The following is a 144,179-nucleotide window of genomic DNA, read 5'->3' as shown; positions in this document are numbered from 1 at the left end:
ATCATAGGATAAGTATCGCTCCGCCCAGTTAGAATGATTCCTTCATGTTACCCATTACAGGTTATTTTATGGATCCACTCATTCCATGTTCATGTCTCAAGCCCCGGTACAGTATGAGATGGCTTAGCTGATATAGCAAAGATCAGACGCCACTTGCTCACGTGGTGGTTACATTTCAGTTCTACTAAGGCTCTCCCACAGATATACATACTTAAAATATTTTACTCAGTTTACAACTTGATCATGGAGATCCTTATCATGCCAAGTTTCAATTACAGTTACAGCTTTACAATATTCAATTACAGTTTACAGCTTACAGTTACAACTTTAGTTTACAGTTATAGTTTCAATTTCAGATTACTTTATGAATCCATGTTATTGATTTGTGCTGCCCATTCCCCAAGCACCCCACTTACAATTCTTTCTTTCAGTTGCTTTACATACGAGTACAATTCTAATGTTCTTACGTCCCTTTTTCCCGGGGCCTGCATTTCACGATGCTGGTGCTGATTTTTAGGATGACAAATTTGCTCATTAGGACTCAACCATATTATCTAGTTGGTGAGCCCCACTTACTTCAGGGTATTAAAATTTATTTTTCAGTAGTCAGGTTATGTCAGACAGTTAGGTATGCTGGGGGCCTTGTTCCAGCAATAGCTTAGTATTTTCAGATTCATGTCAGAGGCTTCATTGACTAGTCAGTATGTCATATTCAGTATTGAGTTATGTTTAGCCTTGTAGGCAACCCAACTATGTTTTACACTATTTTCCACACTTATGTTCTAAGGAATATTTTCAGTATTATCATAACGTCACATATTTTATTCAGACTATACATGTTTTAACTTATATTCCCCGTCACTACATGGTAGATTCAGCAAGCTATGTTGTTCGCTCGGTCATATGCAGTCAGGCACCGAGTGTTGTGTTACATCTAGGCTCAGGTTCGGGGCATGACAATTTCTCCCCAGAACAACCTAAACTAGACCATTACGAGAAAATCGAAAGGGTTTGGAGAGCAGAACAGCAAAAGGGCAAAGAGAGGATAAAACAGGCAGTGCGAGATATGGTCGCACAAATTGCGCAAGATGTACGAACCAACCAAAAGGCCACCTGTCTGAGGCATGATGATCTCTGCATGCATCAAGATTTGGATTTGCCCAAGAATTTCAAGATTACAAAGTTCGATATGTTCAATGGCTCAGGAAATCTTAAGGCTCATCTACGAGCTTACTGCGACCAATTGGTATGAGTAAAAAGACACCAAGCCTTAATCATGAGGGTGTTTAGCTGAATCCTAACCGGGGAAATCTTCAGAATGGTTCACCACACAAGACATCCTCCAATGGATGATATCGGAAGATATTGCAGATTCATTCATGGAAAGATCCTCATTCAATGTTGAAATGGTGCCAGACCGATACTACCTGGAAAAGGTCAAGCAAAAGTCCACTGAAAACTACAACGACTTAGCAACTAGATGGAGGGCCAAAGCAACCTGAGTGCAACCGCCCATGAGCGATGAGGAGTTAGTCTCTATCTTTATTCAATTGTAAGAACCTGATACTATGAAAGAATGCTCTCCATGGCTGGAATACCATCCTCCGACGGGAGAGGCTATAGAGAATGGCCTCAAATCAAGACGGTTTGCCAATTTGGCCGCATTACAAAGTTCGAGCAAGTTCAACCATCACAATTCTATGGGATCCGCTAGAAAGTAAAAGGAGAACGTGCCTAACATTTCATACACCCCTAGTCCCACAGTCATAAGACGAGAGGAATCGCATTCTCTTCTATAAATGTACCAATCACCACCCCCCGAAAATTACATACCTGCTCCATATAGTCAAACCCCCTACTTTATATGCCCAACCAAATTACCAAGCTCCTTCCTCACAAGTCTTCTAGACTCCCCAAGCATCCTCCCCAACTTTCCAAACTCCACTGCTAAACTTCTGAACCCCAAAACCAAATTCCCAAACCCTACAACAACACGTCCAAACCCCACAACCAAATTATCCAACTCCATAATCGAGTTACCAATCACCCACATCTACCTATAAAAACCCATAACGAAACAATCAAGCACCAGTACCAAGTAATCAAAACCATCCACCACCCCCACATATAACCTACCATGTCCTAACTTCGAGAGAAAGCCCGCTCGAACATTCACTCCATTAGTTGAAATAGGAACTGGACTATTCGAAAGACTGACTACAGCTGGTATGGTTCAACGTGTCACACCAAAACCTACATACCTAGGGAATCTATTCTACCGAACTGATTAGAGTTGCACATTCCATTCTTGAGAAGCAAGACATAGCACAGAGAACTGCATTAACCTCAAGCATAAGATCCAGGATCTGATTGATAAAAATGAGATCACATTTCAAACGTGGCGCCTAATGTAAACAACAACCCGCTTTGCAACCACAAAAGTATTACCATTCATATGATCGAGAGAGAAGAAGACTAGACCTTATGCAAGCCTTTGACTTGAGTGGCTCCCAGGATTATTGCGTAAATTGTGGCCACATAACTATCTAGGAACATCCTCAATTTAACGTTCTGATCCCAGCACCAATCGTAGCTCAAGTGTCTAAAGACGTCACTCTAGCCCCAAGGAAAGAATTTTTCATTGAATCTGCCATCGCCCATGGTATGACCCATTTGGGGAGATGTTATGCCCCCGATGAGTTAACCTAAAGAGCCCCGAGAAGGGAAGGAAATCAAAAGAGGCCAATCCTGGAAGGTAAGGTCAAAGAGTTTTGAAAATGGATACAATCAAAGGAATATTCCATCTTCGGGTATTTGAAGAAAATGTCAGTCCAAATCTCTGTGTTGGCACTGTTGTTTAGTTTCCCGCAAACCGATAAATACTAATAAAAGTGTTGGATGAATCACACGTCCCGGTAGGTACAGGCAGTGAGAATCCAGCTACCATAGTAGTACATGTCATAGGATATCACCAAATTTACTTTTGCCAAGAAGAGTTACTAAGGGAGGGAGTGATGCATAACAAAGCGCTCCATATAATGGTAAAATGCATAGACAAGTTTGTAGCTCGTGTGTTAGTTGATAATGGGTCAGTACTCAACATCTATCCAGATTCCACTCTTGCCTAACTAGGCTACGACATGGGAAAAATATGCCAAAGCTGCACGAATTTGAGAGCTTTTGATGGGGTCTAACGAGATACTGTTGGAGAAGTCGATATGTACATCTAGATAGTGCCCACCCGAGTTCATCACCGAGTTCTAAGTCAAGGAAATAACCACCAGCTATAACCTGCTGCTGGGCATAATATGGATCCATATGGCTAGAGTAGTGCCATAATCTCTTTACCAATGACTAAAGTTCGAGTAGGAAGATCATGAGGTTGTAATCCACTGGGAGGGTAACCTTCATAGTTACCCCGATAACTCTATCCTAGTAATTGAGAGAACTCCTAAAGGTACAGCCTTCCATGTGGTGGATTTAGTGGGAGCCACTTATAAGGAAACCACTCTTCAAACCCCAATGCCAGATATGTATAAGATGATTGCTAACTATATTTCACAACAGGTTCAAGCTGGGACGAGGTCTGGGAAAGAATTTGCATGGCATAATAGAGCCAATCCCGACCCCTCAGAATAATATTTGTTTTGGTTTAGGACTTATCCCAAGTGAAGAAGAAGCTTCTGAGTCCGGCTATAGAAGAATACCCCTCTGAGTCAGCACAAAACAATTCTGAGTTTGTACCAGTCATTTCAAGTCAGTATGCCATTACTCGATGAAGAAGGTCTGGTAGAAAAGATGGGAATGTTGTTTTGAGATGAAGGATGCATCGTGGTTTCAGAGGAGTGCACTGAGGTACCATGCATGAACTCTTTATTATTAGACATCGTTTTGCCTTTGTTTTTTGATAATAATTAAAATAAGCTCGTCAATGTCATGACATGCCATGAATCGAATGAACCTAGTGACACGAACGAAAAGGGATACGAGTAGTACGATAAGGAAACTATGTCACCTGAACATCTCATCGAAGAAGTGGAACAACTTGAAAGTGAGCATAAGTCAAACCTGGATGAGACTGAGGTGGTTAATCTGGGATATGACGAATCGATCCAGGAAACAAGGATAAGTGTGAATTTGATGGCCCTAAAAAAGAAAAGTTGATGGATCTATTAAGGGAACATGTGGATGTCTTCACCTGGTTCTACGCTGACATGTTTGGTTTAAGCATAAAAAATATAGCCCACATACTACTAATGAACCCAGGATTCACTCAAGTGAAATAGAAAACCAGGCAGTTTAAGCCGGATTTGAGCATTAGAATCAAGGATGAGGTCGAGAAGCAAATCAAATCTAAGGTGGTCGAAGGGACCAAATATCTTTTGCTAGCCCATGCCCATAGGGAAGTTGGCAGTATTTTGAGTGAGTTCAACCCATATATGTGGTTCAGAAAGTCGTAAAGGGTCAAGCATTAGCAAATCACATACCAGAAAACCCGATCAATGAGGAATATGAGACCCTCAAAACTTATTTCCCGACGAAGACGTGTTAGTAGTGGATGAAGACCTAGCCGAGCCATACCAGGATGGAGATTTTTCTTTGATGGCATAGTAACTTATAAAGGTTCTATGATTGATAGGGTATTGGTATTAGAATCCAGACAGCACTATCTGATGGCCGTAGAACTCAAGTTTCGATGTACCAATAACATGGCGGAATATAAGGCTTGCATCCTACGCCTCTGAATGGCTCTCGACATGAACATATAAGATTTGTTGGTGACAAGATATTTAGACTTGCTAATTCATCAGGTACAAGGAGAATAGGCCATAAAGAACGCAAAAATCTTGTTGTATGTGAACCTCACACAAAGGTTACGCAAAAGGTTCAAAAAGATTGAGTTCAACCAAATGTCGAGAGCACAAAATGAGTTCACTAATGCTCTCCCCACCATAGCATCCATGAAATAACATTCAGAACGGAGCCACATAGATCCACTAAAAATAAGTTTGAAAGAAGAGCATGCCTACTATTCTCATGTGGAAGCAGAACCGGATGGCAAGACATGGTACGCCGACATAAACCTGTATTTAGAGAAGGGAGAATACCCTGATTATAGAGAAAATAATCTGCAGGATGGCAAATGGTTTCTTTTTAAGTAAAGAGGTTCTCTATAGAAGGACACCCGACCTCAGACAGTTAAAGTGCATGGATGCAATTGAGGCCATAAAACTGCTCAAAGAAGTACACACCGGAACATGTGGACCACACATGAATAATTTAATTTTGGCAAAGAAGATCCTGCGAGCAGACTACTTCTAGATGGCAATGGAAACAAACTATAGCAGATTCGTGCAGAGATGCCACCAATGCTAGATCAATAGACATCGATTCATTTTGGTCACCATACATTACTCACCAAGTGAGTGGAAGCCATATCACACAAGTCGTTGACAAAAAAGGTGGTAGCTGACACTGTACGGAACAATATCATATGCCGATTCAATGTACCAGAGTCCATGGTAACAGAAAATGAGATTAATCTAAACAGACACACGATGAAGGAGATCTGTGAGCAATTTAAGATCAGTTACCAGAACTCCCCCACCTACCGGCCTCAAAATGGAGCCGTTGAAGCATGCACCAAAAACATCAAAAAGATATTGAGAAAAATGACGGATAGTTACCAATGTTGTCATGAAAAGTTTTCATATGCTTTACTAGGATATTGAAAACGATCTGAACTAAAATAGGAGCAACACCATACTCATTGGTCTATGGCAACGAAGCTGTAATACCAGCCAAAATGGAGATGCCCTCGCTTAGAATCATCCAAGAAGCATAGTTAGATGATGCATAATGGGTTTGAAACAGGTATGAGCAATTGGTACTAATTTATGAGAAAAAAATGGTTGTCTTATACCATGGCCAATTGTATCAACAAAGGATGGGCTGTGCATTTGACAAGAAGAGTTAGACACGACTTTTCGTGTAATGACCATTTTGGTCATTATAGCGTTCTTGACCCTTTTACCCCTGTTTACCTTTCCCCGAGCCTTATGAGTACGATTTGGAACCATGGGGATGGGTGGTACGGTTCCCGAGATGATCGGTGAGGTTTGTGATAACTTGTGCGAATTAGAACTTTAAAGTGAAAAACGTTTGACCAATAGTTGACTTTTGGGTAAACAAACCTTTTTCGGGAATCTGTCGATTCGGAAAGGTTCGGATGTTAATTGTTACTTGGTAGGATGTTCGGTTTAGTTCCCAAGGCACTTAGGAGCGTTTTGGGTTATTGGTAGGAATGATGGCCTTTAGTCATTGGGTGTTGATCGGGTCAAAGAGAACTCCGTGGGGAATTTCGAGACCACGAGTGGGTCCATATCATGTTTTTATGTGTGAATACATATTTGGTTTGTATCTGTGAGGTCTCAGGTGAGTGTCGAATTCGGGGTTAAACTTGCAAAAAACTAGAATTTTTCTCGTGTCTGGTGTCAGCTGTAGCAGTACCAGACCCGCCATGGCGTGGTCTTGGCCCGCTATAGCGGGTAATTGATATTTAGTTGGGGTTCTAAAGTCGATGGTAAGCCACTGTAGCGGATTCGTGACTGCTGCAGCGGTATTACGAGATTCCATAATCATTAAAGGTTAGGATAAAACCCTTAAATCCCAATCATTGCATTCATCACTTTCGAAGCATATTTCAGGCAAATTGAGGAGCTCTTGGCTGATTCTTCATTGTGGTAAGTTTCCTAACCTAGTATTCATTGATTTAGTCTTCCTAAGCTCTAACTCATGCCAGAAATCCATTAGAATTAAAAAATAAAAATGGGTTTTGATGATAATTTCTTGAAATGAGTTCTAATCTTTCTAAATGGAAATTAGTAGTGGATTTTACTAATCTATTCATAGAAGTTCTGTTACACCTCACACTTTCATAGCATGAGCACGCCACATATTTCACCGTATTAATGGAGTATCGGAGACGTCATGTGAAGCTTTGAAAGGTACAACCCATAGGAAGTATGTAACAATGAAGTAAAGGATGAATTACGATCTCGTGAGTCGTAACCGGGAAGGGAAACCTTGGAACCAAAGGACATGACAATTATCAAGTATGATTAATCATAAATATCATGTATGGAGAGTTTCGGAAGATTCTCGGACCAAGCAAATCGAAGAAAATAATTTGTCAAAAATTTAAAAAAGTTGGCAGAATTTTGGATAGAAATTTTGGGTCAAATTTAGAGGGGTATATTTCCTAGTATATAAGGAGTTTTGAAGTGAAACTAAAGCCTAAATTGAAGTTCAGGAAGTCTATTTTCCAACGCAACAAACCGTTTGTTAAAATGACATCAGAGTAGGGAGCTATGGGTATTTCAAGATGAGCCTCCAAGCTGCCAAATGGCTCCTTGCGGGCCCCACTTGGAAAGTCGGTGGAACCAACTCTCAATGGGTATAAATACCCTATTATTTCACTTTTTTCATCATTTTACATTTCTTGGGAGTTCTAAACACATCCATATGTTTCTCTTAAGCACTTATAACCCCTTAAATCAAAAATTCAACAAGATTACACCAAACTAGTTCATGAAAAGTGATTGTTCTTGTTTCTACTTGATGTTGTGGTGAGTTTGGTCTTGAAGAAAGTTGTTGTGGATAAATTTCTTGAAGTATAAGGTATGTTCTTCATCCAATCTCTTATGTTGAGTTGATTTGAAGGTTTAGCAAGTCTTAAAAGTGAAAATAGTTATGGAGGAAAGGTCATAAAGTGTTGTGTTGTAGTTATTGAGTTTATGGACTATTTTGAGCATGTTGTGGCTGTGTTTTTGGGCTGATTTCCATGTATATGGATGGTATCTAATGTTGTTGGTGTGTTAATGAGATTATGCTCCTTGATTGGGAAGAAATGAAGTGTATATTGGTATTCTATGTTGACAAACATCGCGTGGGATGTTTTATGAAATATTTTGGTATGGATTATCATGTTGTTGGCGTTAGTGTTGTTGTTGTTGTGTGGTTGTTGGTATTGTGATTTTGGGCTAGGGATATAAACAGGGGAGATGCTGCCCGAATTTTAGTATATTCTAAACGAGTTTAATTTGAAGACTTAAGATAGGCTTATGACGATAAGTACGTCTCCTGCAATATGAGGAGTTATGGAATGTATAACCTGTGTAAATTCAAGTTCAGCGAGTCTGCTTTCCAATGCAACTGACAGATCGCAATTCGGAGAAGTACAGGGTAAAGTACGCCCCGTAAATTTTGGACGTACTTTACCCGAATTTTCTAGAAATTTGGAAATTTTGACCTTCCAAGTACGAGCTAGAAGTATTGGATGTACAGTGAAGTACAGCCCGTACATTTTGGCCATACTTTAAGGTCAGTGGAAAATTTCTCTGGCCTATAAATAGGTTTTCCCATGACTTGGACCTCATTTATTGACCAAAATAGGTCCCTACTGACCTTCTAAGCAGTCTCAAACATCCATAAACATCGTAAATCATTTCAAGAGAGGATAAAGCCATAAAAGCCTCAATTAGTTCATAGAAAGTGGTTGTTCTTGCTTCTACTTGGATTTGTAGTGAATTTGATCTTGAGGAAAGTTGTGTGTGGCTAAAATTCTGCAAGTATAAGGTATGTTTTTCACTCTAATACTTATATTGAGTTGATTTGGAGGTTAGTAAGTCATAAATCTGAAGAGAATCATGGTACAAAGGTCATAATGTATTGTGTTGTAGTTTTTGGTTGTGGATGGTATTTGGAATTAAATTTTGGGACTGATTTGAGTCTAATTTGAATATAATCTCTTGGCTATGGTATTATTGATGTTGTTATTGTTTTTTTGGAGTTATTTTGGAGTTGGAAGGAAGTAGATGATGTAGGGGAAATGCTGCCCAAATTTCGTTAGCCATTTAGTAGTCTAGTTTGACCTTCTAAGCATTTCAACGATTTAACCTTAGTATGAATCATCTTGAATGTAGATTTGCTAGCTCGAGAGGATAGACGTTGAGTGGTTAAATAGAAGACGAGATGTTAAGGTTGTTCCCTTTCTTTCTTATGGCATGATCATATGGATACGAACACATACAAATGTCCTTCATAATGATTCCATTCCTAGAAATATTGGAAGCGTATGCTGTTGATTTCCTTATGATATACACACACACACACACACACACACACACACACACACACATATATATATATATATATATATATATATATATATATATATATATATATATATATATATATATGTATATGTAGCTATTTTCTCACACTGAGCCGCGCTATGGTCAGTCAGGTACGACACCTATTATGCACACCACTGCAGTTGGGTAGGGATAACACTGAGCCTATATGGCCAGATACGGTTTTATATGTATATGTATGAAATTGATTTTTTTTTAAAAGGTAACCATGCATGACATCAGCCTTAAGAGGCATTCAGAGGCATGGTTCTTTTTTGTATAGATGGGTGCGGTGTCCTGTCCCGTCCTTATTATGTTATGCACTCCAGTAGAGGCTCATAGACAGTTATGCAGAGTTAGATATTCTATGACCTTCTCGGTCCTTATTTTGGTGTATCATTATATTTTGATAGCTTGGTTGGCTTGTATAATTGGGTTCAGCCTGATGACATATGTATATTATCTTTTGGGCTTGTGTCCTAAATAGCTTATGGTATCTATGAATTAGCATTATTTCCCACTCAGGTATGGATATGAGATGTATGTATGTTTTTGTGGTGCTTGGGTGGTTAGCTCCGGGTGCCCGTCATGGCCCTCCGATTGGGTCGTGACAACAGTAGTATCAGAGCAGTTCGTCCTAGGGTTGTCTACGAGCCGTGTTCAGTAAAGTCTTGTTTATGGGTGTGTAGCATACAACACTTATAAACAGGAGGCTGCAGGGCACTTAGAATGGTTACCCTTCTTTGTATTCTAGATCGTGCTATAGAGCTGAGTCATAGGGTGTAAAATCTTCAACCCTAACCTCTGTTGTTTTATAGTTTGACGATGACTTCTTTAGAAAGAACTACAGGCAATTCGAGGATTGCAATGATGACAGGGGGAGGATTAAGTTACTCTTTGGAGGAGGACCCAAGTCAGGATGTTTCCTCCATTGAGACAGACCCATATGAGATCATGTCTTCTATGGAAACAGACCCCTCGAAGATTCAGGATGAATCAACGCTATAGGTATCATCGACTTTGATAAGGGTAAAGGAGCAAGAAAAATCTTCGATGTTACCAGTTTCACCTTTGGCCATTGCTGGCCAAGGAAGGGAAACGCCAATGCTGGGAGTTGATCCCCAAGCTTCGTATTATGGTAGACCAGAGGAGAGTGCAAGGCCTTTCGAGGAACCGGGGAGTTTGTAGCTTGGGGAACCTATTAACCTAGACTTGATGGCATTTTCAGAGCAAGGTTCAAATGAAGGTGGTGGCCAGACCAGACAAGTTACTATAGTTGGTACATTTGTGGAAGTTTAGGGTGGCGGTGAGCAACCGGTGGAGGGACAGTAGGAAGAAGAATTTTCGCAGCCCATGTTAAAGCGATACGTGCCAGATCAGTGTTCTAGAGTAGGGCCACGGAGAGGCTCACATCCATCGGAGTTTCAAGACCAAAGCAACTAATGATGGAAGGTATATTCGTTGCTTTGACAAAGTGTTAAACTTAAAAATGTTTTATGTTATGCTAAAACGGTAAGTTATAAATCCCCAACGATTACATTAAGGAAAGGGAAAGGGGAAAGAGGAATCTAGAGTGGAATCTGCGGTCAGACAATGTGTTAAAATGGTGAATATGTTGATCGAGTGGTGCAAAAAAAAATATATGTTGTGGTAATAAGGAAAAAATATGATTAATCAGGAAGGGCATGCGTGGGGAACATAGTTCGATGAAGAGACTATATCTACCAAATTATGAATGATGGGTATTAAGAGGAATTAGTAAGGAATAAATAAATGGTAAGTAAGAGGAAATAGTACAGTATAAAGGGATGAGTGGTAGTGCCAAGTATAATTGTATTGATATTTACACATCCTTGGGGACGGTATTGATATATCACATGCAATTTCGATAAGATAACTTCTGAAATACTACTGATAAGACCTAAAAAAAGGATAAGTTCTAGGGGATTTTCAGTTGGGCAATAGCAAACGACTGTGGTTATACTGTGAGTGGTTAATAACCTTAGAAGTGTTTTATTAATGAGACATTAATATGATTAGATAGGAGTTGTAACTTCCCCTCGAGATAAGATGTGGAAGGAAACGTATGTGTTTAAATATGACCCCTGAGTTTAAATATGCCAACGATTTACGAGCAGAAAGAGATAAAGCAGGAATTACGAAAACGGAAAAGAGTATCAGTTATAAGAACGATGATGCTTAATGTCTAAAGGGGATAGGATACGGAATCCAAGATTTGCTAAGGATAGTTACTGTTTTGAATGTTAAAAAGGGGTATGATTGGTTAGAAGAGGTAAAAGAATAATGTATGTTACTCAATGAGCTACATATTGACGAGGGCCTTCTTATCGTATAGAGTGTATTGGAAAGATGTTATACAAAGGTGCGAGTATAGAGATATATGAAACATGAGTTGTTTTGAAGGAATGTATAAGACAAAGGTAGGACCAAGGTACGGAAAATTTTCCTCCAGAAGTTTTATCACACGGGATTATTGAGTTAGTAATATAAGTCTAAATAGCTAATGATAGAAGTGAGTGATGTTTTGAAAGAATTAATTGTATGATGGGAAATGAATGAATTTGAAGTCGCAAGTTGATACAAAATACGCGCTTTATTGATGAGACGAACTTGTAGTCTAAAAGAGACCTACCTAAAGAACGGGCGCATATGTAACGGAGAAAAGGAGGAATATTAAGAATCAGGGCATATTTTTGAGAAAAAGTTTGTGCTAGATACCATCATAGTGATAAAATGGGAGAGCGAGTAATAGGAGAAAGATCGTTTCTGGAAAAACGATAAGGAAAATTATGAAGATCTCTTCGATGAAAGATTAGACTTATCCAGATCCAATACGTCTATAAAATATGTGACTCCATTCAGACGACGAACATTTACGGCTAAGACTAGTCGCTAAAATTATTGGGAGTACGTACCTGCAGGAAAAAGGAGAGTTAAATGGGATATCAAATAAAGAGTAGTGGGTTAACACCTTAAGGGGGAAGATGAGATGACAAGTATTGGATCAGAAGTAGGCCTTGTTAGAAGATGGAAAGATAATAGCAAAGGGATATTACGCTAGCGGGCCGATAAAATGTAAGGACGATTTGATGATAAATATAACCAGTTAGTCATATGCATGACTAAATAAAGATTGGGATATAGCACTTCAAGGAAGGAATTACTCAAAATTTTAAGATAAAAGTGTAAGAGGAAGTTCAGAAATGAAGAAACAGAGAAGGATTGAGTGTGATGGTACTCGAAGTAAATAATTGGCTAAGATAAAAGTTAAGTAAAATAGCCACCACGAGCTAATCGCGTGGATACGAAGTTCCAGCATCGCATACTGGTTGGGAAAGCATTGTACAGGGAAAGCCTTAAAGGCAAAAGCATTCGAGTCGGAATTTAGTAACGTCTTTGTTGAAGGGACGATGCGGAGTTAACGAAGGCTGAAATGAGAATGAACTAGTTGAAGGAATGAGAGTAGGTGATGGTAACAGCCTACGATGAAAAAGAATAAGTGTGTATGATTATATGGGAGCAAAAGTTTAGAAATTATATGAGAATTCCAGGCATAGAATATTCAGGAAGTAAGAGAATTAAACTCTAGTTGTAAGTAAATGGAATGAGATGGACCTAAATGAGGAACTAGAGGCTAGTGGCGGTAGTGATAAGGATAATGAGGAGTAAGTTCATGTAAGATAGCTTCATGGCATTAAGATGAATAGGACAGCTCTATCACCGAAATAGATACGTTTATTCTGGAGGGTAGTAGACAGGCATAGAATTATGTATCGCAGAGATGATATAAGTATATGAGAAGCTTGCCAAGATCACTATAGAGCTTCAACTAGCGAAGTGTAGCTTAGCCGAGGATAGAATTAGCAAAATATGGTATATATCGGGGAACCTGAGTAAAAACATAGTATCTTAGATATAATATATCTCTTAAACCAAAGGTCGAAAGAGGATCCGGGAAGGAGTATCTCAGCAAGTTGGATTCCTAATATATCAAAACTGACTTTATGATAAACATAGCAATGGTAGATGGTCTATTCAGAGGCAACAAATATGTATCATGACTTTGGTGGATCGATAAAAAGAAAATATTACAGAGTTCGTGGTTCGTTAATAAATAAACAGAAGCCTGAAAGACTGAGGTAACAAATGGATATGTCGTTGAGAAATGAAGGAATGATCAGTATGGATTTTATAATTGTAAGCAATCATGTAAGCTATATATGGAATTATCTGATTAAGATACCTAGATCTCTACTAGCGCCTGAGGATCAGTACATTCAGATTCAGGTAGAGCACTCTTTTCAGATGTCTCAGGATATTTAATAAGAACATGTATGCCAGACCTTTAATAAAGTTGAGATGACCAGCTAGTGTGGCTTGAATTCGCATATCCACATGGCCCGTATGAAGCTCTATAAGAATGGAAGAGTATTAGATTGTTTGAAATTTGGAATCTCATCCTGAAGAGATTTATGAGAGGTAATAAGGAGGATAAGTTTACTCTTGGATACCTTAGACTTCATAGGATGATAGCCGAAGGGCCTACGAGATTTATCCTCAGAATTGTATTTTATATATCAAGTCTTTTACAAATCTATGCTCCCTAAGTTTATTAAGAAATCCCCCACAGTCGTACCAGTTGGTGCTATTGGATTATAGAACAATTATCATATGAGAAAACTTCTACTACCCTATTAGATGGCCAAAGTTATAGGGTCGTGGGTTGAGAACCAGAGATGTAGCCTCGGTAATAGTATTAAAAAAGAATGTGAAGGTAGAAGAGAAGACTTGAGAAGTTAAGAAAGATATGAGATCCAGATATTCGCATTTTTTTCCATTACCAAAGGAGCTCCAAACTAAGACATTGTAACCTTTAGGTATGTACATGTTGTTAGTTATTGTCATTGTTCGTGTTGGGCCGTTGTTGTTACTGATTGTTGTAGCCTTACGTGGCATTGTGCTATTGGTTTGCTGCGTGACAGGTTGGTAGTATTATAGTTACATAGGAAGCTCTGTCAAAATTTTAATAAGATCTCTGAGAGTTTAACATTCGAGGACGAATGATCCTATGGGGGGAAGGATGTTACACCTCAAAAATATTCGCGTCATTTGCGTCATAAGTAAAATAACAAAAGCTCGGAGAGGTCATGAAACCCTTATAAGGTTAAGGAATACTTTTAACAAGTGTTAAGTAAGTGTCTGAAGGTTCTGGGATCAAGCGAATTGAAGAAATTAAGTTTGTCAAAACTTCGGGAAAACTTGGCAAAATTTTTGACAGAAAGTTTTGGTCCAACTTGAGAGAGGTATATCTCCTAGAATATGAGGATTTATGGAATGCATCACCTACGTAAATTCAAGTTCAGCAAATTTTCTTTCCAATGCAACTGATAGATCGCATGTCTAAGAAGTACGGGATAAAGTACGTCCCGTACATTTTGGACATGCATTGAAGTACAACCCGTACACCGTACTTTAAGGTCGGTGGAAAAAATTTCAGGCCTATAAATAGATTTTCCCACGACTTGGGCCTTATTTATTCACCAAAATAGATCCCTAGTGTCCCTCTATGCTCTCTCAAACATCCATAAACATCCCAAATCATTTCAAGACAGGATCAAGCCATAAAACCCTCAATTAGTTCATAGAAAGTGGTTGTTCTTGCTTCTACTTGGAGTTGTGGTGAATTTGATCTTGAGAAAAGTTTGGCGTGGCTAAAGTTCTTCGAGTATAAGGTATGCTTTTCACTCTATTACTTGTATTGAGTTGATTTGGAGGTTAGTAAGTCATAAAGGTGAAGAGAATCATAGTATAAAGGTCATAAAGTATTGTGTTGTAGTTGTTGGCTATGGATGGGATTTGGAAGTAAATTTTTGGACTGATTTGAGTCTAATTTGAATAAAATCTATTGGCTATGGTATTGTTATTGTTGTTTGGGAGTTGTTTTGGAGTTTCGAGGAAGTAGATGATATAGGGGAAATGCTGCCCAAATTTCGTTAGCCATTTAGTAGTCTAGTTTGACCTTCTAAGCATTTCAAAGACTTAACCTTAGTATGAATCATCTTGAATGTAGATTTGCAAGCTCGGGAGAATAGACGTTGAGTAGTTAAATAGATGACGAGTTATGTTAACGCTGTCCCCTTTCTTTCTCAGGGCATGATCATATTGATACGAACATATACAAATGTCCTTCATAATGACTCTATTCCTAGAAATATTGGAAGCTTATGTTCTTGATCTTCTTATGATGTTATTTATCTTTTCTCATGGTTATAGATCTTTTCTGATGATTATTGATCTTATTTATTGTTGTTGATCTCATCTTGTGGTTGTTGTTCCTTCAAGGAGAGATACGTTCATGATGATAGTTCCATAATGGTAATCAGAGATTTACCGACATTACATCACTCCGATATAGTCATGACATTTCTTTGATCTCTCATGTATGATTTATATATATATATATGTAGCTATTTTCTCACACCGAGCCGCGCTATAGTCGGTCGTGTACGACACCTATTGTGCACACCACTGCGGTTGGGTACGGATCACATCGAGACTATATGGTCAGATACGGTACTATGTATATGTTTGTAAAGGTTTTTTTTTTAAAATTCAAGCATGCATGACATCCGCCTTAACAGCAATTCAGAGGTATAGGTTGATCTTTCTTATCTTACGTTATCTTCATATTCTCATTATGGTGTTAGTCATGCCTTACATGCTCAATACATTATTCGTACTGACGTTCTTTTGTTTGTAGACGTTGCGTTCATGCCTGCAACTACACAAGAAGACGGTTCAAGCCCTTAGGCTAACTTCTCGGCGGTTGTACTGGAGCATTCCATTTATTCCGGAGTTGCAGTCCAGTTGGTATGGTTCTTTTGTGTAGAAATGGGTATGGCAGGGTCCTGTCCCGTCCTTATTATGTTATGCACTCCAGTATAGGATCTTAGACAGATATACACAGTTAGATGTTCTATGACCTTCTTGGTCCTTATTTTGTTGTATCTTTATATTTTGATAGCCTTGTCAGCTTGTATACTTGGTTTCAGCCTGATGACGTATGTATATTATCTTTTCGGCTTATGTCCCATACAACTTATGGTATCTATGAATTAGATTTATGGCCCACTCAGGTATGGATATGAGATGTATGTATGTTTTTGTGGTGTAAATAATAGGAAGAACATACCTTATTTTAGAGGAACTTCACCTTCCTCGACTCCTTTCAAGAACAAATTCATCACAACTTTGAAGAGAAGAAAGAACCATCACATTTCATGGATTAGCTTTGGGGTTTTTATGTTGATCTTTTCTCTTGATGATATGGAAAGGTTTAGAACATTGGGGAACCTTCAATAACTCTCAAGAACCTTCTTTTAATGTAGGAAAATGAGTATGGAAAGTTAATGTGAAGAATGGGGTCCTTTGGGGTTTAAAAAGGTGTCCCATTTGCCCTACCGCTCCGTGTTGCGGTGAGTATGCCGCTCAGCATACTAATTATGCGGTCGAATACTCCCTCCAAAACATGGGGGTGGTGTTGGGCAGAAATATCATCCAAAATGGGGAGTTGGAGGCCAATATGCTGCCCAGCATATTGAGTATGCTGCCGCATATTGCTCCTTTTTCCCCGGTTTCACAAAAATGCATTCTTTTCGATTCGTTTGACCTCCAATCCTTATGGAAACTTTTTGGCACTTGTGTAAAACTTCATTAACCATATAAGGGGCCCTATAGCTCCCCCTCAAGGCATTACTAAATAATGTATAACTCAAATGATACGAAATCTTCTCAAAACATGACTCAAATTCTAATTCCTTGGACGAACTTACTTCCACCAATTCATATGACTCCAAAACCTTAAGGTTCGCACTTAAAGTTACCAAATACCCTCCTTAACCTTATAAGGACCTCATATCCATTTTAGGTTTGCCTTAGTATACTCATAATGCGAACGACACGAAATTTCCAAGATGTAACAATAATTGTTTCTTACTTGTCATCCGCGACTCGACGCGATACCACACATTTGTTTTTTTTTTCTGTGACTGCGGAGATACACAGTAACCACAACCGGCAACCTCCTCTTTCTCGAAGCCACCATTGTAATTTATTCTGTACGTAAATCTAAGTTGACTGGTTATATCAATTGTCAAGACGTGTTTTTCCTTTTTCTTTTCGGTTTTGGCTTTTATATATTAGGAAATAAATTCCAGTTTTTCCTTATTAGGTTTTACCAAATACTTATGAACATATTTTTTTTAATTATGAATGAATCATAATATTTCTAGAGATCAATTCCTGGTTCAATTAGGTATAGCAAAGAAAAATATTACACGAAGAAAAGAATTTTATGGAAGTGGAATTCTTCCCCTAATACTCCCTCCAGATCAAAAAGAGTGTCCACTTACCCCCAGTTTGGATGGTTGTTTCCGTGGTTCATTATTGTATTGTTTCTGTGAAACCATGTTTGTTTCCATAGTTTTTAAAATTATATTGTAAGGTGTTGTAATCCTGTTGCAATCCCATGATTGTATAATCATGAAAAAACTCAATTTTTGTAACTACGGATTTGGTGATTTTTGCATAGTTACATATTTCATTTCCCCATTATAACCTCACCCCATCCACCCTCCTTCATCACACCCAAGCCCAGCCCACCCCCACTCCTTCTCCACCCTACCACCTGCCCCCACCAAAAAAAAAAAATAACCTTATTTTTTCAGATTTTCCCCTATTAAGTGTTTTATGATCAAATTTCAATAACTATTTAATTAGGGGCAGTTTAGTCCAATTATCTATTTTTTTGTAGGAGTTAGTATTTTCTTAAGGGGTGTGCAAATGGCTAAGTGGACACTGATGTTAGGTGTATTTATATACTTTTCCGCTATCTTTTACCCATATTTATACCTTGTTGTAGAGCTAAATGCACTAAACACACCTAACATCAATTGACTATTTGATGTGGGACTAATTTGTGCTTTATTGTGGAATCTAGGTACTTTACGATGAAAATACTACGTTGAAGAGAAGAAGCTGAAAATTTGGGTGAGTGTAAAACGGACAGAAGGCCTCGCTGAACTAAGGCTATACCGAGGTACCATCTCGCTTTACACCTCGCTGGCTAAGAGGGAAAAGTTCACCAAAAACGACTAAGTACAAAATGAACCCTTGCCCTTACTGAGCGAAGGCCAGAGCAAGGTCTTTCCTCGCTCAAGAGCTCAGCGAGCTAAGCAGACCTAGTGGAAGAAGTTTCTCAGTCTTTTACCCGTTTTGGATGGGCTTTAGAGGATTATTTCCCGACATTATAAAAAGTCCTTTTTCACAATTTTTACAAAACTTTTGACCTAGAGAGCTAGGAGCCCCTGTCGAGATCGGAGATTATTGGGTTTACCTTTTCTTTTCCTTACTACTAGTTTTAATTTTCTTTAGATGATTTATTATTCTTCTTTCATGTCGATGTGGAGCTAAACTTCTCGTTGAGGGTTGTGGTGTAACCATGAATATGACGTTTGACAAGTATTTTTATCTTAGTAGTTTTATCATATACAATTGTTTCTTTACTTCTATTCTTAATTGCTTGATTGCCTGCGCAACAATTGAGTTCTATTTACTATTTAATACACGTGCTTAGGAAAAGACGTTATTAGATTAGAGAAGAAGTAAGGAGAATGTGATCTAACTATCCCTACAGTTGGACTAGGATTTGAGGCTAGGATAGGAATATACTTAGTCGTCGCATTCAATTATATTTCGTGAGACGAATTACATTTTTAATAGGTCAATTCCATAGGAATATAAGCGGAGAACTATTTTGAACCGGCGAGTAATAGTTCGGGAGAATACTATGAGATTAATAATCCGGTTAATTAGCAATCGTGAATAAAATTGCTAGGGTGAGATACTTGAATGACTCAATATGATTGGTGAACCAACTGCAACCCTGGAACATTCATCTAATTGATAATATAAAAACACGCTCTTTCCTGGTTGAAGTTCATTATTTATTTTCTTTTATTTTTAGTTAGTTTATAATTGCAACCTACTCATTTCATCTCCTGTATAGATAGTTCGGGTCATTTAACTTAGTTGACGTTTAATCATAAGTCCCTGTGGGTTCGACATCTGATTTCTAAAATCATTATATTACTTGTACGACCACGTATATTTACGTGTGAGTTTGGGAGCAACAGACACTCTTTTTGATCCGGAGGGAGCTAGTAGATTGCCTCTTGATGGGAAATCCCTAAAGCCTGTATTTGGCTATGAGGGGTCGTTTGATAAGGGAGATAGGATGGATGTGATTATTAGTCCCATGTTTGGTTGGTGGGATAACTTCTTTAGTATCCACCCAATCTCATCTATCTACCTATATATATTTATAATAGAAAGCTAGGCAATAGAAAAATGGTATGGCATATATCTTTGGCCAAGGATCCTATTGATCTTTTTTCTCCTTTTTTTGCAACTTTTTAAAATTTTTCTTGATTAGTTTATTTTAAAAACTCGTACAAGAAGGTTGCAACAATTGGATAAAAAAAGAAGTTAAACGTCAGTAATTAGTAATAGAAATAATGGTGCAATTAAATTAATTAAGAGGTGTGGAGGTGGAATTAACGGTCGCAATTATAATATTGAAGAGGTGTGTGGCAATAAAAGTTATAAGGGTATTAAAGAGTTAATATAATAGATGAGAATTGCAAAATTCAACTGGATGACCACAAATTTTTATTAACACAATTGTTGAGGTCTGTTGAGTTATTAGCAAATCTCTCTCTTTATTTTTTTTTCTTTTACTTTAGCGGTAGATCTTATTTTTTTTTAGATTAAATAATATAACTATGATATATATTCATATTGCTTCGAACAGTCATATGATTTGTAGATGATTCTTTTGCGTACCCATAGAGTATTAAATTTAACTATGCAAGATTTTGTGGCATGCGATACAACAATCCTTCTGCTATTGGTTCAAAGAAATTTTTTCCTTGATGTTCAAAATATTCAGGCGGTCGTGAATGGATAATTAAACTGCACGTGTGCACCTTATACTTGACCTGCCATAATTCAGAAGTTATGATATTTTATCGTAGATTTTTATTCTTCTGAAAGCTTTTTTGTTTTCAATACTTCTGGTATTCCTTTTTTTTTTCTTTTCTTTTTTGTGTCAAACGTTCTGTATATCTATGCAAGAAATAGAAAATAAACTATATTATTAAGGGCTACAGTAAATTTTCCTCCTTCTTCGTTTATGTTGACAAGTTTTGTTTCATTGCTATCTTAAATTTTTAGGGTAGTGTACAACATGCATCTTACCTGGCATTTAAAACTTCATGCCGAGAATTTTTTTCTTTTGAAATTCCTGATCAGACTAATCTTAATATTATATCATTTCCATGGAGTTGGTGGTCGATCCCGGGAACGTTTTTCATGGCAAAAAAGTGTGGGGTACATAGCACTTCTCTATCATTGTGATGATTCTAGGCTTCACAAAAAACTATTGTCTTCTTTTCTTAAGTTCTTTTTTTTCATTTTGAGTGTGTAATTGCTTAACCTGTTTTTCACTTTCTAAAATTATCTAAATTTATGTTGTTTGTGAAAGCATTTGGAATTTTAAAGAATTTTTTAATGTTTTTTTAAAGTTTGTAAGACAATGTTAGATGTTGGCTAATTTTAGTTGCAAAAAAACTTGTTTAGTCGATTTTTAAAAGTAATCAACGATCATATGAAAGCATTTAGATTTTTTAAATAATTTTGTAATGCTTTTTTAAAAAAAAATTGGGCCATGTTAGATGTTGGCCGGCTTATTTTGATAATTAGGGCTAACCCGGGCATTGCCCGGGCCCAACATGAACAAAGTTATATTGTTTTATCTGCCTTTTAATGGAGATTTTTTTTTCTTTAATTGTCTATTACAAAGTAATATCACATGAAACTTCTTTCCTAATTAATATTAGTTTCACGAGGCCCGTGCTAAGCCCAGGCCCAACTCCAGATATAAAAAGTAATATTTTAATTAAAGAAATATAATTTATGTTGGTATTAATTAAACTTCAAATAAGTATGTTTTCAATATATAAAAGCAAAACTTTCTTTCACTCCTTTAATATCTTAATTTTTATTTTGATGAAATTATTTACTTCAAATTAAATGTGGAGCCATAATTTGAAATATATGAATTTCGAATCCTAATTTTTTATGTTATTTAGTTCTAAATTTATAATTTGTACATATATAATGAACTTTTAAGATAAATACAGAATTTGGACCAAAGTGCTACCGAATCTGATCAAATCGGTAGCTGACACTCTAATTCCGCCCTACTTCAAACTCATTTTGTGTTTAAAAGATTAATTTTAGTTACCAAACAAGAAATTTTAAAGATAACTCAATCTTAACTGATAATATTGTCTTTATTTTAACTTTATATGCCATCATTTAATAATTTTTAAAACTATCTGAAAATCATTTTTGTACTACTCTTGGTAAACAAATATGAGCTCATTAAAGTATAAATATAAAGTAAAAGAATTTTCAAAAATTCTCAAATTTCATAATTCAAATATAAAGTAAAAGAAATGCTTGCATGTAAAAATCTATTATAAGCAACAAATGAAAACTAAGAAACAAAGAGCAACAAGAAGCAAGAATAACTAGCGAAGAAATAACTATTTTTTAGGTTAATAGACAAGATCAATAGAAGAAAGCAACAGGGAAAATAAAGTGCAGCGGATGGGGTTGTTCCTCCCTTAATCAGGGGTCTCAGGTTCAAGCCTGGGTATGAAAAAAATCCTCGGTAGGGAGCGCTTCCCCCGATTGGGCCCTATGCGACACGAATTTGAATTAAGCGAGCTCCAATGCGGGTACCGGATACCGGATAGAAAACAGGTAAATAAGACAGAATGTTCGATAGCTTTTAAAAAGTAGACCATAAGAACAAAAAATAAATTTGACTTTAAAAAATAAGATTAGGACCTAGAAGTAATTAATTGAAAAGTTTGACAATTTTTGGAAAAGTTTTGTGAGGACTACAAAAGCCCTTTTGTTGTCTCTTATATATAGTAGTAGCTAGTGAATTTGTCCGCGCTTCTCACGGTTATAAATTAACTTGTAAATTTTATCAAACAATTTTTGTAAAATGTCGAGTGTTAAAATTATTCTAAAGACTCTTTAAGTGTTCAATTTTAATATATCAAATTTCGAGTTTTAATTCAGCTTATTATTAGTACTTAATTTTTATGTGTTTTGTAAATGTGTTTTGTAATTTTGAACAATCTAAAAGTCTTCGGTCTTTTGAAGATGTTTTCTGCATCATGAAACTACTCTCTTTACTTTTTATTTTAAAAAGTTCAAATTTATGTGCATGTGTGCGCGCGTGTATGTATGCTCATGGGACAACTCCAACCAGGGTTATTCGAGGTATTCCATCTATTGCACACAATTTATTCGATGGTCCATCTTTTGATTTAGGCATTACTCAACAACAAGATGTAATTGCAGGATCTTCTGCAAAAATTGTTGCCAAGAGGTGTACTAAGAATCGGCATGACCCAGCAATTATGCGAATAATGGAGCAAACTGAAGTTTCAAAATCTACCAAAAGAAAAGATGTTGTAAGAGATATAAAAAGTTCTAACGTTGTCGTACGAAGTATAGAAAAGAGGAGAAAAGCAAGTGACGTTGCTTCGGGGAGCAAGGGAAAAATGTTGTTGAAGAACAGCCTTTGGTAGAAGTGGAGGAGGTTGAAGCAATGGAGGAGGAGGTAGTGTATTTGAGTTTTTCATCATAAATACTCTGTATTTGTGTATTTATACAGATTTAAGAACTTTTTATATACATTGTATGAATTATGCTTGATATGACTGTATTTTTTGTCTTGTATATTTCAGAGTTTACACAATGCATGAGTGACCCTTCTAACTAACCTTCGATAATTTTGATACAATGTGTATATTCTAGTGTTGTGGTTGTATTCTACTGTATTTTATTTCTTTTTTTAATACAATGGTGGACGCATGAATGCTGCTTTTGTGATTCAGGAGAAAAAGCAATATGTCCCCCAGCAACTTGGTTCCGCAACAGATGTTGGTGTTGATGGAGATGACATGATTTTTCGTGGTGCTTTGACACAAGAGCCGTATGTTAGAACGAGTGTCCCTCAGCAACCTGAACGTGTGGGCAAGAACTTGGCTCTTTCATAGGAGTCGATGTTGTCGGAAAAGGTGTGAATGTTTTTGGTGCTTTGGCCCAAAAGGGATTCTAGTAGTAGAATTGTCGTTGAGGTACCTTAGGACTGTGACGATGTTGGTTCAATAATTATGGGATTTGTTTGTACTTTAGTTGCACCCCCTACTGTTTTGCTAACACCTCCTGCTGTCAAACCTATAGAAGATGAGCAATCTGTAAGTGCAGCTCACTTGCTCTAGTCCTTGTTTCTGGTATTTTTTATTATCCTGTTACGTTGATGATGTGGTTAATTTTGTAAGATTAAATTGAGATAGGTGTTGCATTTACTTCGTGATTGAGGCATGTTTTGCCCACTAACGCAACAACTGATAGTATACCTGCAGTATATGTAAGTTAAATGTTGTCTGAAGTTTTGCCCTTATGCCATTAGTTGCATGCTATAGTTTGGAAGATTTTTTTTCTTTCGTTTCTGTTTCTAGTATTCTCTTCATATGTGTTTTGTAGTTTGAGAAATATTTGATTTTCCTTTTCTTATCTTTTTGTGGTTGTTTCTTTTCCCAAATTTTATATTTTATATGGATGAAGAGCCAAGTACTGGTCTTCACATCTCTTCATTGAAAGCAAGAAAGTCTACTGAAGAAAAAAAAAAAAAAAAAAAAAAGGCTAACGAACCATCATTTAGTTTGAAAGTCCCTCCTCGTGGATATGAATGTTGCATAGGTTCGTCGTCATAACAGATTCTTTTAATCCTAAATTGATTGTTAATACCTAGATGCGCCGGAGACACGTTCAAACATGAAAGTTAAAGCTTCAGTAGGCAGGCTTAGCATGATTTCAAATAAAATACACAAAGTTCCTTTCTGGGTAATATGGAATGAAAGGAATCACAGATGCTTTGATGGAGTCTCAACTCCTTATTTACTCTCTTAAGGCTAAAATGTCTAGCTAGTTTGTTCAGTTGGAATTTTCTCACACCCATTAATAGTATTGACATGTTTTTAGACTTTGTAAACTCCCTAGTGTTAGCTTAGACTCCATGTAGTGGTGCTACAAAAGTATTTTTGCCTTTCTAGTACTGCAGCAAACAGTCTACTTCTTTTGTAATTTGGCATCTTCCTGATGCCCCTGCAATATAATCTTTTACTTTATCAAAAAAATAACACAAAGTTCCTTATCAAATGAACAATATTCATTAATGTAACAATTGGGCCTAAAACATGATCCTAGGTGGTTAAACGTTTTGAACACACTTCACAGAGGACTTAACAAGACAGCACCAGGTTTTAAAGCTCAAGAAGCAAGTCAAGGCATCATTTCTAGGCAAGACTCATGCAATCAAGGTATATTATCCTCAAGATTATATAACATAGTGGCCTAAAACAGAGTTTTCTATCGGGGTTCATCGTCAATCAACTATAAAAGGGCATGTAACAGACTTCATAATATAGGATTTGATTCCAAAAGTCACAAGAATTCTTATTCTGGTACTAATTGGAATTCAGATGTGCAGCCAAAGTTACATGGTATCAAGTTCGAACTACACAGAAGCGGGAGTTTCATCAACATATTGCTCATTGGAGATAAAAGGAAGAGGAGACTGACCTGTATGCGCTTCCCACATTCGAACAACACAAGAAAAATAAAGAAAAAATAAATTCAAACATTGAAAAAGCAAAGGGGATATGGGACTGACCTGGTCGCTTCCAAAGCAGAATACTAAAGGCATTCAAACAGCAAATTTAAAACACAGAAAGAATATTCGACTTACTCCATCTATGTACATAAGGGAATAGCACGCGAGACTTTAGTATCTCACCTGTTATGTGAAGCGTGTATTTAGTAAGAAGACTAGAAAACCAAGTCACGAACAAGATAATGAGCTACAGACAGTAGTGTTCAGGCCAAGTGTCATTCCCAATGAGACGCCAACATTTCCCAAAATTCTTGATATTTTCAGATTTCCAAAGAGCTTCAGAGAACCAAGTTTCTGCGATGGTGTCTAGCAGGCAGCCGAGAAGCGAAAGAAAAAGTGTCGGGAATACGGACAGAATAAAGAGACTAATAACCTTTGAGAAAAGCTGGTAAGAGTTAGTCGCGCGTGTAATGCGCAAAGAACTAGACGTGTGAAGCGAGAACACAGTATTTACAGCTTGAAATTGGGCAAATATTTCGTTTGGATTTCAAAGGAAAAATCAATGGATGCAAATCTATTTCCGAAAATCAATGTCTTACCTCAGCATAATGTTGAAAGGCACCTTGACAAACGACTGTTGTAAAGGCACTCTTACCTAAGCATATGTGAAAGGGATAGAGCTAATGGTTTTTTAACGTTCATTTAGCAACTTACCATGTCTCCATAATTTAAAAAGAAAGCATTGTGCATGTCAGATCCAATAGACATAATGGATCATTTGTTGTACATAATATTCACAATGAGATTAAAGAAATCAATGAGATTAAAAGGGTCTGAACTTGAAAATAAGTTGGTGCAGCATTTTTTAATCAAATGGTCAAGCAAAGTTGTGAGATTAAACCCTGAAGACCTTAAGGCAATCTTTCTAATGCAAACAGCCAACATGAGATTCTTCATAGTCTATATTACTAAACTAAACTACACCATAAGCATTGACAAAATACAATATTAGAACAAGAATGTCCGAGTCTAGGAGAGTTAAAGGTACGACCTGTAAATAATGGAAACATTCCCGCAAATTTGAGGTTGGGAAATTGGCCAAGACAGAGAAAGAGACGTTCAAAAACCAAAATTGGCAGACGAAAAGTCAACAAATACATGGAAAGTGGGAAAATTACTCTTTTTGTAATATAAACATTAAATGTCAGTCTATATCAAAAATGAAATTTCTGCCGCTTTATTTGAGGAGTAACATATTATATAGACTTATAAATACATTTATTTGTGGAGGTCCATTTATTACTCTCAGGGGTCGTTTGGTAGGAGGATAAGTCATCTCATATAAGATGAAATTGGGTGGGATACAATGAGATAACTTATTCCACCTTTAATTCTATACTAGTATTGTACTTGTGTGATACGCGGCTGATAGTAAGAATGATAATAATTGCAACTTGTAATATGACTTATTTGAACACATTAAATATATGTGTTTTGACAAAATTTCAATTGTTATCTTGTTTCACAATATAGTGTATCCAATAACAAATATCAATTAAACTAAAGAAATGAATTAAACAGTTGTTGAGTAACTTTTCCGTTATTTATTACCTTATCCAATATTTGTATTATGATATTATATGATTTTTTATTAGTGTGTCACTTGGTTTAATATCCTTGTCCACTATTTACCTTTTAATATATATATATATATATATCTTTTATTTTTTCACTACTCTATTGTTCACAATTCTTGAATTCTCCATATTTATCAATATTATTTTTGCACATTATTTATTTACTCTATTTTATTTTTAAATTAATTCAAATGGTAAATATCCTTACAGTATCAATTCTCCTCTCTGTACATTTTCTCCTACGTGATAATTTAATTATTTTTTTTATTTAATATTTCACCTATAATTAAAATAATGTCATAGTTTATTCGAATATGCAATTTGAAGTAGTCTAGAAAATAAACAGATAAGTCCTTTGGTTATTTTACTCCTGAAGCAAAAACGTTTCTGTATTTAAAAGAAGTTATTCTATTGATTGGAAATTTTTGATTGTTTAAACTTACCATTGACCAATAGTATTTAAAATATTTTATTTCATCATTCTAAACTAATTCAAAATATATAATCTCACATTATCTCTGTTCTACCAAGACTTCAATAATCTGGTCTTACTAAAATGCTTTTTAACTTTATTCAAATACTAGGAAATTTGTCTGCGCTTTGCGCGGTTATAAAAAAAAAAAAATTAAAAATTAATATTTGCCATAAATTAAGTATGCTATTACATGAAATTATGAAGAACATTTTTTTTTTTTGACATAAATAGCTCATGCAGCAAATTTGCCAAACTATCTATAACAAACTTTTTAAGATTCATGTTTCATCCCTTATATGACTCACAAGATACGGTACATCTTGTATAAAGATCATTAATTATATCTAATTATCACAAAATTGAAAAGTTCATTCAAGAATACTAATAAAAAGAATAGCAAAATGCAATTTTCATAATTATCTAACATTGTATATGGTAAAAACCGGTGTAAAATGTTGCGTCCCTCCGACGAGAGGGCGGAGTAAAATAGGAACGTCGACTTCAAAATGTGGCATTGGTTTGAGTTCGGTGATTCGGACGAAACGAAGTCCAAGGGGTCGTTAATCCGGAGAGGTACAAGTTAGCACCAACGCGAGAAATCTGTTACATATTAGATTTCTCGCCGCCCAGTATGCTGGCCGTTATGCAGCCAATTGTTAAGGCGTCGTTAATTGTGTAATTAGTATCAAATTATCAGACTTTAAGGGGGATTATGACTCTAGCTCTTGTACTATAAAAGGAGGTAAACCCTCTCATTAGAAGGCATCTGATTCCAATCTCATACACTTATTCTGTAAAATTTCATAAAGTTCAAAGTTCTTTAAGTGATTTGGCTCGGCATTCAGCTTTCACGCTCTACACCAAACCAGTTTTTAGTGACAAGAAATAAATGATTCAGGTTGTTTCTATCTTTGTTCGTTACATTCAATTGATTGTTATTTCATATTTCATTACATTAACGACTGATTAAACCACGTATCCTTTAAACTACGTACAAATTCAATTGTTACCTTTTTAAGGGTAAACAGTTTGGCGCCCACCGTGGGGCTAAGGATAAGAGTGGTGATTTGTTTACAATCCTACTTTCACTTGTTCTCTTGAAGTTTGTGATTTCAAGTTAACTTCGAGATGTCAAACAGCAGCCAAGCCACCACGACGAGAACAACAACAACGGGGTACCAGGCAACAATTTACCCCATGTTAATCCAAATGGCGTTCCCCTCATCGTTCCAAATGTTGTCAATTCAAATGACGTTGTCGGCCTGAAAGTTGGCAGCAGTCAGCCTGGTGATCCGTTCAACAGCAATAACCCCATGATTTCACCTTGGGCATCTATACGAAAGACATCGGATGATGCGGGAGAAGAAATTAACTTACGCTTAATATTTAATATGTTGTAGGAATAATAGGCGGCTATAGCTCAACTTTAAAAGAAGAACAACGGTGTGAGTGTGGCGGAACCGAACCAAATCGTTGAACCGATCCGTAGGGAAGATCGAGTCACTGATAATAGCAATAGATCGGTATCCAATGGGTCATCTGAGGTCCTGAAAATGCTCGAAATATTGACCAAATGGATCGATACTAATGAGAAAAGGTGGAAACTTATAATTCTCGAGTGGACCAGATCCCTGGGGCTCCTCCAATCTTAAAAGGGCTGGATTCCAAACGGTACATTCAGAGGCCTTTCCCTTCGAGCGTGGCCCCGAAGTTGATCCCGAAGAGGTTTAAGATGCCAGATATTCCTAAGTACGACTGAACGATGGATCCATAGAAACACGTGACTTCCTATACTTGTGCCATAAAAGGAAATGATCTCGAAGAGGATCAAATTGAGTAGGTGCAGCTAAAGAAGTTCAATGAGACATTGTCCAAGGGGACAATGACATGGTATTCTACGCTTCCTGAACATTCGGTTAACTCAATTCTTGCAGATACTTTTGTGAAGGCTCATGCGGGAGCTCGGAAAATCCAAGAAAGGAAGGCTGATATATTCAGAATCGCCCAAAAGGACAACGAGTTACTCCAAGAGTTCGTATCAAGATTCCAGAAGGAACGGATGCTTTTGCCCCCGGTTTCGGATGAATGGCAGCCTAAGATTTCACCAAGGGGCTTAACCATCGGAGTTCCGCCGCCTCATTCAAACTGAAGGAGAACTTGTTAAAGTATGAGGTAGTAACATAGACCGATGTCCACAATAGGTATGAGTCTAAAATTCGAGTGGAGGATGATCAACTTGAACTTCCACCAAGTTCGGTAAATCGAAGCAAAAATGCAGATAGAACAAAAAGGAATGGTCGAAACAGAGTCAAAGTCATCGAAGGATAGGTACCAGCCATACGGTAAATTAAAAAGGTCCAACTTTAGGATGGATAGGGGAAGAAGCAGTCGCAATCATCACTTGGTCAGGAATGATAGGCGAATGATCATAGTTCGAGTTACCCAAGTGTGCAATTTAGGAATGAAACCGGTGGGTCGTCTGACAGAGATGAGAGCCTGAAGTTGTCCGAGTACAGTTTCAATGTCGATGCTGCAGGTCTCATTTCAGCTATTTGCCATATTAAGGATACGAGGTAACCGAGGCCTCTGCGATTATCATGGTACTCATGGTCATAGAACTGTGGATTGTCGACAACTTAGGGATGAAGTAGCCCCACTATTGAAAAACGGGTACTTGCGTGAATTTTTAAGTGAATGGGCAGAAAGAAATTACAAAAACAGGGAAGCAAATAAGCAAGTTGAACCAGTGGAGTCTCAACACGTGATCTATATGATTATCAGTGGGGCAGAAATTCCCCGGGGTCCAATGATGAAGAGGACAAAGGTCTCGACCACTCGGGAAAAAAGAACAAGGAATTATGTGCCGGAGGGATCCATTTCCTTCAATGACGAAGACGCGGAGGGCAGCATTCAACTCCACAATAAGGCTTTGGTAATTTCTGTCCTCATTAATAAATCTCAAGTTAAGCGTATTTTGATTAATCCAGGTAGTTCAGCCAATATTATCCTTTGGAAAGTGGTAGAGCAGTTGGGACTGTTGGACCAAATTGTGCCGGTAGCTCGGGTCCTCTATGAATCAATATGGCGTGTGAAAATACGAAGGGGGGAATTGCTTTGCCGGTAAATACCGCTGGGACTATTCAGCAAACAAAGTTTTACATCATTGAAGGTGAGATCAGATACAATGCATTGTTTGGCAGACCATGGGTGCACAACATGAGGGCAGCACCCTCGATGTTGCACCAAATGTTGAAATTTCCAACCCCAGAGGGTGTAAAAAAGGTTCATGGGGAACATCCAGCGACAAGGGAGATGTTTGCAGTTGAAGAAGCAGCTCCAGTACCGAAGGCACTAGTATTAAAGGCCGTAGAGAAGTCAGTAAAAGGCAAAGATGTTAAATAGCAATCACAGGACTAGGGCCCGGTCATCCCGAAGAAAGAGGAAGAAAAGATAAACTTTGAAGAAGAATATTTCTGTGTTCCTAGGTCGTTCGTGCTGCCGGATGATTCAGACGCAACCAAATCAACTGTGGAAGAATTAGAACAAATTATTTTGTTCGTGCATATGCTGGATACAAAGGTATACCTGGGCACGTGGTTAACCTTGGAGCTCAGGCGTAAGTTACTTGAATTTCTTCAAGCTAGCACCGATTATTTTACATGGTCCCATTTAGACATGACATGTATACCACCGGAGGTGACGGCTCACAAGCAAAGTCTAGATCAAAATTGCCCCCGGTGAAGAAAAAGAGGAGACCAATGGCCGAAGTTAAGCATAAGTTTTTCAAAGAGGAGGTAACAAAACTTTTAAAAATAGGTTCCATTCGGGATGTCAAATACCCAGACAGGTTAGCTAACATAGTAGTTGTGCTTAAGAAAGGCAATAAATTCATAATGTGCGTAGGTTATAAGGATTTAATAAAGCATGCCCGAAGGATTCGTTTCCTTCGCCCCACATTGATCGAATGATTGACACGACGGCAGGGCATGAAATGCTAAGTTTTCTTGACGCCTACTCCGGGTACAACCAGATTCGGATGGATTCGGAGGACCAATAGAAAACTTCTTTTATAACTAGATATGGAACATATTGCTATAATGTAATGCCATGCGGACTAAAAAATGCTAGAGCAACTTATCAACGCCTAGTTAACCGGATTTTCGAAGAACAAATAGGGAAAACAATGGAAGTTTATATTGATGATATGCTAGTTAAGTCCCTGGAAACATAGGACCATCTAAAGAATTTGCAGGAAACCTTCGACATACTTCGCAAATACAACATGAAGTTGAATCCGAAAAAGTGTGCCTTCGGAGTAGGCTCAGACAAGTTCTTGGGTTTCATGGTGTCAAATCGAGGAATAGAGATCAACCCGGACAAAATAAGGCCATCGAAGTCATCGAAGTGGTCGATAGTGTGAAAGCGGTGCAAAGGTTAACCAGGAGGATTGCAGCTTTGAGCATATTTATTTTTCGATCTTCGATAAAAGTCATCAGTTCTTTTCACTGTTGAAAGAGAAAAATGACTTTGTGTGGACAGCGGAGTGTCAAAAAGCTTTGAAAGAGTTCAAAAAATACCTGTCGAGCCCACCTTTGTTGTATACAGCGAAGGCGGACGAACAGTTATTTCTGTACCTGGCAGTATCTGAGGTTGCGGTAAGTGGCGTTTTGATTCGAGAAGAAGAAGGTACGCAATTCTCAATTTATTACGTAAGCAGAATTTTAGAGGGTGCAGAAACGTGATATCCTCATTTGGAAAAATTGGCTCTAGCTTTGTTAACTGCATTTAGAAAGTAGAAACCTTATTTCTAATGTCATCCTATATGTGTAGTAACCACATATCCGTTACAAAAATGTCATGTATAAATCAGAATTATCTAGTAGGTTAGAAAAATGGGAAGTAAAAATTAGTGGTTATGACATTGATTATAAACCCAGAACGGCTATAAAGTCTCAAATTTTAGCAGACTTTGTAGCAGACTTTACACCTCCAATGGTTCCCGAGGTCGAAAAAGAACTTTTGTTAGTCTTGGAAAAACCTTCGGGGGTTTGTACCTTGCACACGGATGGAGCATCAAACGTGAAAGGGTCCGGACTGGGAATCATACTTAAGGCTCTCGCAGACGATATTATTCGGCAACCAATAAGGACTTTAAAATTGACTAACAACGAAGCCGAGTATGAGACTATGATTACAGGTTTAGAGCTGGCCAGAAGTTTGGGAGCTGAAGTCATCAAAGCAAAATGTGACTCACTTCTAGTCATAAACCAAGCTAATAAGGTTTTCGAAGTAAAAGATTAAAGGATGCAGAGGCACTTGGAAAACATCCAAGTGATTTTACATCGATTCAAGGAATGGACCATGCAGCATGTACCGAGGGAACAGAATAATGAGGCAGATGCGTTAGCCAATTTGGGTTCGTCAGTAAGAGAGGAAGAATTTAACTCTGGTACAGTCGTTCAACTGATGAACTCTGCGGTAGTAAATGGCCATGTCGAGGTAAACACAACAAGTTTGACTTAGGACTGGCGAAACAAGTATATAGACTATCTTCAAGATGGGAAAGTTGTCAACGGACCCTAAGGAGTCTAGAGCTCTTCGGACTAAAGTGGCGAGATTTTTCTTGATCGATGTCCAATTATATCGTTGATCTTTCTACGACCCTTTGGCTAGATGTTTGGGGCCTGGAGAAACAGATTATGTGATACGTGCAGTCCACAGGGGGACTTATGGCAATCATTCGGGAGCAGAGTCATTGGTCTGGAAGTTGATTAGGGCCAGTTATTACTGGAACCAGATAGAAAAAGATACAAAGAATTTCGTCCGGAAGTGCGACGAGTGTCAAAGGCATGCACCGATGATATGCCAACCGGGGGAATTAATGCATCCGTTCCTCTCTCCATGGCCATTCATGAAATGGGGAATGGATATAGTCGGACCATTGCCTTGGGCTCCTGGTAAGGTATAGTTCATTTTATTTATGACTGACTAGTTTTCTAAATGGGTTGGAGCGCACGCCTTTGAGAAAGTCAGAGAAAAAGAGGTCATTGGCTTCATTTGGGATCACATCATCTGTCGGTTCGGTATTATCACCGAGATAACGTGCGATAATGGCCGACAGTTCATTGGCAATAAGGTTAATAATTTCCTCGAAGGCTTGAAAATTATGAAGATTTTGTCGACTCCGTACCACCCAAGTTCGAATGGGTAAGCAGAGTCAACAACTAAGACCATTATTCAAAATCTAAGGAAGCGGTTGAAAGAATCAAAATGCAAGTGGAAGAAAGTTTTTTCGGAAGTGCTTTGGGCGTATAGAGCGACTTCAAAGTCAAGTACTAGTGAAACATCGTTTTCTCTAGTTTATGTTGCAGAGGCCTTAATTCCTGTGGAAGTCTGGGAGCCGAGCTTGAGATTCTAGTACGCAACGGACGAGTTGAATGATGAGGCCATGGCTGTAAAGCTTGATTTAACAGACGAACTTCACGAGATTGCGTTGGTCCTTTTAGTGGCCCATAAGCAACGAGTGAGAAGATATTACAATCGAAGAACGAATCTTCGACACTTCTAAGTTAGGGACTTAATTCTACGAAAAGTTACCCTCACACCAAAAATCCCAACGATGGGAAGTTGGGTCCGAATTCGGAAGGACCGGACAGAGTAACTGGGCTAACTGGTAAAGGCTCATATCAACTGGAATCTGAAGATGCCCAACAGTTGCAAAATAATTGGAACGTGGCACACTTAAAAAGCTATTATTGCTAAGGTATGGATCACTAACCCTTTGTGAATTTTTTTAAGTTGCTTTAGTCAGTTGACATTGGCAAGTACAGACCAGAACAAAATTCAAGATGTTATAATTAGGTCCGAAAACACGTGTTGCACTCTTTTTCCCTTAGCTCGGTTTTGTCTCGAAGTGGGTTTTCCGGCAAGGTTTTTAATGAGGCAACAATGTACAATGTGTTACTTTCATATTAAAGACCAGCTGAGCGCTGGGGACTAGGGACTACCCAGAACTGACTTTTATTGTGTCTGACTTCTCATGCTTCGAACACAAACACTAGGGGACTGCCATACCCTCGACAAGTTCGAGGTAGCTCAATGAAGCCACATACTTTTTGCACTTTCTGCACTAGGATCTATTGTAAGGGCCAAACAATCGAATGAGTCATGCCCGGCTAGTTTATTTGCTATGGCAAAGGCAGCAAAAATCAAAGGAGTCTTGCCTCAGTTGTTTGTACGAGACAAATGTTTGAAATGAGATGAATACTTCGGTTAAAATTCGTGTCAATTATACTATTGCATGAATATTTACTTAACATTCCTAAGTAATTAATCTTTGAAGGTGACGGGCTACCCTCGACTAGGGACTATTGTCACAAAATAGATGGAACAAACGAAGGCATTAAAGTCATAGTGAACTGAGCCTAATTTTTAAAGACTTTAAATAGTCTAAAAAGGTTAGAAGTAATTAAAATTTCAACCCATATGCCCGAAGTGATTAGCAGACGTCCGAATTCACGAGTATAAAAGTAAGGCCCTTATATATTTCTTCAAAAGAAAATCACCAACAAAAAAAGGCACAGTATAAAGCGAACCTAAAACTTTCAAGTTCTTATAGTTAAGTTGGTTCGAAATTTCGTTAAGGCGGAAATTGTTTTAAAGATTTACTCAAGTTCGAGCCTAGTTCGTATCCGGACACGGTAACATTATTAATGTTATCCGATTCAAAAGTCATTCATTTAACTTAAATATTATTTGGTTAAGTAATGAAAGCAGAAAAATGCTCGAAAAACAAACACCGACGGAATAAAGTTGAACCGAAGCTTCCATTTCATATAAACAAAGGCCGGAAGTTAACCATGAAAAACTTACAAATAAGTCAAAAGAAAAGAAAATACAAAGGCTTTCTAAAAGCCTATCTAATCCTCTGAAGAGGAATCAAAGCCAGAGCCTTCGGGATCATCCTCCGAGCAATCTCTGAGGAATGCTTTATGTGCTTTATCCTCGATTACCCTCGCTTGCTAGATCTTGGCAACAATATCCTCAATGCCACCTTGAGCTTCTTCCAATATAAGCCTCCAAGAATTCCATCTCATGTGCTCGACCTTTAGCACAGACCGAGCCTTGGCCGCATCAACGTCAGCACAGGCCTGGTCCCATTCAGTCAAAGCTTGCTGCAGTTGGGCCGTCAATTCGACATTTCTTTGACTCAGGGTGTCGAGGGCATGGGCAGAAGTTTTAAACTCACCCCTGAGCTCTTCGTTGGCTTTGGCCTGGTTTTCTGCCTTTTCTTGGGCCACCCTTAAAATCTCATTCTCGGAGGCCCTCTTAGCTTCAATCCTGGTAAACCTGTACCCGATATTGATAGCCTCAGCCTTGAGGGAGTCTATTTCTTACCTCAGTTGGGCAATGGTTGCCTCTTGCTCATTGAACTTCTTGGCAGAGGCGGAGGCATCCTGGATGAACTTGCTAATGTCTGCCTCAAGGACCTCATTTTTCTCAGTCATATGCTCGAGGTCATTTTTGACTCGGAGGGTTTCTTTTTTAACCTCATCAAGCTCTGCTCTAAGGACCGAAGGATAACCAATTTGCTGCAGCTGATCTTTTTTTTACTGCAGGAGAAGTTTGAACTTCTCAGTTTCTTGGCCTTGGGGATCCAATTGGCCCTACAGATCGTCCATCTCCAGCATAACACAAACGAAACCTCCATTCTTAAGTACGATAGACTGCAAAGAGAAAATAAAGTTAGAAATTAGCAAACCGTGAAAATTACTCGAAACAAATAAAACTTTTGAAAGAATGGAATATTTACCCAGTTGGCAACGTGCATGATCTCATTGAGGAGACATTGCTAGGAGACTCACCCCATCTTTTCCCTATCAGATTCCGACACGAGGGGTCGAAGAAAGCTGGCTACCCCAATAGGCAGGGACAAGAAACTTGTATCCTCGGGGATGGTGATAGTGGCTGACCTCGTCCTATTCAGATCGACGCTCGGAGCCAGGAAGGTTCCCACAAGCTTAGATAGCGAACTAGATTTGGATTCCTTGGGGGGCCTCCTTACCAATTGTGGAATAGCAAGGTGGACAAACCCAAAGGCACGCGCCATCACAAAGGATGTAGTAACAACCCCTTCATCGGGAAACATATTATCGAAGTCTTCTTCCTGAAGATATGGGTAGGAGGTGAAGATGGAGTTGACACGGTTTGCTTGGCCCTCTTGGCCACAGGCTCCCCTTCCAAAGACATGCCATTCTCAACGATGACAATATCCGTTTCAGGTATAATGACCTTTAACAGAGCAGGGTGTTGGAGAGGTTCGACGATGGGGTCCGGAAGAATTTTAGCCGTGTCATCAACAATGGGTCTGGTCAAACCAGCCATGACATTCTCCTCCGAAACATCAATCGGAGCGGGATCTGCCTCGGCGATAGTGATAAGTTGGTATTTTATCAACTTATTTCTTCTTTAATCTTAGGTTGTTGCTATGTTTTGATTGAGAAAATAGTGAATTTAATGTTGTTTACTTCCATTTTATAGGTTTATATGGTTGAGAAGAGTGTCGGAAGAAACCAAGTGAAAATAAAGTCAAAAAAAGGCCAAACTAGACAGTTTTGCAAAAAACTGTCCAGTGCAAAAACGGGACAGTTTTGCAAATTTAAAAACTTGGGGCTTATTTGTTATTTTTGGACTTGAAAAAAGTTGGGAACTACAAAAGCAAGACTTGGGGCAAACATTTATCATCTTTGGCCATTTTGACACAAGTTTGGGAGCTAGGGTTTTACACCACACTTTGAAGTTGAAGATTTGATTGAGCACTTTCTTGAACCTTTACTTTATTTCTTTAATTTCTTGTTTTGTAATGAATATCTAAGTGTGTAGTATTTATTTTATTCACTTTAATCTTGTTTATGGAAATATTCTATGATTAAAGTGTTGGATGAAACTCTTGTTTTGCTTATGTATTGAATGGTTTTTATTGCTAATGAAGTGGGTTAATATTGTTTGAATTAATCTTGTTCTTTAATGTTTCTTAAGGGATTAGCTAACCCTAAGATCCGCCCATTTACTTCAATTTGAGCTCGAGAGAGGAAGATTGAGGTTGGGAAAGATTAATTAACAAGAATTTGGGTCATTAAATGTCACGCCCCAAAACCCACCCTAGACGTGACCGGCATCCGACGTCATGAACAACATCGGAAGAACCTTATAAATCAATAACGTCAAACCCTTTTTCGATAATCTTTCATTTATTTTAATTAAACAAGTGATAAACAACTAAATAAAATCTAAGATCACAATTATGAAACAAAATCAGCGGAAGTCAAATCAAATACTTAGTTAATAAACGTGGCGCAAATGCCCCAACGAGTCATACGAGGCTCCAACACACTACCCACAATCTGACAACTATCTAGGGAGCTTCGAAGATAATGAGTAATGTCTAAATCATTGGGACGCAGCCCGAAACTAAAATACGAAAAGTAAAGATATCATGGTGCCCCACGAATAATCATGTTGGCTCACTGAATAGTCTCGAAAGCACCAAATTCTCTTAAGTCGTAGGAGTATCACGAACCTACTCCTCCATGATACCTAACATACCATCAAAAACAACAATGGTATGCCTGAGTACTGGGTACTCAGTGAGTGTCTAAGGGGCAATAGTTAACAAAAACAAGATATAATGAATAAAATCAATAAAATGATATCAATGAAAATAACAGTTCAAACCCAGGAATAAAGTGAGTCTGCAACATTAAAGAGTCATCAAAGAATCCAACAATGACAGACACATTAAGTTAACTCCTTACCATTTACCAGGCCAAGTATTTCACTGACGAATTCACTATCACCACAAGCCGCTCACAGGCATCAAGATACGAAACAATCCACTCACAGGCTAATCCAAGTATAAAACAAGCCACTCACAGGCAGATCAATCAATCGATACTCCGGGTTAGGAAACCACGAAGGATAATCGTCCTCTGGACTAGCACAACAATAGATACTCCGGGCTAGGAAGCAACGGAAGCTAATCGTCCTCTGGACTAGCATAGTCATATATACTCCATGTTAGGAAGATACAGAGGCTAATCGTCCTCTGGACTAGCATAGCAATAGATACTCCGGGCTAGGAAGCAACGGAGGTCAATCGTCCTCTGGACTGACACAGCAATACTCGTATCGATACATTAGGATCCATAACGGCTAATCATCCTCTGGACTAGCACAACTTGCCCATACAGGCCCAAACACAAACAACATACAAATCATGGTATATTACCGAATCATCAATCATGAATTAGAGCTGAATCTCACTTCTCAAGTCATCATCTCAAAATAGAGGCATTTCAAGTTATAACCGATTTAGAATCTTATTCAAATCTCTTTTTCAATTTTCAAGTTCAAGAAATCCATTCAACAGTAAAACAAGTTTAAGGTCCAACCTTTAGAAAAATGAGTTCAATCATCCAATAATGGGAAAAACGAGTTTCACAAAGTAGTATAGTTCGTATAAGGTTCGATGCGGGCTTGACCTTACACACGCATGACCTTGTCTAAAAGCAATCATCTTTAATTCCAAAAGAGCTTCCACCAAACAAGAGTTATAATCATGTTCATATTCCAAAGGATCAAGTCACAAACAATAATCCACACGTTTCAAGCAATATAACATACTTCAAAGCAGGATTTTGAAAAGTAAACATACTTCAAGAAAGATTTTTGGAAATCTAGACATACTTGAAAAGACGATTTTTGAAATATAGACATACCTCAAATTCCGCTCAAATGCACTTCCCAAGATACAATAATCACACCACAATGGTTTTAGATGTGAAAGATTAGAGCTTTAATCTAATTCTACTCATATACCCCTTTATAGAAAAACTAGGGTTTTCATGTCTAGAACGTGTTCTTGAACAGTTCATGAATCATTCATGGATTCTAATCCATAGAAAAACCTACATTAGTCTAAACCCTTTCAATAACATCATAAAAATCAAGGATCATACCTTTTTGAAGGAATCTCAAAGTCTCCAAAGTTCCTTTCTTCTTCTTTCTTTAGCTTTCAAGAATCTAGGGTTTGAGAAGATGAACTAGTGTTTAAGAGTAGTGAATTGACATTAGACTGATGTAGCAATGATAGGAATTGATCAAGAACTTACCTTATATTTTTTTGGGGAAGCCTTAGGGTTATTTCTTCTCAAAAAGTCGGACAAAGATGAAGTAGAATGAAGGTTTAAGAAAATTTCACGTTCTGGGGGTTTTTATAGTCGAGTAAGGCGCGTGACACATCCCGTGAATCACACATTTGACCCATGAAATGCAGCCCTATCGCATGACGGGACAGAGGGGTATGATTTTTGGTGTTCATCCTGAGATTCGCAGGATTGAACCGCAGGATGATCCTGCGAAATGCAGGTTAGTAAAACAGCCATAACCTTTTACTCACAAGTCTGTTTAAGCTCCAATTTATATCTTTGGATAGGTATTTCAAATATATACAATTTCTATTAGAAGACGGTTTCCCAAATTCTCAACGGAGTTTCACAAAATTGGCCTACAAGACAGGTCAACAAAACTTAGGCGATTTTAAGAACTCTTACCAACTTAACTACTTGGTCTTGATCTTAAATCAATTATTTCCACCCAAACTCATATTTATAGGACTTCATATGCATAAAATGTCACATTACTTCTTGTTTAATACATTCACACCTAACTCGGATTTACAGAGTGTTACATTAAATCCCATCTAATAACTTGAGCTAGAGATAGAAAAGTTACTTGAGATTATATTGATTGTGCCTAAAATCACACTCTAAGGCTTGAGAAAGATTAGAGTGAAATTCATTGATTTGGTCGAGAGACTTTTGATGAGATTTTAGAGATCATTATCTAATTAGCATAAACTCACTCTTAATTATTAAATTGTGAAATACTTTGGATCGTTACTTGAGCGTAATTTCCTTTGTATCCATACTTGTGGCCATTGATCATTTTACTTGCTTTCTAGGTTAGTTTTGTCTTTGTTAGATTTTAAATCAAAAATCCAAATATTGAAAAAGTGTTTGGCTTAGTTTAGTTGGTGATAATTCCTTACTTGTTTAAATCGCCTTTATATTATTTCCTGTGGATTCGACCCCGACTCATAGTTGGATAAATTATATTGCGACGACCGTGTACACTTTCTCTTTGAGGAGTGGATTTGGATGTTATCAGATAGCTGTAGTGGCGGCACCGGTGCTAACTTTCACTATTAGAATATCATCATCCGGGAAGTCTCTTAAACCCCAAATCCGTGAAGGGCCGCCAGCAACCTTGGAACCTTCCTTTCTTTTTTGACCCACCGAAGGTGACTTCGGGGGCCTAGAGGATTTGGCATTCTTTCTCTTCTTTGCCTCAGCAACGAGCCACGCTGAGTTCGATGGATCAAACATCGAACTTGGTGCGGGAAAGGCATTTGTTGGTTTGGGCCTTAGGATTAACGAGCCTTTTGGCAGGCTTGAGAAAGATAACGTCGAAGTTAGGGAAAGGGATGAGCGAAGGAAAAAACACGAAGCAAAACAGGAAAAAGATCTACTTACCATGATTCTTTGCTATCCACTTCTCGTCGGACAGCTCTTTCCATATGTGTAGTTGGTGCGGGTACTGGCATATAATTCCCTCTACCTAATCGAGGAAGTTTTATATTTCATTCGGGATCCATGCAATGGCTGAAGTATAAGAGAGTTAGATGCGTAATTAAAAGCATCTGGAGAAAATAAAAGTTCTACGATGCTTACGTTTCATGTCCACCGCTCAGGGAATGGCATGGATCCCGTTGGGATTATCTCCGCAATTTTAAGACTGATGAAACGTTCCACCCAACCTCGGTCTCTGATCTTATCAACACTAGAAAGGATAGGGTGTTTCCCTCGCTTCAAGAGCTTTACAACCCCTCCGTGGAAGTTTAGCAGACTGTATAGCTGGATCAAATGGTGTAAAGTAAAGTACGCATTGACATTGTTCGCCAAAAGGTTGAGACAAGTTACAGTCCGCCAGACGGACAGACCAATTTGTGCGAGGCATAAGTTGTACGCTCTGCACATGTCGAGGATGACTTGATCGATCGAGGGGTCAAGTTAGAAGGTGAAGGGATAGGTGTATACGTTTGAGTAACTGTCCCTGAAGGTGGTAATGTCGTCATCCGGACCCGGAACAATGATCTCGGAAAGTTGGGTTGTCTAACCACAATCAGTTCAGACTCATGGGATGTCTGTTTCCTTTATCGAAGAAGGATAGTGTCTGACATCATAGCCTCTGTCGGACTTTCTCGAAGCTGTTTTGACAGTGAATTCGGTGTCGAAGTGATAGTGCGAGGGCAGAATATCTTGAGCCCGAGGTTCGGAGGGATCGACCTGAGCGCTAAACTTGGGGTTAGCAACTACGTTAATCGCCGCAGGTGGAAAAGCAGCCAGTGAAGCGCTTCTAGAAGAAGATCTGGAGTTCGTTGCCATTTTTTATGAAACTTTGGTGATCTGGATGAAGATCGATCTGAAGCTTTGAAGGTTGACAGATGAAGATTTGAAGATCGATATGAAGCTTTGAAGGTTGGCAGATGAAGATTTGAAGATTGATATGAAGTTTTGAAGGTTGACGGATGAAGATTTGAAGAAAAGTAAGAACAAGGTTAAAGATTCAAAAGAAGTTCGAGGAGTGATTAATCGAATGGTAAAAGGTGAAAAGGGAAAGAATCACACTTTTATAGAGGGAGAGTAATAATGGCGAAACGTTCCAATTCGAGAACCAAAGGGATGGACCAATTAGGTAGATACACGTGTCCGAAGTCAGAAAGACGTTATGTGAGGGGGCGTCTGATCTCCCGCCTATTTTCGAAAAGAAACTTACAAGAGAAGATATCGAGGTTATCATTCCACTTCCCATCACTCTGATAGACTCTGATCCGGAAAGTGTGGGGACTATCTGTATACAGTAAAAACCGGTGTAAAATATTGCGGCCCTCTGACGAGAGGTCGGAGTAAAATAGGAACGTTGGCTTCAAGATGTGGCATTGGTTTGAAGGCCGAGGAGTCGTTAATCCGAAGAGACGCCAGTTAGCACCAACGCGAGAAATTTGTTACAGATCAAATTTCTCGCCGACCATTACGCCGGCCGTTAATTGTGTAATTGGTATCAAATTATCAGATTTTAAGGGGGATTAGGACTCTTTAACTCTTGTACTATAAAAGGAGGTAAACCCACTCATTATGTTATATCCCGTATTTTTGAACCTCGGAGCATCTGCTGGGGTGGGGCCCACATACCGAGATTTTTTTTGGAACATCTGAAAAGTCATATGAATCACATATGTAAAGTTAAACACAACTCATGAAGTACCTTTGGACCAAATCAAAGTGGAAACCCTCCAAACGAATATTTTTAAGAAAACGTTTTCGGGTGACCTGCCTTTGGGGGGCAAAACCTGTATTGTAAGTTTAGAATTTCGAAAATACCTTCAAATAGAAGTTGTAGATAATTGAATTAGCTTTCCATCCATAGGTCGTGGGTTCCCAGGTGACGTCGGTACAAGGAGCTATGAACGTTTTAAGGTCGAAAGGTCAGTGGGCTAGGCCCAACTCGGGACCAACCGAGTTGGCCCAAAAAAAATGAAAACAAATTCAGGCCCAAGTGAGGAGCCATTCGGCCATGGTCCATAAAAAGGATCCAAGCCCATGGAATTAAGTCATGTGGTCAATGAATAAAAGACCACTTAATCATCCAAATTCCATAGAACTTTCAAGAGAAAGAATAGGAGGAAAAACAAGAACAAAAAGAGGGCATTTCGGGTTTGGCCATAGAAAAATCACCCCTCAATTGCAGTTTTTCGACGAAACGGGAAGTGAGTTTGGAAAGGCTTAAGGAGCGCGAAAGGTATGTAAAGCAACCCCAATTCTTCCCTTGGCATGCCCCTAGTGTGTTAGGGTCGCATCCGGGCCTCGAAGGACCTCTTGGCCCTCGGAATCCGCAAGACAAAATTTCAGTTTTTCCTTCAGTAGAATTGAACCATTTTGATACGCTTTTTCTGAAATTATGCAATTTTGCTCTAAATTATTCAGAAAGTCATAGAATGTTTGTATAACCTTTTTAGGTGATACTATATGCTTAGAGGGCACAATTTGAGTCCGCCGCCTTGTTTGTCCCAAGGCGGGCCCGCTATTTACGGTTTTGCCCCTAATGTGTTAAAGCTTCCTTTTAAGCGATTTTTGAAAGAAATGTTTTAATTACCCTACTAATCGCTTAACGAATATTATTTTAAATATTCTGTTAAATATTATAAATTATTTTGACACTCGGAATGACTTCGGGAAAGTTATACTTCTGTAATTTATTATGATATCCGAAATACATTTATTATGATTCCGTCCGACCCCATTGGATTTGTTTGTCTTTGATACGCTTCATCGAGTCTTTGAAAACATTTATTATATTTTTAAATTGCATTAGTCTCTCACTACTCCATTCGTGGATGTCCCAATGTTTCCCACACTGAGCCCGGGCCAGGATATGTTGTCAAGCGTAATTCTCTGCATTGTTCGCCGCGTCCCGATGTGAGGGGGCAGGTATACGCGTACATGGGTCTGTGGAGTATGATGTGCCATGTCCGCCTATTCTGATCTGATCTGTATGGCCATTTTGATATGACATTATATGATACGGGGACACGCCCCTTTTTCTGATTCCTCTGTATAGTGGCACCAGCGTCGGGAGGGTGGCCACATTCTGTCTGCCGAGTCCCGTGTCAGGGACCGGATATGATATGATATGATATGACATATGTTTCTGTACGCATTCTGTCTGTTTTGGAAATATGCATTTGACACTCTGGATTCTGTACACATTTTCTGTAACCATTATGATTTGACTTCTGTGATTCCGCTTTACATATTCAGTACATATTTCGTACTGACCCCCTTTCTTCGGGGGCTGCGTTTTCATGCCGCGCAGGTACTGACGACAGGTTCGCTGATCCACACGTGTAGGATCCTATTTCTGCTATTTGGGGCGCTCTCTTCTACAGAGCCCATCTTTTGGTACAGTCTGTCACTGCTATCTGGATATGTACTTTGTTCAGGGTATGACGGGGCCCTGTCCCGTCTTATGATTATGATATGTTCTGTAGAGGTCTGTGGATACATCTGTGTGGGTTCTGTACATATGTTTGGGATATTCTGTTCTGTGATGGCCTTATCGGCCTATGTGTGCCAAGTCTGCTTTTCTGCTAAATTCTGTAGCGACCACTAATATTATTATTATATTATTATTATTCTGTTAATATGCTAATTTGGGGTATCGGGTACGTATAGGTGCCCAGCTCGGGCACTGGTCGCGGCCCACGGGGTTGGGTCGTGCAAAAGTGGTATCAGAGCGGTTCGTCCTCGGAATGTCCACAGACCGTGTCTAGTAGAGTCTTGTTTATCGGTGTGTTGTGCACCACACCTATAAACAGGAGGCTACAGGGCATTTAGGATACTACCCTTCTTTCTGTCTTAGATCGTGCGATAGAGCTGTGTTATCAGGATGACCCCTTCCTAACGAGTGGCTATATTTGCAGATATGCCTCCAAAAAAGGCGACAGCGGCCCAAAAGGCCAAGTCAGTTGCCGTAGGAGAGACTAGCCGGGTCCAGAGGACTACCAGGGCCCAGGTATATATTGCTCCGGAGACTTTGCCCCAGACAGAGGGTTCTTCTACACCGCCACTCGTGGAGGAGATTGGGGCAGCCGTAGCTGCAGATCGGGGGACGGCTCCACTGCCAGCTCCCGCAGTTCCAGTACCTGAGCCTCCAGCTCCACGGCCAGGCACTGAGGATCAGTCTATGAGGGAGGCAGTCCAGCTGCTGACTAGACTTGTGGCAGGGCAGGTTCAGGGGCATGGACTGGGAGGTGACCGGGCAGTCAGGCGTGATAGTTCGAGAGCCCGTGAGTTTTTGACTTGTAACCCTCCAGAGTTCTTCGGGACAAAGCCCGAGGAGGATCCTGAGGAGTTTATTAGGAAGATGCGACGCACTCTAGATTTGATTAATGCTTCCGAGACAGAGTCAGTCGCGTTAGCTTCGTACCGGTTATATGATGTGGCGGCAAACTGGTACGAGTCATGGGGGCTATCCAGGGGGGACGGCGCTCCTCCAGCAGTTTGGGGCGATTTTTCTCAGGCATTTCTTGGACACTTTCTGCCCCCAGAGTTGCGACGAGCCAGATCTGATAGATTCTTATTATTGAGGCAGAAGGGCCGCAGTATTCGGGACTATAGTTTGGAGTTTGATTCCTTGGCCCGATATGCACCTACTGTGGTGGCTACTATGGCGGACCGGATGCATAGATATATTATGGGGCTGGATCGGTATTTTGTTGATAGCTGCTTAGTATTGGCTGCTCAGCCCGGTATGGACATTGCCCGTATCCAGGCCCATGCCCAGGGCATGGAGGATCGGGGCAGAGGAGGACACCAGCCTGACAGGGGCCAGGATCGGAGACAGCCCAGAGGGCCAGGTCATCTGGAGACTTTCGGGGCAGACAGCCCCAACAGCCGCAGCAGCCTAGCAGATTTTCATCTCAGCCGGCGCAGAGCGCGCCTCCCCAGCCTGCAGGTCGCAGATTCGATAGCCTAGGGTATTCAGGAGCAGGCCAGAGCTCCAGGGCTTCAGGTTCGCGGACAGATAGGGGTTCTGGTCAGATGAGGCCACCCAGGGTTCAGTGTTCTTTTTGCGGCAGATACCATACGGGAGAGTGCTACAGAGCCACCGGTGCATGCTTTTCTTGTGGCCGTCAGGGCCATTCTGTGAGAGATTGCCCGTATAAGGGTAGTTCGGGTGGTGCAGCGCAGCCTACCGGATCAGCCGCTGGGTCTTCATCTTCGTCAGTGGCTATGCGCCCTACGGGGCAGGGTATTTCGGCACCAGCGGGTCGCGGCAGAGGCCGTGGTGGAGCTTCTGGTATTAGCGGTCCTTCGAACCGTATTTATGCTTTGGCCAGCCGCCAGGATCAGGAGGCATCTCCTAATGTCGTTACAGGTACTTTATTGGTCTTCTCTCGGTCTGTGTATGCATTAATTGATCCAGGTTCAACTTTATCATATATTTACCTCTTGTTGCCAGTAAAATTGGTATTATGTCTGAACCTATAGAGCTATTTGAGGTAGCCACACCGATAGGGGACTTTATTGTAGCGAAACAGGTTTATAAAGACTGTTCTGTGATTGTATGTGGCCGTGATACTAAGGCAGATCTGGTAGAGTTAGATATGACTGAATTTGATGTTATTATGGGTATGGACTGGCTAGCTTCCTGTTATGCTAATGTTGACTGCCAGAATAAGGTGGTTCGCTTCCAGTTTCCCGGGGAGCCAGTTTTAGATTGGGCTGGAAATACAGCATCGCCGAAAGGTAAGTTTATTTCATACCTTAAGGCAAAGAAAATGATTAGAAAGGGTTATATCTATCATCTGGTACGGGTGCAAGACTTGGACGCAGAGACGCCGACACTTCAGTCAGTCCCCGTGGTTAATGAGTTTCCAGATGTTTTCCCCGACGAGCTTCCAGGTCTTCCTCCAGAGCGGGAGATAGATTTCTCTATTGATTTACTCCCAGACACTCAGCCTATCTCTATTCCTCCGTATAAAATGGCGCCTGCTGAATTAAAGGAGTTGAAGGAGCAGCTGAAAGATTTGTTGGATAAGGGCTTCAGCAGACCCAGTACTTCGCCTTGGGGAGCCCCGGTATTATTTGTGCGTAAGAAGGACGGGTCGCTGCGTATGTGTATTGATTATCGACAGCTGAATAAGGTAACTATAAAGAATAAATACCCCCTCCCCAGGATTGATGATTTGTTTGATCAGCTGCAGGGCGCTAAGTGTTTTTCGAAGATAGATCTTCGATCCGGTTACCACCAGGTGCGAGTACGAGAGGCCGATATCCCTAAGACAGCTTTCCGGACCCGATATGGGCATTACGAGTTCAGGGTTATGTCTTTTGGGCTTACTAATGCCCCCGCAGTATTCATGGATTTGATGAACCGGGTATTCAGGCAATTCTTGGATATGTTTGTAATTGTATTCATTGATGATATCCTGGTTTATTCCCGGTCTGAGGCGGAGCACGCAGATCATCTGATATCGGTATTAGGGGTACTCCGGCATCAGAAATTATATGCGAAATTTTCTAAGTGTGAATTATGGCTGTCTTCAGTGGCTTTCTTGGGGCATGTTATTGCAGCTGATGGTGTCCGGGTGGACACACAGAAGATTGAGGCCGTGAAGAATTGGCCCAGACCTACGACGCCCACAGAGGTACGCAGTTTCCTGGGGTTAGCAGGCTATTACAGGAGATTTGTGGAGAAGTTTGCTTCGATTTCAGCGCCTTTGACAAGGCTGACTCAGAAGGGAGCTAAGTTCCTGTGGTCTGACGCTTGTGAACGGAGCTTCCAGTTGCTAAAGGAGAAGCTGACTACAGCCCCAGTTCTGACTCTTCCAGAGGGACCGGACGGGTATGTTATTTATTGTGACGCTTCTGGCATGGGGTTGGGCTGTGTATTGATGCAGCATGGCAGAGTTATAGCGTATGCTTCCCGGCAGCTCAAGCAGCATGAGAAGAATTATCCTACCCACGATCTGGAGCTCGCAGCGGTAATTCATGCTCTGAAGATATGGAGACACTATTTATATGGCGTTCATGTGGATATCTATACTGATCATAAGAGTCTCCAGTATATTTTCAGGCAGAGAGAGCTTAATTTGCGACAGCGGAGGTGGCTGGAGCTTCTGAAAGATTATGACGTGGATATTCTGTATCATCCGGGTAAGGCTAATGTTGTTGCCGATGCGCTCAGTCGGAAGTCTATGGGCAGTTTGGCCGATTTACAGCCATACAGGAGAGAGATAGCCCGTGATATTCAGCAGTTGGCTAGTCTCGGGGTTCGTCTGGCCGATTCTGGAGATACACGGATTTCTGTTCGAGGGGTTTCTGAGTCATCCCTCAGGGACGATATTAAGCGGCATCAATACGAAGATCCTGTCTTAGCTCAGTACAGGGACACAGCCTATGATAAGGAGAGGACTCCGTTCGAGTTTTCACCGGACGGTACTTTGTTATACAGAGGCAGGTTGTGTGTACCTGATATTGCAGGCCTTCGGCAGCAGGTTATGAGCGAGGCACAATATGCTCGCTATTCGGTCCATCCTGGGTCTACGAAGATGTACCATGATCTCCGATGCTTATACTGGTGGGACGGCATAAAGCGGGATATTGCAGAGTTCGTCGCCCAGTGCCCTAATTGTCAGTAGGTCAAGATTGAGCATCAGAAGCCGGGTGGACTGTTGCAGGAGATGGAAATCCCGACTTGGAAGTGGGAGGTTATTAATATGGACTTCATTACAGGTTTGCCTCGCACTCCACGGAAGTATGATTCCATCTGGGTCGTTGTTGATAGGCTGACGAAATCAGCCCATTTTCTTCCCGTCAGGACTACTTATTCCGCCGAGGATTATGCCAGGCTCTATATTAGAGAGATTGTGAAGCTTCACGGAGTTCCTATATCTATTATTTCTGACAGAGGCGCCCAGTTTACGGCGCGTTTCTGGAGGTCGTTTCAGGAGGGTCTAGGGACTCAGGTGAGTCTGAGCACGGCCTTTCATCCTCAGAGCGACGGACAGGCCGAGCGCACTATACAGACACTGGGGGATATGTTGCGGGCCTGCGTTATTGATTTCAGAGGCAGCTGGGATGATCACTTGCCATTGATTGAGTTTGCATATAATAACAGTTACCATTCCAGCATCCAGATGGCTCCGTACGAGGCTCTATATGGCAGGAAATGCAGATCGCCGATTGGCTGGTTTGATATTGGCGAGTCAGAGTTGATTGGCCCAGATATGGTCCAGCAGGCCGTGGACAAGGTAAAACTTATTCGGGAGCGACTGTTGGCAGCCCAGAGTCGACAGAAGTCATACGCGGATAAACGGCGTCGACCGTTGGAGTTTCAGGTAGGCGATTGGGTATTCCTGAAGGTATCGCCTATGAAAGGCGTGATGCGGTTCGGCAGAAAGGGTAAGCTCAGTCCGCGTTATATTGGGCCTTATCAGATTGTTCGAAAAACTGGAAATGTCGCCTATGAGCTAGATTTTCCATCTGATTTGGAAGCGGTACATCCGGTATTTCATGTCTCTATGCTTCGTAAATGCGTCGGTGAACCTTCTAGAATATTTCCTGCTGATGATATTCAGGTGACGGAGCAACTATCGTACGAGGAGCAGCCCGTATCTATTTTGGATCGTCAGGTAAGGAGGCTTCAGAATAAAGATGTAGCCTCTGTTAAGGTACTGTGGCGGAACGATAATAGGGAGGAAATGACATGGGAGGCCGAAGAGGAAATGAAGAAGAAATATCCTCATTTGTTCTCTATACCCACAGGTAACCTTAAATCCCTGCTTTAATTTATTCCAATATCAATCGTGTGTCATATGTGATGTCTGTAAACATGAACTCCCCCAAAGTATTTTCAAACCCTATGAGATTAATTTAACATTCGAGGACGAATGTTCTAAAGGGGGGGAGGATGTTATATCCCGTATTTTTTAACCTCGGAGCATCTGCTGGGGTGGGGCCCACATACCGAGATTTTTTTTGGAACATCTGAAAAGTCATATGAATCACATATGTAAAGTTAAACACAACTCATGAAGTACCTTTGGACCAAATCAAAGTGGAAACCCTCCAAACGAATATTTTTAAGAAAACGTTTTCGGGTGACCTGCCTTTGGGGGGCAAAACCTGTATTGTAAGTTTGGAATTTCGAAAATACCTTCAAATAGAAGTTGTAGATAATTGAATTAGCTTTCCATCCATAGGTCGTGGGTTCCCAGGTGACGTCGGTACAAGGAGATATGAACGTTTTAAGGTCGAAAGGTCAGTGGGCTAGGCCCAACTCGGGACCAACCGAGTTGGCCCAAAAAAAATGAAAAAAAATTCAGGCCCAAGTGAGGAGCCATTCGGCCATGGTCTATAAAAAGGATCCAAGCCCATGGAATTAAGTCATGTGGTCAATGAATAAAAGACCACTTAATCATCCAAATTCCATAGAACTTTCAAGAGAAAGAATAGGAGGAAAAACAAGAGAAAAACAAGAACAAAAAGAGGGCATTTCGGGTTTGGCCATAGAAAAATCACCCCTCAAAATCTTGCCTCTAAAATTATTTTCTTGTTGAATTCCTACTAAATTAAGTGTCCTCTACAACTTGGTGTAATTGTTTTGGAAGAAGGAGCACTTATTTCTTCAAGTTGACAACTTGTTCAAGTGAAGAAGTTTGTAGAAAAAGGTAAGAATCAATTCCTTTTTCTTATGTTATGAAGGTTTGTTTATGTTGTGGTATGTGGAAATGAGTAGAAATTATGGAAATAAGAAAGTTTGCAAAGTGGGTATGTATATATATATGTAGCCATGGGTGTATATATGTTGTATACATATATGAGTTGAATTTTATGTTGCATTCTAGTTGTGGTTATGATGGAAATTATATTGGGAATGAAAGTTGAATGAATTTTGGTTGAAGTTGGAATGTAGATGATTATGTCACTTTAGAATAATTTTGTGATATTATGGAAATGAAGTTGTTAAGATGTGAATTATGATTATTGTTGATGAATTTGGAAGTTGGAAACTTGTTATGAAGTTGTATGCCAAAGATTTGATGTTTTGCATAAGTTATGATTTTGGCGGAAGATTGTATATCATGTATATCGAGTGTATATCTTAAGGAAAACGATATGAAATGTTTCTAGAACTATATGGTGATGATCATGATGGTTGTTGAATATGAAATTATTGATCTTAGTTGAAAGTTGGGTTGAATTGAAGATTATGTCAACTTGTGAGAAAAATGACTAGTTGAAGGATATTTGTGTTTTTAATGTTCATTGTTGATATTGTTGTTGTCGTTTGGGTTGTTGTTGATGATTTATAGCTGAGTTGAATTCTCGGGGTGTCATATGTATAGGGGAAGTGCTGCCGAAATTTCGGTAGCCAAATATGCTTAAAGTTGAAATAATGGCATTAATAATTCACAATTGGTAAACTTGACCAATTGCAGTTTTTCGACGAAACGGGAAGTGAGTTTGGAAAGGCTTAAGGAGCGCGAAAGGTATGTAAAGCAACCCCAATTCTTCCCTTGGCATGCCCCTAGTGTGTTAGGGTCGGATCCGGGCCTCGAAGGACCTCTTGGCCCTCGGAATCCGCAAGACAAAATTTCAGTTTTTCCTTCAGTAGAATTGAACCATTTTGATACGCTTTTTCTGAAATTATGCAATTTTGCTCTAAATTATTCAGAAAGTCATAGAATGTTTGTATAACCTTTTTAGGTGATACTATATGCTTAGAGGGCACAATTTGAGCCCGCCGCCTTGTTTGTCCCAAGGCGGGCCCGCTATTTGCGGTTTTACCCCTAATGTGTTAAAGCTTCCTTTTTAAGCGATTTTTGAAAGAAATGTTTTAATTACCCTACTAATCGCTTAACGAATATTATTTTAAATATTCTGTTAAATATTATAAATTATTTTGACACTCGGATTGACTTCGGGAAAGTTATACTTCTGTAATTTATTATGATATCCGAAATACATTTATTATGATTCCGTCCGACCCCATTGGATTTGTTTGTCTTTGATACGCTTCATCGAGTCTTTGAAAACATTTATTATATTTTTAAATTGCATTAGTCTCTCACTACTCCATTCGTGGATGTCCCAATGTTTCCCACACTGAGCCCGGGCCAGGATATGTTGTCAAGCGTAATTCTCTGCATTGTTCGCCGCGTCCCGATGTGAGGGGGCAGGTATACGCGTACATGGGTCTGTGGAGTATGATGTGCCATGTCCGCCTATTCTGATCTGATCTGTATGGCCATTTTGATATGACATTATATGATACGAGGCCACGCCCCTTTTTCTGATTCCTCTGTATAGTGGCACCAGCGTCGGGAGGGTGGCCACATTCTGTCTGCCGAGTCCCGTGTCAGGGACCGGATATGATATGATATGACATATGTTTCTGTACGCATTCTGTCTGTTTTGGAAATATGCATTTGACACTCTGGATTCTGTACTCATTTTCTGTAACCATTATGATTTGACTTCTGTGATTCTGCTTTACATATTCAGTACATATTTCGTACTGACCCCCTTTCTTCGGGGGCTGCGTTTTCATGCCGCGCAGGTACTGACGACAGGTTCGCTGATCCACACGTTTAGGATCCTATTTCTGCTATTTGGGGCGCTCTCTTCTACAGAGCCCATCTTTTGGTACAGTCTGTCACTGCTATCTGGATATGTACTTTGTTCAGGGTATGACGGGGCCCTGTCCCGTCTTATGATTATGATATGTTCTGTAGAGGTCTGTGGATACATCTGTGTGGGTTCTGTACATATGTTTGGGATATTCTGTTCTGTGATGGCCTTATCGGCCTATGTGTTCCAAGTCTGCTTTTCTGCTAAATTCTATAGCGACCACTAATATTATTATTATATTATTATTCTGTTAATATGCTAATTTGGGGTATCGGGTACGTATAGGTGCCCAGCTCGGGCACTGGTCGCGGCCCACGGGGTTGGGTCGTGACACATTAGAAGGCATCTGATTCCAATCTCATACACTTATTCTGTAAAATTTCATAAATTTCAAAGTTCTTTAAGCGATTTGGCTCGGGCACTCAACTTTCACGCTCTGCACTGGACCAGTTTTTAGTGACAAACAATAAACGATTCGGGCTATTTCTATCTTTGTTCGTTACATTCAATTGATTGTTATTTCATACTTCATTACATTAACGACTATTTAAACCACGTATCCTTTAAACCGCGTACAAATTCAATTGTTACCTTTTTAGGGGTAAACAAACATATATTAGGAATGAACGGAAAAACAATATATGACAATGAATACTAAAAACAAAAGCAAAATATAATCAAAATTATTTCAATATCCTTAAGAATTGACACACATAATTGCAGCATAATACAATAATGGATTAAAGGACAAAGATTAATGGACAGTACCTTAGTTTTAAAAATTGATATTCTTCACATGCACTTCTTTTTTCCCCCAAAGATATAATCAAAACTTTTCAGAAGTAGAATTCAAAAATTAAAAAATTACAATTCTTTTTTATGTTTAAACTCCAAGAGCAAATCTTGAAATTTCTCCGAAATGATTAATAAAAGATTTAAATTATAACTCCATGTAGCACATAGCAGAGAGACATACTACTATTAATAAGCGCGAATCGGAGGGGAGTTTTCCGTATACCTGGATGGACCAATTCACCCTTTTGCTTTTGCAGAAAGACCAGGTCTGCTGGATAGGCCCACTTAGAATTACAATGGGCATCTGGTCTAGATTGTAGCTGGGCTAGATACATAAACATGGGTTACAAACAAACAAAAAAATGTAGAAAATATAAAGATACACAGTTTTTCTTGCAGTCAAATTACGGCAGTCAAATTACGATACAATATATATCGTTCTCACTACTATCATCTCTTTTTTTCATCATCTTCCCTTTTTTCTCCTTATGTTATGCCTAAAATAGGCTTAGGTACTAAAGCACTCCTCCACTTTGCTTTACTTTTTATTTCTTAGGATTCAAAAGGAGCTCAATACTCCGCAAACGAAACAAAGAAGCGGTATATCATAAAAATGTAAAGACAATACTAAATTGAGGTTTTCGGAATTTTCGGAATATGTTTACTAACGTTCGTGTTCTTTCTTTTGATTGTAATATTCTGCCTTATTGTTTGATTTTTTACGCCTTCGACTCTATAATGGTGTATTATTAAACATATAGTATACTTTTCATGTTTTTAATATGTTTTGCATAAATTTGTTTGAGGTAAATACAGTGTATACATTTACCTTTGTAGGATAAAACCATAAACGCTAACTCTCTGCTTAAAGAAAAAAAATAGATAATTAAATATATGCTTAATACCTTTTTTAAACATATAAGCTTATATATATATATATATATATATATATATATATATATATATATATACACACACATACATGCATACACAGTGGCGGAGCCACACTATGCCGAGGGTGTTCATCCGAACCCCCTTGGCGGAAAAAAATACTGTTTTTATAAGGTTGAAATTATATTTTATGTATATATAGTAGATGTTGAACCCCCTTAGGCATCTTCGTATGTTTATTTTTTTATATTTTGAACCCCTCGGTGGAAATCCTGGCTCCGCCACTGGTCCCATCGGCCATTAAATTCCAAAACTGAAGCTTCTTGTAAAAACCTAAGAATGTCGAACTTCTACTTGATTAAAGTCACTAAAATTGAAGAAGATACAGTGATCAAATACAACATCCACAAAAAAACCACCCCAAAAACTTACCTATTTTCACGCATACACGATTTAAGTTAACCAAATCATGCAGAGATTATGGACAAAGAAAATCACGAGAAAAAAAAGTGATGATTGAGGGAGAATGAGAGAGAAAAGTGATTGAATATGGAAGACTTGAAGATACAGGCAGTATCGTTCGGGTGATATAGGGCAGTAACCATATGTTACTGCTATAGCTACGAGCTGTAAATTAAAAGTACACAATAGCTACGGATGGTAATAATATTAAAATATAGTTATTATACTTAAATACCTCTTAATTTTAGCTACATAAAACTTCCTAAATTTATAGTTGAAAAACTCGATCCAACAATAACAATATAATTCTTGTTCAAATGCACCAAGTTCGAAGCACAATCACCAATCACTGCTATAACCCAACCCCATCCATCGATTTGAGCCAACAAAAACAAATCAAAATAAGGGGGGGGTCATTTGAACTTTTGGCCCGATTTTGTGCTGGTTTTTTCCCTCAAGAAAAATAATTCTTTCACGAGGCATAAGTTTCACATCAGAATATCCCGCAAGCTATGCCCCGTGCCCTTAAAAAAATTATACTACTAGGCATAAGTTTCATTTTAAAGGACAAAAACTAAAGACCAGCCCAATTGAAGGCCAAACCGTGCAATTTCTTCAAATAAGGGTGTGTTTGGTATGAAGTTTCAGAGTTTTTCATGTTTGGTTGGTAAATATTTTCTCTAGGAAAATGATTTCCCTAGTGAAAGTAGAGAAAACAACTTTCATAAGTGACATTTCAAATTCGTTGTTTCCTCCCCACTCATCCAACACCCCCAAGTCTTACCCCTTGAGCATCCCACCCACCCATGGCCGGCTCTAAGGTAAAGCTAACGAAGCAGGTGCTTTAGGCCCCCAATTTTGGAGGCCCCATTTTTAGTAATGATAGGTTTATAAGTTTTCTTTGAAAAAATATTAAATACTTTCAATAGAAAAGTAATCTTTCTTATATAAAAGAAAAGATAATTTTTTGACTGTGAATATAATTTTTCCGATTGTGAATAGCAAGTTCGTTCTAATTCTTAAATCATTTCCATAAACATGTAGGAAAAGTCATAATTAAAGTTTTAGAGTAATATCATTTTAAACTCCATTGATAAGAGATGTTTTTATTGAAATTAGTATAAGTTAGTGAGAGACCAAAAACTAAGAGTAAAGCTAATTGTTTAGCAACCTACGAACTTGAAAATTTTGAGTTTTTATTGGGTATGACTATTTGGTACAAAATATCAAAAAAATTGAAGAGTATGAAAAAAAAAATTGATTTTTTGTATGGTCGTAAAAAATTGAGATCATTAGATGACAAGAATTTTAAAATACTGTCTTAACCTTGAATGTTTTATAAAATATATTAACCTTGAATGTTTTATAAAATATAGTAATCATTGACTCACACCGATATTGATGGTCTAGACTTATTTTTTGAATTAAAAATGTTAAGAGAAATCGTACAAGTAGAAGATAATATTCTAATCGATATACTCGATTAAATAAAAAGACTTGCTTCTTTTCAAATGCTTATATTGCTTATAGAATAATGTTAATAATTCTATAATAGTTGCCTCAACGGAAATATGCATTTCAAAATTAGAATTGATAAAATCTTACCTAAGTTCAATAATGCCTCAAAAAGATTAAATGGATTGACTATATTACTAATTGAAAAAGAATTATTAGAATGAATTGATTATAAAAAGAGTATTAATATATTTGCATCTCCAAAAACTAGAAGAATAGACTTTAAATCAAAATATATACTAAAGATATTTTTAAGGCCTCCCATTAAATTATGGCTTCAGGCCCGTAATGTACTTGAGCTGCCTCTGCACCCACTGCCACCGCTGAACCACTACTCCTCACTCCATAGGTTTTTTCCAGATTACAAGAAAATGCTTTTGGGATAGTTTTATTTTGCTAACTTACCAAACACTAGAAAATAAGTAAGAAACTCACTTGTTTTCTAGGAAATCATTTTCCATGGAAAAACATTTTTCTTCATACCAAACACACCCCAATAGCCTGTGTGGAAAGCCACATAAGAATTGGATTTGGTGTAATTGAATGTAATTACACAATTTGGCATGTTTGTCTGACCAAGTAATTACTTGGTCAACATGGAATTGGGTGTAATTACACTCTTCAATTCTGAAGGGGGATGTGAGAATTGGTGGTAATTACACTGTGTAATTACAAGGTTACTTTTCAATTTGTTTCCTTTTTTGTTTTTATTGTAATTTATTTCTTTATAATTGTTTTAATTTTTTATTATTTTAATTTCTTTTTCTTTTTACTTTTTAAATTTGTTTTAATTTTAAAATATATTTTCTTTTTACATTATTCATCTTTCATTTCCCTGCCTTTACTTCTTGTGATTCCATGTAATTGCTCGTATTTTTTTATTTTTTTTTTTATTTTCTTCATTTAGCATAATTGCATTATTATTCTAGTCTTTGAAACTATACCTCGTAATATTCGAAATAATGAGTCATTAACAAACTTAGCATATAATGAGTGATGTCATTAAAGTAGAATTTCGTTGTTAAGTGAGGTTATAAACTTATTATGTTTTCCTTTTCTTTTGAATTATATTGACTTAAGTTATGTTGAAACTTATTTTATATTATGTTAACTTTTTTTTTTTTTTTTGGATTTTGAATTTATGTTATATTCATGGTTCCAATTTATTTGCTGTAGTAGTATTGACTTGTTAGTTCACATTGCATGTTCTTCATTTTTCAGTTAGCATTGAAAGATTATTTTTTGTCAAACATTTGAATAATGTTATGATATTATATTTATAATATTAATCTATTTTATCAAACAAGCAATCCATGATGTTCTTACAAAACGTGCTTTAGTTTTTATAATTAATTAAATTAAAATATTATTAATTTGAAAAATACATATCAATTTTTTTAATATTAGTTATAAATATATGATTATTAATTTTAATATATTATCAAGAAAAAATATGTATCTTATATACCAAATTTAATATCATTTATAAAGACATTTATCATATTAACTTTTAAATTTTGATAATTACTTTATTTAAAATTTAATCTAACTGTGTAATTACACTTGTGCAACCAAACAGTACGCTTGTAATTATACTCTAATTAAATTGTGACAAATAAACGGGTCATCATAATTACTAGGGTGTGTAATTACTACCCTAGTAATTACACCAATTCCATTTACCAGGTGGTGGCTTTCCAAACAGACCCTAAAATACATTTGTCTTCTTGAAGATTTCTCAAAAACCTAACAACTGTGTTCAAAAGTTCACTTAAAATCTTCCCCTATCAGTGTTGAACCGCAATTTTATTCATCAAGAAAAAACACTCAATCGATTTTGCCAACAAACAATATAACAATTTTGATTTTAGGTTCGAGTCTTTAACAATGATGGCTTCAAAATTTCTTACTCAAGTCTAGACTACAGTAACAACCATTTCTAAATAACAACTCAACCTTCGATTTTCTACTTCACAACTCAAACAAGGCCTCAAATCTCCTCAAAACCAGTATACAATTTATTTATTTATTTTGGCAAAATATACAATTTTTTCATAGCTAATGAAGTTTCAATTTCATGTTAGCTTGGCCGCTTGATTCCTTCATGAATCCAATGAATAATCAGTAGCAAGTGTTTTTTATCATGTCATCTCTTGATTCGCATCATTGAAACGCCATCAGATTGCTTCTAAAATGTTTCAACAACAGATTCAACATGCAACAGTGATAGAAACAAAAATTCTTTATTGAAATGGTGTTTTGTACTGTTACGATAAAATAGATGGTAGTTATAGTGTTTTTGTGCAGTAGGACCTGGGAAAATTCGGAAAAATTGTCTTTTTGAGGCTACCTACATGTTTGTCTATCTCCTGTATATTATTTATATATTTATAAAAATGTATAGTATGTGATATAAACAATGATATACACACGTGATATATATTTTCACATAACATTTACTAGGTCGATTTCAGTTATGAATGTTGTCTCTAAACCATTCCATATCACCTCCAATCTAGGTAATATCGATACAGGATTATGGAATTCTTTTCTATTTTATAAGACAAGAAGAGGCGACTCGCGGACTATGGGATAGGAGACTTCGTGCTGTTAAGCTTTTTTTTTTTCTTTTTTGGTGGTCAAACTGAAATATTTAACCAAGTTTATACACAGCTAGCTCAATTTTGATTCTAAAGTCAGTCCCTATAACTTTTCTATGCTAAACTACCATAAGGTAATACAAATTTTTGGCCTATACAGGATAACTACGTAAATTGTCTAACAACCTACTTCATTTACACATTTTGTGTCCTCTAATATGCAATTGCAAGATGATATCTCTGATGATCAGGACACTAGGTCTGCTTTTGGCCTGAAATCTTCTCCCATTACTCTCTGCCCAAATCTGGTAAACAGTTGCAGCTAGTATGAATCCCAATATGCTTGCTCTAGGTCGAGTGTTATGTACATGTTTAGAGAGCCAAGCTATTTCTTCTGCCCAAGAACCAATTTTGTCTTACTCTAGCCTAGTGTACCACTCAAAGGCACCCTTTGAGAATTCAACACCGTGACTAACTTTAGCCACCCACACACTAATACACCTAGACTAGCTTTAGCCTAGTGTACCACTCAAGAGCTTGTGGAAGCAACCTTGAGAATTTAGAACACCTACAACTAGCTTCCTTTTAATGAGGAGTAGGTTTACAATTTATAGAACAAGAGAACAAAGACTGAATAACCTAAGGACTTAAAGCATCTTCAGTTCTGGGATCTGGTCCTTCAACTTGTTGAGGCTTTGTTCTTGAGGAACTACTTGAGAGGTGGAGACTTGCACTTATGATGGAGCAATTTTTCTGATTTGTGCAAGAATAAATCTTCACTTGAACATGATGTTTGTATATATAGAGGAAAAGTGAAGGTGTGTAGAGGAAGAGTGAAGGTGACAACCCATAAAGTAACCCTGCTGTTGTACTACTGCTATTGCACTGCCGCACTGCTACTGTGTCAGCAGCTTTACAGCTGTAGAGTTGACTTTTCAACGATCCAGGGACCTGGTCCCACTGTTGACACCCAATTTTGTCTCTCATTTATTCCAATTTATTTCCTTGGACTTCTAAATTTATTAACGAGCTAAATACTTTATTTTCACTACTATCTTTTATTGCTACTACTATTAATATCGTTATCCCTCTTATTACTTACATCTTCACTATTTTACTATCAACATTACTAGCATTACTTTGTCATAAATTTTAATGGTTCGTCGTCATTTCATTTTACGATTTGTACTCGCTAAATTAATTATAAGTCAATACTTTAGTAAGTCCTTTACTTTCTACATACTAATTACTAATTGTCTTCACATAGTATATATTGTACTAATTATTAAGTTAGAAGCCCAAGAATAATTAAAATGAAGGAGGAAAGACCAATACTTCAGCCAATTAATGGCCCAAACAACAAACATAATATGCTCCAATATTTATGGCCCAAACCGTCAGCCCACTATCCGTTAAATAGATCAGCCCACACCCGCCTAAACTACCCGACCCGCTTTGTTTTAATTCCACTAGGCTTCTAATCCCTAATGGTATTCCATCAGTAGCCGCCCCTTTTGTTTTCTTCTTCCCCTTTCTATTCCAAGAAAAGATCCTTATTTACATCAACCATAGACAGAAATTGCCTCCCAATTTCCATGCTATGGGTTTGTCGTCTACCCTGCTGAGCCCATCTCCTTCACGTGAAACTGAAAAAAAAGGGACTTTCCCCTTTCTACCACTTTCTTTCAGTCTTTCGATGGCAACAGATTTGTTGCACTATTTGGGTGAAAAACGTCCACCAACAAATATCGAACCCGTGACTCTTCTTGGGACAGTTTTTGAATTTGAAAAGTCTCAAGAACCCTAGACCTTCGGGGCTATATATACGCCTTAAGAATTCAGTCGAAAAGAAAAAAATCCCGGGAAATCTCATCATACACAATATTTATCTTTGGAGTACTACTCTAAACCTTGAGATTTTTTTAAAACTTTCGTTCGTCGAGGTTCGGATCTGTCTATAAGGAGAGTAGATTCGACGTCGAAGCCCCGTTCATTGCACCCATAAAAGGTCGGTGAATCTTAAGCTTCAATCTTTTCTCTATTTTCTATCACTGTTAGTGTGTAATGAATCTGCCCATTTGAGATAAAATCATGAATCAGAGTTTTCTCGTGTAAAATCATGCTTTCGGAACATGTTAATGTCGTGTATTTGATGCTTGTGTTGATATTTTTTTGACATCTGTTGTGTTGAGGTATCGTGAGAATAGACGTCGAGCATTCCTCTTTTCGATACCTGTGTTGATTGGATTTAATTCATCCCTATTTAGAAATCATGTATTAGGGGGATTCTTCGTCAACTCAAAAATGTAGAAATCCCGTCTTGGAATTTATTTGGGTATGGGTGTATCATGTCTGTGCAATTTGAAAGAGTTTTTTTTTTTTACAATAGTCTTCTTTGCTAACAAAGATTCATATTGCTAAAAGAATACACAGGGTATAAGAACGTCGCACTGACCAGTGTTAGGTAATTTTCGGTAATGAAATAGATAATTGGTTTAGATGAGGAGTTTAAGAATGTGATTTAGGATTATTGCTATCTACTTGTCTTCGTATTGTAAAAGAAGAAGCAAAGTCTGTTATGTGATCACATCTTAGAGCAAAGATATGTTCAGATTAACACTAATAGGCAGAGGTCTTGGTTTCTAGTTGATATATGTCGTTAACAGTTTTGATATACTTTTCTGGTAACTGGATGGACATGAGGAGTCATCTCGGGTTTTTAATAGTTAGAGTGAAAGCATGCTAAGGCTAAACAACCTTTTACTGTCATGTATGATCACTGAGAATGTAGTTGAACTGAAATAATCTCCTAAGCAATAAAGAACAGTTCAAGAAACCTAGGAGAGGGCTTACTGGTGAAACACTCATCATGTTCTTAATTTCTATGTTCTTACTCTCTGTCAAGTTGTGACTTCAGTTTGAGAATGATTATGCAACTGTGATTTATATTTACTGTTTTTTGCATTAATTCAGTGTTGGTGGAATCATTTGTGCGTTAGGTGATGTTCCTGTTTGAAACTTCATGGCTTCAAAGAGTTTACAGTTTAGTTATATCTCCCCTTTGCTTGGCATATCAGTGGCTTTAGATTGAACAAACTTTCTTTCTCTTCTAGGCATTGAAGCTGTTTATTTTCTGAACTGCTATGCATCAGCTAAATCTAGTTGTAGCAAATATGCTAGAAGTATTAGGGCTGTTTCATCTGGAATAGTTTTGAAATTTCTTTTAAACCCATTCTTATCTTGATCATCTTATAAAAAAAATTAGAAGTTTCATAGAAAAGTTTAGCAATGCACTGTTTTGACCCTGTTATATTTTAAGTACAACTTCCTTTGCTTAATCTAAATGTGCTAACTCTTGCTAAGTTATGAGGTTATGTCAATAGGAAATCATTTACTTTTAAATTCCTGGAAAGTTGAAAGTGAATCCCTAGATCTATTTCCAAATCTAAGCTAAGTCAATATTCATGTAATCAGAGCAGGGATTTTATTTCATTTAGCTACTGTTTATCGGGAAAACTATTCTTGGATACTCATTCTTCATCCTCTTTCTTTGCATGAACTGGAAATTTCGAATCCCAAACATCCTCGAGTTGCTTCGACAACCTAGCTGCTACATTCATGAGATAATGTTGCTTGTTGCTGCTGTTTCTCTGTGACAAACTGCCATATCTCTTAAGCAAACAATTGATGCATTTATGGCTTAAGCCTATACAAAACATTGCAGCTCTACTCTGCCGAATGAACTGCTTGCCATAAGCTGCTGTAACGCCTCTGTTTTCCTCCATGTTCGAGCTGCACAGAAGGCATTGAAACTCGGCAAAATGTTCCATTAACTTGTTTCGTTGTGTCGGTTTATTAGCCTCTTTCTGCTTGTGTGATATTTGGTGAACAATAACACTAACAATTGGTTTTATTTAGTCGTGCTAAGTTTCACCTACAACTAGTAATTAAGGGAGTAATTTTTATCACAGATAGTAGTATGCGCCCCCCGGGGGCAGTAGCTATGATATTTTATTATCACATAGAATATGACTTAAGTTTAAAGACTAAAAATCAACAACCCAACATATATTTTCTCTTTTCAAGTTCAAATGGTCTTTCCTTGAAAAGAAGTAATTTTCAAGGGTGCTAAAACTTGAAAATAATGCATAAGTCGATACTCGTTTGTCCTAACTAGACCTTTGCTTCTAACCTTGCCCCAGATCGTGTTTTAAAACAATTTGTTTGTTGGTTCATTTTTTTAGCATATTGTTTGTCGATGCTTTATAACTCAAAATATCTAATTATGAGTTATTTTTAAATTACCATAAGATTTCATGCTTGATACATAACCTTTTAATTAACTCTAAGTCCGACCGGTTAACCATTTTTAATGGATCTTAAAGGGTGCCTAATACCTTCCCTTTAGATTAATTGAATCCTTACCTAGAATCTTAAGTTAGTAGACCTTAAAACGGAGTTAACTTTAGACGATAACTTTAATTAACTTTAGGTGTCCTAATTCACCATAAATAATTAGGTGGCGACTCCTTTACTTTAATTAACCCCGAAATTACCGGAATGTTGTAAACCATTTTAACTCCGGTTAAAATGGGGTATAACAGCTTGGCGACTCCGCTGGGGATTACTTAGGTTCTAATCATAATGGACTTAGTTTTTTCAATTAGGCTTTATGTGCTAACTTAGTTACTTTATTTGCTTAAACTGTTTCACATGCTATAAATTGCTTATGGGATATATTGTTTTGTTTGATATAAATTGTTTATGTGTTACTTGTTTTGATAAATGGTCATTCCGTTTCACTTTCCTCCACTCCTGGAAAATTCACACACTTAAAGAGGTTTCGCAGTTCGCGACCGCGCACTATTAAATCACCCTCTAGTCGGATCGATCTTGTGGATTTAGTCGATCAGCGGTGCAGTCGACAGCCACGGACTTTCCACTCCCAAGTTGTCCACTTGGGAGAGCCTTGTGTCATAGGAAACCAACTCTTAGTCAACCTAGAGTAGAGCTAAACCAACACCCTTTATTAGGAGCATACATTTCATGACCTAGGAGGTTTAATACCCTTGGTGTATTAAGCCCATTAGATGACCTTACCTAAACGTTCAAGTGGTTTCACGACCCCAAGTGACACTAATCATACTTTATGTGCTTGTTTGAAGGATAATTGTGCCTAAATATTGATCATTTGCTCTAACTAATTAAACTTTAGGAGGGAGGGAATGACTAACATTTCTATGGAAGGTATGGATTCTACATTGGAGTATGCCCGTGATCAACAACTGACGAGAATCAAAGACATCACAAAAGGGAGCCAGAAATTTAGACATGATAAATTGTATTTACTTTACTCATATTAGGAAGTACTTTATGTTGTATTCATTTGATATGTAATAAATAGTACATTACTTTTATACTTTATTTCGGGAAATAGAATTTGTTTAATTAGCCAAGAGCAATGGGATGACGTATTATGGCACATTTTACCCTTCAAACAAACGTTAGGCTACCTCTGGCATAAAGAGGTCACATGCATATTAAGGCGTGTTATTGTTATTTGACATACTTGTTTTCTTGACAACTTATTTGCCTTTATTTGATGAATTATTTGCTACATGACTTATTTGACTCTACATGATCATGACTTCACTTAGACATTTTAGTATGAGACTAATGTCATTTGCATTTTATGTTTCTTGTTTTTTATTTTTATTCCCAAAAGAGTTGATTCGTGTTGACATTCGAGCTGGTCGACCATCCTTACCTCACAAGGTCAAAGACGTCATCATTACCTCGACGTAGTTGGGTTGTTCAAGGAAGGAAAACTACTATGTCTGATCCAGTCGCATCTATTTCAACTGGTTTGGAAAACATCGTGATCTCTAGTGATCCTCCCGAGACTTCCGAACAGAGAACTACTATTCAACATGATGAACATATCGCCCGCTTGACTCAAGAGATTGAGGACCTACGTGGAGAACTGAATCGGGTTAGGGACTTGACCAATTTGTCCGTCACACTCCAAAGTCCACCTCCTGAACCTAGAAATGTCGCACCAAATCCACCTCGTTTTCCATCACTCGAATCTCCAGTTCCTGAACATTTCCCTCCACAAAATAATGCACCTACCAACAACAACTTTCCTCCAATCACCCTCACAAATCCACCAAATCCATCATCGTCTATACTCCTCCACAAAGTCAGCCACCCACCTACACTACCTATGCTATTCCTAATCCGCCACCTGCAACTACTCCTCTAAACCCACCAAATCAACTACCTATGAATACCACTTATAATACGCCACCTCCAGTCCAAAACACTCCCACCGTCCAAACTTATCCAACCCAGCATATACAAGGGGCACATTTTGTCACTCCTAATGCCCAATATGTTCCTCCGGTATATGCAGCGGAAACACAAGCCTTTAACAACCCAGTAACGGTCAGGTTCCAACCCGAAGTGGATCAATATGAGGAAATGGAAAAGGATGCAAAGGCAAGGGCGGATGATATATTGCTAAAAGAGATCCACAGTCTCAAAGAAGCAATGAGAAACCTTCAAGTTGCTAGGGGAAGCAAGAGTGTAGACTATGAAGATCTGTGTGTTCAGCCTAACGTCGATTTGCCCATAGGCTACAAGCCGCTGAAATTTGATACATTTAATGGAACAGGCGACCCTCATACGCATTTAAGGGCTTATTGTGACAAACTGGTTGGAGTAGGTAGAGATCAGAATATAAGGATGAAGCTATTCATAAGAAGCTTATCTGGTGAGGCTCTTACTTGGTATACGCAACAAGATGTCCGTAAATGGCGTGGTTGGAGTGATATGGCACAAGACTTCATGGACCGATTCAGTTTCAACACCGACATCACACCAGATAGAGTCTACATGACTAAGGTAACTAAGAAGTCAACTGAGTCGTTCCGTGAGTATGCACTGCGTTGGAGGTCAGAAGCAGCCAGGGTTCAACCCCCGATGAGTGATAGAGAAATGACTGATACCTTCATTGAATGCCAAGCTGGCATATACTATGAGAAAATGAGAGGCATAATGGGACAAAAATTCATAGAAGTTGTCAGAATGGGAGAAGCCTCAGAGGAAGGAATCAAATCGGGAAAAATTCAGGATCTTACTGCTTTGCAAGCTGTAAGCAAAGCTATTCAATCTGGTTCTATCAGCGGGACCAAAAAGAAGAAAGAAGATGTAGCTGCAGTCATGAATATCCAAGGGCATAAGCCAAGCCAAGCCATTTCATACCTTAACCATCCACAGTAACCTTTCTACCCTTACCAATATGTTGAACCCTACCAAGCTCCACTAACTCCTTACCCTGTCTACAACGCCCAAGCAAACTACTACCAACCCCGAGTACCTCCCTATCAAAACCCACGTCCATATCAATCCGTTCAAGCTCTAACTTACCAAAATCGACCACATGCTACACCTAAAGCCCGTTCAAACCCTGAAATAAAAAATACCCGTAATTACACTCGATTCGCTGAACCCTTGGCTCAATTATTTGAAAGACTGAAAGCAGCAGGCGTGATACAACCAATTGAAGGGAAAATTCCCGATCCTATTCCAAGATGGTTTGATGGCTCCAAGCGTTATGCATATCATTCTGGAGTTGCTGGGCATAACACTGAGGATTGCTATGGTCTCAAAAACAAAATCGAATCCTTGATTAAGGAAGGAGCAATCCAACTTACTGGAGCTCGACCCAATGTGGACAACAACCCTTTACCTACTCATGAAAATGCCAACGTGAACATGATAACTGTTGAGGAAGATGGAGATTTGAAAGGAGCCATCATGCCATCAACCTTTGTCGCTCCCGTGGAAACAGTCCAAAGACAAGAACCAACGAAGGTTACTACTCGCAACACCGAGACACCGACCATCTGGGGTGCCGAACCAGGAGAGACTATGAAGAATTGGACTTGTACTCTGTCCCTGGTTCGCCGGGAGTCTTGGTAGAATGAACATGTAGTGAACTTTTGAAATAGCACGATTTTAAAATTGAGGCTTGAATCGTGCCCCAAAACTTTTGTTTCTTTGCCTCATCTTTTGGAAGCTTAATTGCAAAATCTATGAATGCATTTCTGATTTTCCTTAAATTTCTATTATTTGTTATTTTCTATTTTATTTAGTATATAAATTATCAAATCTGCCAACTTTATGATTGTGACACGAATGAATAAAATTTATGTGCTGAACTCAATTATAAAGAGCGGGAAGACAACATATATCTCGAGAGAGTAACAAAGAAATTAGAGGACAAGACAAGATTCCACCTGGAAGAAAATGAAATAGCCGATAGGTAATGACACAAGCATGAAGGCTACCAAGTCAAGAAGAAATCAAAGGACGACATTAGATTAGATTGCCTAGTTTGCAACCTTTCCTTTAATGTATCATACGAACTACGCTGACCTGATTCCCGTGGTGGGATACGTAGGCAGCCCACATAGGGTTCGGTTACATTATAGCAGAAAATCCAAAAAGCCTTATTATTTGTATGTAAGGAGAGCTACGCATGGCCTGATTCCCTCGGCGGGATACGTAGGCTATCGACATACGGTTTGGTCATATTTAGGTAGAAATCCAACAAACCTTTAGCCATTTATGTAACAGAACTACGCTTGACCTGATTCCTATGGCGGGATACGTAGGCAATCCACATCGGGTTCGGTCCCTTTATTAGGAAATTTTAAACCATATTTATATATCTTACGAACTACGTTCTGACCTGATTCCCTTGGCGAGATACGTAGGCAACCTATATAAGGTTCGGTCACACCATAACATAAGTTTGGTGTGCCCTCCTGAAGTCAAAACTGGTGCAGATTTTAAAAGATATAGACAAGCGAATGGTTGGACATCGACAAGATTAAGGCTACCAAATAGGAAGTATCATAGACAAATGACTTTTCAATTGTTTTGGAAGTGTCACAATCTAAAGTTGGCAGAAATATTTACAACTTATATACATATACTTACATATATATCTTTCCTTATACATATACTTACATATATATCTTTCAAATGAAACATTTTCTTTCAATTGTTTTCACTACTATTCATCTACCGAGACTTGAACGGAGATCACAAGATCCACACAAACAAGACGAATTGAGCGCCAACAACGTCAAGCTTCGAGTCAACACGAATCAACTTCCCCTCCCAAACTAAGAATTTTTCTTTGAGTGTAGGAATAAAAGATCGCGAGACCAATAGTCAATTCTGTCAATCATGGCCGAAAAGCATAATTTGGCTCATTATGGCCTCGCCTTAAGAGCCAAACGGCTTTATTTCCAACTTTATCTTTAATTTTATTCTTATCACAATAACTTTATGACTTTATTAACAAATAAACCTGTTTTGTAGGTTGTCGAGATTGAAGGCAAATTAATTCAAGATTACATGTCGAAAATCGAGGACGTCATTATTTTGGCTGTCACGATCTCATCAACATCATTAGCCAAACGGCTAAACTATCACTTTACTCTATACTTTACCAATCACTTTATCATTTACTTTACCAACTTTAATGACTTTACCCTGAACTTTACAGGAATTATCATTAAGTCTCCAAAGACAACCGGAGGCATCATTTGGCTATATAGCCTCTTCTGCATAAGCCAAATGGCTACACTATTACTTTACTATCTACTTTATCATTTACTTTACCAACTTTAACGACTTTATCCTGAACTTTACAGGAATCATCATCAAGTCTCCAAAGACAATCGGAGACGTCACGTGGCTATACAGCCTCATATGCATAAACCAAATGGCTACACTCTTATCATCCACTTTACCTACTTTAACGACTTTACACTGAACTTTACAGGAATCTTCATCAAGTCTCCGAAGACAACCGAAGACATCATATGGCTATACAACCTCATCTGCATAAGCCAAACGGCTATACACTTACTTTACTCTCTACTTTATCAATTACTTTATCATTCGCTTTACCTACTTTAATGACTTTACCTTAAATTCCACATACATCATTTATCATCGAGTCCCGGAAGACAGCCGGAGGCCTTATTATTATCATTAAAGTCTCCGAATACAACTGGAGATATTATTACTTCTTCGGCATAAACATCACGTCCCTGAAGACAACCAGAGACAACATTTGGCCACACGGCCTCATTATAAGCCACACGGCTTCATCCTCATTCTCACGCTCATATTTATTATCATTTTTACACTCTTTATAAGTTTTACACTTTCAACTTTACCCCGGACTTTATTAATGATTTTGATATGAATTTCAGTTTTGACAGAAAATACAATCCACATACAGAGACACAGCACAACGTGGAACTTTATCTTACGCAGTGAACTGGGGAAAATATGCTAAAGAGGAATATCAAACTCACAAGCAAAGGTCACAGATCTATTCTCGAACTCAATTCCGCCTACGTCCACAAACACGTGATACGTAGGTTAATTTTTTTTCATATCCACCGCAAAAGCTCTACTCGCTCAACTCTTTTCACAATCTTATGTCCCTTTCTATATCCCAGTGTCCCTGTAACTCGACACTGGGCAATTTTTGGAGAATTCATATCGTACCTAGTAGAGTCCTACTTATGGGTGTGTTGTGCACCACATTTATAATTAGGAAGCTATAAACATATGTTCCTTTCTCGAACATTCTTATTACCTATCTTTAACCCTCAAGTATACAAATGGCATCTCATCCAACACCTTTTCAAAATCATTAACACCTCTCAATACCCCATCAATCTTCACTCCACAACGCCTTAGTCTCACCATAATTCAACATTGGGGCAAAAGCGTAGCGTCGGTATCAGCCCGCTTCTCTCGAACTACATACAGCCTGATTCTCATGGAACCCGTGATATATAGGCAACTCGAAACTGGGGTTCGGCCATAATTTCTTCCAAACCATCCTTTCTGCCCCTATAATATTTTCCATCAATCCTCCTAACCCATATTTTCTCAAGTTCTTCCAAGTTTATATTTGTTGGTCAGAACAAAATTGGCTACTACTTCAACGTCTTCGCCCGAAAAATCTTACATCGTCTCCGGTCGAAGAGGGGCATCTGTTGACACCCAATTTTGTCCCTCCTTTATTCCAATTTATTTCCTCGGGCTTCTAAATTTATTAACGAGCTAAATACTTTATTTTCACTACTATTTTTTATTGCTACTACTATTAATATCGTTATCCCTCTTATTACTTACATCGTCACTATTTTACTATCAACATTACTAGCATTACTTTATCATAAATTTTAATGGTTTGTCGTCATTTCATTTTAGGATTTGTACTCGCTAAATTAATTATAAGTCAATACTTTAGTAAATCCTTTACTTTCTACATACTAATTACTAATTGTCTTCACATAGTATATATTGTACTAGTTATTAAGTTAGAAGCCCAAGAATAATTAAAATGAAGGAGGAAAGACCAATACTTCAGCCAATTAATGGCCGAAACAACAAACATAATATGCTCCAATATTTATGGCCCAAACCTTTAGCCCACTATCCGTTAAATAGATCAGCCCACACCCGCCTAAACTACCCGACCCGCTTTGTTTTAATTCCACTAGGCTTCTAATCCCTAATGTTCTTCCATCAGTAGCCGCCCCTTTTGGTTTCTTCTTCCCCTTTCTATTCCAAGAAAAGATCCTTATTTACATCAACCATGGACAAAAATTGCCTCCCAATTTCCATGCTATGGGTTTGTCGTCTACCCTGTTGAGCCCATCTCCTTCACGTGAAACTAAAAAAAAAGGGACTTTCCCCTTTCTACCACTTTCTTTCAGTCTTTCGATGGCAACAGATTTGTTGCACTATTTGGGTGAAAAACGTCCACCAATAAAGCTCGAACCCGTGACTCTTCTTGGGACAGTTTTTGAATTTGAAAAGTCTCAAGAACCCTAGACCTTCGGGGCTATATATACGCCTTAAGCATTCAGTCGAAAAGAAAAAGATCCCGGGAAATCTCATCATACACAATATTTATCTTTGGAATACTACTCTAAACCTTGAGATTTTTTTAAAACTTTCGTTCGTCGAGGTTCAGATCTGTCTATAAGGAGAGTAGATTCGACGCTGAAGCCCTGTTCATTGCACCCATGAAAGGTCGGTGAATCTTAAGCTTCAATCTTTTCTCTATTTTCTGTCACTGTTAGTGTGTAATGAATCTACCCGTTTGAGATAAAATCATGAATCAGAGTTCTCTCGTGTAAAATCATGCTTTCGGAACATGTTAATGTCGTGTATTTGATGCTTGTGTTGATATTTTTTTGACATCTGTTGTGCTGAGGTATCGTGAGAATAGATGTCGAGCATTCCTCTTGTCGATACCTGTGTCGATTGGATTTAATTCATCCCTATTTAGAAATCATGTATTAGGGGGATTCTTCTTCAACTCAAAAATGTAGATATCCCGTTTTAGAATTTATTTGGGTATGGGTGTATCATGTCTGTGCAATTTGAAAGAGTTTTTTTTTTTTTTTTTTTACAATAGTCTTCTTTGCTAACAAAGATTCATATTGCTAAAAGAATGCACAGGGTATAAGAACGTCGCACTGACCAGTGTTAGGTAATTTTCGGTATGAAATAGATAATTAGTTTAGATGAGGAGTTTAAGAATGTGATTTAGGATTATTGCTATCTACTTGTCTTCGTATTGTAAATGACGAAGCAAAGTCTGCTATGTGATCACATCTTAGAGCAAAGATATGTTCAGATTAACACTAATAGGCAGAGGTCTTGGTTTCTAGTTGATATGTGTCGTTAACAGTTTTGATATACTTTTCTGGTAACTGGATGGACATGAGGAGTCATCTCGGGTTTTTAATAGTTAGAGTGAAAGCATGCTAAGGCTAAACAACCTTTTACTGTCATGTATGATCACTGAGAATGTAGTTGAACTGAAATAATCTCCTAAGAAATAAAGAACAGTTCAAGAAACCTAGGAGAGGGCTTACTGGTGAAACACTCATCATGTTCTTAATTTCTATGTTCTTACTCTCTGTCAAGTTGTGACTTCAGTTTGAGAATGATTATGCAACTGTGATTTTTATTTACTGTTTTCTGCATTAGTTCAGTGTTGGTGGAATCATTTGTGCGTTAGGTGATGTTCCTGTTTGAAACTTCATAGCTTCAAAGAGTTTACAGTTTAGTTATATCTCCCCTTTGCTTGGCATATGAGTGGCTTTAGATTGAACAAACTTTCTTTCTCTTCTAGGCATTGAAGCTGTTTATTTTCTGAACTGCTATGCATCAGCTAAATCTAGTTGTAGCAAATATGCTAGAAGTATTAGGGCTGTTTCATCTGGAATAGTTTTGAAATTTCTTTTAAACCCATTCTTATCTTGATCATCTTATAAAAATAATTAGAAGTTTCATAGAAAAGTTTAGTAATGCACTGTTTTGACCCTGTTTCATTTTAAGAACAACTTTCTTTGCTTAATCTAAATGTGCTAACTCTTGCTAAGTTATGAGGTTATGTCAATAGGAAATCATTTACTTTTAAATTCCTGGAAAGTTGAAAGTGAATCCCTAGATCTATTTCCAAATCTAAGCTAAGTCAATATTCATGTAATCAGAGCAGGGATTTTATTTCATTTAGCTACTGTTTATCGGGAAAACTATTCTTGGATACTCATTCTTCATCCTCTTTCTTTGCATGAACTGGAAATTTCGAATCCCAAACATCCTCGAGTTGCTTCGACAACCTAGCTGCTACATTCATGAGATAATGTTGCTTGTTGCTGCTGTTTCTCTGTGACAAACTGCCATATCTCTTAAGCAAACAATTGATGCATTTATGGCTTAAGCCTATACAAAACATTGCAGCTCTACTCTGCCGAATGAACTGCTTGCCATAAGCTGCTTGTCACGACCCGACTAGAGCCATGACGGGTACCCGGGGCTTATCCACCGAGCACCGCTCATCTTGCTACTTATCGTACTCGTTAAGCGTTCGTTCATCAAATCATAGAAAAATCATTTTTTTTTCATTTGGGAACATAATTATCTTTATATACATAAGCCCTTCGGCTATCAAAATAATACACACAATACATATATACATATATACGCTTATCAAAGTCGTGAGACCATACTACCCTCACATAGGTATCTACGAGCCTCTACTAGAGTACTAAATATATGGACGGGACAGGACCCCGTCGTGCCCAAAACATACGTGTACATAAAATAGTAACTCAATGGCACCTCCGGAATAATGGAGTGCTTTCAAAACTCTGCTTATCGACTTCTACAAATCTGGGTCTCCTCCTTGCTAACTTGTGGGCATGAACACAGCGTCCAAAGAAAACGGACGTCAGTACGAATATTGTACTGAGTATGTAAGGCATGAATGAAATGAACATATTAGAGCAATCATAAGACCTGAGATGAAGACATAACCTGCGTAACTTTTAAGGGAGGATACCTTTCATGCCTATATCATATATTATCACGGTACATGTATCATCATAGCGTATACATCATCGTATCATACATGTATCATAATACCGTATCTGCTCATACACATTAACGTTATCCGCATACGGCCACGTAGTGGCTTGACAATATCACATACATATTTTTCGGGCTTTTCCTACGTATATCATATTCATATCTATATCATGTACATATCCATATCATATACATATTTATATCATACACATACCTGGCCAACCAAGGCTTCAGGGTTACACATACCTGGCCAACCAAGGCTTCAGGGTTATATCTACCTGGCCCTACCAAGGCTTCAGGGTTATCCGTACCCAACTGCAGAGGTGCGCGCGCGTTACATAAATATATATATATATATATACATGTACATTCTACCCGGCCATATAAGCTCGAGGTTTTATAATAGCCATACATAGGCACATATATACATAAAATCCCATAAATATCTTTAGCGTCATCACTATTATCATCGTCATCATTATCATCACATATATCGCATAAATGTATCATAACTTTTCATAGAGCATACATTTGGATTTAAAGACAATCTATGAGAATCGCATCGTATTCGTAGCATGAACTTCGTAATAATATCGCATGATAGACTTTATAATCTCTAACTAAGGCTCATCATTACCATCACCATATCTATGGCACATCTCCTACCTTAATCTCATATGGAACCCCTTATGAACATAGGCTCGTAACTCTTCGAAACATTGGTCATAGGACATGTATTTGAGCTTATAGAAAATCTATAACCATGTCGGGGTGACATGAGGTCAAGAGCCCCCGATTCCATTATGGAGCGTTCATAAGCATTATGCCTCACCTTGAAGGAATTAGCATATAAGGTGAGTGTAGTCAATGAACAACATCAATGGATCGTAATATGGATCATTAGCCTTGTAGAACCATAATATATAGGCCTTAAAATCTTTATATTTAGACTCATCATCATCATTATCACATTCGTAACATACCTCTTATCTTATCCCACATGGCTATTCATGAACATAGGCTCTTAGTTCTCCGGGAGGTAGGAAAGTCGAGGAGAGGTAAGGAAAATACTATCATAGAGATCATATAAGGATCATTAGCTTCGTAGGAATATCATATCATGAGCTTTATGACTTCTAGACTTAGATTCGTCATCGGTATTGTCATGTTTGTAACGTATCTCTTTTCTTTATCTCATATGAAGTTCTTTATACTCGTAGATTCATAGTCCCCAATATATAGGAAAGTCATGGAGAGATAGGAGGATTCATACCATAAGATTCATGCCTTAGAAATAAATGACTAGCCTTACATACCTCTTTCGTTTAACAATTTCCATCGCCTGGTTGTTCTCCTTCAATGCTCACGTTTCTACCTTCAAGAGAATTTGCATTCACATTAGGTAATCGATTATATGAACGTGCTTACTAAAGTTAGAGAGAATTGAGCATCATTTCCTTTGTTTATACAACCTTCCCTATATTGCATATCAACTCCCAAACATTCATAATAACATTCACAATATCATATCCAACAACCTTTATTCATCTACATTACCCTCGTTTCACAATTCCACTTCAATTCATCCATAATCATGGTCATAGTATACTAGTGCGTTTTCTCACATATAATGCTTATCCCATGTCCTTAATATCATTTATAACATATCCATATCACAATGCATCAATAATCGTGACTCAATTCAAGTTATCACTCAAAATAACACTATTCACACTTTCATGACCCATTTTCTATATCCTTTCACAATCCAAGTGTTTCAACTTTCAAATACCTTAAACAACATGTAAATACCATAAAACTTACCTTAGATGGTGTAGGAATGAACCTTGAGTGCAAACACTTCACTTGAGCAAAACCCTAGTTTCACCTTCACTTGGACTCCTTGTCTTGGATGAACTTTAATGAGTTTCTCACATTTGATTCACTTGGTTTGATGTAATTGATCACAAATATCCCTTGAATTCTTGTTGGAGAAGTGTAGAGAGATGTTTTAGAGAGAAAGGGTGTGAAGGGAAAATGAAATGAAATGAAACTTGAACCCTTATTTAATACACAAATCTGTCCCGACACATTTATCCGGACACACATACGGTCCGTACAATTTATACGGTCCGTATGTGTGATCGTATAATGGTTCCAGTGGAGTATATTCTCTAGACAGGGTATACGGCCATACCTACGGTTCGTATCTTTTGTATGGTCCGTATAATGGACCGTACAATCCACAGTTTTCCAAAAATCATTTTCGTCGACTCGTTTGATCTCCAATCCTTTTGGAACCTGCTTAACACTTGTTCATCACTTCATTAACAATCTAGGGGACGTTATAACTATTCTCCAAAGCATCATTAAGTCATCGTTAATTCGTTATTCGTAAATCCTTTCCGATACATCTCGCGTGTCCTGCCTCCTCTTGGCAACTTTCTTCTCTTACTTCGAATGTCTTTGAAATCTCATTTAGAATCATCGAATGTTATTTCTTACTCATCAAAACATCGCATACATCGCGCCCTTCGTCAGTATATTCACTGTGCATGAACGAAAAATTTTCCAAGGTGTAACACTGCTGTAACACCTCTGTTTTCCTCCATGTTCGAGTTGCGCAGAAGGCATTGAAACTCGGCAAAATGTTCCATTAACTTGTTTCGTTGTGTCGGTTTATTTGCCTCTATATTCTTGTGTGATATTTGGTGAACAATAAGACTAACAATTGGTTTTATTTAGTCGTGCTAAGTTTCACCTACAACTAGTAATTAAGGGAGTAATTTTTATCATAGATAGTAGTATGCGCCCCCCGGAGGCAGTAGCTATAATATTTTATTATCACATAGAATATGACTTAAGTTTAAAGACTAAAAATCAACAACCCAACATCTGTTTTCTCTTTTCAAGTTCAAATGGTCTTTCCTTTAAAAGAAGTAATTTTCAAGGGTGCTAAAACTTGAAAATAATGCATAAGTCGATACTCGTTTGTCCTAACTAGACCTTTGCTTCTAACCTTGCCTCAGATCGTGTTTTAAAACAATTTGTTTGTTGGGTCATTTTTTTAGCATATTGTTTGTCGATGCTTTATAACTCAAAATATCTAATTATGAGTTATTTTTAAAATACCATAAGATTTCATGCTTGATACATAACCTTTTAATTAACTCTAAGTCCGACTGGTTAACCATTTTTAATGGATCTTAAAAGGTGCCTAATACCTTCCCTTTAGATTAATTGAACCCTTACCTAGAATCTTAAGTTAGTAGGCCTTAAAACGAAGTTAACTTTAGACAATAACTTTAATTAACTTTAGGTGTCCTAATTCACCATAAATAATTAGGTGGCGACTCCTTTACTTTAATTAACCCTGGAATTACCGGAATGTTGTAAACTATTTTGACTCCGGTTAAGATGGGGTATAACACCCACATCTGGAGGAACCTGGTCCCTCGTCTATTCTTGAACGGGCTGCAACAACTCTTCTGTTGTGCTGCTACAATGTCAGTAGATTTCAGTTGTTCAGTTGACCAAGCAATACCTGGGGACCTAATCCCATCTGGTCCCTTTGAGGATGTATCTCGTCCTTCATCTATGAACATATCCTGCTGGGAACCTGATCTCATCTAGTCCCTCTGAACACGTATCTGGTCCTTCATATATGAACATATCCTGCAGCTTGTGTAGTGACTGATTGCATCTGATTCTTTAAGGAGCATGTCAATATAGCAGTACATGAGATATTAAGAGGAGGCCAAATGCAACAAGTGAACCTGATCATATATTATTTCTTAAGGTTTGTCAAATCAGCAAAACATAAGTTATCATAACTCATCACATGCACTCAATAAACAAATTATCCAGTGATTCCACATCCAATGAATTGCATAAGATACAATCCTAAGACACTTGTGTACCCCAGTTTGCCAGTCTACAGTGGCAAGCTTGTTTTGGCTCAACATCATAAAAGGCTCTTACAGAGGTACGAAGGACCGCTGGTCAATACTCGATAATGCATGTTCATCAGTCTGCAATAAGCATTGACTTTAGGGGGGCGGTAACTAAAGAGGTAGCAAGACTAAGGGAAATTTCAGGAAAAATTGAACTCTTGCATTATACTTCCTATGTTCACAGAACAGGCCCAACCTTTGCTCCGATTAGAGCCTCTTCTTTTACTTGACAGATTTCTTGCGACATGTTTGCTTTCTCAAATTTTGCATATGGCTTCGTCTAGGTGTTTTCAATGAATTCGAATAACACTCAAGATATTTTATGTCTGTATATAATGTTATACACAATATATACATATGATATATATTGTCTCAATGATATTTTTCGGATTGATTTCAGCTCTAAAATTTGACTCAAACCAGTAAATCACCTCCAATATTCCTGAAAATCTGTATATATCTCGCCCATGTGTTTTCAACGAATTTCTAACAGCACTAGCTAAAAGAATAATGAAAAGTTTCTTAGATGTGCCGAAAATGGGAATTTGCGACGACCTATCATTTTTTCCGGCGATAAAGAATTACATTGAGAATTTTATGAGTTTTTGAGGGGGTTGTTGGAGAAGAGAACTAGGTAAATTGAGAAAAATATGAAGAGATGCAAAAGTTATAAGGAGTTAGCCGAATGCATTTTGGTTACCGACTCAATGCCAATTATTGGTTAAGTAATTGCGCCAATTACTCTTTTCAATTGTAAGAAATACCAAATTTCCTTTATAGTTCTTGCTTATATTTTGGAATTGAGGGCCCAGGAAGGATAAAATGCCAAATATTTAACATTAGAAGGTCGTTAAGCGAAAAAAAAAAAAACATTAGAAGGTCGTTAAGCGAAAAAAAAAAAAACATTAGAAGGTCGTTATTGAAATTAGAGATAGAATAATCTTCTATGCTCTGTTTATAATTTGAATATGATGAAATAATTCCATAAATATTTATTTACAGATATTCCATGTTCTTCTAACTAATTTCATATAAATAAAATTATATAATTAAAATAATATTGGTAATGACTACAAAATTAGAATCCTCACGTTTGGTATAACTTATTTGCAAACCATACCCCTTGTCTTTTGGAGAATTTACGCTGTGTGCCCATGAAGCCCAAATATTATCCAAGAAATACCCATTTTAAAATATTACACGGTATACCTATTTGAAAAAAAAAAAATTACAAAATACTCAGTAGGTGCACGTATTATATACCTTTAAGGAATACGTTTCACATATTAATACACAATAGTGTAATTCAACTATTTCTATTATTGTAGACCTTTCAAATTTACAATTATATAAATTATATACTCTGAAAATATACAACATACAAAACTGTGTCGTGCAAATTTTTAGTAGGCGAATTTTATAAATGGATAGACGCGAATTTTTTTTTATGCGGATTGCCCAACATACGAACTGACTTTAATGTTTGCCCCAAATTGCTGGTCTTTAATTTTTGTCTCTGCTTCTCATTTAATGGGCCAAAGTATCTTTATTCACTGGTTTACGAAACTATAGATTCTGGGTTCGATCCCCACCAAAGTCCGAAAAAAAAATTCACAGAAACTTTGTTTTTCGAGAAAAGTTACATAGAAATGTTGCCTTGTCCGGCTTAAGTTCGGTAGAAATGAAGTTATCCGACATAAATTGTATAGTAATTAATTTGCTCGGTATAAGTTTATAGAAATTTTGCCTCCCCGGCATAAGTTCTAAAGTTATACCAGATAACTTAATTCCTACAGAATTTATGCCGCATCACTTTTTTTTTTTTGATGCCAGAGATATTTTCAGCCACTTTTTTAAGTGCCAAAGGGCAAAACTTGGACTTGAGGGGCAAACATTAAAGACCACCTCAAGATAGGGCATTCGTGTGAATTGCCCATTTTCTTACAAGTCACCATTCTTTTCTCAACCCCATGGCTCACCGCACACAAATAGTGAGATCCATGCGCAGGAAAGAATCTCTTATATACGAGAATACTTTTTTTTCTCGTATTTTTTTTCCCAATAATTCCTTAAACCACGTCCGAAAGTCAACCTTCATTCCAAGACTCAAAATTATAAAAAATAAAAAAAATAAAAAAGAAGAAGAGAAAACGGCATGGTTTTAGAGAAATTCTCACCAAGTTAGCTAAAATAACTTATTTCCCATTCTATAGACCAGCCCTAATATTAATCCATTTGGTTTACTTATTTATCCACAATTTTAGAGTTAAAAATAAATTATAGAAATATCTATGTAAACCTCAAAAAAAAGTTGGAGGGTATATTTAAATACACCTAGAACTTTTGGACTTGCAAGTAGGTAGTTAAAAGTCAAGTACTGTGGATTTAATTAAGTTATATGCACGGATAATTTATATAAATATTCTTTTACTATTACTGCAATTTAAGATGCTGTAGGCATGTTATCACTCAAGCTACCGCATCCAAGCTTATTATAAAAAAACATTGAGTTTTACATTGACAGTTCAAAAGTCTTTTGATGCTCTCATGTCACTCAATAGCCCATTACAGTCAATTCTTTTAGCATTGATGTTTTAGTAACCTGAAAACATAGTAAATGACCTAGTATAATAGGTAAAACTATATACTTGAAAGTATAAAAACTTTTAATATTGTCGGTATATAATTTAAACTCATGAAAGAGAGTCCAAGCTCTATGCACTAACGGTGTTGCCAAAATCTACAATACAATCACGCCACTTAAAAGATAATTACAGGTAATTCTACTTAATTAGAGGTGAATTCAGGACTTAAACTTTATGAATTAAGCTTTTAAGTTTTTTCATATTGAACTCAGTATATTTTTAAAGTTGTAGGTTCATATCACTATTTATTACAATTTTCTTGAATTTTTTACACATAAATTTATGCTTTGCCTCGAAAGTATTGGATTCAGATGAACTCGGTGCCGCAAACAGTGGATCTGCCTTTGTACTTAAATAACTACTAGTAACCTATAGAATAAATTAATAAGTAACCAGCTATAACATGTTAAATTACATTGATTGCGATATAACTCAGCCTATAAAAAGTTTACTTAATTGTAGGTGAACTAATGGTGTATAAAACTATATATACAGATTAATATATACATTCAAATACGACTAGGTTAACATCCAGGCTGGTGCAGAAAACTAACATGGCATGTGAGCATATGAAACTAATCCACTTGTCACTAAAGTGACCACCATTATATTGTCAACTTTAATTTCTCTCTTGCTTCAATAGCCTATTTTGAGCAATACGTTTGACTCAGGAAGGAATGAAGTTCTTCAGATCTCTTTCAAAGTCGAATGCCACTAATGTGCTATTAGTGTTCTTGCTGTCTACTTTTTGCTTTTCCTCAACAGGATTGCACACAAACCTCTCAACTTTTCAATCCACTTTGTTATTTTTCAAGAAAATGTAGAAGTAGTTTCCAGGTGTTTAGTTATGTTGAAGAACGAAAAAACTTCCACATCGATAGGTGATCTCCTCATATGGATTTGGACAATTCTCCTCTCATGAGCTAGCTTTTGGATTGAATTAGACGCGTGATCCATTTCTTTACATGCTACCATAGCAGGACCCGTCTCACCCAATGTTGGGCCCCCAAATTAAATTGTCCGCGCACCAGGTGTCTAGTCCTGAGTTAGACCATGATCCATTTCTTTAGAGGTTAACAGAAAATGTTTTCTTTAAGTTTTGTCCCTTAAATTGCTGGTCTTTAACTTTTGCCCTTCGCTAAAAATTTCTTGGTTTCGGGTTCGAACCCCGGCTCAATAAAAAATTTTAAAAAAATTCGCAAGACAGAGTTTTGCAAATTCTGCTCAGAATTTTGGCTTTAAGGCAAAATATGCGAGGACAGATTTGCAAAATTTTACCTCTTGAGACTTTTTTTTTTTTACTGAGCTAGAGTTCGAACCCACAACCTCGGGTATTAGGCGAAGGGCAAAACTTGAAGAGCACCGATTTGAAGGGCAAAAATTAAAGACCACCCCAAATGAAGGAAATGGAATCTATCAAAAGGGAGAAATGACTCCCTTACTTTATGAGTGAAAGTTATTTTTCTTACAACTATGCTAGTTTTTAACTTCATAATGCTTGCTCTAACTAACGCGCGGACGCATTATGTACTCAAAAAATGTATCGAACGCTCTCCAATTCGTGCTAACATTATTACTGATCTCTAGCACATGTATATAATTATTTTTAAAAATATTTTCTACTCACCAATAACCAAATATAGATAAACTTATTTCAGCTAAACATCTTCCCAGGGAAATGACTTCCCTCATACCAAACGCAAGTAGTTTATGCTGAAAGTCGGCTATTTTATGAGAGATCAGGGAGTTGACATATGATTTTAAAGATAGGCTTTTCCCTTTTCTGGTAGGTTCTCATTTCTCTTGGAGTAAGATTTAGCAAGGGACCATTTGAATTGAAATTATACTTGAAAGAGAAAAAACATACGGGTTACTTCTTATCAAGAAAAATAAATCAAATTGAGTACAACTTCTGTATAGAGAAAGTTGAAGCTCAAAATTAGATCTTTAATGTTTTTCTGTAATTGATTTTTTTCCTCTTTCTCCCCCAAGAAACAGAGGAATTGCGCATGAAGGGGAAAAACATGTATGTTAGAGCCAATGTATGTGAGACTTTAATAGCTCCTTAATATGAAAAGCTAAAATGAGATTTATTCTATCAGTGAATCATCTCAATATCCCATAAGCCATTGACATTGTAAGACATGAGGAAATTATGTACTATATCTCAATAAATGTGACATTTGTTACAAATGTAAGAGTTTTAAGTTTTAGCGTAACTATACTACTGGATGTCACTACTAAAAAATCTCTATTTTCCTACTGATTCACCCCTGAAAAATGTTTAGTAACTATTTCTCACTGAATGTCAGTTGAAAAACTTAAATAATAATGTTTTTACATGGAAAAAGTAGGAAGTTTCCTAGCAATGCATTTTCCCAGTAAACTGGTTCGGTGGGAATGGGGTGGGAAAATCATGTTTTATAGCACAAATTTCCTACCAAATGTCGGTTGGAAAAACATCTTTTTCTAGTAGTGTGGTTAACTCTTACATCAAGCCTAAGGAAAGAGGTGGGAAAATCATGTTTTATAGCACAAATTTCCCACCAAATATCGGTTGGAAAAACATTTTTTTCTAGTAGTGTGGTTAACTCTTACTCAAGCCTAAGGAAAGTCAAAATCATTAAACTTTCTTCTATTTTTTTATTGGAATTATGATCCACCACATGTATTAACTTCTTCTTTAACTTATCTCTTACATTTTTATTCCTGCCTTTCTTCCAGATGCATATGATGCACTTGACCCCAACGGGAACATCACAATAAAATGGGATGTCATCAGCTGGACACCAGATGGATATGTTGTACGGAGTAATTTTATTTCTTTTTCTCTTTTAAAATACATTTGAGACCTATACCTATGCACGTTCGAAGTTTGATTAACAATGGCCTGTTAACTCATTAGTTATTTCAAGCATTGTGTAAATGTAGTATATAGCAAAGAGTTTTTATGGTATTGAGCAATAGTTTCTGGAGGGTAAGTTATTCCCTACTACCGCTTGTTCATATTATCTGTTTTGTTAGGTTTTTTCACATTCGTTAAGAAAGACATTTAATAGCCGTAAATCTTAATCACAAGATTATTTGTCTAAACAACTATACATGTTGTAACAACAACAACAACAACATACTCACTGTAATACCACAAGCGGGGTCTGGGAAGGTCGTGTGTATGCAATCTTACCTCTACTTTGCAAAAGTAGAGAGGTTGTTTCTGATAGACCGTTTAGCTCAGGTGAAGCAAATATCTCATTTAATTAACACTTCAGTACTTGGAAAAGTAAGGGTAGATTTGAAACAAAAACCAACAAATGACTTCTCGTTTTTCTAAAACGTCATATATTTTGAAACAAATTTAGTTTACCGAAACAATTAATATATATGGGGGTGGAGGTAGTGCCAAATAGCTTCAGCCAACAAGACAAAGAACTTCAGCTTTTGACCTCAGCGTTAAATTCAATCTATCTTATAGTGCATTAAATTCTAGCTCGTTTACTTCGTATTAGCATTTGCCAAATTGAAAATATCATCTTTATAACTTTGGCGTTTGGACAGGCCGTGGTGACTATGTACAACTTTCAGCAATATAGGCATATTCAACCACCAGGCTGGACTTTAAAATGGACATAGGCAAAGGACGAGGTGATATGGAACATGACGGGAAGTCAGGCAATAGAGCGAGGTAATTGCTCAAAATTCAAAGGAGATATTCCCCATTGTTGTAAGAAGGACCCAACAATTATCGACTTGTTGCCCAACGCTCCTCAAAACCAGCAGATTGCAAATTGCTGCAAGGGCGGAGTTGTCAGCTCGTGGGGCCAGGATCCTGCAAGCGCTGTTAGTTCGTTCCAACTCAGTGTTGGTTCTGCTGGAACATCAAACGAAACAGTTAGAGTACCTAAAAACTTCACCTTAAAGGCACCAGGACCTGGATATACTTGTGGACCTGCTAAAGTTATTAAACAGACTAAATTTGTTACTCTAGATGGGAGAAGAGTTACACAGGCTATGAGTAAGTTAAATGGTTCTACTACATGCATTATTCAGCACTCCTCAGAGTCGTTTGGTAGGGTGTATAAGAATAGTACTGAATAGGGTGCATTCGTAATGTTGGGTTAGTAATGCCAGGATTAGTTACGCTGACATTAGTTTTTATTGACTGTTTGGTTTGTTGTGTTAAATAACATGCATTGTATAATTTTTAGATAGTACTCCCTCTGGTTCAAAAAGAGCGCCCACTTAGTCTTTATTTTTTGGTTTAAAGAGTGTCCACTTATCAAATCAAGAATAAATTAACCCTATTTTTTTCAGATTTGCCCTTATTAAGTGTTAAATGACCAAGTCCCAACACCTATTTAATTAAAGGTAATTTAGTCAAATTATCTATTTTTGTCTAGGAGTTAATATTTTCTTAAAGAGTGTGCAAATGCTAAGTAGACACTCTCTTTTATCTGGAGGGAGTACTAAATAGGGTGTATTAGAGTAAGAATAGTACTAGTATTGTTAATGTCATGCTTTACTATGTATAAGAATAGTACTAAATACGGTGTATAAGTAATACTTGTATTAGTTGTACCAGACCTAACTTTGCAACCAAACATTGTGCTAATACCGGCATTATTCTACCTAACAGACCATACCAAACGACCCCTTATGGTTGATAGTCATGTGAATCTAAATGCGTCAAGTTATCTCTTTGTCCATCAAGTTAATCATCAGATTATAATGAGTTGCATTTGCTGGTTTTTTCCTTGCAGGATTTTGTTTAGTTTCCCAAACCTGTTAAATATATATGATCTTTGATATCATGCTCATTCATATGCATGTCGTTGCAGTTTTATAAAATCTAACTTCTAACACTTTGTACTTTTTGTGACAGTAACTTGGAATGTCACATGCACATACTCACAGTTCCTGGCTCAAAAAAATCCTACATGTTGCGTCTCCCTATCATCGTTCAACAATGACACGATTGTACCTTGTCCAACATGTTCTTGTGGCTGCCAGAAGAATGGCACTAAGCCAGGAAGCTGTGTGAAGTATGTCCTAGAAAATATTTTTCTTCAATTTCTTTTGCACACACCTTAACTGTTCGAACTCTTTTGTGATTTTCTTGCAGTCCAGAAATGCCACGTTTAGCTACAATTGTTTCGGACCATGGGAAGAACAACTTTACTCCTCTGGTCCAGTGCACAGATCACATGTGCCCAGTTGGAATTCATTGGCATGTGAAACTCAACTACAAGGATTATTGGAGGGTTAAGATCACTATAACAAACTTCAATTACCATATGAATTACACACAATGGAACTTAGTTGTCCAACATCCGAACCTTGATAACATCACTCAGCTTTTCAGCATCAATTACAAGTCATTAACTCCTTATGGAGCGACAAGTAAGTTCTCTATCTAATTCTAAATGTGTATATTGTTTCATTTGTGTTACCTAAGAAGCAGCTACTACTTAGACATTAGATAGATTTCCACATCTGTCCGTATCCCGTACATTAGTCTAGAATCAGTGTTATCGAACGATCACTTAAGGTGCACTTAAGCCCTAAAGCTATTTTGTAGGCTAACTGAGCACTTCATGTCGCTTCAGCAGCGTGCATTGTCCCAAAAGGGATGGCACTAAATGTTAGTTTTAAATTTTTTAAATTCTTTTGTCCATAAAATTGTCATCTGTGCTCATAATTATTTTTCTTGAATTATGTATGTATATTTTTATCTTTATCTGCGCCTTTCTTCACTAAGCCCGCGCCTTATTTGCGTTTTGAGATTATATTCCCAATAGATATCTGCATCTTATTTTTTTGCCTTTGATAACACTGTCTAGGATTGCAGTCCGTTCTTTTTGTTGGAATATTACTCTATTGAGTAAGTTTCCTTATATATGACTAATCTCCTGACCTTTTCGCAGATGATACTGCAATGTTCTGGGGTGTTAAATTCTCCAATGATCTGCTCGAGCAACCTGGTCCTTCAGGAAATGTCCAGTTCGAACTTCTACTCCGAAAAGATACATCAAATTTCACTTTTGATAAGGGATGGGCTTTTCCTCTCCGAGTTTATTTCAATGGTGATAACTGTATCATGCCACCTCTCAAGGCTTATCCACATTTGTCAAATAACATTTCCATCATGCCACCTCCTGATGCAGATCCACAGTTGCCAAATGCCGTTTCCCAATGGAAGGTTTCTTTGCTTAAATTAGTACTGACACTTTTGTCCTCTATGGCATTCTTCTTTGCATATCCATAGAAGTCTATCACTTGGAAATGGTCAGTGCCTATCAGTAGATTTCCCCTAGCTGTTGTATCACATGTTCTTTTTTTACATGCTAAAGCATATATTTCTCAAATCTGTTTGAAAACAAAAGGCCATTTAAGAATAGATAGAGCTTCAAATTCTTATTTGTTAAATACTCTTGTTTTCTTCATTATCATTATAAAGAGATTCTTTGCAAATGAATGCTACTTGAGCCAGTTTCTTCCTTTTATATATTGGTGCAACTCAAAGCGAATACAGGATTTGCAGTTTATGGATTTCTACAACAACCACAAGTTAATATACATTAATAGCTGGATTCATAGTTAAATATTTTTAGATATTTAGTAAATTTCTTAATAGAGATACACTCAATGAACTGAGTGCTTTAAGGCTAGATCCACCTCTGGTGCATCTCTTACAATTTTTCTCATTTAGCATTTTGACGGTTCAATGAATTCATCTTGTTGTGTTGCATTTTTCTATATTCGATGAAGCATTTAACCTTTAGGGCAAGTTACACATTTGGCCGGTCAGTCAAAAATTATACATTTTTCGCCTACTACTTTAGTGGCGTATATATAGCGTAAAAATCCCTTTAATTTAAGCAATTTCTAGCATTCTGGGACCATTGCAATGACATGAACAAAGTTTTCAATATGCTAGAACTGCTTGTCATGAACCAACATGCTCAAATTGATTCCCAGATTGCAGTAATAAATGTTCATGACATGTTCTATCAAATATGTTTTCAAGTACTGTATTACCAATTTATCTGAAATGGTTGCCTGGCTTCAAAAGTTTTAGTTATTCACAAACTAGACAAATGATCAAAACAAAACAAGTAAAATCAAAAGCATAGTACAAAACAATGTCGAAAAGGCGACCAGATTCTGGTGGGCGAAGTTGGGTAAGTATGGATAAGTATCTGGTTGTGGTGGAATGCATTCGTCGCCATTGAAGTATACTTTCCGAGGAAATGCCCATCCTTGTTTAAGGGTAAAAGTGCCTTTATCTTTCTGGAGAAGCACTTCTGATTGAACATTTCCAGTTGCCTCTGCTTCCATAAGTAAGTCATTGTAGAACTTCACACCATAAAACATTCTTGTGTCATCTGCATGTAAAGATTTACACAAGATTATTAATGTCTTTTCTACATCAGGCTCCTTTTTGCAACTAAGATTAATTTCACGTATCACTGAATTTTACTCGCTATAATAGTCAAGTCACAAAAGTATTTCTTGTCACGTTGAGATAACTGAACTTTACCTAGTATAACAATAAGGTGATCATAAAACCATCTTCTGCCACATTAAAGTAACTGAACTATGTGTGAATTGCTCAAGGAAAAAAATGACGGGAAGGTCAAATTTCTGGTGCGGGGTAGTTTTTTTTTTCCTGCCTTTTTGCTTCATTTAAATGTTTCATAATTGTCTTTTGTTTTATAAAATATGGGTAGTCAAGACATTTACACTTCGGATTTTTGTACCTTCCGAGCCAGCAATTTGGCCTTTTAGTCATTTATGTTTTCTGAGCAATTCACACGTTTAAAAAAAAAATTGTCACTTTATTGTACGTTATAAGTTTAATTTGACTAATATTTTTTTTGTTACTTTACTGTTATAGTGGGTAAATTTCAATAACCACATGTGAAATTAATTGTTACATCCATGCAATATTTCAGAGAGTTCAGGGACTTACTTATCAACTGATACAGAAAGAGAGGCTTGTAATCGAAGCTAAAAACTTGAGTTACATTATTAAGATTTGGATGCGGAGCAACAAGAGTCCACTGTGTGTAATTGACACTGTAATTGAAGTTGGTAACAGTAATCTTGAGTCTCCAGTACTCCTTGTAGTTTAGCTTCACATGCCAATGGATTCTAACAGGACACATATGTTGTGTACACTGTAGTAATGGCGCATTGTCTTTCCTTGGAGTGTATACCCCAACCACACGGGGGCGGAGCAACACTAGCAGAAGGGTGTTCAACCGAACACCCTTCGCCGGAAAATTGTACTGTGTATATAAGTAAAATTTTATTGTATTTGTAGATATACCGTAAAATCAACACCCTTCAAACAATAGGAGTTAGTCCGGCAGTTAAGGGTGTTCAAAACACCCTAGAGGTTGCAGGTTTGATCCCCGAGTCGTCGGCTTTGCTGCTTATTTTTAAAACGTGACAGACCAAATGCTGGCTTAATTTACTTATTTTTTTTAATAAAAAATGGAGTACTCTATGTTTTGAATTACGTCACAATACAAGACTTTTAGAATAATAATCTTAGTTTTTAATAAATTTAGTTTAAAAAAGGGATTTTTTTAAAAAAAAAATAGAGTAACAAATTTTCTATGGCTTAGCTAATATGAGGTAGTTAGATTTAAAATTTTCTGTGCACCCGCTCATCAACTTTTTTTTTAATTAGTTACTACTTCAAAATTTGAACACCCTTATCAAAATTTCTGGCTCGGCCACTGCCACCACATTGAGTCGTTTGGAATCGCTCCTGTGTGTCACATAAGAATTAGTAATCGTAACTTATACTATATATAGAGAACAACAATAATTTTTAAACTATCATTAGTGGTGTACATATGATTTTTTGTAAGCAGTGCCGATACTTATGAAAGAGATAACAAAAATATTAATGATCACATGATTTACATCTATAGGTAAGAGATAGCCTTGACCAATCGGTGTAGTTTAGTGTTAAGCTAGAAGAGGTCTAGGATACAATACTACTGTCATGACCCAACCGGAAGGCCATGACGGACACTCGGAGCTAACCTCCCGAGCACCACAAACATTCATATATCACATAACCATACCTGAGTGGGCCATAAAGCTAATTCATAATACCATAATTTGTATGGGACACAAGCCCAAAAGATAATATACTTATGTCATCAAACTAATCTCAAGTACATATGCCGACAAAGCTATCCATAATAATGATACAACAGAATATAGACCGAGATGTCCATAGGACGTCTAACTGTGCGTATTTGTCTACGAGCCTCTACTGAAGTACATGACATAATGTGGTCGGGATAGGGCCCGCCATACTCATGCAAATGCATATGCAACCATGCTGGCTCACAGAGCAACTCCAGATCAAGTGGAGTGCCACGACACTGCCTGCTGAGCTGGTATCCTAGTGAGAGATCCGTCAACCTGTATCTCAAGACCTACGGGCATGAAACGCAGCTCCCCTAACAAAAGGACGTCAATACGAATAATGTACTAAGTACATAAGGCGGAAATGTAACATAATAAACATATACTATAAAGAAGAAGGATAAGAATCAACCTGGCACTTCTGAACTACCGATGTAAATCTAGCATACTTATATATATACCACTTCTAATTCTTGCAATCTCCACTATGTCTATATACCCTACCATGGCCCTGGTCAGCTTATTATCATAACATTATCCGAACATATGTTGCGGAACGTGCAATTCGATCCAAATATGAATGCATGTGTTGTGGAACGTTCAACCTGATCCCAAATATGAATGCATGTGTTGCGGAATGTGCAATCCAATCCCAAATATGAATGCATGTGTTGCGGAACGTGCAACCCGATCCCAAATATGAGTGCGTGTGTTGCGGAACATGCAACCCAATCCAAATATGAATGCATGTGCTGCGGAACGTGCAACCCGATCCAAATATGAATGCATGTGCTGCGAAACATGCAACCCGATCCAAATATGAATGCATGTGCTGCAAAATGTGCAACCCGATCCAAATATGAATGCACGTGCTGCGGAATGTGCTGCCAGATCCAAATATGAATGCATGTGCTGTGGAATGTGCAGCCCGATCTAAATATGAATGCATGTGCTGCGGAACGTGCAGCCCGATCCAAATATCCCCTATAGGTACCATTTGTACACTTCTAGTGCTGATTCTTTATCTATTAGCTTCTATGCTCTTCTCATGGTCATTACTTATCCATTGACGCCTACATGATTATATAAGACTTATAAGCACATTTCTAGGCCATTAGGACTTCTTCCCGATTAACTAAACCTTAATCAAATCCTGAGATACATCATAAGCCTCTCTTCTAGCATTAAATACCTCGTTAGGGATCTCATAACTAGCACACTATTCATGTCTTACAAACAATTCCTTGAGAACACATTTCTAAATTCATCGGACTGACGTAAGGTCGTTATACCTCCGATTACCATTTTGGAACTATTATAATGGACATATCTCACCTTGAAGGAACAATAATTATAAGATGAGATCAACATCAATAATAAGATCAATAACCATAATCATGAGATAAGGATCAACAATATCATAAGAACATGCAAAACATATGCTTCTAATATTTCTAAGAGAGGAATCATTATGGACATACTTTGTGTAAGCTTGAAGCAATGGAATCATGCCTTAGGAAAGAAAGAGACAGCCTTACCATACCTTGCTGCTTACTTAGCCACTCAAAGTCTACCTTCCGAGCTTGCAAATTTGCATCCAAGATGATTCATACAACAATAAGGTCACAAGAACACTTTCACACTCCAACTTAGCTAGTTAATAAGTTAATGGAATTCGGACAACATTTCCCTATATTATCTACTCCAATCAATTCCAAAATAGCTCCCAAACATCAACAACAATATCAACAATAACATAATCAAGATATTACATGACAAACATATACAAATATGTCCAAAACTTCCTTTCAAAATCAGCCCATAAGCCAACAACAACAACATATCAAACTACGACCTTTATACTATGTTTTCCTTCAATTTAAACCATTAAAATCCTCCAAAAACAACTCCATATCAAATTCAAGATGAATAACATACCTTATACTTGAATAACTTTAGACACACCAACTTTCTTCAAGACCAAAATCACCACAACATCAAGTAGAAGCAAGAACAATCACTTTTCATGAACTAGTTTAGTGTAATCTTGTTGAATTCTTGATTTAAGGCGCTATAAGTGTTTAGGAGAAGTATATGGATGTTTCTAGAGCTCAAAAGAAGTGTAAAGGATGATAAAAAGGGGATAATGGGTGGGGGGGGGGGGGTATTTATACCCTTTGAAAGTCGGTGGAAAATGGGCCCGCGGAGAAGCCATCTGGTAGCCTATCTTGAAACGCCCATAACTTGATACTACGATGTTATATCGACGAACGGTTTGTTGCATTGGAAACTTGACTCACCGAACTTTAATTTACATAGGTTATAAATTCCATAACTCCTCATAGTCTAGGAGATACACCTCCCTCAAGTTGGACCAGAATTTCCTGTCCAAAATTCTGCCAAGTTTTCCAAAATTTTGACAAACTTAATTTCTTGGATTCGCTTGATCTCGAAACATTTAGACACTTGCTTAACACTTGTTAAAAGTATTCCTTAACCTTAAAAGGGCTCTATGACCTCTCCGAGCTTACGTTAGTTTACTTACGACGCAAACGACGTAAAATTGTTTGAGGTGTAACAACTACTTAACCATAATTTTAAGCAATAGAGTTATATTTCCCAAAAGTATGTTTAGGCAGGGGTATAATTTCAACCTCCAACATCTAAAAGCGAAATTAGGCATTGAAACAATGCGCCAAGATACGCTCATCATTAAGTGATGTCATTTTCTTATTACATAGTACTTGATGCATAGTATTAATATATATGTTTAGTAAGGTAACCCTATTCTAAAAAAACTAAAATCCTATTTTACTATAATTACAAATTCACCATAAATAACTATTATAATTATACTAGGATAGGGTTCCTATCGACTTAGGATTTTACCAACACACCGACGTGACCGGACAAACTGGTCGCGTCACATTCAGTCTCAATAATAAACAACCGAGTCTACAAAGGCTGAGTTACTGCTATAGATGGAAAGACCAATATACCCTTATCGTAGCCAAGCAAGCATATTGACCCTGACCTGCGTGCTTATTACCTCTTATGTAATAGTAGTAGATAGTAAAAGTAGATGTACTCTGAAAGTATATAACATACAAAATTGTGTTGTGCAAATTTTTAGTAGGCAATTTTATTAATGGATAGACGCGAATAATTTTCTTACAATTATTTTGCGTGGATTGCTCTTCATACGAACTGGTCTTTAATGTTTGCCCCTCAAATAGCTGGCCTTTTATTTTTGCCTCTGCTTCTCTCTTAATGAAAATTTGTGAGCCAAAGTATCCTTATTCGCTGGTCTGCGAAACCAGAGATTCTGGGTTTGATCCCCAACAGAGTTCGCATAAACTTTGCCTCACCTGCATAAGTTTTGAAGTTATGCCGGATAACTCAATTCCTACAGAACTTATGTTGCGCTGATTTTTTTATATTTTTTTTTGGTTTGTTTTTTCGATGTCAGGAGTATTTTTAGCTGCTCTTTGTGCTTTTTTGTTACTTAAAATGCCGAAGGACAAAAATTAAAGATCAGCAATTTGAGGAGCAAACATTAAAGACCACCTCAAGATAGGGACATTCATGCAAATTGCCCATTTTCTCACAAGTCCCTATTCTTTTCTCAACCCCATAGCTCACCGCACACAAATAGTGAGATCCATGTCCAGGAAAGAATCTCTTATATACTAGTAATAATGTTAATATATAATTCAAACAAGGATATACTTATATGCACCATTATTTTCCCAATAACTCCTTAAACCACGCCCGAGAGTCAACTTTCACACCCTACCAGGAGTATGACGGGCTCCGACCCGTAGGCCGGGAATCACCTGACTTATCCGTTACTTTAAACATTATAAACCATAACTCAAAGAACACCTGCACGTAGAAAAGGCCCAAAATAGGAATATCCGCTCATTCAGCACATATGTACATATGCGGACTGACAAGGTCGCCACAACATAACGTATATCATAAAGCCGGCAAGGCTAACAGTAAAGTATCAAGAGCTCAAAATAAGGCCGACAAGGCCACCAATATATTATACAACAATATGAACTGGTGGAGCTATAAATCATCTAACTGTACACACACGTCTACGAGCCTCTACATAGAATACAAATGATCATAAGGACAATACCAAATAGACTGCAGCTCCGAAGTAAGTGGAGTGCTCCTGAGAATTCGCTGATAGAACACCTACGGGTCTGATCTGTCTCCCTGCCTACCTACGGGCATGAGCGCAGCGTCCACAAGAAGGGACGTCAGTACGAACAATGTACTGAGTATGTAAGGCATGAATAACAACATAATATAGATATGAAAGGTAACATGGAATAAGAGAGATAACCTGTACATCTGGATGCCTCATAAGGCGGTGTCATGCATGCTTAGCCTTTTAAAAAAATATTCTTATACATATATATAGTACCATGCCCGGCCATTAAGGCTCGATGTCATATATATAGTATTATGCCCGGCCATTAAGGCTCGGTGTCAGATATATAGTATTATGCCTGGCCATTAAGGCTCGGTGTTATCATCATTAGCCCGCGGCCGGGGCAATATCATAACATGCCCACTGCCGTGGTGTGCACATCTACGTGCCATGCCCGGCCGACTATAGCGTGGCGTGGTGTGAGAAAATACATACATATATATAAAGCATGCATGAGAGCCAAATAAAACCTATAAATACATCGGAGTGACGTAAGGTCGGTAACCTCCTATTAATTTTGGAATAATCATCATCGCTCTATCTCACCTTGAAGGAACAATTATTATAAGGCGAGATCAACAACAATGAATAAAAATCAAGAAAATCACGAAAATAACTCAACATTCTCATATTCACATTGAAATCATAAGCTTGGGACTTTTAAACATGAAACCATCATCATCGTCGTAATCATCATAGAAACATTCTCATCTTTAGCAATCTTCATTAACATTGTAAAAACATGTCCGTTGTTGTTATCATAAAAGCTTATAGAATCATAAATCTTTGACTCGGAAAATAGGGACATTTTGGAAAACATTTATGGATTGTCAAGGAAGAAGTCATGCCTTTGAATCATGAACTCTAACTTTTGGAAGTAAGGAGGTTATGAAACATATGTAGGGAATTATAACATAGGAGTTTCTAGAAATAGGATCACCGTCATCATAAAACATGTTTATCTTTAGCATCATAAGAACTCTATGAATCATGAATCTCTAGCTTTTGAGAATAAGAATATTCTTGGAAAACATTTATGGATTCACATAAAGGGATCATGGGACATTCAGAAAACACCTATTGGATTCATAAGAAATGAATCATGCCTTTAGAAGAAAGAGGAATAACCTTAACATACCTGGAAGATAATTTCTCGACTTCCAACTTACTTCCTGTCTTGCAATTCCCTTAAGATCATTCATAGCCTCGTAATCTACATATACGACCATCCATACTATTGTTAGGCTCATCGTTATACGCTCGTGTTAAACCCTTAATTAAAATCCATTTAGAATCTGCCGAAATTCGGGCAGCATCTCCCCTGTTTATATGCCTAGCCCGAAATCACAATCCAATAACCAACAACAATAAAAACAATACCAACATCACAACAACATTATCAACACCAATAGGCTCCATAAAACATTCCATACGATGTTTTCCAAGTTTCTCAACTATTCAACTTATTATACGACTATTTAATAACTTTATCTCCGTAAATAAACTAAAATTAATATTAATAAGGAGAGGTTCATACCTTATTCTTGCTAGAGTAGCAATATCTTCAATGTTTACTTTGAATCCAAGCCAATTCCAACGCAAGACAAAACTATAATCGCGACTACACGTTGTCCGGACCTTGATTAATACGCCGTAACTTAAAATTTACTCAATATCCTCATCTTTTATGTGTCTAAGAGCTCTTTTTCTTGATGAATTTTCTGAATTTTTTTAGAAGATTATGATGGATAAAAATGGGGTTTTTAACCCTTTTATAGTGGCTAAAAGTCGGCAGTACTGTAGCAGCGCTGTTTCTGCTCTGTCAGCCTAACTTGTAACCTCCATAATTCTCTATTCCGATGTCGTATCGATGAGAGGTTTATTGCGTTGAAAACTAGACTCGACGAAATTCATTTTAGGCTTTTGAAATACCTTAAAACTCCTCATATGCCTGGAGATATGCCCTTCCAAAGTTGACCCAAAATTCTGCCCTTAATTCTGCCAACATATTTTTTCAAATTTTCGACAAACTTATTTTTTTCGATTTGCTTGGTCCCGAAATCTTCCGCAACTCTCCATACATGATATTTATCACTAATCATACTTGATAATGGTCATGTCCTTTAGTTACAAGGTTGTCCTTCCCGGTTACGACTTATAAGATCATAATTCATCATTTACTTAAACAATATACTTAATAATGCTTCGTTCCTCACACTCCAAAGTTATTTTACCTAGCCATAGCTCGACATACTTACATTCAAATTTAACCATTGCTTTTCCGAGGTACGGGGTGTAACATCAACCTTCATTCCAAGACTCAAAATTAATACTCACTCTATTTCAAAAAAGATTGTCTTATTTTCCTTATTAGTTTATTCTAAAAAGATTGACACATTTCTATATTTATAAAAAATTAACTTTATGAGATGATTAACGGGCACACAAATATCTAAGGTTTTGTTTTGGATCACACATTTCAAATGTATTTCTTTATTTCTTAAACTTCGTGCAAAGTCAAACTAAAACAATGTTATTGGGACGAAGAGAGTAAAAAGTGTAAAAACAAATGGTTTTAGAAAATTTTTCACCTAGTTAGCTATAAGCCCGTTAACTGGTCTGTACCGGACCGGACCGACAACTGGTTAGTAAACCGGCCGGTTTCCGGTCAAAAAACCGAACCGGCCACCGGTTGCCGGTTAACCGGTTCCAAAATTGGAAACCGGAACCGGCTGGTTCTATACTTAAAAAAACCCTTTTTTGTTTTTTGTTTTTTGTATAGTATATGTATGTTATAGTATTTCTTAGTATATTGTGGGTATATTTATATATGTTATATAAGTTTATAACTAAAGTTTATATATATATATATATATATATACGTATGCTTAGTATATTTATATTATAAGTATATTTTAGTTATTTTCCAAGTATATAACTTTCTATTTTTTAATTTAAGTAGATGTATATTATAAGTATATTCTTAGTATATTTTAGGTATATTCCTAACTTAATATAAGTAAAAATATGAACACAAGTAAATAGAAAAAAGCTCAATGAGCCATAGATTTTATTCATTCATGGATAACATTTATTTGCAAGTTGAAATTTGTTTTAACTTGCAAATAATACATGAGTCGCAAAAAAGTAGTAGAATAATAAAATAAAAAAGTGTCAATCATTCGGATAATATCCGCCATATCATATTCGGTCATTGAGATATCTTCAAAGTCTTCCATTTGTTCTATTCCACTTGCTATCAAATCTTCAATCTCTTCCTCTTCGCCTTCCACCGCTTCTAAGTTTTGGTTGCATCGCTCCGATCTAATCCAATCGCGAATGCACACTAGTACTTGCAAGCTAAATCCGGATAATGAGTGTCTATGGTCTCCAATTTGTTGTCTTCCTTGGCTAAATGCACTCTTCGAAGCCACGGTTGATATTTGAACCGTAAGAATATCTCGAGCCATTCTTGAAAGTACTGGATGACTCGGCTTGTATCTCTTCCACCATGCTAAGACATCCAAATCATCTAGTTGGTTGATATTCACATTTGGATGCATTAAATAAAGGCGATATTCATCAAAGTTTGCATTATTAGGAGGAGTTGGATGTGAATGTAAAACTTTTAAATTCGACAAACCCGACAAGCCCTTTTTGCTACTTTGAGAAGTAGTAGGGCGTGGAGCAACGGGTGTAGCACTTTCTTCCAAATGAGAATAATGACTAAAAACTTTTCTAAACTCGGCATCAATCGCGAGCTCGGCTTCATTTAAAGATGGTTCAATTTCCTCATCAATTTCTAAATAGTTATAAAGTTGACCAACCAATGCTCTAGTATAAGACATTTTAAAACAAGAATTTAAAAGAGAACCCAATATAAATAAAGTTGGGATGAAAAAAAAATACTTCTTAAATTTTGTTGTCATATTAAAAATAGTCGCTTGATAACCGGATTTATCTTTATACTCATGTAAAACTCTACCTATTTCCGCTAAGTAGGCTAAAATTCCGGTTACCGTGGGATAGAATTGTCTAGAAAAAGCGAGATTTGCATTATAAATTTTTTGTAAAAGTTCAATACATTCCTTAACATCTACCCAATCGGTAATATTTAACCAATCATCACTATCCGTATTAAAATGGTTGTGAACTTGTTGTATGGGAATCCTATAATCATATGCTTGTTGTAACATAATGTAAGTGTAGTTCCACCTAGTGTCAACTTCTACTTGAATTTTCCTAGGTCTAAGTCCATTTTGCACACAAGAATTCTTAAAATCTCTCATTTTTTGCCTCTTAGCATTACAAAAAAGAAAATCAACTGCATTTCCAATTTTTTGAATAGAATCTTCAAAATAGTCAAGACCATATCTAATAATCAAGTTTAAAATGTGTCAACTACATCTCACATGACAAATATTTTTTAGCGGAGGGTTTAATTCCTTTTTTAAAAGACCAACCGCCTTTGTATTATTCGAAGCATTATATAAAGCAATACAAAGTGTTTTTCTATAAATGTTAAAAAATTTCATAATAGTTGACATTGAATCCGCTAAAAATTTTCCATCATGACTGCCTTTCTTCATCATATAAAAAAAGCTATAATTCTTTTTTGCATCACCCAATTATCATCAACCCAATGACATGTAATAGCAAAAAAATCTAACTTGTTAAGACTAAGACCCAAATCGGCGGTAAAAGAAACATTACAATTTAAAGAATTAAATACATGGCGCAAGTAAAATCTATATTTTTTTTATATAAACCTATAATATCCGCTCTACAAGTACTTCTAGGAATATCCTCAAATAACAGATTATAACAACGTTGAATATAAGTAACAAAACCCAAACCCGAAGGAAAGGAAAATGGTAGAGCATAAAAAACAACCATTTTAGCTATTTCTACACGATCCTTTTTCTTGTCATAGCTAAAATTTCTACCGGTTTGTGGGTCTATTGTTTGTTAAATACCCGCCACATTTGAACCCTTCTTTTTTCTCCCCAAACATCCCTATGTTTACCTTTCATATGATTCGTTAGTGAATTCGTTCCACCATCCTTACTAGTTTGTTGCCTACAAACAAATTCTCGTTTACATAAATTACATGTAGCTGTTTGTCTTTCCTTATCCTTAGTCATAAATTTTCAAATTCTAGCGGTTGGCCTACGAGTTCTTGGCGGTTTGTCTTGTGTATGTGATTGGGCAGGAGCTGTATCTCCTATGGGATTTTCGAGGGCTTGTGTTTCATCATCATCATCATCATCATCAATTTCATTAAAAGTGAGTGAAAATGTACAATTCGGCTATGTATTTTTAAAATAAATATTAAGTTATATTCACCTTCACGATGTTCTCAAATAGTAAATATGCAATGCTACGACTTGTTATTTGAGTTACACCAAACCTTCTTATTTCTATAGACGAAAAGCTAGTAAGTATCATTCAATGGTTAAAGAATTATGACGGATAATAAAGAATTTAACATATAATTTGTGTAAGAACTGTTGGGCGAACCTCGAGCATTAGGCGTTAGGCATGTCTAGGGCGTACAGTGGGGCACTAGCGCGTAAGCCTCACAGGAACTAAGCCCTGCACGTGAGTCCTGGGACATTTTGTCAGTGCCCTGCCCCAAGGTGAGCCCCGAGGCGAGTCTTGAAACTGCCTTTCAAAACACTAGTTATGATCACTCAAGTTACCGCATCAAGCTTATTATTAAAAATTAGTTTAATTAATATATCATGTCACTTAATAATCAATTATAGGCAATTTTATTGCTAGCAGTTATGTTTCAGTAACCTGGAAAACATAGTAAATGACCTAGTATAACTGATAAAACTATAGTATATACTAATTAATATAAAAACTTTTCTATATATTAGTTATAGTTATACCCATGAAAAAGAGGTCAAGCTCCATGCACTAATGGTCGTGCCAACTACAGTACAACCAGGTGATCACTTAAAAGCTACTAATTACATGTAATTCTACTTAATCAGAGGCGGATCTAGGATTTAAACTTAATTTATGAGTTCAACTTTTATGATTTTTCATATTGAATCCATTATATTTTTAAAGTTATAGGCTCATATCTACTATTTATTGCAATGCACATAAATTTATGCTCCGTACTAAGTTGAGATGAACCCGACATCTTAATGGTGGATCCACCCTATACTTTACAATTGATTAGTAACCCAGAAAAATTGACAAGTAACCATATATAACAAGTTAAATCATACTGATTCTGTAAAATTTCATTATAGTATCAGTGTATATAATTTAACCCATGAAAAATTTACTTGTTGTAGATGAACTTGTCACACCCCGAACCTGGGCCTGGACGTAACACGGCACCCGGTGCCTAACTGCATGTGACCGAGCGAACCAACTGGCTGGCTGAATCAACATGTGATACCAAAATATAACTGACTTATAAAATAAGACTAACACATGCTGATTAACTGTAAGTCTGATTGAAATATCATAATGCGGAAATATTTAGACAATCTGAAAATATCTGAAAGTAGCCAACATGGATAAACCAAAACAACTGAACAACTGAGTATAACTATCAACAACACTAACATATAAAATAACTGACTGTCTGAACTGTGTCTATGAAGCCTCTAATGAATACAAAAAGGTAACTGTCTAGAAAGCTATAAGAACTGCATGACTAATGTCGCCCCGAAGGAAACTGGGGCTCACCAAAGTAGCTGATACGAACACTCCTAAGTAGCTGGATCGTTAACCTGTATGTCGTTTCCTGCATCGTGAGATGCAGGCCCCCAAGAAATAAAAAGGGACATCAGCACATTTGAATTGTACTGGTATGTAAAGCAACTGAAGCAATAAAATACTGGAACTGAAACTGAAACTGAACTAAACAGGAAAGCAAGATGTTGAAGTACTCCCTGTTCTGAATGAAGAATCACCTGTAAAACTGTAAATATAACTGTGGCCTAGGGCCCAAATAATGTGCACAAAAACTGTAGCCTCAGGCCCAAGCAATACGTATGCATAAACTGTGGCCTAGGGCCCAAAAATACAGATACAGGTGTTCAACATTAACAATTTACAAGACTGAGACTGGCTATAGCTGATAACATGATAACTGTTTCTGATTATGGGACTCATGCAAATAACTGGTTATACACTGACTGAGACTCATGTGATAACAATGCATAAGTCTATAAAGATTACGTGTTGAGTTCATGATGTTCAAAGTGACAACCATGAACGAATTCTGTAACTACAACCCTAGAAGATAACAATTCTATATCATATCATGAAACTAGGGCTAAACTATATTCTGAGTCAAATTACTGACAAGTATGAAGAATGAGGCGTAGGGAGAATCATGAATATATTCCCTAATGTAGATAGTTAGCCTCACATACCTTAATTCCATCCTTTGAGCGTAATACAATGTTCGTCAACTCTTTAAACTTTGATCTATATCAATACAAGTCAAAGGGATTCTATATTAGCAATGATATCCATGCTTTGGTCATCTAAGCATTTTATCGAACACTTAGTAGGCATAATGCTCCACAATCTCCATTAATGGTGTTTCTTCACCCAATTCCCATTCTATTACTTCTAGGTGATTCTACAATCTCAATGAGGTGTAATTAACATCATTCTCCATCACCCATATGATTATCACAATCTCAAGTCAACAATCCAAAACCCTACTATAGTTCGTGTAATTCTCTTTACTAAACCCATTTACTATTCTCCCAAGAACTCATCAATTCACTATTATGAATGATTAGAGTGTATAATCATTACCTTTTTGACATTCAATCCTCTTGAATTCGAGTTCTAGGGTTTTCACGCCCAACAATGATGTTCCACTCACAACTCTATCGATTAGAAGGGTTTGCTCAAATTAGAAAGAGATTAGGGACTTGAATTCAACCTAGAATCGTGATGAAACTTACCTTAGAGGGCTCTTGAGGCTTGGAACTTGTTCCCTCTAACTTTAGGGTGATTTGTCGTGACTAGGGGTGTTAGGGAAATAAACCCCAAGCTTAAATATAACTTAAAATGCGAAATTCTGACTTTTGACCCGAAACCCGACCTATTATGCGATGGGCCCGCACGACCCCCTGCAGGTCAATATTCAGAGAGGGTGTTTTTGTGCGACTGGCCCGCGATGCGGGACCAGCGCACGCGCCCTCACAAAGGACCTGTGTCGGTTCTGTACAGTGTTCGGTAAAATGGGAATAACTTCTTGTACGTAGCTCTGTTTGGTCTCCACAATATACCATTGGAAATCTATTTAAAAGGGATACAACTCGTATGTTTTACATTTTTTGAAATTCTCAACAGATTTTCACGAAATTTGACTGGAAGGCAGACGTATCGAAAACTTAGCCGATTCTATAGAATTTTAAGTGCCTTACTATTAGCCATATTGAGACGATCATATCTCCTTGCTCCGATCTCTGATTGGCCTGGTCCTTATATCGTTAGAAAGGTATTTCTACGTACTACAACTTTTATTAAGGGTACTTTCCCAAATTCCTAATTAATAAAAGGTTTATGGTTTCCCCAAGTAGGCCTATCAACCATTTTCGCAAAACGTTTAAACCTTCAGTTTTTCCACTAAAACTCTAATGATATGAGTCTAACCTTAGTTCTAAGATACGGGGTGTAACAGAACTAATGTAAAAAAGTAATACACGATTAATATAGAATTTAAAGTCAAAATATGTTAGGCATAATACATAAACAAGCCCTTAAACTTGGCCTCAGCTGGCAAGTATGTCCTCCAACTTTTGGTGTGCACAAGTAGGCACCTCAACTTTATACTGAACTTGTATAAAGTTGAACATGTAAACACAAATGCTGACGTGACATTGATTTGGTATGGCCCTTCAAAGTTTATGTGACACGTTAGTGTCACGTCAGCATTTGTGTTTACATGTTCAATTTTATACAAGTTGAGGTGCCTACTTGTGCACACCCAAAACTGAAGGGCATACTTGTCGGGCCAAATTTAAGGGCCTGTTTATATATTATGCCATTATGTTAACATCCAGGTTGGTTCAGAAGACTAGTACATGGTGTGTGAGCTTGGAATTACTCCACTTGCCACTGACCACCATTGTATTGTCAACTTTAATTTCTGTCTTGCTTCAATAGCCTTAGGAAGTTGTGCAGCTATAAAAATCTGCAAGGAATTATGTTCTTCAGATCTCTTTCAAAGTTCAATGCCACTACTGTACTACTATTATGGGTCGTTTGGTCTGCAGACTAAATTATCCCGGTATTATAATCCTGGGACTAATTTATTCCATCTGAAATGTGGGATAAAATAATCTCAACTATGATGGGATAAAGTGGGATGTCCCAGGATTAGTTTTGGGCTTCATTTTATACTCTGTTTGGTGCAAGATATAAAATTATCCTGGGATAAATTTATATCTTGTACCAAACATGGTACAAAAAATTAGTGCTGGGATCTCCCAGCTTATACCATGCACTAAACGACCCTTAGTGTTCTTTCTGTCTTCTTATTTGCTTTTCCTCAACAGGTTTGCACACAAACTCCCAACTTTTGGATCCGCTTTGTTATTTTTTTTCTTATCAGGGTCTAATTTTACTTAAATCGTAATTATATGTGAGTTGAGTACGAAAGAATTCATTTTTCAAGAATGAAAATGTTTTCCAGAAAAAAGTAATTTTCTAGTGTTTTCTTTGATTCCCACATGGTGTCTGGTACCCACATTGGTACCCAGGTCAACTATATCCTAATTCGCGTCGCGTAGGGATCATTAGGGGAAAGTTCTCTCTACAAAGAATTTTTTCATAACTAGGGCTCGAACCCGAGACCTCTGGTTAAGAAAGGAACAACCACATTTGTTGTACCATATCCTTTGGGGTATTTTTCTAGTGTTTGGTTAACATGAATTAAATGTTTTCAAAGAAAATCCATCAAAATGGAGAAAATGACTGCTATACTAATTATGGGCGAAAGTCATTTTCCTTACAACCATCTAACTTTTAATTTCACATTAATACTTCGACTTTCACACATTATTGTTAATATTCAGTACTGAAAAATTGTACGACTAAAACCTCTTCAACTTGCTGGCATTATTATTAATACGTATTTAACATATATATTTTTTTTGAAAAATATTTTCTGTTAACTAACCAAACATGAAAAACATATTCATCAAAACACTTGGAAAAATAAACTAAAGGTGAAAAATAAGTTCACTAATTAGAAAAGGTGACAAGTTTGACCAGCCAAGGTCAAACTTGTCTTAAAAATGTGATTAAGTTAAAATGGGATTGAATTATAATTTTTAAAACTTATAATCTTTTACAAAATACACAAAAGCCCACACACATTATACAAAATCTTCCAACCCACCCCCACGACCCTAACTTCAGTATTTCAAAAAAAAAAAAAACACTTCCTCAGGCTGCAAAACCGGCGACCACCACCACCATCGCCACTGCCTTCATCTCATTTTTCCTTTTTAAAATCACTGTTCTTCCTCGTCGTTGCTGCTACTCGTTTTTCTCTCTCTCCATTCCTGCTGCTTCTCTATTCATTCTCAGGTAAATTTTTCCTTTCGCTTGGTTCAAAAGTTAGGGTTTTGAAATCAAAGTGTAAAAATGATGATTTTGGTTAGAGAAGATGAAGAAGAACATGGGTTTGCCTTGAATGTTGTTTGTTTTGTTGTATTTTGGGGTATTTGTTGCACTCGTTGGGGTTTGTGAGTTTGTAAATAGTGGTTGTGGTTGTTTTTGTTGCTGTTTTTGTTCTTGTTCTCCTTATTGTTTTAAAAAAAAGGCTTGCAATTTTGTTGATGTTTTCCAACAACTGAGGTTACCTGTTGCAGCAAATTCAGCACTTGTTTGACAGTTGCAAACATCTGCTGAGGTTGCATGGTTAAAAAACCTCTATTTGGTGTATTTTGTTAAGTTGTGAGTGAGATTTGTGATGATTATGTGTTTGTAGTGAAATATAGATGTTTTGTAGTTAATTTAAATGTTTTTGCTATTGTTGTTGCTGTTATGGTATGGTTTAGAATTTTTTTTAATTTTATCCAACAGTTGTTGGATAAAATTAAACAATTGCTGAGGTTTTTGCAGCAATTGAAGCAGTTGTTGCAGCATATTAACATGCTGTTGTAAAAAATCAAAACAGTTGCTAAGCTGTTGCTACTGTTTTTCTATTCTAACAGCTTAAGAATCTGCTGCAACAAGTAAGAAGTTGTTGCAACAACTTCATATTTTGGTGCAATAAATTCTTAATATGTTGCAAGAACTGATTACTTGTTGCGACATATTCCTTTTCCCTTTTTTACTTTGAATGTTGCACTAATCAATTAAAGCTATTTTTCTATCTCCTATGTGTAGATAAAATGGCTCCAGTTAAAAGAAAACGAGAGAAACCAACTGAGGAGAAAGTAAAAGAGCCAAGGTGCAAACACCATTAGATGAACTTGTGACTGCTATTTGTCAATCAATAAATCTAGAGGAAAGAGTTAGTGAAACTGGGGCTTCAGAAAGAGAGGAAACCTACGAAACCTCTCAAGTAGAAGTTTCTGTTGGGCATGAAGAAGAAAGATATAAAAATGAACAAAATAAAGAACAACAAGAAGATAAAGAAGATGATGAAGCAGACAAAGATGAAGAAACTAGAGAAGAAACTGAAAACGATAATGAAAAATTTGCTGAAAGAGATGAAGAAGAAGGAGATGAAGGGGGTGAAGAAGATGCAAAAACTGAAAAGGGTAATGAAGAAGAAGAAGAAGAAGAAGAAGAAGAAGAAGAAGAATCTATAGATCACATGTCGACGACCTTGGCCGAGTTTAGAAAAAAAAGGAAACATAATGTGGATGCCAATATTCTTGAGTCTTCTAGTATTGCCACAGATCCCAATAGACCTTCCATTGACGAGGTCGTCAAGAGTTTCAGTATTGAAAATTACAGCGTGAGGATGACGTTGAATGGAAATAATGATTTGTCCGGTGATATTGTGGTCAAATCAAGAATGGGAAAGGGCTTTGACAAATTTAGGGGCATTCTTTGGCAGTAGGGTTTGGAGAATTTCTTTAGGGCTAGCTGCTTTGGGCTCTATTTAGATTCTCCTGAAGAAACCGGTGCGCGGTTTCAAATGACAATGGTGTCTGAGCTTCTGAAGTGTAAGATTATTTGTGATAGAAGGGATGAGGTTTGGATTAATTACTGCGGCATGCCGGTTTGCTTTGGCATGAAGGAGTTTGCCATAGTTACCGGATTGAGATGTCATCCTTGTCAACCTCTTCCTACTATTGTATTAACCAAGCCAGCCCAGAGTCCCAAGGCAGCCAAGAAAGCAAAGGGTTCCAAAGCTAAGAATGATGTCTCTTTGGTAGACTTAGTGGGAGAGAGCTACATTCAGAAGAAATTGTTGGAATATTCGGCGTCTAAAATTTTCTCGAAAAAGCATAAGGAGGCGCTGTGCTTAGTTTGGTTTGTGCACAATGTTCTTTGGGCAAGAGACATAAACAACAACATACCGCTTGGATTGATTAAACTTGCTGAGGACTATGATGCCTTCAACAACTATTCGTGGGGTCTTCAAAGCTTTAGGTTGACTGTTGAATATTTGCTGAAGGAATTGAAGCCAACAGGGAAGACACTCAACCGATATGGCTTCCCTTGGGCTTTCATGATAACCTTTCTTCAATGTTTTATCTTTTTTTTTTGTTGTATTTCAATCACTATTTTGATTTTTGATGGCATCTTTTTTTTCTAGGCTTGGGCATTTGAAGTCATTCCTCACCTCCGACATCAAGTCAAGGAATACTCTGAAGAAGTTACTTTTCCAAGAATTCTTAGATGGCTGACTGCCAGGAACAACACAAAATTGAGTGTTGATCTTTTCAACCCCCTACGAAAACTGTAAGCACTAGAGCACATTTATATAGAATAAACTTAACTTCCGTAAGCTTAAATAATTTACAACAGATAACTAGTTGTTGCAACAGCTTTTGTAATCTGCTGTAACAAAACCTGCATATGTTGCAACAAGTTATGAATCTGTTGGACAATTTCCAACAGATGAGTAACCTAGTGCAACAAGTTACCCAACAGATGAATCTGTTATAACATGCAACTAGTTTTTTACAACAGATGAGCAACCTGCTGCAACAAGTTACCCATTTGTTGGAAAATGTCCAACAGATGAGAAACTTGCTGCAACAAGTTACCGGGACAATGTCCAACAAGTACCACAACTGTTGCAACAGATCACTTTATTTGCTAATCTGATAACTTCTGAATTTGTTATAGTAAGTTTTTACAACAAGTACAATAATCTGTTACAACAAGTTATTAATCTATTGGACAATATCCAATAGATAAGTAACCTGCTGTAGCAAGTTAACCATCTGTTGGAAAATGTTCAATAGATGTTTAACCTGTTGCAACAACCTGATAACTTGTTTTAAGTAGGTTTTGCTTTCCATGATTTAGCACCATTTTGATATATCTACTTTTTTGTTGTAGGTTGTGAATCTATGACTTGTCCCGACAATAAGAGAGTTGGAGATGCCATGCCTTGTCACCTTTTTGCCCATAGAATCTGTGTCTGACAGATTGATTGATGAGTTCAAAGGGGAATTGGCTGGAGTGACAGCCATCACTAGGGTTGATGATGTTGTTGCTGGTAGTGGTGGTCTTGTTTCTAGTGGTGATGTTGTTGTTGATGCTGGTGGTGATGTTGTTGTTGATGTTGTTGGTGGTGTTGATGCCGTTGGTGGTGTTGTTCAACCTGTTGATGCTGTTTGGTGGTGGTGTTGGTGATGATGTCCCGGCAAGTATTGTTGGGAGAAAATTAAGAGATGATGATGTTGATATTGGTGGATTTACTCTAGTTGCTGGATTTAGTGGTGTTGGAGGATTTAGTGGTAATTTTAGTGGTGGTGGATTGAGTGGTAGAAGATTTGCCGATGTTGGTGCCGGTACCTCCAAGGTGCCCTCATGTGCTTGTGAATGCACCACTTACAAAGAGAAAATGGATAATTTGGTTAGAAAGGTTGAGGAGTTAGTGCAGGACCAAGAAGCCACAAACACTTCTATCCAGAGGTTGATATACAAGAGGGGTATCAATCCATCTAAGAACCTTTCCTCACCCTATACTCATGTTCATGTTCGGAGGAGGGGCAAAGCAATTGCCAAGGCACTTGCATCAGTTAGCTCCAGGAAACCTGCTACTACTCCCAGTAAGTCAATTGAGACTCCTCTTCTTGGTGTTGGGGCAAAAGTGCTAAAGAAGGTGGACATTTTTCAAGCCTATACATACCAAAGAAAGAAAAAAGTTAAGACTGCAATCAAAGCCAAAAAGAGTGGGAAAATCACGTACTCAATGCATGAATTTAGAGCCCCAGACTTGAAGGCTTTGACAAGCATGGAAATTTGGTGGGAGGATTGGGTAAGTTTCAACACTTGTACATATCTATCTAATTCAGTATGTTGTTGCAATAGGTCTTTTATTTTGTTGAATCTGTTGCAGCAAGTTAACTAGCTGTTGCAGTAGGTCCTTTATTTTGTTGAATCTGTTGCAGCAAGTTAACTAGTTGTTGCAACAAGTAGATAATCTGTTGAAATAAGTAACTAACTGTTTTACTACTTTTACTTTAGTATGTAGATGAAGTCCTGCTTCTAATGCGTATGAAGCAAATCAATTTTCCTGAGTACTATGATTCCACTGACATAATCCTGGACCTCAACTTTTACAATAACATTCTCAAGAGGTACACAGAATTGACAAATGAGAGTACAGTTCTGAATGCCATGCTTTTGGAGATTAGACTTGCTGAATTCAAGTGGGATGATGAAGTGGTCAATTATTGTAGAGGTATTAGACCTTATCCGGGTGGCTGCTCGTGGACTGGTGCAAAGAGGGTTTTAACAGTGATGAATATTGATGTCACACATTTTGTCACTCTTGAGTTCAAGATTGAAGAGGGAGTGGTAAATGTGTATAACTGCAACGTTCCTGTCTACCCCGAAGATGTTTTCTTTTGTTTCATGTAGCCTGTAATGGAATTGTGGCCCAAGTTGCTGAAACAGAGTGGCTTGTTCGTACACTTTCTTGCAAAGTTACTCAATGAACTGCGGGAATTCAATAGGAGCAGGAATCTCCCACGCAATGTCACTAGTAGAGCATGTGGTTCGTGGTCACTTGCTTTTATGGAGACTTTGCTTACTGGTACAACTGTGACAAAACCCGAAAGTCTAATCAACGACAACTCTATGTGGAGGATGCAATAGAGATGAGCCTTAGGTTTGATTGAAAAGGTGTTGGAGCCCTAAGATGGGCTGATAAACAATTTATTAATTTTGTGTTTTTTGGAGCCCAAATGTATCCTGTTGAACAATTTAAGTATATATTAGGTGTTTTTTTATGACATTGTGTAATTTAAGTATATATTAGGTGTTCAGTACCTTTCTAAGACATTTTGTTAAGTATATATTAGGTGTTCAGTATTTAAGTTGTGTTCAATACATTATGTTCAGCAGTTTCAGTAGTTTCAAACAAGTCACAAAATCTAACAGTTGTTGAAGAAGTTGCAACAAGTTGATAATCTATTGCAACAAGTTTATAATATGTTGCAACAGATGAGTCAGTTGTTGCAACAAGTTGATTATCTGTTGCAACAGATGCGTCAGTTGTTGCAACAGATGGGCCAGTTGTTGCAAAACATCTAACAACTGTTAAAGTAGTTGCAACAAGTTGATAATCTGTTGCAACAAGTTGCTGATCTGTTGCAACAGATGCGTCAGTTGTTGCAACAAATCTAACAGATGTTGAAGAAGTTGCAACAAGTTGATAATCTGTTGCAGCAGATGAAGCAGTTGGTACAACAAGTTGATAATCTATTGCAACAAGTGGCTTATCTATTGCAACAGATGAGTAACCTGTTTAAAAGGATACACTTAGTTGATCATATGTCCTGACTCAGAATACCATCAAATTGGTTAGATACATATACTAAACAATAAATATCATTGATTTTCTTTGTTTACATCTAAATATGGGTGAATCAAGTAGTTCTCATCAAATTAATCCAACGATCACTCGATTTGGGAAGAATACACTTAGTTGATCATATGTCCTGACTTAGAATACCATCAAATTGGTTAGGTACATATACTAAACAATAAATATCATTGGTTTTCTTTGTTTACATAGAAATATGAGTGAATCAAGTAGTTCTTATCAAATTACTCCAACAATCGCTTGATTTGGGAAGAATACACTTAGTTGATCATATGTCCTGACTCAAAATACCATCAAATTGGTTAGGTACATATACTAAACAATAAATATCATTGGTTTTCTTTGTTTACATCTAAAAATATGGGTGAATCAAGTAGTTCTTATGAAATTACTCCAACGATTGCTCGATTTGGGAAGAATAATCCATTAAGGATGTTAGTAGATAAATATGTTGATCACTAAATATCATTGAATCCCTTTGTTTAACACTAAATATCATTGATCTGTTGCAGCAATTGCATAATCTGCTGCAGCAATTGCATAATCTATTGCAGTAGGTAACATAGCTGTTGAACAAGTCATACACTTGTTGGATAAAACACAGCAAGTTAGGGAGTTTCTGCAACAACTCATTCCATTTGTTGTAAAAACTCAAAACACCAAATAACTTGCTGTAACAAGTCATGTCACTTGTTGGAAAACCAAGTTAAGTAACTTAGTTGCTGCAACAAGTCTAATTACTGGTTGGGAAAATCCCAACATGTTACAGAGTTGTTGCAACAAAATTATTACTTGGCGGAAACTATTCAGAAATTGCAAAACCACAGAACATACATTGGTGATTTGAGCAAGATCAACATATCATATAAACCAAGTTCACTAACACAAACAACAGAATTTTCCATTATAAGAAAGAACAACATAAAAATGTCATAAAATCCAATTTCACAAACACCAATAATAGTAATTATTATTACAAGACATTGCAAGATTAACAACTATGGACCAATTCGGTTTGGGCATGTAGTTTTTTTATGGCCAGCTATTTTGCACATGGAGCATTTGTTTTTCCTTGTTGCAAATGATTCCCCGATTCCACGCCTCCTCTTTGTTCGTCTTCTTCCCGATTTGTTCGGATCAACATGTGGAGGAGGTATTTCTCTCTCTAAAATCTCTATAGGAACTTCCCAAGATTCTTCAGAAGGCACGGGATTCATTTCCTCACAGTATGCAATTATGTAATTCTCCACCCTATAATATGGCGATGATTAGTCGTAAATCCTCCTTCCAAAGTCTTCAGCATATTGGACTCGAAGCGCTGCCATAGCATGTGGACAAGGTATTTTGTCCAAGTCAAAAACTCTACAAGTTTAAGATCTTCTTTACAGATCGACTGTTGCAACTGAACCGTGGCCGATGACGCTGAACTTGTAGTTGACAATTTGATGGGCCAATAACTTATTCCCCAAGTTGACAAATTTTGATATATTTTTTTCCATTGAGGGAACAAAGATAGTTGGTGAGTCGATGAACTCCATACGTCTCTCATGAAATTTCTCAGCAAACCTCCTGTTTATGGAATCAAATAGAGCAACAATGGGAAATTCTCTTTCAACATTGAACATTAAGTTCACCGACTTAGCAGCATTTATCGTCGTAAAATTATACCTAACAAAACAAACATATTAGTGTTGGAACAGGTGGCTCAGCTGTTGGAAAAATCACAACAAGTAGAATATCTGTCGCAACAAGTAACCTATTAGTTGTAGCTGATGTGTTACTTATTGGAAACAGAAATGTGCAAATACCTATTTTCGGGGCAGAATGCCTTGCTCCATCTGTGGAATCCAGCACGTTCAAGATGTTCGGCGGCCCCAGGAACCAAATCTCTGATTTGATCGAAATGGTCATTGAAGATATCAATATTGTACGCTTTCGTTGCTTTATAAAATTGAGATACGACCGCCCCATTGTGAAAGGTGGTTCTCAGATTTTCCCTAAGTGCCTCATGCAAAAACCATAATGACATCAAGGGAAGACAATTGAAATCGCCTTTTTGATACTTGGATGTCTATCAGAAATTATGCACAACTCAGAGGTATCCTCTATATAGATTCTCATTTTTTCAAAAAAATATTTGTACGAAGCATCACACTCCTTGTCCACTACACAAAATGCCACCGAAAAAATATGATTCTCCGCATCTTGTGCGACTGCTGACAACAACACTCCTTCATACTTGCTCCTCAAGAATTTCCCATCGAAAGCTATAACTTTTTTCATTTGCGCAAAACCAAGCATCCAAGCCTTATAGGCTACAAAAAAGTACTTGAACTTCCTATTTTCATCAACCTTCAATTCCATCTTACTTCCTAGATTTGCAGAACGAAGCATATAACGGTACGCATCAAGCACCACATATTCGTGCTCATATGTCCCCCTTGTCGAAGCCTTTGCAATCTCCATGCCCTTCCGGATCTTCCAACAACTTAACTTACAACCCAATTCTGTGCAGATTGATTGACTCATATCTTTTGTAGATGGGCCTTTACTGTAAGGAAACCTATCTTTGAAGTATTCACCAATGACTTTCGCTGTAGCGTGTGGATAATGGCTAGTAATGTGCTCAGAACCACATGTGTGATGCTTTATATAGGCTCTGATAAAAAATCTGTCAGAACTTAAAAGCTTCACAGCCCTCATCCACCACTTGCACTACGGATGTACACCTCTGAAGTAATACATGGTACGCGAATTAATCACCTTCTTGATTCTAAGATCTTTCTTCAAGCAAACAAGTTACAACAAATTTGCTAGTGCTTCCTTGTTTTTGAATGACATTCCTTTATAAAACCTGTTTCACCATCTTGAACATGGCTAGTCTGTGTTGATTGTGTAGTGCCCACTGTATTGCTCGCAACTTCGGCTATAGGAATCTGGTTAGCCCCACTTCCATTATCTGGGATATCCACATCCACCCCATCCAATTCATTATTTAACACATCTTGTTGGTCTTGAGATAAATTGTGGTTCTCTACCGGGCTTCCAACAACGTATACCTTTAAAATGGGTCTAGCTACATCATTCAAATAAGCACGCAAACGAACCTGATCAGTCATCTTAAATGGCAAGACCCTCCGATTTCAAAAGTGCTGTGCATGTAAGTGATGGCAAGATCTTTTGGTTCACAAGTTAATTTGCAATATGTGATGCTTAGGTTCACAAAATCATCAAACACAACATCTCTTTGGATAGTCATCGCTATCGTCTCTAACGTGTCACTATCCTTCCATCGCCAAATATATCGATTGTTCTTCTCGATCCATTCACCATGGCAATCAACCCCTATTGTTATTGAGTCCCCCATTAGTGGTGTTCGAGGCACCTGAAGATATTTTATTTAATAAAAAATTGTTCATGAGAGTACATACCAAACTATAACAAAATGAAACAGCTGCAGTAGTTGTTCCAACAGATTATTGACTTGTTGGAACAAGTGGACTACTTGTTGCAATAGGCAATCAACTTGTTACAACAAGTCACTAATCTGTTGGAGTCAGTTTCAGTTTTTTGGGGTACTGTTTTAGACTGTTGAAGATGTCCAACAGATTAGTGAGTTGTTGCAACAAGTGTATTACCTGTTGCAACAAGTAGAAGCTATTTTTGAGTTCTATTTCAGACTGTTGAAGATGTCCAACAGATTAGTGAGTTGTTGCAACAGGTGTATTACCTGTTGCAACAAGTATTACACTTGTTGCAGCAAGTCAATAATCTGTTGGAAGCAGCTTCAGTTTTTTGGGTTCTGTTTCAGACAAAAACTGAAGCTGACTCCAACAGATCATTGAGTTGTTGCAGGTTATTTACAACAACTACATAATCTGTTGTAGAAGTTGCAACAACCACATTGTCTGTTGCAACAACTACAATAGCTACTGTAAGTTGTTGGAAAATTTGTAGATTTATACCCAGATGAAAAATTGAAATAAAACAACTTTGTTTTACTTACCAAATGAGCGGAAAACACTTATGAAGTAATTCCCAGTGCTACACGAATAAAATCCAGTCAAACAATTGCAAAATCGGGTGGTCTCGATTTTTCTTTCTTGAGCAACAATGGCGGACGAAGAAGAAGAAGAAGAAGAAGAAGAAGAAGAAGAAGAAGAAGAAGAAGAAGAAGAAGAAGAAAGCAGAATAATGGAATGAGAGGAAAACACTTATGAAGTAATTCCCAGTGCTACATGAACGAAATCTAGTCAAAAAATTGGAAAATTGGGTGGTCTTGTTTTTTTCTTTCTTGAGCAACAATGGCGGACGAAGAAGAAGAAGAAAGCAAAACAGTGGACGATGACGAAGAAGAAGAAACCGACAGAATAAGAAGAAGAAACGAAGCAAAAAAGAAGAGACAAAAATGGTGGAAACGACGCAGGCAAAAGAAAAATTATCGCGATTTTTTGCTTTGTAGGGTTTATATGGGTTGGGTCAAAGTGTTAAAAACAAAACTTGGAGGCGAGGTGTAGAAAACAAATCTTGGGGTCAAAGTGTTCAAAATATAACTTTGGGGCAAGTCAAAACTCCCTAATCACTAATTCAAAGTTTATCACCCCTACTCAATTAAAAAAAACTAAAGTCACCCTAACTCAATTTTGAGACATTTTAGTCACCCTTAATTAAAAGGCCAAAACACTTTCCCCGAGAAATGACCTCCGTTATACACACAAGCAGTTTATGCTCAAAGTCGGCTACTTTATGAGAGATCAGGGAGTTGACCTATGATTTTAAACATCCTGAAATTGGACTTTCCTTTTTCTAATTGGTTCTCATTTCTCCTGAAGTGTGATTTATCAAGGGACCATTTGAATCGAAATTATACTTGAAAGAGAAAAAACATACGGGGTACTTCTTATCAAGAAAAATAAATCAAATTGAGTACAACTTTTGTATAGAGAAAGTTGAAGCTCAAAATTATATCTTTGATGTTTTTCTGTAATTGATTTTTCCTCTTTCTCCCCCAAGAAACAGAGGAATTGTGCATGAATGGGAAAAATATGTATGTTAGAGCCAATGTATGTGAGACTTTAATAGCTCCTTAATATGAAAAGCTAAAATGAGATTTGTTCTATCAGTGAATCCATCTCAATATCTCATAAGCTATTGACATTGTAAGATGTGAGGAAATTTTTGTTTCTGCCTTTCTTCCAGATGCGTATGACGCACTTGATCCCAACGGGAACATCACAATAAAATGGGATGTCATCAGCTGGACACCAGTTTTTCTAAAACGTCATACATTTTGAAACAAATTCAGTTTACCGAAACAACTAATATCTAGGAGCGGAGGTAGTTCTAATGTTGCTGAACAGCTTCAGCCAACAAGACGAAGAACTTCAGCCATTGATCTCAGCGTTAAATTCAATCTATCTTATAGTGCATTAACTTCTAGCTCGTTTACTTCGTATTAGCATTTGTTAAATTGAAAATATCATCTTTATTACTTTGGTGTTTGGACAGGCCATGGTGACTATGTACAACTTCCAGCAATATAAGCATAACTGGACTTTGAAATGGACATGGGCAAAGGATGAGGTGATATGGAACATGACGGGAAGTCAGGCAATAGAGCAAGGTAATTGCTCAAAATTCAAAAGAGATATTCCCTATTGCTGTAAGAAGGATCCAACAATTATCGACTTGTTGTCCGAAAATCCTCCCAACCAGCAGATCGCAAATTGCTGCAAACGCGGAGTTGTCAGCTCGTGGGGCCAGAATCCTGCAAGCGCTGTTATTTCGCTCCAACCCAGTGTTGGTTCTGCTGGAACATCCAACAAAACAGTTAGTGTACCGAAGAACTTCACCTTAAAGGCACCAGGACCTGGATATGCTTGTGGACCTGCTAAAGTTGTTAAGTCGACTAAATTTATTACTCCAGACGGGAGAAGAGTTACACAGGCTATGAGTAAGTTAATTGGTTCAACTACATGCGTTATTCAGTACTCTTCTGGTTGATAGTCATGTGAACCTGAGGGTGTGTTTGCTATGAAGGAAAATGTTTTCCTAGAAAATGATTTTCTGGAAAACAAGTGGGTTTCTTACTTATTTTCAAGTGTTTGGTACATAAGCAAGAAAATATGATCCCAATAGCATTTATATGTAATCTAGCAAAACACTATCGAGATGGGATGGGTGGGCGGGGAGGAGAAAATGAACTTGGAAGTCACTCGTAGAACTTCTTTTCCCTACTTTCATTAGGGAAGTTATTTTTCTCATTTTTAAGGAACTTATTTTTCTAGAGATGACCAACCAAACATGGGAAAATTAGAAAACATTCTCTGGAAAATGCCAAACACACCCTCAATACGTCGAGTTATCTCCTTGTTTATCAAGTAAATCAGATTATACAGAGAACTGCATTTATCAGGCTGATTTTTTCCCTTGCAGCATTTTGTTTCGTTTCCCAGCCTGTTAACAATTTATGAACTTTAATATCAATATATCATGCACATTAATATGCATGTAGTCGCAGTTTTATAAAGGATAACTTCTAACAGTCTGTACTATTAATGACAGTAACTTGGAATGTCACATGCACATACTCACAGTTCCTGGCTCATAAATTTCCTACATGTTGTGTCTCCCTATCATCGCTATACAACGGCTGTACCATGTCCTACATGTTCTTGTGGCTGCCAGAAGATGGCACTAAGCCGGGAAGTTGTGTGGAGTATGTCCTAGATAATATTTTCTTCAATTTCTTTCAAACACACTTAATTCTTAATAGTCTTTTGTTATTTTCTTGCAGTCCAGAAACGCCGCATCTAGTTTCAATTGTTTCAGACCATGGAAAGAGCAACTTTACTACCCTGGTCCAGTGCACAGATCATATGTGCCCGGTTGGAATTCATTGGCATGTGAAACTCAACTACAAGGATTATTGGAGGGTTAAGATCACTATAACAAACTTCAATTACCAAATGAATTATACACAATGGAACTTAGTTGTCCAACATCCCAACCTTGATAACATCACTCAGCTTTTCAACATCAATTACAAGTCATTAACTCCTTATGGAGCGACAAGTAAGTTCTCTATCTAATTTTAAATGTGTATATTGTTTCATTTGTGTTACCTAACAAGCAGCTACAACTAAACATTAGATAGATTTCCACATCTGTCCATATCGCGTACTTTAATCTATTGTTATCAAAGGATCGCTTAAGGTGGACTAAAGCCTAAAGCTAGCTACAAAATAGGCTAACTGAGCATTTCGTGTCGCTTCAGCAGCATGCATTGTCCCAAAGGGACGGCACTAAATGTTAGTTTTAAATTTGTTAAATTCCTTTGTCCATACAATTGTTCTGTGCTCATAATAATTTTTCTTGAATTATGTATGTATTTTTTAAATCTTTATCTGCGCTTTTCTTCACTAAGCTCACTCCTTATTTGCGTTTTGCGCTTAAATTTCCAATAGATTTCTGCATTTTTTTTGCCTTTGATAGCACTGTCTAGGATTGCAGTCCACTCTTTTGGTTGGAATATTACTCTATTGAGTAAGTTTCCTTATATGAAACTAATCTCCTGACCTTTTGCAGATGATACTGCAATGTTCTGGGGTGTTAAATTCTCCAATGATCTGCTCGTGCAACCTGGTCCTTCATGAAATGTCCAATTCGAACTTCTACTCCGAAAAGATACATCAAACTTCACTTTTGATAAGGGATGGTCTTTTCCTCTCCGAGTTTATTTCAATGGTGATAACTGTATCATGCCACCTCCCGAGGCATATCCACATTTGTCAAATAACGTTTCTTTCATGCCACCTCCTGATGCAGATCCACATTTGCCGAATGCTGTTTCCCAGTGGAAGGTCTCTTTGCTGAAAGCAGTAGTGACACTTTTGTCCTCTAGAGCATTGTTCTTTGCATATACATAGAAGTCTATCACTTGGAATTGGACAGTGCCTATGAGTAGATTTCCTCTAGTCGTTGTATCACGTGTTTTTCTCACATGCTAAAATCAGACTATTATGTTGTATGTTTTTCAAGCTCATAGTGTTTCTAAACGTATGTTGCTCGGACTCTTCACAAATGTCGTCAGGTGCGTGTCGGATCCTCCAAAAGTAACGTATTTGTGGAAGATCCAACACAGGTGTGACATCATTTTTGAAGAGTTCGAGCAACATAATAGCTAAAGCTATTTGAAATAAATATCATTTAAGACTAGATAGAGCATTAAATTTTTATTTCCTAATTACTACTTTTTTCATCACTATCACCCTGTATCCCCTTCTTACGTTGTAAAGAGATTCTTTGCAAATGGAGTTGAATGCTACTTGAGCCATTTCTTTTTGTTCTATATTGGGGAACTCAAGGCGGATCCAGAATTTGCAGTTTATGGGTTCCTAAAATAACCTCAAGTTGATATACAATAATAATTGGTTTCATAGTTAAATATTTTTAGATATTTAGTAAGTTTCTTAATACAAATACAAGCATTTCAGCAAAACCTACTAGGTTCACGTGAACCCAGTGATGTAAGGCTAGATTCCCCTATGGTGCATCTCTACAATTTTTCCTTTAGCATTTTGACAGTTCAATGAATTCATCTTGTTGTGTTGCACTTCTCTATGTTCTATGAAGCATCTAACCTTTAGGGCAAGTTACACATTTGACCGGTCGGTAAAAATAATTACATTCGCTAACCAAATATACACTATTACATATAACATATGTATATCTTATGTATACCATATATTAATAGACACAATATTTTCCGCCTATTGTTTTAGCGGGCGGATATATAGTGTAAAAATCCCTTTATTTAAGCAATTTCTAGCATTTTGGGACCATTGCAATGACATGAACAAAGTTTTCAATATACTAGAACTGCTTGTCATGAACCAACATGCTCAAATTGATCCCTAGATTGCGATAATACATGTTCATGACATGTTCTATCAATGAATATATTTTAAAGTATTGTATTACCAATTCATCTGAAATGGTTGCCTGGCTTCAAAATTTTTAGTTATTCACAAACTAGAGAAATGATTAAAACAGAACAAGTAAAATAAAAAACATAGAACAAAACAATGTCGAAAAAGCAACCAGATTCTGTTGGGCAAAGTTGGGAAAGTATGGATAAGTATCTGGTGGTGGTAACATGCACTCGTCGCCATTGAAGTATACTTTTCGAGGAAATGCCCATCCTTGTTTAAGGGTAAAAGTGTCTTTATCTTTCTGGAGAAGCACTTCTGATTGAACATTTCCAGTTGGCCCTGCTTCCATAAGTAAGTCATTGTAGAACTTCATACCATAGAACATTCCCGTGTCATCTGCATGTGAAGTTTTACACGAGATTAATAATGTCTTTTCCACACCATGCTGTTTTTTGCTTCTAAATTTAATTGGACGTATTTCACTGAATTTTCACTCGCTACAACAGTAAAGTTACAAAGATTTTTTTTGTCATATTAAACTAACTGAACTTGACGCAGTATAACAATAAAGTGGTCACAAAACTATCTTTTGCCACATTAAAGTAAGCTAACTATGTGTGAATTGCTCAACAGATTAGAAACGACAGGAAGGTCAAATTTCTGGCGGGGGTAATCGTTTTACTTCTTTTTTGTTACATTTAAATGTTTTCTTATTTGTCTTTTTTGTTATGAAATATGGGTTGTCAAGAAAATTTACTTTGGATTTTTGGATCTTCCTAGTCAAGCAATTCACACATAGTTCAAATACTTTAATACTCCTACTACAATGAGTTGGCTTTTTTTTGTTTTTTTTGTTTTTCATTTTACTACTATAGTGGTTAAAGTTTAGTTACTTTAATATGACTAAAAATTGTTTTCTGACAGGTAAAGTTCAGTAACCACAAAATTAACTGTTAGATATATGCAGTATTGGAGAGAGTTCAGGGACTTACTTATCGATTGATATGGAACGAGAGGCTTGTAATCAAAGCTAAAAACTTGCGTTACATTGTTAAGATTTGGATGCTGAGCAACAAGAGTCCACTGTGTGTAATTGACCCTGTAATTGAAGTTGGTAACAGTAATCTTGACTCTCCAGTATTCCTTGTAGTTGAGCTTCACATGCCAATGGATTCTAACAGGGCACATATGTTGTGTGCACTGTAGTAATGGTGCATTATCTTTCCTTGGAGTGTTTACCCCCACCACACTAAGTAGTTTGGAGTCGCTCCTGTTTGTCACAAGAGAATTAGCAAAAATAAATTTTATACTATCAATAGTGGTATACACAAGATTTTTCATAAGCAGCCTCAATACTTATGGAAGAGAGAACAAAAATATTAATGATCACATCTTTTACATTTATTGGTAAGAGATAGCCTTGACCAATTGGTTTGATTTGTTAGTCTTAAACTAGAGGTCTTGGATACAATACTACTTAACCATAATTTTAAACAATAAAGGTTATATTTGCCAAAAATATGTTTAGGCAGGGGTTTAAGTTGAACCTCCACCCTCGAAATCAAGCATTGAATCAACGCACCAAGAGACACTCATCATTAAGTGGTGTCATTTTCTTATTATACAGTAGTACTTTATGCATAATATTAATACATATGTTTAGTAAATGAATTCGATCAAGCAGTGTCGCGTGACACCGCTTTGTTCAACGTGGGTCCGCCCCTGACTATCAGTGTATTTTACATGTTCTCTCATTTTTCAGGATGCTAATCTCGCTTATTATGACTAGTTACCTATAGTTATTTGTTAGATGATCTTTAATAGTGATAAAGTTATTTTAGACTGTCAATCTATAGAAGTTTTAGATAAATATGCTCCTCCAATGCATGTGAAATTGAGGTACAGAAAGGATAGACTTACTTGATGCATTTGTGTTTGTTCTCACAACCGCAAGCACAAGAAGGACAGGTAGTAATGGTTTCATTGTAGAAAGTTGAAAGGGAGACACAACAACTTGGGTGTTTTCGGGCTACAAACTGAGAATATGTACATGTTACATTCCATGTCACTGCACAAAAACGCAGAGAATGTTGATTACAAGAAAATGATAATCAACATAATTTTCAACAACTCATGATATTGAAGCACCCTTTTGAATTCAAAACGTCCAAAATGCCTTATTTCTGAATGCTAATGGTTTAGTAATGAATTTAAAACTTCTCTGAAGTACTAGTGTGTGTTTGGTATGACAGAAGTTATTTTCATGAAAGCTGTTTTCCTGGAAAGTGTTTTTCGGTTTTTGATTTGTGAGTGATAATATATATTAGCAAACGCAAGAATATATATATTTCCTTGGGAAATGAGTTCTGTCATACCAAACACAAGAAAATACTTATCCGCACCGAGTATTTACACCAAACCATGTAAATTTACTATATTTGATTGATTTTATGACGCGAGAATACATGTTAATTAACCATTGTAGAATATGAAATGCAAAACCAAGTCTGTTTGATGAAGTAAAACTTACTGAGTGCCTGAGTTTTCCGTCTTAGATCAGGCGTGAAGAATTTGGTAGAAGGGACAATCTTTGCAGGGCCACAAGTGTAACCTGGTCCAGGCCCAAGCAAAGTGAAGTTCTTTGGAAGTTTTACAGTCTTGTTTGAGGTACCACCTTGGCCAACACTAACTTGAAAAGCAGAGACAGAAGCTTGAGGATCTTGTCCCCAAGAAGCCAAAACTCCACCTTGAAAAACACAATTGGGTTAAATTGTGAGCCTTTTGAAATTCTTAAGACTTAGATCTCATTTGTTTTTATTAAGATTAAGACTTCTAAATTTAAATGCACATCTGAATATTATGATGTGCATTAAGATTTAAATGTCCGAATCTGAATACATATTTAATTATTAAATAATTAAGACTATTTATTTTCTCAACATTTGAATATATAATAAAAAAACCATTTTAAGATTAATAAATTTAAAATCTAAATAACATACTAAATTAATCTAATAATATACTACTATAATAATTAAAAAAATTATATGGCAGTAGCTTGGCGGTGATGTGGTGGTGGTTGTGGGTGCCAATTGGGGATTGTGTTGGATGATGGTGGTGGTTGTGGTAGTAGCTAGTGGTGGTGATGGTGGCTAGCAACAATGATTAATAATGGTTGTTGATCATGGTAGTTGGTGGCGGCAGCTAATAATTGTGGTGGCCAATGGTGATAGCTAATGGTGGTGAATGATGAAAGTGGGTGACGGTATATACTAATGGCTGATGGTGATGATTGCTAGTATTGATTGGTGGCTGGAATATTAGTGGTTGATGGTGATGACTGTAAATGATGGCTCATGTGGCGATGGATGGCCGTGGTAATTGACCGCGATGGTGGTTGTGGGTGGTGGGTAGTGGCAGTTCATAATGATGGGCAAATGCGATGGTCAGCAATGAAAGTGGATGTAGTAATGGCGTAGTGTCATATATCTTTGTAGAAATCCTTGAATATACATATTAATGATATTAAGATTTTGCTATATATTTTAATCATTTAGATTTATTCAGCCCTATTCATGATTGTAAACCTAATAAAACAAACGCAAGTAATGATAAAGATCTGAATAATTAGGATTCAGACGTAAAAATTGAACATACTTAATAACGAAGAACTGAATTATTAAGATTAAATGTAAACAAATGGGGCCTCACTTTAATTTAGCCAACCTAATTTGAATCTTCAAAAAGATTTGTTAATAAAATCTCGAGACTAACACACCTTTGCAGCAATTGGTGAATTGTTGGTTATAAGGTACTCCTGGGAGCATATCTAAAATAGTGGGAGTCTTCTTGCAACAATGTGGAACATTTCCCTTGAACTTTGAGCAGTCACCTTGTTCTGTAGCTTGTGCACCTATCATAGTCCATATCACTTCCTTTTTTGCCCATGTCCATCCTAATGTCCAGCCAGGTGTCATAATGTGCCGGTACATTTGGAAGTTATTCATTGTTACCACAGCCTAGGAGCAGAGACAAATTCAGAATGTAAATTTGATTGATTCAAGCTTAGAATTCTTATCATTATATCTATCCTCTTTTTTGAAAATGCGAGTTTTAACATTCATCGAATACCACCGCCTAGGATTATCTCCATGCACACAAAGTGCTTCAAATAATGAGCTGAATTTTTCTAGACTCACATTGTAAAGATGTTTTTACATTATTAGGTCGGCTAGAAGTTAATGAGTTTATGTTCCACACTCTGGCGGTGTATATAAAAAGTGCTTACACGATCACGTCATGTATAAGGTAATTTATATAAGGTATATCTATAAGGTAATTTATATAAGGTATATCATTAATTGGTAAGTGACCTAATAAAATGGTAACTACTAACTACACCTGCCATCACAACTTAAACTACATTCATATTATAAGAAATATGTACGCTTCCGGAGTGTATAACTATAATCCAAAGAAAACCGCATATAACTTTCGAAGAAAGAAAAAACTAGTAACCTGGAAAATGAGAACTCAATATTTAGGGAAAATGAATTGAAGAAATCAGTTTAGTCAATGGTGATGAAATATGTACCAAAAAATGGTGATGAAACAATTAACTCAGGAGAATTAGGAAAGGAAACTTACAACATAGCCATCAGGAGTCCAAGACATGACATCCCATTTAATAGTGATATTCCCATTGGGATCCAGTGGATCATAAGCAGCTGCAAGATTAATACACATACTAATTTGAGAATTAAAAAAAAAAAAGAAAAAGATGAATACTAATTGATTGAATATATGAAACTGCAGGTTTACCTGCATAAGAAAAGAACACAAACAAGAGGCCAGCTAGAGTGATCAAATAAGTCCCCATTTTTCCTTAGATAATTGGTCTCAAAGATCTTCAATAATCCCAATAAAAAATGGAATTAGGAGTCTTTATGAGAAATCAGAAATATGAAGTTGTTATTTACCAACTGGTTAGTTGGTACCATAAAAAAGAAATATAGAGAGTTTGTTGTCTCTCTATAACTCCTTTTCTTTATATGGCTACCTTTTATATTGTTGTTGGCCTTTCTGAATCTTGAAGCAAAGATTTGGTGAGTTTTCATTTTTTTCTGCTTGAAACTTGAGGGTAACATTTCAGCCTTCATCCTCCTGTGAAAAGAAGATGACACTTGACAAATGACATAGCAACAGACATAAATCTTAGAACTTTTGTAATAAAATTACATCATTGGGTTATCATCCTAAGAAATTGTTAAAGTTAGTCTCACATATATACCTCTATTAGGTTTGCTTTGTGAATAATTGTTCTTTTTATTTTTTTAATAATAATGGTGGTGTCCAAAGCAAGATCTAAGTAGGTGATGCTATTTAGTTATAATTAAGTTTTGGTCACGTAAGATATTTGCTTTAGGTCCGATACTTTATAGGAGTCCGTTAGTAATAGCAGAAATTTATACGTACGTAGAAAAACTAGAGAACTTTTAGTGTATTTTATTTAAATTCTTATTTTATATAATACTGAATGAAATGAGTTTAACTGTTGCGACAGACATTAAGGATTCACTGATCCTTGCTTGCCTTGGATTGAGACACAACAACAATAACAATGTTGTTATAGTGAATGGGCCAGCTTACACATACCATAACTATTTCATTGAGTACTTATTACATTCACTAGTACAAATATGGGTTTTTGACCAAAGCAAGCCATTATTTCAGTCAATTCATCAAAATAATACGTTTTTTTGAAAATTTACAGAACTAGAATAAACGTATTCCGCAGTAACGTATTAGGTATTATTTTATTCAAAAAATTCAACGGGCAAAAAAATTAAAGGTTAACGGTGTTAGGGTAATTCGTTACTGTGAGTAACGTTTTATGGTTAATACATACATTTTATGATTAATAAGTTACTGTGAGGAACGACTCTAAAGAACACAAAATCTGACATTGATTGATTTTAAAGTCGTAACTCAGAGTTATAACTTCAGACTAAAACATAACTGACAGTAACGTTTCTACAGAATTCAGGCACGGGCAGTCCAATCCTGCAAAGAATTCTACAAATTGCGAACCCTTCTGATTGATGTACCTATAAAACGTTACAGACAATATTGATTACCCTTAAAAAAGTACTGATTAGGATTAAAAAAGTATTGATGAGCCTTACAAAAAAAGTATTGATTAGCTAAATAAAGTAGCAGTTTTTCAGTTTCAAAACAACACCAGCAATGAGAACGATATGAGCAGAAGTTGGTTAATTCTGCCTTTCAGCATTTTCTTATACATTTTAAAGTGCAAGATGGTTAAGACCCAAAAGAAATTAAAGATACAATGTCTTAAGTTTACAATAATAACTACTAGTAATCAATACTCATATATCACGGTCTTTTCATATATGAATATTAAGTAGCAATCATCTTTCATATCTACTGCTTAACGAAAAATACTCCATTTTCTAGAAGCAAAACAATAGCTAAATTTGGTCTCTCAATTCACTTTGCTGGAACTAAATTTGTATGAAGCAAAACAACAGCTAAGAATGGTGTCCATCAAGCTGCAGACTAAGAGACCTTAGTGAATTATATATACTCCATAAAATAAAGCACTCAAATCAGTGGAACATTGAAACAAAATTAATTAACCATAAAACGTTACTCACAGTAACGTATTAACCATAAAACGTTATTCACAGTTAGCGGCGAATCTAGAATTTCTAGAGCATGGGTTCACCACTAAAAAAAAAAAAAACGGAAAAATGTATTAAATGAGAATTAATCCCTAGACCTCTAGGTCAATAACTCAACATTCAACCAAGTGCACCATTTAGCCTTCTTGTAGCATGTGTTCCTGCAGTTAATATTATACCAATTTTTAAAAATATATACATAAAATACCTAGTTTTACGGAGAGATCATGTGTTCACGTGACCCAAAATTAGTACATAAAATCGCCCCTGCTCACAGTAACGAATTACCCTTTAACATCGTTAACCATTAACTTTTTTGCCCGTTGAATTTTTTGAATAAAATAATGCCTAATACGTTATTGCGGAATACGTTTATTCTACTTATTGCGGAATACGTTTATTCTACTTCTGTAATTTTTCAAAAGAATATATTATTTTGATGAATTGGCTGAAATAATAGCTTATTTTGGTCAAAAATTCTACAAATATCAAGTAATTATATCCTAAACAATTTAAGTAAATAAAAAGAAATTACCTAATATTCTTTTTATTTCTATTGAGATTTGAATATGAACTACCATAAATTTCACCCACCCAATAGTCAGAGGGGAATTATTTTTGGTTGGATTGGGTACAAGTCCATAAGAGTAACTTTCAAGTATGAAGTAGATGATGATGACTGATACTCTTTTTATCAACTACTATGATGTTGTATATTTGAATGCCCACGTGTCTAACAGGAAATAAGAAGGGAGAAAGTCAGAACACTTTCACAAGATTTTACATTAAGGAAAGTAAGTGTATATGTTTGGTAGGGACAGTAGCAATGTCCTTGTCTAAAACAAAGACACTCCAACTATGTTCCTAAAGACTTTGTCAAATGCTGCATCAATTAACTATATATCCAACCACCTCTCTGAAGAGAAGCCGAAAACTGGTCTTGAAATTTGAGATGCCAAATTTCTCTCTACTAATATTTGTTGAATAAATCTATAAAAACTAGAAAATTTACTAATATTTGGATGTGAATTCAGATATTGAGTTTTTAGTCTTTTCTATACAAAATTTATATGTTTAGTAAGAAAGTAATATAAATCATAACTTTAAATAGTTAAAATTTAGAGGCTTTATTGATTAAAAAAAAATGAGGAGTTTAGTGACTATCCGTGTCACGATATACTTTTATTAACAACAATCGACACCTAAAGAGCTTCTACCTATTAGGTGAACCATTTATATCTGTTGTTTCTAACGTGAGTCCATAACCAAGGAAAGATCGCATCATAGATAAAGGGAAAGGATCCCCTCCAGTAACTCTTCCACTGGTTTTGTCCAATATCACTTGATTGTTGACACGTGTCACAAATTAACTCTATGAACCAGATTTTCCAATACTAAAGTCCACACAACTATATATGATACACCCCTTTCTACTCTCTATATGTGTTAGAATATGTCCCAAAAGGGTTTCACGAAATTGTCCCATTCCAACTGAGATTCGACTGGCTAGTCCCATTTCAATTGGGATTTGACTGCTTGTACCCTAAACCAATTTGAACATCTTCAACCCCTATTTAAAGGAGATTTTCGGCCGGAACATCAAGAAAAGAGAACAACTATCAAGACTACACACAAGACTATATTCCACACTTAGGTTAGAGAGTGTTTTCATTGAGAGATTGTAATCTTTCGTTTCCCTTGATCTCATTGTGCTTCGACACCTTGTTGAGATCGTTTTGTACTCCTCACCTTATAGTTGATTTCTCTGCGCTTTGCGCCCCATGGTTTTTCCCGTCTTGGGTTTTCCACGCAAATCTTGTGGTCATTACTTTTATTGCTTTCTTGCATTATTGTTCTTGTGTTGGTGCATCCTATTCGGTTCCGCTGCATCGCTCGCTTATTTCTTAACAAGTGGCATCAGAGCGTTCAAGATCCAGGATGTCTACCATAACCATGTTTGTTATCGAGAAGTTCGACGGCAAGATAAGCTTCAGTATCTGGAAAGTTCAGATGCAAGCCGTTCTCACCCAGAACGGATTAAAGAAGGCTCTTCTTGGGAAATCCAGGAAACCCGAGTCTATGACAGATGATCAATGGGAGGAATTGGATGAAAAGGCACTTTCAAATATCCAACTGTGTCTATCTAAGACGGTTCTTCGCGAGGTTATTCATGAGACTACTGCTACAGGCCTCTGGTTGAAGTTGAGTCTCTCTACATGACGAAAAGTCTCGCAAATAAAATTTGTCTGAAGGAACGGTTATACACATTCTCTATGGCTGAAGGTACCCCAATTCAAAATCATCTTGATGAGTTCAACTCTATTATTCTTGACCTACAAAATTTAGACGTTAAGGTCGAAGATGAGGATAAAGCAATATTGTTGGTGGTTTCCCTACCCTATATGTATAAGCACTTTAAAGAAATCATGCTATATGGTGGTAATGAAACACTGACTTATGAGGACGTCAAATCTAATTTGTTGTTCAAAGAAAAAATTGATTTTGAAGTGCGTTCAAAAGACAAAGGACAAGGTTTGTCGGTTAGAGGAAGATCCCATGATAGAAAGAGTAATAGAAAGAATTTTAGATCCAAGTCTAGTGGCTGTAAATTCTGCAAGAATACAAACAACATAGTTAGTGATTGTCATAAATTGAAGAATAAAGTAGAGAGAAGAAAATACAAAATGCTGCAGAAAACCGCTGAAGCAGGAGTTGTTGAAATTGATTCCGAAGGTGATGTTTTGATGGCTGTCTCTGTGGATAAGAAAAATTCTTCTGAATGGGTTTTTGATTGTGGATGTACATATCATGTGTGTCCTCATAAGGACTTGTTTTCAACATATGAGAAAGCTTGTGGTGTGTTGACACCCAATTTTGTCCCTCCTTTATTCCAATTCATTTCCTTGAGCTTCTAAGTTATTAATAAATCAAATATCTTATTTTTCACCCTTACTTTATTATAATTTCTACTACTATATTAATATTGTTAAGTACTAATACGTCGCTACTTACTTATCATGTATTGATCATAAGATATAACTTAGGTAATATTTTACTCTATTATTACTTTGCTTATATTTTATATACTAATGATAAGATTATTATATTAACGCTAATTATGAAATTCAGTATTATTATTGTTATTATTATTATTATTATTATTATTATTATTATTGCTACATAATATATTTGATCTAATTTAGAAGCCCAAAATATTAATTCAGTCCGCAATTAACCCTAAAGACCATTTGGGCTAAGGCCTAATTCGGCCAGCCCAACTCAAACTTTCAGCCCACACCCGCCATTTACCCGACCCGGCCCACTTTATTTTTAAAAAACTATTCATCGTTGAAACCTAAAGAAAGGGCAGCCGCACCTTGTCGTCTTCTTCATTTCCTCCCCATTTCCAGCAAAGAACTAAAGCATCTTTAACCATAAACAGCCTTGTCTACCCATTTTCGTATCAAATTCACCTTCCCTCCTGCTTATCTGCATGGTTCTATCATTGAAATGGAAAGGGCTTTCCCATTCCTGCTTCGAGACGTGACAGATCTTCAAAAAAACCAGAGTGGTTGAACCATTTTCGAAAATACTGAAGCTGAATCACATGAAGATCTGTTGGGATTTCAACAGATTCATTTTTGATTAGTTTTTTGAAAACCTAGACCAGAAATCCCGCCCAATTCGAACCATAACAAACCCTAGGGATTCTACTATAAATATTCGTTTCGTTATCCATTTGAGGGGGGTTTTGTTTTTTGGAGTCGTCATTCTTCACTCCGAATTATCATCGAAATACAACTTCACTCTAAAAAAGCACTTTCGTTTTCCGTCAAGATTTTCGGGTTAAAAGGGTTCTCGAGTTCAAAAAAGCACTAAGCCTCAGTTTGCTGCACTCAGGAAAGGTAACATTTCATCATTTAGCTTTCTTTTTAACCTTAATCTATTTTGGTTGATATCGAGTATTAGTTTAGCTTGGTTCTTTTTGGCCAGTTGTTGAAATCTTCTATTAATTGTGATTAACATATAAGAATGCTTAGTTGATAGTTAAGCAGTAATTTAGTTATGTCGTCTATGCTTGCTATTAATGATTAGTTTGTAAGCATGTTTAGCCAGTTTTCTGCTTTGTTTTAGAAATAAATAATAGCTTACATATCATGCGTTGGGTTGGAAAAGGTCACATTAATTATAAGCTTCTTGTTTGAATCAGGATGTATGCTAAGTTTTGTTTCTGAGTTGAATCTCAACCAGCATGCTTAAGTTGTGTCTGATTAGTATGGTTAATTGATATACATAATTTATATAACTCAAGTGATTGCTTGAGCCTCAGCAGGGCTAATTTCAACCGTAAACAAGTAATCTTGTATGGGGAGATTTTCTATAGTTCATTATTTAAGCTTAACATAGAAATGAGGCTGTTTGCAACATCAGCGTGTAGAAAATAACAACAACCTTCTAATGCTTTCCCTTTTATTTATCTTTCTTGCTTCAGTCTTTGTTTGATTCTGTGATTATGTGCTGATTTTGAATAGATTAGTTCAGAATATGTAGTTTAACATGATAAATGGCTGCCCAAATTCCCCTTTTTTTGCAAATCATGAACCCGCTCCTTTATGTCATGACTGTTTGAAGTATTTGTTAAAGTTAAGGACAGAAATGGACTGTTATGTTTAGGTTCCTTCATGATAAATCTTAGTATAATGGAGTTCTTGCATCAGTTGTAATATGTTTTGTAGTTTTGGGGGGGAAGCTCTGTCTAAGTCGAGCTTCTCCTTGATCTCCTCAAGGGCTCGATTAAGGATCTTCCCATGATCCCGATTGCCAAAGGAAGCAAGAAAGGGTTCTAGCCGCCGTAAAACCTCCTCTTTTAGGGGTTCCGGCGGGGCCATTTGGGAAGGCCCCGCTTGCTCGACGACCAGGGGCGGTTGATTATCCTGACCTGGGGTTGGAGCCGAGGAGGAAAGTGAATTCCATAGATCCGTTTGGGAAATGGAATGAGCAAGGCTCGCTTGCTGCACTTCCTCCCCAAGGTCCGGTGCAGGGGACATGTCCTGTTTTTATGCATAAGAATTAATTCCATTTGAGTTAATGCATTTTCTTTAGTTCATTGCACTTGCAAAAGGTAATACCGCTTCTCCTTCGTCTTCACTTTTCTCTCAGAGTCACGGTTTAGTTTTAGGCAGCTTCGACCAGTTCCATATCTGTTTGGATTCTTCATGGGTGTTTATGGTGATTTATGTGACTAGTGAGTTTCAATACTTATCTGCTTGGCTGTTGGAATTAGAATAGGTTAGAGTATCGAGGTTACTTGTCAGAAAAACAAAACTGTTTGTTTGTGCACTAATTCGATGTAGATATTGGTGTAGCATAGTTCCAGATTTGAGTAGTTCGCTAATGATTGATATGAATCTGATTTCGGATTAAGTACCTTTATGCAGTCTCTAGCTAGTGGCTACCCTGTTCAGTCCATCTTGATAATTGGTCGAATTTGTGGATTAGTAGTTACAATATTCTTAGTGTCGTTGTCTCAATCTCATTCTGTTCTAACTAAGGATAACAGTTAAGTATGGAAATGTAATGTCTATAACAGATATGGAAAACGTAACAGTGCATATCTTTACTTTGTCTATTTTTTGCATACATTTTCCTTATCTATTTTTCTTACCTATTTCTCACTCGATCATATCCCATAAGCTTTTGCACCTTTCACATCTGTTGTAGCTGGTCATGTTCAATATTGGAACTCGCTTGTTTCTTCAGATTGTTGACGTTATAGTGAATGTAATATTTTTGAATTTGTTTGGCATAAGTTCTTTAACTTTCTTCTTTATCCTCCATAATTACTTTAATCGGGTTTTCTTTCTAATCCTTTTCATCCTCTTTCTTTGCATGAACTGGGAATTTCGAATCCCAAACATCCTCGAGTTGCCTCGACAACCTAGATTCCACATCCATGAGATAATGTTGCTTATCGCTGCTGTTTCTCTATGACGAATTGCCGTGTCTCTTAGGCAAACAGTTGACGTGTTTAAGGCCTAAGCCTATCGCTTGCCATAAGCTGCTATAACGCCCCTGTTTTTCCTTCCATGTTCGAACTGCACAGGAAACATTGAAACTCGGCTAGATGTTCATCAACTTGTTTCGTTGTGTTGATCTATTTACCTCTATTTGCTTGTGTGATATTTGGGTGCACAGTAAGACTAACAATCGATTATTAGTCGTGCTAAATTTCTATACAACTAGTAATTAAGAGAGTATTTTTTTTTATCACAGATGACAGTATACGTCCCCGAGGGTAGTAGCTATAACTTTTTGTTTTATTATCATATAGAATGTGACTTAAGTTTAGAGGTTAAAATCAACAACCCAATATTTGGTTTTCTCTTTTCAAGTTCAAATGGTCTTTTCCTTTAAAAGAAGTAATTTTCAAAAGTGCTAAACTTGAAAATAATGCATAAGTCGATATTTGTTGTCCTAACTAGATCTTTGCTCCTAACCTTGTCCAGATCGTGTTTTAAAACAATTTGTTCGTTTGTCGATGCTTTATAAACTCAAAATGTCTAATTATGAGTTATTTTCAAAATGCTATGAGATTTCATACTTATATCTACACTTGATACCTAACCCTTTTAACCAACTTTTTGGCAAACTCAAAGGATTTGATCTTTTACAATTCGAAACCAGCTCTCTAAGGTTCCTTTTAGTAGTGTCTTAGCTACTTTACACTTTAAATTTATTCTTTTAAAGTCTAATTAATTAACATAAGTCCGGTCGGTTAACCATTGTTAATGGGTCTTAAAGGATGCCTAATACCTTCCTTTTAGACTAATTGAACCCTTACCTAGAATCTTAAGTTTCGTAGACATTAAAACGGAGTTAACTTTAGATAATTACTTTAATGAACTTTAGGTGTCCTAATTCACCATAAATAATTAGGTGGTGACTCCCTTACTTTAATTAACCCCGGAATTACCGGAATGTTATAAACCATTTTGACTCCGGTTAAAATGGGGTATAACAACTTGGCGACTCTGCTGGGGGAATCACTTAGGTTCTAACCATAACAGACTTAGTTAAAGTAAGCTTTGTGTGCTTGTTTTAATTACTTTATTTGTTGTTAACTGTTTGTACATGCTATTAATTGTTTGTTTGATATAAACTGTTTAAGTGTTACTGCTTTGATAAATTGTCATTCCGTTTCACTTTCCTCCACTCTTGGAAAATTCACACACTTAAAGCGGTTTCGCGGTTCGCGGCCGTGCACTATTAAATCACCCTCTAGTTGGATCGATCTTGTAGATTTAGTCGATCGGCGGTGCAGTCGACAGCCACGGACTTTCCACTCTCAAGTTGTCCACTTGGGAGAGTCTTGTGTCATAGGAAACCAACTCTTAGTCAACCTAGAGTAGAGCTAAACCAACACCCTTTATTAGGAGCATACATTTCATGACCTAGGAGGTTTAATACCCTTGGTGTATTAAGCCCATTAGATGACTTTACCCAAACGTCCAAGTGGGTTCACGACCCCAAGTGACACTAATCATACTTTATGTGCATGTTTGAAGGATAATTGTGCCTAAATATTGATCATTTGCTCTAACTAATTAAACTTTAGAAGGGAGGGAATGACTAACGTTTCTATGACAGGTATGGATCTTACATTGGAGTACATCTGTGATCAACAACCGACGAGAACCGAGGACATCGCAAAATGGAGCTAGAAGTTGTATTTACTTTACTTAGATTAGGAAACATTTTATGTTGTACTCATTTGATATTGTAATAAATATTACATTACTTTTGTATTTTATTTTGGGAAATAGAACTTGTTTAATTAGCCAAAAGCAATGGGATGACGTATTATGGCACACTTTACCCTTCAAACAAACATTAGGCCTACCTCTGGCACAAAGAGGTCACATGCATATTAGGACGCGTTATTGTTTGATATACTTGTTTGCATTTGCTTAACAACTTGTTTTCCTTCATTTGATGAATTATTTGCTACATGATTTATTTGACTCTACGTGATCCTGACTTTACCTAGATGTGTTAATGAGACTGATATCATTTGCATTTTATGTTCCTTTTTCTTATTATGATTCTTTTATTTTTATTCCCAAAAGAGTTGATTCGTGTTGACACTCGAGCTGGCTGACCATCCTTACCTCACAAGGTCAAAGACGTCATCATTACCTCGACGTAGTTGGGTTGTTCAAGGAAAGGAAATTATTATGTCTGATCCAGCCGCACCTATTTCAACTGGTTTGGAAAACATCGTGATCTCTAGTGATCCCCCCGAGACTTCCGAACATAGAACTACTATTCAACATGATGAACATATCGCCCGCCTAACTCAAGAGATTGAGGATCTACGTGGAGAACTAAATCGGGTTAGGGACCTGACCAATTTATCCGTTACACTCCAAAGTCCACCTCTTGAACCTAGACATGTCGCACCAAATCCACCTCGTTTTCCATCACTTGAATCTCCAGTTCCTGAACATTTTCCTCCACGAAATAATGCACCCACCAACAACAACTTTCCTCCAATCACCCTCGCAAATCCACCAAATCTGTCATCCGTCTATACCCCTCCACAAAGTCAACCACCCACCTACACTACCTATGACTCCTAATCCACCACCCGTCAACCCACTAAGTCAATCGCTAGTTCACACTCCTTATGTCCCTATATCCACCAACACTAATCCGCCACCTGCAACTACTCCTTTAAACCCACCAAACCAACTAACTATGAACACCACTTATAACACACCACCTCCAGTCCAAAACACTCCCACCATCCAAACTTATCCAACCCAGCATATACAAGGGGCACATTTTGTCACTCCTAATGCGCAATATGTTCCTCCGGTATATGCAGCGGAAACACAAGCCTTTACCAACCCAGTAACGGTCAGGTTCCAGCCCGAGATGGATCAATACGAGGAAATGGAAAAGAAAGCAAAAGCAAGGGCAGATGATATGTTATTAAAAGAGATCCACAGTCTCAAAGAAGCAATGAGAAACCTTGAAGTTGCTAGGGAAGAAAGAGTGTAGAATATGAAGATTTGTGTGTTCAGCCTGACATCGATTTGCCTGTAGGCTACAAGCCGCCGAAATTTGATACATTTAATGGAACAGGCGACCCTCATACGCATTTAAGGGCTTATTGTGACAAACTGGTTGGAGTAGGTAGAGATCAGAATATCAGGATGAAGCTATTCATAAGAAGCTTATCTGGTGAGGCTCTCACTTGGTATACACAACAAGACGTCCGTAAATGGCGTGGTTGGAGCGATATGGCACAAGACTTCATGGACCGATTCAGTTTGAATACCGATATCACACCAGATAGAGTCTACATGACTAAGGTAACTAAGAAGTCAACTGAGTCATTCCGTGAGTAGCACTGTGTTAGAGGTCATAAGCAGCCAGGGTTCAACCCCCGATGAGTGACAGAGAAATGACTGCTACCTTTATTGAATGCCAGGCTGGTATATACTATGAGAAAATGATAGGCATGATGGGAAAATAATTCACAGAAGTTGTCAGAATGGGAGAAGCCTTAGAAGAAGGAATCAAATCAGGAAAAATCCAGGATCTTACGGCTTTGCAAGCGGTAAACAAGGCTATTCAATTTGGTTCTATCAGCGGGGTTAAAAAGAAGAAAGAAGATGTCGCTGCAGTCATGAATGTCCAAGGACATAAGCCAAGCCAAGCCATTACATACCTTAACCATCCACAACAACCTTTCTACCCTTACCAATATGTCGAACCCTACCAAGCTCCACTAACTCCTTACCCTGTCTACAACGCCCAAGCAAATTGCTACCAACCACGAACACCTCCATATCAAAACCCACGTCCATATCAATCTGTTCAAGCTCCAATTTATCAAAATCGACCACATGCTACACCCAAAACCCGTCCAAACCCTGACATCAAACATGCCCGTAATTATACTCGGTTCGCTCCTTTGTTGCTCCCGTGGGAACAGTCCAAAGACAAGCACCAATGAAGATTGCTGCTACAACCACTCACAACACCGAGACATCGAACATCTGGGGTGCCGAACCAGGAGAAACTTTGAAGAATTGGACTTGTACTCCATCCCTGGTTCGCCGGGAGACTTGGTAGATTGGACATGTAGTGAACTTTTTGAGATAGCACGATTTTAAAATTGAGGCTTAAATCGTGCCCAAAACTTTTGTTGCCTTGCCTCATCTTTTGGAAGCTTAATTGCAAAATCTATGAATGCATTTTTTATTTTCCTTAATTGTCTATTATTGTTATTCTCTATTTTATTTATCAAATATGCCAATGTTATGATTGTGACATAAAATGAACGATTGAATAAAGTACATCTCGAGAGAATAACAAAGAAATTAGAGGACAAGACAAGATTCCAGTTGAAAGAAATGAAATAGCCGATAGACAATGACACAAACATGAAGGCTATCAAATCAAGAAGAAATCAAAGGACGATATTAGATTAGACTGCCTAGTTTGCAACCTTTCCTGTAATGAACCCTACGAACTACGCAGACCTGATTCCCGTGGTGGGATACGTAGGCAGCCCACATAGGGTTCGATTGCATTATAACAGAAAATCCAAAAATCCTTATATAAGGAGAACTACGCATGGCCTGATTTCCTCGGTTGGATTCGTAGACTATCAACATACGGGTCATTCATATTTAGGTGGAAATCCAACAAACCCTTAGCCATTTACATTACGAACTACGCTGACCTGATTCTCGCGGTGGGATACGCAGGCAATCCACATCGGGTTCGGTCCCTTTATCAGAAAATTTCAAATCATTTTTTATATACCTTATGAACTACGGTCTGACCTGATTCCCTTGGCGGGATACGTAGGCAACCTATATAAGGTTCGGTTACACCACAACATAAGTTTAGCATACCCTTCTGAGCCTAGAGCTGGGGCAGATTTTGAAAAGATTAGACAAGAGAAGAGTTGGACATCGATAAGATTAAGGCTACCAGACAGGAAATATTATAGACAAATGACTTTTCAATTGTTTTGGGAAGTGTCACAATTTAAAGTTGGCAGAAATATTTACAACTTATATACCTATATTTACATATATATCTTTCTTCATATACATATACGTACATATATATCTTTCCTTATACATATACTTACATATATAGCTTTCAAATAAAACACTTTCTTTCAGTCGTTTTCACTACACTACTATTCATCTACCGAGGCTTGAACGGAGATCACAAGATCCAAACAAACAAGACAAATGGAGCGCCAACAACGTCAAGCTTCGAGTCAACACGAATCAACTTCCCCCTCCCAAACTAAGAATTTTTCTTTGAGTGGAGGAATTAAAAGACCGCGAGACCAACAGTCAAGTCTATCAATCATGGCCGAAAAACATCATTTTGCTCATTATGGCCTCGCCTAAAAGCCAAACGGCTTTATTTCCAACTTTATCTTTAATTTTTTTTATCACAATAACTTTATGACTTATTGACAAAGACACCTATTTTTGTAGGTTGTCGAAACCGAAGGCAAATTAAATCAGGATTACATGTCGAAAACCGAAGACGTCATTAATTGGGCTTGTCACGATCTCATCAACATCAGTAGCCAAACGGCTACACTATTACTTTCCTCTCTCTACTTTATCATTTACTTTACCAACTTTAACGACTTTATCCTGAACTTTACAGGAATTATCATTAAGTCTCCGAAGACAACCGGAGGCATCATTTGGCTATTCAGCCTCTTCTGCATTAGCCAAACGGCTACACTATCACTTTACTTTACCAATTACTTTATCATTTACTTTACCAACTTTAACGACTTTATCCTGAACTTTACAGGAATTATCATTAAGTCTCTGAAGACAACCGGAGGCATCATTTGACTATTCAGCCTCTTCTGCATTAGCCAAACGGCCACACTATCACCTTACTCTACTAATTACTTTATCATTTACTTTACCAACTCTAACGACTTTATCCTGAAATTTACAGGAATTATCATTAAGTCTCCGAAAACAACCGGGGCATCATTTGGCTATACAGCCTCATGTGCATAAGCCAAATGGCTACATTCTTATCATTCACTTTACCAACTTTAACGATTTTACCCTGAACTTTACAGGAATTATCATTAAGTCTCCGAAGAAAACCGGAGACATTATCCACTTTATGACTTTACCCTGAACATTACAGGAATCTTCATCAAGTCTCCGAAGACAATCAGCGACATCATTCACTTTACTTTAAACGACTTTACCCTGAACTTTACAGGGTCTTCATCGAGTCTCCGAAGACAACCGGACACATAACATGGCTACACAACCTCATCTGCATAAGCCAAATGGCTATACACTTACTTTACTCTCTACTTTATCACTTTACTTCATCATTCACCTTGCCTACTCTAATGACTTTACCTTAAATTCCACAGACATCATTTATCATCGAGTCCCGGAAGACAGCCGGAGGCCTTATTATTATCATTAAAGTCTCCAAATACAACTGGAGATATTATTACATCTTCGGCATAAACATCACGCATTCATTCAAGTCCCTGAAGACAACCAGAGACAACATTTGGCCACACCGCCTCATTATAAGTCACACGGCTTCATCCTCATTCTCCCACTCATATTTACTATCATTTTACACTCCTTATAAGTTTTACACTTTCAACTTTACCCCAGACTTTATTAGTGATTCTGACATGAATTTCAGTTTTGACAGAAAGAACAATCCACATACAGAGACACAGCACAACGTGGAACTTTATCTTATGCAGTGAACTGGGGAAAATATGCTGAAGAGGAATATCAAACTCACAAGCAAAGGTCACGGATCTACTCTCAAACTCAACTCCGCCTACGTCCACAAACATGTGATACGTGGTTATCCAAAAAAATTTCTTTCATATCCACCGTTAAAACTCTACTCAATCAACTCCTTTCACAATCTTGTATCCATTTCTATATCCGGTCTCACCATAATTCAACACTGGGGCAAAAAACGTAGCTTCAGTATCGACCCGCTTCTTTCAAACTACATACAGCTTGATTCTCACGAAACCCGAGATATGTAGGCAACTCGAAACCGAGGTTCGGCCATAATTCCTTCCATCCCGTAATGTTTTCCGCCAATTCTCCTAACGCATATTTTCTCAAGTTCTTCCGAGTTCATATTTGTTGGTCAGAACAAAATTGGCTACTACGTCGACTACTTCGCCCGAAAACTCTTACATCGTCTCCGGTCGAAGAGGGGCATCTGTTGACACCCAATTTTGTCCCTCCTTTATTCCAATTCATTTCCTTGAGCTTCTAAGTTATTAATAAATCAAATATCTTATTTTTCACCCTTACTTTATTATAATTTCTACTACTATATTAATATTGTTAAGTACTAATACGTCGCTACTTACTTATCATGTATTGATCATAAGATATAACTTAGGTAATATTTTACTCTATTATTACTTTGCTTATATTTTATATACTAATGATAAGATTATTATATTAACGCTAATTATGAAATTTATTATTATTGTTATTATTATTATTATTACTACATAATATATTTGATCTAATTTAGAAGCCCAAAATATTAATTCAGTCCGCAATTAACCCTAAAGACCATTTGGGCTAAGGCCTAATTCGGCCAGCCCAACCCAAACTTTCAGCCCACACCCGCCATTTACCCGACCCGTCCCACTTTCTTTTTAAAAAACTATTCATCGTTGAAACCTAAAGAAAGGGCAGCCGCACCTTGTCGTCTTCTTCATTTCCTCCCCATTTCCAGCAAAGAACCAAAGCATCTTTAACCATAAACAGCCTTGTCTACCCATTTTCGTATCAAATTCACCTTCCCTCATGCTTATCTGCATGGTTCTGTCATTGAAATGGAAAGGGCTTTCCCATTCCTGCTTCGAGCCGAGACAGATCTTCAAAAAAAACCAGAGTGGTCGAACCATTTTTGGAAATACTGAAGCTGAATCACGTGAAGATCTGTTGGGATTTCAACGGATTCATTTTTGATTCATTTTTTGAAAACCTAGACCTGAAATCCCGCCCAATTCGAACCATAGCAAACCCTAGGGATTCTACTATAAATATTCGTTTCGTTATCCATTTGAGGGGGTTTTTTTTTTAGCCGTCATTCTTCACTCCGAATTATCATCGAAATACAACTTCACTCTAAAAAAGCACTTTCATTTTCTGTCAAGATTTTCGGGTTAAAAGGGTTCTCGAGTTCAAAGGGTTCGATGTTTGAGCCTTAGATCGGTGACCTAAAAGCCTCAGTTTGCTGCACTCAGGAAAGGTAACATTTCATCATTTAGCTTTCTTTTTAACCTTAATCTGTTTTGGTTGATATCGAGTATTAGTTTAGCTTGGTTCTTTTTGGCCAGTTGTTGAAATCTTCTATTAAATTTGATTAACATATAAGAATGCTTAGTTGATAGTTAAGCAGTAATTTAGTTATGTCGTCTATGCTTGCTATTAATGATTAGTTTGTAAGCATGTTTAGCCAGTTTTCTGCTTTGTTTTAGAAATAAATAATAGCTTACATATCATGCGTTGGGTTGGACAAGGTCACATTAATTATAAGCTTCTTGTTTGAATCAGGATGTATGCTAAGTTTTGTTTCTGAGTTGAATCTCAACCAACATGCTTAAGTTGTGTCTGATTAGTATGGTTAATTGATATACATAATTTATATAACTCAAGTGATTGCTTGAGCCTCAGCAGGGCTAATTTCAACCGTAAACAAGTAATTTGTATGGGGAGATTTTCTATAGTTCATAATTTAAGCTTAACATAGAAATGAGGCTGTTTGCAACATCAGCGTGTAGAAAATAACAACAACCTTCTAATCCTTTCCCTTTTATTTATCTTTCTTGCTTCAGTCTTTGTTTGATTCTGTGATTATGTGCTAATTTTGAATAGATTAGTTCAGAATATGTAGTTTAACATGATAAATGGCTGCCCAAATTCGCTTTTTTTTTGCAAATCATGAACCCGCTCCTTTATGTCATGACTGTTTGAAGTATTTGTTAAAGTTAGGGACAGAAATGGACTGTTATGTTTAGGTTCCTTCATGATAAATCTTAGTATAAAGGAGATTATCTGTTTTTATGCATAAGAATTAATTCCATTTGAGTTAATGCATTTTCTTTAGTTCATTGCACTTGCAAAAGGTAATACCGCTTCTCCTTCATCTTCACTTTTATCTCAGAGTCACGGTTTAGTTTTAGGCAGCTTCGACCAGTTCCATCTCTGTTTGGATTCTTCATGGGTGTTTATGTTGATTTATGTGACTAGTGAGTTTCAATACTTATCTGCTTGGCTGTTGGAATTAGAATAGGTTAGAGTATCGAGGTTACTTGTCAGAAAAACAAAACTGTTTGTTTGTGCACTAATTCGATATAGATATTGGTGTAGCATAGTTCCAGATTTGAGTAGTTCGCTAATGATTGATATGAATCTGATTTCGGATTAAGTACCTTTATGCAGTCTCTAGCTGGTGGCTACCCTGTTCAGTCCATCTTGATAATTGGTCGAATTTGTGGATTAGTAGTTACAATATTCTTAGTGTCGTTGTCTCAATCTCATTCTGTTCTAACTAAGGATAATAGTTAAGTATGGAAATGTAATGTCTATAACAGATATGGAAAACGTAACAGTGCATATCTTTACTTTGTCTATTTTTTGCATACATTTTCCTTATCTATTTTTCTTACCTATTTCTCACTCGATCATATCCCATAAGCTTTTGTACCTTTCACATCTGTTGTAGCTGGTCGTGTTCAATATTGGAACTCGCTTGTTTCTTTAGATTGTTGACGTTATAGTGAATGTAATATTTTTGAATTTGTTTGGCATAAGTTCTTTAACTTTCTTCTTTATCCTCCATAATTACTTTAATCGGGTTTTCTTTCTAATCCTTTTCATCCTCTTTCTTTGCATGAACTGGGAATTTCGAATCCCAAACATCCTCGAGTTGCCTCGACAACCTAGATTCCACATCCATGAGATAATGTTGCTTATCGCTGCTGTTTCTCTATGACGAATTGCCGTGTCTCTTAAGCAAACAGTTGACGTGTTTAAGGCCTAAGCCTATCGCTTGCCATAAGCTGCTGTAACGCCCCTATTTTTCCTTCCATGTTCGAACTGCACAGGAAACATTGAAACTCGGCTAGATGTTCATCAACTTGTTTCGTTGTGTTGATCTATTTACCTCTATTTGCTTGTGTGATATTTGGGTGCACAGTAAGACTAACAATCGATTATTAGTCGTGCTAAATTTCTATACAACTAGTAATTAAGAGAGTATTTTTTTTATCACAGATGACAGTATACGTCCCCGAGGGCAGTAGCTATAACTTTTTTTTTTATTATCATATAGAATGTGACTTAAGTTTAGAGATTAAAATCAACAACCCAATATTTGGTTTTCTCTTTTCAAGTTCAAATGGTCTTTTCCTTTAAAAGAAGTAATTTTCAAAAGTGCTAAACTTGAAAATAATGCATAAGTCGATATTCGTTGTCCTAACTAGATCTTTGCTCCTAACCTTGTCCAGATCGTGTTTTAAAACAATTTGTTCGTTTGTCGATGCTTTATAAACTCAAAATGTCTAATTATGAGTTATTTTCAAAATGCTATGAGATTTCATACTTATATCTACACTTGATACCTAACCCTTTTAACCAACTTTTTGGCAAACTCAAAGGATTTGATCTTTTGCAATTCGAAACCAACTCTCTAAGGTTTCTTTTAGTAGTGTCTTAGCTACTTTACACTTTAAATTTATTCTTTTAAAGTCTAATTAATTAACATAAGTCCGCTCGGTTAACCATTGTTAATGGGTCTTAAAGGATGCCTAATACCTTCCCTTTAGACTAATTGAACCCTTACCTAGAATCTTAAGTTTCGTAGACATTAAAACGGAGTTAACTTTAGATAATTACTTTAATGAACTTTAGGTGTCCTAATTCACCATAAATAATTAGGTGGCGACTCCCTTACTTTAATTAACCGTGGAATTACCGGAATGTTATAAACCATTTTGACTCCGGTTAAAATGGGGTATAACATGGTGTTGTCCTAATGAGGAATGATGCCCCATGCAACGTTGTTGGGATTGGTACTGTAAAAATTAGGAGTTATGATGGTGTTATCAGTACCTTGACCAACCTTCGTCATGTTCCTGACTTGAAACGTAATCTTATTTCTCTGGGTACTCTTGAATCTATTGGATGTAAATATTCAGCTGAAGGTGGAGTTCTCAAGATTTCAAAAGGTGCTCTGGTCTTAATGAAAGGAACAAGACGTGTGACTCTCTATTACCCGCAGGTTCAATTGTGACGGGGTCTATAGCAGTTTCTAATTCATTATCTGATAATGATCTCGCCCGTTTATAGCATATGCGTCTGGGCTATATGAGTGAGAAAGGTATGACCATTCTAAGCAAAAGAGGTCTTCTTGGTTAAACTGGTACGGGTAAACTTGACTTTTGTGATCATTACGTTTTTGGAAACAAAAAATAGTTAGTTTCTCCATAGCAAAACACCGTACATAGGGCGTTCTTGATTATATTCATTCGGATTTATGGGGTCCCTCCAAAGTTCCTTCCCTTTGAGGAAAACGCTACATGTTGACTTTCATTGATGATTTTTCTCGTAAAGTCTGGGTTTATTTCCTAAGACAGAAAAGTGAAGCATTTCCCTATTTCAAGAAATTCAAAGCCCTTGTGAGAACTAGACTGGCCGAAAAATTAATAAGCTCAGGACTGATAATGGTTTGGAGTTCTGTAGTAATAAGTTTAATGAGTTCTGCGCTATTTATGGTGTTGCTAGACATAACACTCTCATTCATAAGCCCCAGCAGAACGGAGTTGCAGAACGTATAAACAGAACATTACTTGAGAGAGCCCGTTGTATGCTCTCAAATGCTGGTTTATGGCACCGCCGTGATTTATGGGCCGAAGCCTTTTCTACGGCTTGTTACTTCGTCAATTTGTCTCCACATTCATCTATTGACTTTAAAATTCCCAAAGAAGTTTGGTCTGGTAATCCCGTTGACTACTCTATTCTTAGAGTTTTTGGATGCACTGTTTTTGCTCATGTTAATGATGGGAAGCTTGCCCCCAGAGCTGTTAAATGCATGTTTCTTGGTTATGCTTCTGAGTCTAAAGGATATAGTTTATGGTGTCCTAGCTCCAAGAAAATTATTCAGAGTCGGGATGTAGTTTTTAATGAGGCTGTTATGTTATCTTCTGGGAAATAATCTGTTGTTTCCTCTACGGGTAATGATGATATGAAAGATGCCAGTGAGAAGGTGGAGGCAGAAGTGAGCCATGAAGCTCACGAAGTTGGCCCTATTTCTTCTACAGTTCCTCAGGCTAGCGATGAGGCTCCTGTTGATGAGCCAAGTACTAGTACCATACGTCCCGTCGAGCCATAGGTGGAGAATGATCATGTTATTGCTCGTGATAGACCGAGATTAGTTATAAAGAAGCCCGCTCGATATGCTGACACTGATGATGATGGGCTTATTGCTTATGCTTTTGCAATTGCACAAGAAATTTCCGAAGGAGTTGATCCTTTTACTTACTCTGAGGCAATTTCTTGTCCTAATTCCTCAAATTGGTTAGTGGCTATGCAAGAAGAGATGGAAAGCTTGCACAAAAATAATGCATGGGAGTTATGTGAGCTGCCCAAAGGCCGTCGTGCATTGATTGCAAAATGGTTCTACAAACTAAAAGATGGCATTCCCGGGATTGAAGAAGCAAGATGGAAAGCTCGATTAGTGGTTCGTGGTTGCCACCAAAAGGAAGGTATTGACTTTAATGAAGTTTTCTCTCCTGTTGTTCGTCATACCTCCATTAGAGTGTTACTTACTATTATTGCTCTTTTTTACTTGGAGTTGGAGCAACTTGATGTTAAAACTTCATTTCTTCATGGAGAGTTAGAAGAAGAAATTTATATGAAGCAACCCGAGGGTTTTGTTGTTCCTGGCAAGGAGAAATTTGTTTGTCGGTTGAAAAGATCTCTTTATGGCCTTAAACAAGCTCCAAGACAGTGGTACAAAAGGTTTGATTCCTTTATGATTGGGCAAGACTACACACGTAGTAAGTATGATAATTGTGTGAATTTCTGACAGTTTTCTGGTGGTTCCTTCGTTTACTTGTCGTTATATGTTGATGATATGTTGATTGCTTCTAAAGAAAAGTCTTCGATCAACAAATTAAAATCTCAGCTTAATTTCGAGTTTGAGATGAAGGACCTTCGTGCA

The 144,179-nt window shown here is 37.2% G+C and overlaps 3 protein-coding genes and 2 pseudogenes across 3 annotated transcripts; 3 read left to right on the top strand and 2 right to left on the bottom strand.

The window, feature by feature from the left end:
• The first annotated feature begins 83,369 nt into the window (after nucleotides 1–83,369).
• LOC132619995 (protein COBRA-like) lies at nucleotides 83,370–86,076 on the top strand (annotated as a pseudogene).
• An 836-nt stretch (nucleotides 86,077–86,912) lies between these two features.
• Nucleotides 86,913–88,895, bottom strand: LOC132619994 (COBRA-like protein 4). The gene is made up of 3 exons (XM_060334737.1): nucleotides 88,872–88,895; nucleotides 87,784–88,102; nucleotides 86,913–87,196 (listed from the first exon to the last, which is right to left on the bottom strand). The coding sequence occupies exons 1-3, from the start codon at nucleotides 88,893–88,895 to the stop codon at nucleotides 86,913–86,915; spliced, it is 627 nt and encodes a 208-aa protein (XP_060190720.1).
• Nucleotides 88,896–104,603: 15,708 nt separating this feature from the next.
• LOC132619993 (uncharacterized) lies at nucleotides 104,604–105,280 on the top strand. Its single transcript, XM_060334736.1, has 3 exons — nucleotides 104,604–104,648; nucleotides 104,720–104,975; nucleotides 105,117–105,280. The coding sequence occupies exons 1-3, from the start codon at nucleotides 104,604–104,606 to the stop codon at nucleotides 105,278–105,280; spliced, it is 465 nt and encodes a 154-aa protein (XP_060190719.1).
• A 9,459-nt stretch (nucleotides 105,281–114,739) lies between these two features.
• On the top strand, nucleotides 114,740–117,260 carry LOC132618153 (protein COBRA-like; annotated as a pseudogene).
• Nucleotides 117,261–118,024: 764 nt separating this feature from the next.
• Nucleotides 118,025–123,202, bottom strand: LOC132618152 (COBRA-like protein 4). Its single transcript, XM_060333215.1, has 7 exons — nucleotides 122,986–123,202; nucleotides 122,812–122,891; nucleotides 121,943–122,183; nucleotides 120,695–120,910; nucleotides 120,085–120,232; nucleotides 119,157–119,434; nucleotides 118,025–118,560 (listed from the first exon to the last, which is right to left on the bottom strand). The coding sequence occupies exons 1-7, from the start codon at nucleotides 123,041–123,043 to the stop codon at nucleotides 118,277–118,279; spliced, it is 1,305 nt and encodes a 434-aa protein (XP_060189198.1). The 5' UTR covers nucleotides 123,044–123,202; the 3' UTR covers nucleotides 118,025–118,276.
• Between the last annotated feature and the right edge of the window lie 20,977 nt (nucleotides 123,203–144,179).

The sequence above is a fragment of the Lycium barbarum genome, chromosome 11, assembly GCF_019175385.1.
Source record: "Lycium barbarum isolate Lr01 chromosome 11, ASM1917538v2, whole genome shotgun sequence".
Classification (NCBI taxonomy): Eukaryota; Viridiplantae; Streptophyta; class Magnoliopsida; order Solanales; family Solanaceae; genus Lycium; species Lycium barbarum.
Note: the sequence above shows the minus strand (reverse complement) of the source record. Positions and strands in the feature narration are given on the sequence as shown.

What these genes read in the sequence shown, in the direction of transcription:
- LOC132618152 (XM_060333215.1), bottom strand. Translation starts at nt 123,043, where the DNA reads ATGGGGACTTATTTGATCACTCTAGCTGGCCTCTTGTTTGTGTTCTTT. An exon ending in ATTCACCAATTGCTGCAAAG is followed by an intron (nt 120,911 to 121,942) that starts GTGTGTTAGTCT and finishes GTGTTTTTCAAG; the next exon opens with GTGGAGTTTTGGCTTCTTGG. An exon ending in AACAAACACAAATGCATCAA is followed by an intron (nt 119,435 to 120,084) that starts GTAAGTCTATCC and finishes TGTGACAAACAG; the next exon opens with GAGCGACTCCAAACTACTTA.
- LOC132619993 (XM_060334736.1), top strand. Translation starts at nt 104,604, where the DNA reads ATGGCTCCAGTTAAAAGAAAACGAGAGAAACCAACTGAGGAGAAA. An exon ending in AGAAACCAACTGAGGAGAAA is followed by an intron (nt 104,649 to 104,719) that starts GTAAAAGAGCCA and finishes ATAAATCTAGAG; the next exon opens with GAAAGAGTTAGTGAAACTGG. An exon ending in AGATGCAAAAACTGAAAAGG is followed by an intron (nt 104,976 to 105,116) that starts GTAATGAAGAAG and finishes GTATTGCCACAG; the next exon opens with ATCCCAATAGACCTTCCATT.
- LOC132619994 (XM_060334737.1), bottom strand. Translation starts at nt 88,895, where the DNA reads ATGAATGTTTGTGGTGCTCGGGAG. An exon ending in ATGTTTGTGGTGCTCGGGAG is followed by an intron (nt 88,103 to 88,871) that starts GTTAGCTCCGAG and finishes TTATATACACAG; the next exon opens with TACAATTTTCCGGCGAAGGG. An exon ending in CTTTCTGTATCAGTTGATAA is followed by an intron (nt 87,197 to 87,783) that starts GTAAGTCCCTGA and finishes CTTTACATGCAG; the next exon opens with ATGACACAAGAATGTTTTAT.